Source organism: Oryctolagus cuniculus, chromosome 16 (genome assembly GCF_051225735.1).
Source record: "Oryctolagus cuniculus isolate XC-2025 breed Fujian yellow rabbit chromosome 16, ASM5122573v1, whole genome shotgun sequence".
In the NCBI taxonomy this organism is placed as follows: Eukaryota; Metazoa; Chordata; class Mammalia; order Lagomorpha; family Leporidae; genus Oryctolagus; species Oryctolagus cuniculus.
In genome coordinates, this window is record NC_142882.1 from 21,856,553 (window position 1) to 22,000,731 (window position 144,179).

At 45.9% G+C, this 144,179-nt stretch overlaps 4 protein-coding genes, 1 long non-coding RNA gene, 1 other non-coding gene and 2 pseudogenes across 7 annotated transcripts; 3 read left to right on the forward strand and 5 right to left on the reverse strand.

The window, feature by feature from the left end:
* Positions 1–16,349: 16,349 nt before the first annotated feature.
* On the reverse strand, positions 16,350–48,162 carry LOC100338792 (uncharacterized). The gene is made up of 9 exons (XR_016223387.1): positions 48,014–48,162; positions 40,662–43,387; positions 39,642–39,720; positions 33,098–33,229; positions 32,599–32,739; positions 30,368–30,493; positions 29,479–29,620; positions 17,689–17,769; positions 16,350–17,163 (listed from the first exon to the last, which is right to left on the reverse strand). It is a non-coding gene; the product is annotated as an uncharacterized LOC100338792 (transcript).
* On the forward strand, positions 31,042–32,588 carry LOC100339287 (mRNA export factor pseudogene; annotated as a pseudogene).
* A 171-nt stretch (positions 48,163–48,333) lies between the features above and the next one.
* Positions 48,334–74,411, reverse strand: LOC149121585 (uncharacterized). 2 transcript variants are annotated; one of them, XR_016223386.1, is made up of 4 exons: positions 54,753–55,043; positions 54,277–54,364; positions 53,021–53,241; positions 48,334–50,083 (listed from the first exon to the last, which is right to left on the reverse strand). XR_016223386.1 is itself a non-coding variant. In XM_089316524.1 (2 exons), exons 1-2 carry the CDS (start codon positions 73,838–73,840, stop codon positions 70,440–70,442), a joined length of 435 nt encoding a protein of 144 aa, XP_089172650.1. In that variant the 5' UTR covers positions 73,841–74,411; the 3' UTR covers positions 70,017–70,439. The 2 variants fall into 2 exon arrangements, 1 of the variants encoding a protein (XP_089172650.1); XM_089316524.1 differs by lacking the exons at positions 48,334–50,083; positions 53,021–53,241; positions 54,277–54,364; positions 54,753–55,043 and adding exons at positions 70,017–70,514; positions 73,481–74,411.
* LOC149121586 (uncharacterized) lies at positions 69,519–121,255 on the reverse strand. Its single transcript, XR_016223388.1, has 3 exons — positions 121,146–121,255; positions 117,867–118,247; positions 69,519–69,629 (listed from the first exon to the last, which is right to left on the reverse strand). It is a non-coding gene; the product is annotated as an uncharacterized LOC149121586 (long non-coding RNA).
* On the reverse strand, positions 75,156–76,303 carry LOC100340716 (olfactory receptor 7A17-like; annotated as a pseudogene).
* LOC100341229 (olfactory receptor 7A10-like) lies at positions 102,408–111,263 on the forward strand. The gene is made up of 2 exons (XM_089316520.1): positions 102,408–103,324; positions 109,499–111,263. The coding sequence occupies exons 1-2, from the start codon at positions 102,417–102,419 to the stop codon at positions 109,632–109,634; spliced, it is 1,044 nt and encodes a 347-aa protein (XP_089172646.1). The 5' UTR covers positions 102,408–102,416; the 3' UTR covers positions 109,635–111,263.
* LOC149121587 (uncharacterized) lies at positions 111,531–112,698 on the forward strand. Its single transcript, XM_089316523.1, has one exon. It carries the CDS (start codon positions 111,531–111,533, stop codon positions 112,245–112,247), a length of 717 nt encoding a protein of 238 aa, XP_089172649.1. The 3' UTR covers positions 112,248–112,698.
* A 1,576-nt stretch (positions 121,256–122,831) lies between the features above and the next one.
* Positions 122,832–123,779, reverse strand: LOC100341485 (olfactory receptor 7A17-like). Its single transcript, XM_089316285.1, has one exon. It carries the CDS (start codon positions 123,777–123,779, stop codon positions 122,832–122,834), a length of 948 nt encoding a protein of 315 aa, XP_089172411.1.
* Between the last annotated feature and the right edge of the window lie 20,400 nt (positions 123,780–144,179).

Below are 144,179 nucleotides of genomic sequence, written 5' to 3' on the forward strand. Positions count from 1 at the left end.
TCACATTGATTGTTTTGCACACATTGAACCATCCCTGCATACCAGGGATGAATCCCACTTGGTCTGGGTGGATGATCTTTCTGATGTGTTGTTGCCATTGCATTGGCCAGAATTTTATTGAGGATTTTTGCATCTATGTTCATCAGGGATATTGGTCTGTAGTTTTCTTTAATTGCTGCATCTTTTTCTGGCTTAGGAATTAAGGTGATGCTGGCTTCATAGAAAGAATTTGGGAGGATTCCCTCTTTTTCGATTGTGCTGAATAGTTTGACAAGAATTGGAGTTAGTTCATCTTTAAATGTCTGATTGAATTCAGCAGTGCGTCCATCTGTCCCTAGGCTTTTCTTTGTTGGGAGGGTCTTTATTACTGATCAATTTCAATGACCTTGTTATGGGTCTGATTAGGTTTTCTGTGTCTTCCTGGTTCAATTTAGGTAGGTTGTATGTGTCCAGGAATCTATCCATTTCTGATAGATTTCCCTGTTTGCTGGCATACAATTCTTTGTAGTAATTTCTGCTGACTCTATTTCTGTGGTGTCTGTGTTACATTCGCTTTTTCATCTATGATTTGGGTCTTCTCTCTACTTTTTTGGGTTAGTTGGGCCAATGATGTGTCAATTTGTTTTTCAAAAATCCATCTCTTCATTTTGCTGATCTTTTGTAATTTTTTGGATTCAATTCTGTTGATTTCTTCTCTAATTTTAATTATTTCTCTTCTCCTGTTAGCTTTGGGTCTGGTTTGCTGTAGTTTTTCTAGATCCTTGAGATGCATTGATAGTTCATTTGTTTGGTGCCTTTCCAATTTCTTGATATAGGCACCTATTGCTATAAACTTTCCTGTTAACACTTTTTTTGCTGTATCTCATAAGTTCTGATATGTTGTGTTGTTATCTTATTTACTTCTAGAAAGTTTTTTATTTCTCTTTTGATTTCTTCTATGACCCACTGTTTATTCAGGAACATGTGTTTGCATAGGCTCTAGAGATTCCTAAGTTGCTAATTTCCAGCTTCATTTCCTTGTGGTCCGAGAATATGCATGGTATGATTTTGATTTTTTTGAATTTGCCGAGACTTGCTTTATGGCCCAGTATGTGGTCAATCCTAGAGAAAGTTCCATGCACTGCTGAGAATAATGTGTATTCTTTATGTGTAGGAAGAAAAGTTCTGTAGATATCTGTTAAATCTGCTGTTTCCTTGTACATTTTCTATCTGGTTGATCTGTCCATTGCTGAAATTGGAAGATTGAAGTCCCCCAATAGTATTGTATTGGAGTCTAAGTCTCCCTTTAAGTCCTTTAACATATCTTTTAAATAGCCTGCTGCCCTGTAATTAGGTGCATATACGTTTATGTTAGTTATATCCTCCTGTTGAATTGATCCCTTAATCATTATATAGTGTCCATCTTTGTCTCTTTTTACAGTTTTTGTGTTAAAGTCTATTTTGTCCTGGCTGCCGTGGTGGTGCTGCAGGTTAACGCCCTGGCCTGAAGTGCCGGCATTCCATATGGACGCCAGTTCTAGTCCCGGCTGCTCTTCTTCTGATCCAGCTCTCTGCTATGGTCTGGGATAGCAGTAGAAGATGGCCAAATTCCTGGGCCCCTGCCCCTTCATGAGAGACCTGGAAGAAGCTCCTGGCTCCTGGATCTGGATCAGCACAGCTCCAGCCATTGCAGCCATCTGGGGAATGAACCAGTAGATGGAAGACCTCTCTCTCTCTCTCTCTCTGTCTATAACTCTCTGTAACTCTGTCTTTCAAATAAATAAAATAAATCTTAAAAAAATAAAGTCTATTATGTTTGATTTTAAGATGGCTATGCCAGCTCTTTGTTGGTTTCTGTTGGCATGGAATATCTTTTTACAACCTTTCACTTTCAGTCTGCATGCACCTTTGTTAGAAAGATGTGTTTCTTGTAAGCAGCAAGTAGATAGGTTTCTTTTAATCCATTCAGCCAGTCTGTGTCTTTTAACTGGAGAGTTGGGGCCATTTACATTCAATGTTGACTATTAATAAGTAGTGACATTGCCCTGCCATTTTCCCAAAGATACTTCAAATATATCCTTTGAACTTCCTGTGATCTTTTACTGAGAGATTTTCTTCCTTTAAATTCTTACGTATTGTTGACCATGTTCTGTGTTTCTGTGTGTAACACATCTTTAAGCATCTTTTGCAGGGCTGGACGAAAGGTGGCAAATCTTTCTTTTTCTATTCTCTATGAAAGGTCTTTATTTCACCCTCATTCACAAATGAGAGCTCTGCAGGATATAATATACTGGGATGACAGGGTTTTTTTTTTCTCTTAGTACTTGGGCTATATCTCGCCATTCCCTCATAGCCTATAGGGTTTCTGATGAGAAGTCTGCTGTGAGTCTAATTGGAGATCCTCTGAGAGTAATCTGACGTTTCTCTCTTGCACATTTTAGGATCTTTTCTTTATGTTTCACTGTGGTGAGTTTGATTACAACATGTCGTGGTGAGGATCTCTTCTGGTCATGTTTATTGGGAGTTCTGCATGCTTCCTGTACTAGAATGTCTCTGTCCTTCTCCAAACCCGGAAAGTTCTCTGCTAGTATCTCACTAAAAAGGCCCTCTAGTCCTTTATCTCTCTCCATGCCCTCAGGAACTCCTAGAACCTGAATGTTGGATTTTTTAATAGTATCCTGTAGATTCACAATAATATTTTTTAGATTTTTAATTTCCTCTTCTTATCTTTGGTTTGACTATACTTTCCTGTGCTCTGTATTCCAAGTTTGATATTCTCTCTTCTGCCTCACTGATTCTGTTTTCAAAGCTCTCAGCTGTGGTTTTTATTTGTTCTATTGAATTCTTCATTTCATTTTGATTTCTCTTCAATATCTCAATTTCATGGTCTATTGGATTCTTAATTTCAATTTGATCTCTCCTTAAGATTTCATTTTCATGAGAGAGATTTTCTTTCATGACCTGCATGGATTTCAGTAGATCGTGCATTTGTTTTTGATTACTTCTAAGTATCCTTATCATTAATTTTTTGAGTTCTATTTCTTACATTTCTTCTATTCATCATCTTCATCATCTTGTATTGAAATGTCATGTTCTTTTTGGAGTGGTATGTTGTCTTCCTTATTCTTGTTTCTTGGGTTGTGGCATTTGTTATTTGGCATTTGTGGAGATACTCGTTGGTTTCTTCTTTTTTTTCCACTGTGGTGGCTTTTCTCATTGTACTATGACTCTGTAGATAAGTGGACTGTCTGCTTTCAGTGAATCTCTAGAGGCTTGTGGTGGGTGTGGTCAGAGAGCTCTGTTCCATTCTTCAGGGTTAAGGGTGTGTCTAAGGTGACACACTAAGGTTTGGTGTGGTAAATTTTTTTCTCTCTCGCTCTCTTTTTTTAATCAGAAGGGAAGTAATTCCATTCAGCTGAGCTCTTCTCCTTGATGGTGATCAGTTCCTGAGTGCTAGCCCCAGTGGGTATAATATTCATCTGTTCTGTCCCAAGGACCACACAAAGGATCTGTGCAGTCCTCAGTATAAGCTCAGATTCCCCTGTAATGTCTCTCACTGGTTTGTCAGGGCCGCATGAGCTTGTGGCATTTTCCACCAAGACTACTCAAAGTCTTGGCCACACCTTGAGTTCTCCCACACACGCTGGTTTTTTTTTTTTCATAGTCCCGGTTCAGAAGCTCCACACAGTTACTAGGTCTTAGTCTCCTGTTATTACTCTCCACCAGAGTCAGGTTTCTCCAGCTGATTGCCAGGTGTCATCCCAAGCTTACACAGCTGTTACATATGTCCAAAATGGTACCTACATTATTGGCTCATATTCCTTTGTAAGGTGATTAGAGAGAGAGAATCGTGTGCATACCGTCCTTTTTGTTTTGTTTTGTTCTCCCCTCTAGTCACTCTGCTGTACTTTCCCCCATGGGGCTTCAGTCTCATTCCCTCTAGGCTCTTCCTGCCACTTTTCTGCCAGTGTCCTGGGCTACTGTGGTTTTGTATCAACTCACATTCAAGCACTGGGATGGAGGCTCTCAGAAGCTAGAGTACCAGGCATGGGCACCTGTGCCCTCCATGTAGGTACACCATGTTCCTCTAATTACGGAAGAGTTTCCTCTTCCATTTTTCCCTAAATCTTCCCTGAAACTATAATGTCTTCACTTTTATTAAACTGTCTTCTCCTACACTACATCAAGAAGCTCCTGCCCACTCCCACCATTTTAGATCCTCCACTGTCTTTGTTTTTTTAAAGATTTTATTTATATATGTGAGAAGCACAGTTTTTTTTTAACTTTTATTTAGTAAATATAAATTTCCAAAGTACAGTTTATGGATTACAGTGGCTTCCCCCCCATAATTTCCCTCCCACTCGCAAACCCTCCCATCTCCCTCTCCCTTTCCCATTCCACTCATGTCAAGATTCATTTTCAATTATCTTTATATACAGCAGATCGATTTCGTATATATTAAGTAAAGATTTCGTCAGTGTGTACCCACACAGAAACACAAAGTGTAAAATACTGTTTCAGTACTAGTTATAGCATTACTTCACATTGGACAACACATTAAGGACAGATCGCACATGAGGAGTAAGTACACAGTGACTCCTGTTGTTGACTTAACAATTTGACACTCTTGTTTATGGCGTCAGAAATCTCCTTAGGCTCCAGGCATGAGTTGCCAAGGCTATGGAAGTCTTTCGAGTTTGCCGACTTCAATATTATTCCAAAAGGGTCATAGTTAAAGTGGAAGCTCTCTCCTCCCTTCAGAGAAAGGTACCTCCTTCTTTGATGACCTGTTCTTTCCACTGGGATCTCACTTACAGAGATCTTTCATTTAGGCCTTCTTTTTTTTCCAGAGTGTCTTGGCTTTCCATGCCTAAAACTCTCATGGGCTCTTCAGCCATATCCGAATGCCTTAAGGGCTGATTCTGAGGCCAGAGTGCTATTTAGGACATCTGCCATTGTATGAGTCTGCTGTGTATCCCGCTTCCCATGTTAGATCGTATTCTCCTTTTTTATTGTATCAGTTAGTATTAGCAGACACTAGTCTTGTTTGTGTGGTCCCTATGACTCTTAGACGTATCATTATGATCAATTGTGAACTGAAATTGATCACTTGGACTAGTGAGATGGCATTGGTACTTGGGATTGTATTGGAATCCCATGTCATGTTTCTAATTCCACCATTTGGGGCAAGTCTGATTGAGCATATCCCAAATGGTACATCTCCTCCCTCTCTTATTCCCACTCATATTTCACAGGGATCACTTTTCAGTTAAAATTTAAACACCTAAGAATAATTGTGTGTTAACTACAGAGTTCAACCAATAGTACTAGGTGAAAAAAATACTAAAATGGATAAAGTATTACATTGTACATCAACAGTCAGGACAAGGGCTGATCAAGTCACTATTTCTCATAGTGTCCATTTCATTCAACAGGTTTCCACTTTGGGGCTCAGTTAGCTGTCGCCGATCAGGGAGAACATATGATATTTCTCCCTTTGGGTCTGGCTTAATTCACTCAGCATAATGTTTTCCAGAGTCCTCCATCTTATTGCAAATGACCGGATTTCATTCTTTTTGACTGCTATATAGTATTTCATAAGTACATGTCCCATAACTTCTTTATACAGTCTACTGTTGATGGGCATTTGGATTGGTTCCAGGTCTTAGCTATTGTGAATTGAGCTGCAATAAACACTAATGTGCAGACAGCTTTTTTGTTTGCCAATTTAATTTCCTTTGGGCAAATTCCAAGGAGTGGGATGGCTGGGTTGAACGGTAGGGTTATCTTCAGGTTTCTGAGGAATCTCCAGACTGACGTCCATAGTGGCTTGACCAGTTTGCATTCCCACCAACAGTGGGTTAGTGTCCCTTTTTCCCCACATCCTCGCCAGCATCTATTGTTGGTAGATTTCTGAATGTGAGCCATTCTAACTGGGGTGAGGTGAAACCTCGTTGTGGTTTTGATTTGCATTTCCCTGATTGCTAGTGATCTTGAACATTTTTTCATGTGCCTGTTGGCCATTTGGATTTCCTCTTTTGAGAAATGCCTATTGAGGTCCTTGGCCCATTTCTTAAGTGGGTTGTTTGTTTTGATGTTGTGGAGTTTCTTAATTTCTTTGTAGATTCTGGTTATCAACCCTTTATCTGTTGCATAGTTTGCAAATATTTTTTCCCATTCTGTCGGTTGTCTCTTCACTCCCTGACTGTTTCTTTTGAAGTACAGAAACTTCTCCATTTGATGCAATCCCAAATGTTAAATTTGGCTTTGACTGCCTGTGCTTCCGTGGTCTTTTTCAAGAAGTCTTTGCCAGTATCTATATCTTGCGGAGTTTCTCCAATGTTCTCTAATAATTTGATGGTGTTGGGTCATAGATTTAGGTCTTTAATCCATGTTGAGTGGATTTTTGTGTAAGGTGAAATATAGGGGTCTTCATCGAGGTGGCATGTACCAATGCCATCTCACTGTTCCAGGTGATCAGTTTCAGTTCACAGTTGGTCATGGTGAAGGGACTGGGAGTCAAAGGGAACACATAGACAAGTCTAGTACCTGCTAACGCTAACCGATAGAATAAATAAAGGGGAGAGTGATCCAACATGGGAAGTGAGATACTCAGCAGACTCATAGAATGGCAGATGTCCTAAATAGCACTCTGGCCTCAGAATCAGCCCTAAAGGCACTCGGATCTGGCTGAAAAGCCCATGAGAGTATTTCAGGCATGGAAAGCCAAGACACTCTGGCAAAAGATCTCTGTGAGTGAGATCTCAGTGGAAAGAACAGGTCATCAAAGAAGGAGGTACCTTTCTCTGAAGGGAGGAGAGAACCTCCACTTTGACTATGACCTTGTCTAAACAAGATAAGAGTCGGAGAACTCAGAGGGCTTCCATAGCCTTGGAAACTCATGACTGGAGCATAGGGAGATTACTGATGCCATAGACAGGAGTGTCAATTGGTAAAGTCAACAACAGGAGTCACTGTGCACTTACTCCTCATGTAGGATCTCTATCCTTAATGTGCTGTACATTGAGATTTAATGCTATAACGAGTACTCAAACAATATATTTCACTTTGTGTTTCTATGGGGGTGCAAACTGTTGAAATCCTTACTTAATGCATACTAAACTGATCCTCTGTAAAAAAAAAAAAAAAAAAAAAAAAAAAGAAATTATCAATTCCCAACTTGACTCTCACTGGGATTAAACATGACAATAGGTCTGCTCTGATTTCATCATCATTTAAAAAAATCATCTATTATTTTTCACTTTATGTTTCTGTGTGGGAGCAAACTGTTGAAATCCATACTTAATGTATACTAAGCTGATCTTCTGTATATTAAGATAATCGAAAACGAATCATGATGTGAATGGAAGGGGAGAGGGAGTGGGAAAGGGGAGGGTTGTGGGTGGGAGGGACGGTATGGGGGGGAAGCCATTGTAATCCATAAGTCGTACTTTGGAAAATGATATGCATTAAATAAAAGTTTAAAAAAAATAATAACAGAAAAAAAAAAAAGTCATAGGTAAAGTAAAAAAAAAAAAAAAAAAAAAAAAAAAAAAAAAAAGAAATATAGGGGTCTTGCTTCATGCTTCTGCACATGGAAATCCAATTTTCCCAGCACCATTTATTGAATAGATTGTCCTTACTCCAGGGATTGGTTTTGGATCCTTGATCAAATATAAGTTGGCAGTAGATGTTTGGATTGATTTCTGGTGTTTCAATTCTGTTCCATTGGTCTATCCATCTGTTTCTGTACCAGTACCATACTGTTTTGATTATAACTGCCCTGCAGTATGACCTGAAATTTGGTATTGTGATGCCTCCAGCTTTGTTTTTGCTATATAAGATTACTTTAGCTATTCGTGGTGTCCTGTGTCTCCATATGAATTTCAGCATCATTTTTTCCAGATCTGAGAAAAATATCTTTGGTATTTTTATTGATATCGCATTGAATCTGTAAATTGCTTTTGGGAGAATGGACATTTTGATGATGTTGACTCTTCCAATCCATGAGCATGGAAGATTTTTCCATTTTTTGGTATCCTCTTCTACTTCTTTCTTCAGGGTTATATAATTTTCATCGTAGACATCTTTAACACCCTTGGTTAAGTTTATTCCAAGGTATTTGTTTTTGTAGCTATTGTGAATGGGATTGATCTTAGAAGTTCTTCCTCAGTGGTGGCATTGCTTGTGTATACAAAGGCTGTTGATTTTTGTGCATTGATTTTATATCCTGCTACTTTGCCAAACTCTTCTATGAGTTCCAAGAGTCTCTTAGTAGAGTTCTTTGGATCCCCTAAATCATCATATCATCTGCAAAGAGGGATAGTTTGATTCTTCCTTCCCAATTTGTAGCCCTTTAATTTCTTTTTATTGCCTAATAGCTCTGGCTAAAACTTCCAGAACTATATTGAGTAGCAGTGGTGAGAGTGGGCATCCCTGTCTGCTACCAGATCTCAGTGGAAATGCTTCCAACTTTTCCACATTCAATAGGATGCTGGCTGTGGGTTTTTCATAAATTGCCTTGATTGTATTGAGGAATATTCCTTCTATACCCAGTTTGCTTAGGGTTTTCATCATGAAAGGGTGTTGTATTTTATCAAATGCTTTCCCTACATCTATTGAGATAATCATACGGTTTTTTTTCTGCACTTTGTTGATGTGGTGTATCTCGTTGATTGTTTTGTGCACATTGAACCATCCCTGCATACCAGGGATAAATCCCACTTGGTCTGGCTGGCTGATCTTTCTGATGTGTTGTTGGATTCCATTGGCCAGAATTTTATTGAGGATTTTTGCATCTATGTTCATCAGGGATATTGGTCTGTAATTCTCTTTCTTTTTTTTATCTTTTATTTCATGAATATAAATTTCCAAAGTACGACTCATGGATTACAATGGCTTCCCCCCAATACCGTCCCTCCCACCCGCAACCCTCCCCTTTCCCACTCCCTCTCCCCTTCCATTCACATCAAGATTCATTTTTGATTATCTTAATATACAAAAGATCAGCTTAGTATACCTTAAGTAAGGATTTCAACAGTTTGCTCTCACACAGAAACATAAAGTGAAAAATAATAGATGATTTTTTTAATGATGATGAAATCAGATCAGACCTATTGTCATGTTTAATCCCAGTGAGAGTCAAGTTGGGAATTGATAATTTTTTTTTTACAAAAGACCAGTTTAGTGTACATTAAGTAAAGATTTCAATCGTTTGCACCCCCATAGAAACACAAAGTGAAATATACTGTTTGAGTACTCGTTATAGCATTAAGCCTCAATGTACAGCACATTAAGGACAGAGATCCTACATGAGGAGTAAGTGCACAGTGACTCCTGTTGTTGACTTTACCAATTGACACTCCTGTTTATGGCATCAGTAATCTCCCTATGCTCCAGTCATGAGTTTCCAAGGCTATGGAAGCCCCTTGAGTTCTCCGACTTTTATCTTGTTTAGACACGGTCATAGTCAAAGTGGAGGTTCTCTCCTCCCTTCAGAGAAAGGCACCTCCCTCTTTGAAGACCTGTTCTTTCCACTGGGATCTCACTCACAGAGATCTTTTTGCCAGAGTGTCTTGGCTTTCCATGCCTGAAATACTCTCATGGGCTTTTCAGCCAGATCCGAGTGCCTTTAGGGCTGATTCTGAGGCCAGAGTGCTATTTAGGACATCCGCCATTCTATGAGTCTGCTGAGTATCTCACTTCCCATGTTGGATCACTCTCCCCTTTATTTATTCTATCGGTTAGTGTTAGCAGGTACTAGACTTGTTTATGTGCTCCCTTTGACTCTTAGTCCTTTCATTATGATCCATTGTGAACTGAAATTGATCACTTGGAATAGTGAGATGGCATTGGCACATGCCACCTTGATGGGATTGAATTGGAATCCCCTGGTATGTTTCCAACTCTACCAATTGGGGCAAGTCAGCCCGAGCATGCCCCAAATTATACATCTCTTCCCTCTCTTATTCCCACTATTATGTTTAACAGGGATCACATTTCAGTTAATTTTCAACACTTAAGAATAACTGTGTGATAATTACAGAATTAAACCAGTCATATTAAGTAGAACAGACAAAAAAAATACTATGAGGGCTAATGTATTAAGTTGTCCATTAGCAGTCAGGGCTATGCTGATCAAGTCACCATTTCTCATAGTGTCCATTTCACTTCAGGAGGTTTCCTTTTTGGTGTTCAGTCAGTTGTCACCGATCAGGGAGAACATATGGTATTTGTCCCTTTGGGACTGGCTTACTTCACTCAGCATGATGTGTTCCAGATTCCTCCATTTTGTTGCAAATGACTGGATTTCGTTGCTTCTTACTGCGGTATAGTACTCTAAAGAATACATATCCCATAATTTCTTTATCCAGTCTACCATTGATAGGCATTTAGGTTGGATCCAGGTCTTGGCTATTGTGAATTGTGCTGCAATAAACATTAGGGTGCAGACCGCTTTTTTGTTTATCAATTTAAACTCCTTTGGGTAAATTCCAAGGAGTGGGATGGCTGGGTCGAACGGTAGGGTTATATTCAGGTTTCTGAGGAATCTCCAGACTGACGTCCATAGTGGCTTGACCAGTTTGCATTCCCACCAACAGTGGGTTAGTGTCCCTTTTTCCCCACATCCTCGCCAGCATCTGTTGTTGGTAGATTTCTGTATGTGAGCCATTCTAACCGGGGTGAGGTGAAACCTCATTGTGCTTTTGATTTGCATTTCCCTGATTGCTAGTGATCTTGAACATTTTTTCATGTGCCTGTTGGCCATTTGGATTTCCTCTTTTGAAAAATGTCTATTGAAGTCCTTGGCCCATCTCTTAAGTGGGTTGTTGGTTTTGTTTTTGTGGAGTTTCTTGATCTCTTTGTAGATTCTGGTTATTAACCCTTTATCTGTTGCATAGTTTGCAAATATTTTTTCCCATTCTGTCGGTTGTCTCTTCACTCTCCCGACTGTTTCTTTTGCAGTACAGAAACTTCTCCATTTGATGCAATCCCAATAGTTGATTTTGGCTTTGACTGTCTGTGCCTCCCGGGTCTTTTCCAGAAATTCTTTGCCTGTGCCAATATCTTGAAGGGTTTCTCCAATGTTCTCTAATAACTTAATGGTGTCAGGACGTAGATTTAGGTCTTTAATCCACGTTGAGTGGATTTTTGTGTAAGGTGTAAGGTAGGGGTCTTGCTTCATGCTTCTGCACGTGGAAATCCAGTTTTCCCAGCACCATTTATTGAATAGACTGTCCTTGCTCCAGGAATTAGTTTTAGATCCTTGATCAAATATAAGTTGGCTGTAGATGTTTGGGTTGATTTCTGGTGTTTCAATTCTGTTCCATTGGTCTATCCATCTGTTTCTGTACCAGTACCATGCTGTTTTGATTACCACTGCCCTGTAGTATGTCCTGAAGTCTGGTATTGTGATGCCTCCGGCTTTGTTTTTGTTGTACAAGATTGCTTTAGCTATTCGAGGTCTCTTGTGCCTCCATATGAATTTCAGCATCATTTTTTCTAGATCTGCGAAGAATGTCTTTGGTATCTTGATTGGGATTGCATTGAATCTATAAATTGCTTTTGGGAGAATGGACATTTTGATGATGTTGATTCTTCCAATCCATGAGCATGGAAGATTTTTCCATTTCTTGGTATCCTCTTCTATTTCTTTCTTTAAGGTTTTGTAATTTTCATCGTAGAGATCTTTAACGTCCTTGGTTAAGTTTATTCCAAGGTATTTGATTGTTTTTGTAGCTATTGTGAATGGGATTGATCTTAGCAGTTCTTTCTCAGTCATGGCATTGCTTGTGTATACAAAGGCTGTTGATTTTTGTGCATTGATTTTATATCCTGCCACTTTGCCAAACTCCTCTATGAGTTCCAATAGTCTCTTAGTAGAGTTCTTTGGATCCTCTAAGTACAGAATCATATCGTCTGCAAAGAGGGATAGTTTGACTTCTTCCTTCTTGATTTGTATTCCTTTGATTTCTTTTTCTTGTCTGATGGCTCTGGCTAAAACTTCCAGAACTATGTTAAATAGCAGTGGTGAGAGTGGGCATCCCTGCCTGGTGCCAGATCTCAGTGGAAATGCTTCCAACTTTTCCCCATTCAATAGGATGCTGGCTGTGGGTTTTTTATAAATTGCTTTAATTCTATTGAGGAATGTTCCTTCTATACCCAATTTGCTTAGAGTTTTCATCATGAAAGGGTGTTGAATTTTATCAAATGCTTTCTCTGCATCAATTGAGATAACCATATGGTTTTTCTTCTGCAGTCTGTTAATGTAGTGAATCACATTGATTGATTTGCGAATGTTGAACCATCCCTGCATACCAGGGATGAATCCCACTTGGTCTGGGTGGATGATTTTCCTGATGTGTTGTTGTATTCTATTGGCGAGAATTTTATTGAGGAGTTTTGCATCTATGTTCATCAGGGATATTGGTCTGTAATTCTCTTTCAGTGCTGCATCTTTCTCTGGCTTAGGGATTAAGGTGATGCTGGCTTCATAGAAAGAATTTGGGAGGATTCCCTCTTTTTCGATTGTTCTGAATAGTTTGAGAAGAAATGGGATTAGTTCTTCTTTAAATGTCTGGTAGAATTCAGCAATGAATCCATCTGGTCCTGGGCTTTTCTTTGTTGGGAGGGCCTTTATTACTGTTTCAATTTCTGTTTCAGTTATGGGTCTATTTAGGTTTTATAGGTCTTCATGGTTCAATTTTGGTAGATTGCATGTGTCCAGGAATCTATCCATTTCTGATAGGTTTTCCTGTTTGCTGGCATACAGGTCCTTGTAGTAATTTCTGATGATTCTTTTTATTTCTGTGGTGTCTGTTGTTACGTTTCCTTTTTCATCTCTGATTTTATTGATTTGGGTCTTTTCTCTTCTTTTTTCAGTTAGTTGGGCCAATGGGGTGTCAATTTTGTTAATTTTTTCAAAAAACCAGCTTCTTGCTTGGCTGATTTTTTGTAATGTTTTTTTGGATTCAATCCTGTTAATTTCTTCTCTGGTTTTAATTATTTCTCTTCTCCTACTAGATTTGGGTTTGGTTTGCTGCAGTTTTTCTAGGTCCTTGTGGTGCGCTGAAAGCTCATTTATTTGGTACCTTTCCAATTTCTTGGTATAGACCCCTATTGCTATAAATTTGCCTCTCAATACTGCTTTTGCTGTATCCCATAAGTTGTGATATGTTGTGTTGTTGTCTTCATTTACTTCCAGAAAGTTTTTGATTTCTCTTTTGATTTCTTGAATGACCCAGTGTTCATTCAGGAGCATGTTGTTCAGTCTCCATGTGTTTGCATACTTTCTGGGGTTTCCTGAGTTGCTAATTTCCAGCTTCATCCCGCTGTGGTCTGAGAAGCTGCATGGCATGATTCTAATTCTTTTAAATTTGCTGAGACTTGCTTTATGGCCTAGTATGTGATCAATCCTAGAGAAGGTTCCATGCGCTGCTGAGAAGAATGTGAAGTCTGTAGATGTAGGGTTGAAAGTTCTGTAGATATCTGTTAGATCCATTTGGGCAATAGTGTCAATTAAATCTGCTGTTTCCTTGTTGATCTTCTGTCCAGATGATCTGTCTATTTCTGAGAGTGGAGTATTGAAGTCCCCCAGTACTATTGTATTGGAATCTAAATCTCCCTTTAAGTCCCTTAACATCTCTTTTAAATAGACCGGTGCCTGTAATTAGGTGCATATACATTTATAATAGTTACATCTTCCTGTTGAATTGAACCCTTAATCATTATATAGTGTCCCTCTTTGTCTCTCTTAACAGTTTTTGTATTAAAGTTTATTTTGTCTGATATTAATATGGCTACACCTGCTTTTTTTTGGTTTCTGTTGGCATGGAATATCTTTTTCCAACCTTTCACTTTCAGTCTGCATGCCTCTTTGTTAGAGAGATGTGTTTCTTGTAGGCAACAAATAGTTGGGTTGTGTTCTGTGAGCCAGTCAGCCAAACGGTGTCTTTTAACTGAAGAATTCAGACCATTAATGTTCAATGTGACTATTGATACGTAGTGACTTTGCCCTGCCATTTTCCCAGAAATATTTTCTAGTATATGCTTTGAGCTTCCCATGCTCTATTACTGGTAGGTGTTCTTCCTTTCCCTTCTTTCATATTGATGGTCGTGTTTCTGTGTTTCTGAGTGTAGCACATCTTTAAGTATCTTTTGCAGGGCCGGACGAGTGGCCACAAAGTCTTTCAATTTCTGTTTGCTATGAAAGGTCTTTATTTCACCTTCATTCACAAATGAGAGCTTGGCAGGATATAATATTCTGGGCTGGCAATTTTTCTCTTAGCACCTGTGCTATGTCTCGCCATTCCCTCCTAGCTTGTAGGGTTTCTGATGAGAAGTCTGCTGTGAGTCTGATTGGAGATCCTCTGAGAGTAATCTGACGTTTCTCTCTTGCACATTTTAGGATCTTTTCTTTATGTTTCACTGTGGTAAGTTTAATTACCACGTGTCGTGGTGAGGATCTCTTTTGGTCATGTTTATTGGGAGTTCTATGAGCTTCCTGTACTAGGATATCTCTGTCCTTCTCCAAACCTGGAAAGTTCTCTGCTAGTATCTCACTAAAAATGCCTTCCAATCCTTTCTCTCTCTCCATGCCTTCAGGAACTCCTAGAACTCGAATGTTGGTTTTTTTAATAGTATCCTGTAGATTCCCAACAATATTTTTTAGATTTCTAATTTCCTCTTCTTTTCTTTGGTTTGACTGTATGTTTTCCTGTGCTCTATCTTCTAAGTCCGATATTCTCTCTTCTGCTTCACCCATTCTGTTTTTAAGGCTTTCTAATGTGTTTGTCATTTGATCTATTGAGCTCTTCATTTCATTTTGATTTCTCTTGACTATTACACTTTCCTGTTCTACTAGTTTCTGAGTTTCATTTTGACTCTTCCTTAAAATTTCATTTTCACGAGAGAGATTTTCAATCTTGTCCATTAAGGATTTCTGTAGTTCAAGGATTTGCTTTTGAAAACTTCTAAATGTTCTTATCATAAATTTTTTGAAATCCGTATCTTGCATTTCTTCTATCTCATCATCTTCATACTCTTGGCTTGGGGTGTTTTGCTTATTTGGAGGCATCATAGTGTCATCGTTGATCTTGTTCCCTCGATTTCTGTGTTTGTTACTTGGCATAGTTAATTCTTCTTGTGTCACTGTGCTTTTTTTTTTTATACTGTGTCCGTGTTAAGTGGACTGCCTGCTGTTGGAGGAGCCTTGGAGGCTTGAGATGGGTGTGGCCTGAGAGCTCTGCCTGGTTCTTCCTGGTTAAGGGTGTGCAAAGGTGACACCCTCAGGTTATGCGTGGTAAATCTCTCTCTATTCATTTATTTTTGTATTTTATTTATTCAGGGGGTAAGTAACACCGCATGGCACGGCTGTGCAGAATTGATGGTATTTTGCTTCCAGTCTTTGGCTCCTCTGGACTCCCACTGGGTTGCCTAGGCTACTGAATTGTAGTGACTCAGTTCCTTAGCTCTCCCCCATTGATATGTAAATCCAGAGAGGAGGCCTGCTCTTTGTCTCTTGGGAATTCTTCAAGCCTTGCAGCCTTGTAACCTTTGCAAGGTTAGGGGGAAGAGAAACCCCCAAGCTTTTTTTTCCTTCTTTCCGGTAGTGTGTTTGCTGCACTTTCCGGCCCCCCTCTAGATTCTGATCCCCGTTTCCCCACCAATATCTCGGGTTATTGAGCTCACCTCCCCTTCCAGCGCCAATGTGTGGACTCGGAGCCCTGAGCGTCCCAAGTCTCCCCGCTGTTGTCTGTGTGGCATGCACTCCCCTTCAAGCACTGACGCGCAGACCCTGGGGCTTCCACGGCTCGGTCCCGCGACTTGGCTTCTGCGCGGTGGGCGACCTTGTTCTCCCAGTAGGTCCTCCGATTCACGGCCACTCCATCCAGAAGGGTTTCCCCTGCAATATTTTCCTGGTTCTTTTTTCTGCGGCTACCATAACTCCCCTTTTATTAAACTAAATTTTCCCGGACTATCGGTGCGCGCCCTCACTATTCCGCCATCTTGGCTCCGCCCCCTGGTCTGTAATTCTCTTTCAATGCTGCATCTTTTTCCGGCTTAGGAATTAAGGTGATGCTGGCTTCATAGAAAGAATTTGGTAGGACTCCCTCTTTTTCGATTGTTCTGAGTAGTTTGAGAAGAATTGGAGTTAGTTCTTCTTTAAATGTCTGGTTGAATTCAGCAGTGCATCCATCTGGTCCTAGGCTTTTTTTTTCCCCTAGGATTCTGTGCTAGCATCTACTCTCCCACCGTTATCCTTTTATTTTTTTTAACTTTTATTTAATGAATATAAGTTCCCAAAGTACAGCTTATGGATTACAATGGCTTCCCCCCCATAACTTCCCTCCCACCCACAACCCTCCACTTTCTTTCTCCCTCCTCCTTCCATTCACATCAAGATTCATTTTCAATTCTCTTTATATACAGAAGATAAGTTTAGTTTAGCATATGTTAAGTAAAGATTTCAACAGTTTGCACCCACATAGAAACACAAAGTGAAAAATACTGTTTCAGTACTAGTTATAGCATTAAATCACAATGTACAGCACATTAAGGACAGAGATCCTACTTGAGGAGTAAGTGGTGACTCTGATGGCCAGCTGGGCTGCTCTTTCCATGATGGCTTTGTGGTTCCTGGAGGAAACACTGAGCAATCTCAGCACTGTAATATTAGTTGTGTATTAGCAACACCTCTAGCTCCTTATTAGTCTGACTGGTGCAGGATGAGCTTGTTGGTCACCTTTTTGTCAATCTTAGGCTTCACAAGGGGTCTGAGGGCGACCATGATACTTTCATGAGAAGTAGTATACTATCCAAGTATGACAAGGAATATGTGGCTCCCCTCTATAAAGTACTGGGTCAAAGTACAAGCAATATTATCTTAGAGTACCAATGAGTTCCATGATTTCAGCTTGGTTATCACAATAACAACAGTTGAAGCATTGATGGTTGTTACCATGTTCTGGACATGATACCAGTCACACAACTGCAAAACTGCCAGTTGAGGTGTAGACATCAATGTGCCTAATTTGGCATGACACAATGTCTCTGCCTATCTTGCCAAAAGGAGTCACCAACTAGTTGGGCTTCTGGCTCTTCCTGCAGGGCTCCATCACCAGTTGCATCAGGTCCAGATCTTGTTCTGGTAATGACAGTCATTTTGAACCCAAGCAATAAGACCTGCCAAAGTTCACAGCATACTGTAATGTGTGTGTATTTATATCTATATCTCTCATATATATTACATATTACATATATATTCTATATATTCTGGAATCTGCTCTGCCAGTCCTGGAATCTGAATGTCTGTTGGAGTGGAAGTTGGTCTATTTATGTCATATGGTACACCAGGATTTTCAGGAGGGTACAGAAGTGCATTTCTATTTCCTTTATCATTTTCCCTTACTCAAGATGATTTGTTCTAGGGATTGCATAATGAATTATAAGTGGCTTAGCAGCAATAGTAGTAAGGCAAGCAAGAAAGAAGAATCAGAAGAAGATTATATACTATAATATCTCAGAAAGCAATGGAAACACAGAAGGATGTGAGAAAGGTAAGTATATCTCAGGCAATGTTGAGTATGGATTGTTGAGTTCTATGTCTTTTATACACAAAATTTGTCAAACATACAAATTCATAGTAGAATATCAAAGCAAGACTTACACAAATATGGTGATCAAGGTATGGTGCTAGGTAATGATTACCTGGAAGGATTTGTTCCATTGCTTCTTTAGGAAGATGTCCAGTGGCTGGTCTCAGGAAATCTGGTCTAGCATTCAAGTGTTCTGCTCTCATGCAGTAGTTCCAGAGGAGGGTTTCCATCAGGCACAAAGTATAATTGTTAATTATTCTACAAGCATGTGAGATCATGACACTGACATTTTGTTTACAGTTTCTGTCTGGACAGAAGGTGTAATTATTACCCATTAAGGTCAGCATGACATATATCAGGATCAATATAGATATTAGAGTTGTGGGTACAGAAAGTAATACCTGAAGGGGCTCAGAGTCTATAAAGGAAAGGACAGAAAAGGGAACAAGCCAATCTGACATAGAAGCTCTGGCTACATTTCCCTCGATGTACATATTATTTACCATGGTAGGTAGATTCTTTCACTATAAATCTGTTAAGTAGCACTAGGATGATAGCTAGCTATTCAGTCTAGCTATGTTACTATTGCTTTTTCACATTTTTCACTTATAATATTGTTATGAAGGTTTAAACCAGTCTAATATTGCCATATTTTAGTAAGGCACTTGTTTCTTTTTGCTTAAGGGATTGAGATATTTGTTCTATAATGCTAGGTTGCAAAATTGCTATCTATTAAGTGTATTGTCTGCCAGAGGTAAGAAAGCTATCACTCAGGCTTTCTTACGAGAGCAACCCAAATATCCTGGCACTGCACAACACTGTGTGTTCCACCAAGCACACCGAGCACGCCAAGTGCACTAAGTCATCTTGAGCCCATGCTATGTTTCCAAAAGTATAAAACGTACTCCAGGCACATACTCACTCAGACTTACCTCCAATGGTGGAACTAGAAATGTGCCAGGGGATTTCAACTCAACCTTACCAAGGAGGCAGGTACCAATGCCAGCACACTTGGTAAAGTGATAAGTATAAATACACAACTGATCAAAAAGATAGGGTAAGTGTCGAAGAGATTACACAAATAAGACCAGTGTAAGCAAATAATGAAAGATAGAATCAAAAGGGAGAGAATGATCCTGCAGGGGAAACAGGACACACAGCAGACTCATAGAATGGCAAATGCCCGAAACAGCACTCCTGCCTCAGAATCAACCCTTGGGACATTCGGATCTGACTAAAAGGTCCATGAGAGTCTCACAGGCATAGAAAGCCATGACACGGTGGCAAAAAACAATCTAAATGAAAGATCCTGGTGAACAAGACCCCAGCAGAAGGATCAGGCCATCAAGGAGAGAGGCGCCTTTCTCTGAAGGGGGGAAGGAACCTCCACTGTGATACGGCCTTGACTAAACAAATTCAGAGTTGGTGAACTCAAGGGGCTTCCATAGCCTAGACAGCTCATAGCAAGAGCCTCGGGTGATTGCTGACATCATAAATAAGAGTGCCAACTATTAAATCAACAATGGGAGTCACTGGGTTCATGCTCCCCATGCAGGATCTCTGTCCTTAATATGTTTAACTATGAAACTCAAAAACAACACTACTAGTTGAACAATACCCTATACCTGGTTCGGTTGTGTGAGTGCAACCTGTTGAAATCCCTGCTTAGTATATACTAAGTTGATCTTCAGTATATGAAGGTAATTGAAAATGAAACGTGATGAAGGGCGGGATGGGAGAGGGAGTGGGTGAGGGGAGGGCCACGGGAGGGAGGGAGGTTTGGGGGGAAGCCACAACAATACAAAAGTTGCATTTTATATTCTACTTAAAACTATTGGTTGAACTCTGTAATTAATACACAATTACTCTTAGGTGTTTAATTAATGCTATAACTAGTACTCAAATAGTATTTTACACTTTGTGTTTCTGTGTGGGAGCAAAATGTGGAAATCTTTACTTAACATATGCTAAATTGATCTTCTGTATATAAAGATAATTGAAAATTAATCTTGATATGAAGGGGAAGGGGAGAGAGAGTGGGAGAGGGGAGTGTTGTGGGTGGGAGGGAAGTTACTGGGGGGAGGAAGCTATTGTAATCCATAAGCTGTACTTTGGATATTTATGCTCATTAAATAAAAATAGAAAAAAAAAACTTACTCCAACTTAGGTTTAAGTGATCGTTAAACTTGGGTTTAAGTGGATCTGACTGGTGGAGTATTTTTAGGTTGTAATTTTCAAGCACTAAAAGTAAATCTTGTAGTGCCTTGTAGATCTTCAGCTAATTTAAGCATCTAAATGTAAAAGCAAATGTTTTCCCTCTGGTAATACAGAGGAGAAAGGATCCTTAAGGGTAGGGTGCATAGCTAGTTATATAAATCATAACTAATAATATAACAATTTTAGGGAAAAGAAAAATAAAATTAGTAATACAATCAGCGGGGTCAAAGTTGGGTCATTTTGGCTAACTGCTTTCCCATGCCTATTAGCTGTCCAATAAATGTTCCCGTGTCCATCTCCGAAGAATCCCTGTGGAAACAGATTACTTTTGTGATCTTTTGCTGTCACCTTATAAGTTAATTTAGGGATTATAGTGGTATTTGGAGAACTGTCAATATTCGGTGCAGGGTTTAAATAGCTATGAGGTGATTGTTTATGGAATATTTCTCTTTAAGTTAAACAGGCTAAGTCTAAAGCTTGCTGCAGACTAGGCTGTATATCTATCAACTGCAGTTCTCCTTCAATTCATTTAATCTTTCAACAAAACCTGATGCAGTTGGATTAGCTCAAATGAAAATTCCATTGGGTACCCAAAAGATCAATTATATATTGAATTCTTTTAGCAGTTCAGTGTGACTCTTCGTCACTTGCAGCAATTTTTGGTGATCCATAATGGCTACATCAACTTTAAATGGCTTTTAACGTGCTTAATTTGGCTGGATAATTAGAGGACACGGTCATTCCTATCCCTGAATAGATATCCACATGGGACAGTCATATTTTTATAGGATAATTCCCTAGGGCCTATAAAATCAATCTGACACATAAAATTAAATCTGTCAGATGTGTCAGGTTTCTAAGTAGCAAGTGCTTCTCTAAATCTAAATTTATCTGTAAAATGTTCACATTTTTCACAAGATCTCAACAGTATTCTCTGCCATAATCAGAACATTTTCTGATTCTGCTTTTGAAAGCATTCATAATGGCTGTGTACACCTGCACATCCTGTGAGATGATGCACTTCCATCACATCTTTATCAGTTAATTCTGCCTCAGATTCCTGTGGACTAAATTCATAGGAATCTAACATTTTCTCAATATGTAATTTTGGAATGAGTCCAACTTCACCTGTATTAACCCATTATTAAATGAGCCACAACATGAGTGTTTAAATTTAAATAACCTTGGGGCAGTCTGTTAAAATGGAATTGCACACATTCCCATGTAAATGAGATGTAATCTTTATTTAAAGGCATGGCAAAGAACATAACTGACATATCAACCATTGTGAAAAATTTACTACTACTACTAGTAATTTTATGACTAATCTCCTCCACCTCTGACAAGGCTCCAGGCAGTTTTTGGCTGACTTGATTTAAACTTCTATGGTCTGCAGTCAATCTATATTGTCCATTGGCTTGATAATTGGTCTTACTGGATAATTATGTAGGTGACTTCTCCCTTTTTCAAGTATGCCATCTTTTTGTAACTCAAATATTTTTAAAGTTATTTTCTGTGTTCTCCCTTCAAGGGACTTTGTTGAGTAAATGTAAACTTTAATGGCTGTGGCAATTTTTTAGGAGTTATTTTTATTGATGCTAGTCTTCATTAACTTCCTTTAACATTTTTTAATGAAATGAACTCCTTGAGCAATATTGGAATTATGTCCATCCTCAGAATATTTTCTACTTGCTCAGAGGTAAACACTCTACATCATATTAGATCACTATTATAATTTAAAATTAATGTTAGTTTCATATGCTAGTACTATTATTCCTCCTAGACATGCTACATTTATATTTATATTATCCTTATATGTCCTATTATGTATTTTCCTAAGTAAGCTTACTTGAGACCTGTTATTAAAAATTCTAATACTTGATGTGCATTTTCCATATAGAATCTTATCTATGGCCTGACATTTGATATTTCATACACAAGAGATCTCTGAGGTTTCCTATATGTAGGAGCTCTTGGCTCCTGGCTTTGGCCTGGCCCAGCTCTTGCCATTGCAGCCATTTGGGAATGAACCAGTGAATGGACAATATCTTCCCTGCCGCCTTCTCTGTAACTCTGCCTTTCAAATAAAAAAAAAAATAAATCTTTTTTTAAAAAGTAAATCTTTTAGTGCCTTGTATATCTTTAGCTAATATAAAGATATAATTTTTTTTTAATTTTGGGGGGGCATTTCTCGAAGTAAGAGACAGAGATGGTTGATAAGTACATGAAAAGATGCTCAGTATCACTAGTCAATAGTAAACGGCAAATGAAAACCCCAATGAGTTACTCAACAAGATGGCTACTTTATTATAAAAAAAGGTAGTAACAAGTGTTGGTGAAGAAGTGGGAAAAACAAAACTGTTGGTGAGAACATCAAATGGTGGGACTAAAGATGTAATTATAATTGTATCCTCCACGGTGTTGGCTTGAGTCCTGGAGGTTCATATATGACATTTTAAAATGTGGTAGCACTTCTCTTAATATAACCTTTTTAATACCATTATTTGCTGCTATGTGCATTGATTTGTTAATTTCAGGGTTTTTCTCATATATTAAAGCTAGTCCTTCTCCCTTGTATGCTGTTCTTAGAGCTTCCTGGTTACTGCCCCATGTAGCAGAATCTCCTAAAGCAGTTAGCTCTATAATGGGACGTGTTTTGCCCAAAGCTTTAGCTGTGCAGGCCCACAAGAAAATTTCCTATTTGGATGCTGAGTGGTTATCTGCATTAAACATGAATTAAGCACCCGTGGTACAGTTACAGCACTTTCTTGCCTTATTTCATGTCCTAATAATATGATAGTAGTATTTGTTCCTAAATCCCGTATTTTTAAATAATCAATAAGCATCTTTCTATGTCCTTTGGCAAAAGTCAGTTCACCTCATTTCTAGTTCTTCTCTAGTAAGCTCTCTTCCTTCATCTACTCTCTGTGGGGGTCCTCTTCCATGGTGGTAACCTACCCTAAGCTTCCTGGTTGTAACTGGCTTTGCTACATGGAATGTCTCAGTGTCCCAACTTTCCTCTGGCTTACAGTCTCTACCTTTATATTCATTAGGTACACCTTTATCATCTTGAAATTTTACATGCTCAGACTCTGCAGATCTACTTCTAATTGCTTTCCTTAATAACATCTTTCTTTCATTTGTCACTATGGACCTGTGACAGGGACTTAACTGACAGAGCTGATATCTCCTTCCATGGAGCTCTACTTAAGAGAGATTCGAAATTCTGACAGGTAGTGAGGTCTCCCTGTACATCCATGGGGGTTTGTACAGGAAGCCTTTGTCTGACTTCTACTTCTGCTGGGCACCAAGGATCCTCTATACGTGGCACAGTATTAGGATGTCTCCTAATGATAAGTTGCTTCTTATATTTCTGAGCCAAATGCCAAATGTTAGGCTAGTATAACATTATATCAGAAGAGCACTTGATAATAGTAATACTTCAAAACAAATCTTCTCGACCAGAAATGAGATCGTGCCTTTTCTTCATACAATTCTCCCTTTACAAATAAAAGCTTGGCAGTAAACTTCATTGGATTTTTCGCCCCTCAGTATAATTGGGTTTTTAAAATTTTTTTAATTTTTTTTAAATTTAGGTTCCCCTCAGTAGAATTGTATCTAGTGACAAGCGACTAATAGGAAGCCAGAAACCTGTTTTAAATTCAAAAAAATATTTGTTTTGAATTTAAATTGTAAATGCTGACTTGTTTCTCCAACTGGGAACTGAACCTGGGTTTCCGTGGTGAAAGCACAGAATCCTGCTGAGAACACCACTTGCCATAAGCAGTGTAAGATGGCGCCATGAGTCTACTGCTTCCTGTAAGACAGTGGAGGAAAACCCCGCACAGAACTCCTCAGGCAGCCAGGCTGGAGTCTCCACAAAGGGGAGCATCCCAAGGTTAACCTCAGGCCTTTGCATTTGTCATCTATGCTTGGCTATGAGTGCAGGTTCTTCAGGCCTCAGAAGGGGGGGGGTGCTAGTCATGTGACACAATACTCCAAAAAACCAATATGATATTGTCCTATGCTCTAATTCATACCAAGATATCACACACTATGTCACACAATCTAAGCAATATCACCAAATGGCTATTTAGGAGAGAGAGAGAGAGAGAGAGAGAGAGAAGCCTCAGGCATGTTGCCTAAGTTAACAAACCAGTCTGAGTTTCAGATCTGTTGTGGTAGAAGGGGTAGCCCCACCAGGCTAACTTGCAGGCTGTGATGTTCTCATTCTCAGTCACTGCAACAGTTCTGGCTTGGTCTGTGGTGGTGTACAGGAATCTTCCAAAGCTGACCTCCTTGGCTCCTATCTGCGATGGCCTTGCCTTAAACCCCACATAGGAGGTAATGTCTTCCTCACTCATACTCACATGTCAGAGGAATATCAAGAGAAAACTCTCCATTTTCCTGTTTATCTTTCTATTTGTGAACTTGATTCATTCACATACTCCCTCATTTTAACACAAGCACCAGTACAGCTGCCTTAAAGGAAGCAACTGGCCTCAGCTTTCAAATGTTTTTGTCCTTCCTCACTATGTACGTAATTTGTCCTCTTATGCACTCACCTGTACGGTACAAGCATAGTTCAGGATGCCCTTACATCAGGAGGAATACTGTTGAACACATTCACTGTATGGACAACCTGCTAATTCTTTGTGTGCTGCAGCCATGGCCTGGATCTTACTCACCTGTTTCGGGGAATGTCTTCCCAGTGTTTGCTTACATGAGCTCACATGAAATTTCCAAAACTCATTGTAACCCCACCCCACCCCACCACTCACACTTTCCTTTATACAACCTTGACCACCAATATCTTATTTCTCAGTTCTGTCTGAATGCTTGATCTTACGTATGTCCTACAGCTTGCCAATCTCTGTGTTGCACACTATAACACCTTTCTACCACCTCAGAATGCTTTTCCTTCATACTGTACAGGTGATAAGTGCATCATTGGTAACATTCACCTGCATCATTCATTTCCTATAAAAGATTTGAGAAACCCTCTAAAACCTGTTTGCCTATTGTCAACATGCATGCATGCAACACACACCCACCCACCCACCCACACCCCCACCCACACACACACATAAAATGTAGATTTTTTCAATCTTTCAGAACATTAAAAGCCATGTTCTGTGTCATTATGAAGCCAGAAGCACAGGTAATGAAAGAAAAATAGGCAAATAATTACATCAAACTGAGGAGCTTTTGAACAGCAAAGGAAACAGTAAAGTGAAGAAGCAACTGACAGAATGGGAGAAAATATCTGCAAACTAGTCAGCTGATAAAGGATTAGTATGTAGGGATAATAAGGAGTCCATGAAACTCACTATACACAAAACAAGCAATCTAGTGAAGAAATGGGTAAAGGACAACATAGGCATTTTTCAAAGGATCATTTACAAAGGGCCAATAATGAGGCCAGCATTGTAGTGTAGCAGGTTAAGCCTCTGCCTGTGGTGCTAGTACCCCATATGCACACAGGTTGGAGACCCAACTGCTCCACTTCTGATCCAGCTCCCTTCTAATGCACCAGGGAAAGCAGCAGATCACCCAAGTCCTTGGTCCCCTGCACCCATGTGTGAGACCCAGAAGAAGCTCTAAGCTTCTTAGCTCAAGCTAAGAAGTTTATGAACAGCAAAGGAAACACTCGACAAAGAGAAAAGGAATCAAACTGAATGGTAGAAAATACTTGCAAACTATTCTCCTGATACACAATTAAGACATAAAACACATAAGGAGCTCAAGAAACTGAACCACAACAAAACAAACAACCCAGTGAATAAATGGGCAACAGAGATGAACAGGCATTCTTCAAAGGATGAAACACAAATGGCCAACAGACACATGGACAAATGCTCAGGGTCCCTAACCATCATGGAAACACAAATAAAAACCACAATGAATTTCATGCCACCTACGTTAGAATGGCTATCATCCAAAAATTAAAAAGAAAAAGAGAAGTGCTCATGAAGATGCGAGAGGAAAGGTACCTAGTCCACTGTTGGTGAGAATGTAAACTAGTACAGCCATTGTGAAGACAGTATGAAGATGCTTCAAAAATCTGAAAATAGATCTACCTTATGACCCAGCCATTGCACTCTTGGGAAATTACCCAAAGGAAATGAAATTAGCACATGAAAGGGTCCTCTGTACCCCCCACATTTTAGTGTATATGAGTGAAACTACATCTTTATATTTGATAATTTTTATAGCCCTTGTCTACTATTGCACAACAGTGGTCTTTGTATTTTTTCTTGTTGAATTCTTAATTTAGTGCAGGATTAAACTGGTGAGTATGAAGTGAATTGAATGTATGGGGTTCAGTGTTATGTGGCCACCAGCACCCCATATGGGAGCTGGTTTATGTCCTGTGACACAGCTAAAGGCCTGGGAAAACCAGCAAAGATTGGCTCAGGTGTTTGGACTACAGTATCCCATGTGGGAGACATGGATGAAGCTCTCGGCTCCTGTGTTTGACCTGGCCCAGCCTGGCCACTGTGGCCATCTGGGAAGTGACCCATTAGATGGAAGATCTCTCTTTCTCTCTCTCCTCCTAACTCTTGCTTTCAAAAAAATAAACAATATTAAAAAGGGGAAAAAGCAGGAGGAAGGAGGGAGGGAAAGGAGGAGGCAGCGAAGAATCATTGCAGGCTTAAAATTGAATATATGAAATACATGAAATCTGTTCTCTTTATGTAAATAAATGTTTAAAAAGAGGTCATTTTAATGCTAGCACCAGTACAACTGCTATGAAGGAGTGGACCAGCCCTGGGTTAATAACCCCCTAAACATCAACTCATGTGTGTCCTTTCTCACAGCTTGCAAGTTAGCCTGGTGGGGCTACACCTTCTACCACAACAGATCTGAAACTCAGACTGGTTTGTTAACTTAGGCAACATGCCTGAGGCTTCTCTCTCTCTCTCTCTCTCTCTCTCTCTCTCTCTCCACTCGGTTCTTTCCTCACACAGCTGTGAAGAACAAGTCTAGTTCAGGACGTCCTTACATCAGGGAGGAATGCACTTGAAACTTGCACCGTGTGGAGCAACTCTAATTCTATGCATTGAGTACAACTCCACAGCATTCCTCCTAGGAACCTGATTGAGGACGGCTTCCCAGTATTTGCTTACAGGAGCTCATATGAAATCTTTCAAAACGTTCTACACCCCACTGCACCCTCATTCTTCTCTATATTAAGCTTCTACCCTGATATCTCACCTCTCAGTTTTGTCTTTGGGGACTATAGTGTACCCTCCTGTGTGATATAAGCCTGGCATCATGTTAGCCTCTATGTTGTAGAGTGGCCCACCTTGGATCCCACCACAGAATACCTTTCCCTCAAACCACACAGGTGGGACTACTTTATTGCTGATACTCACAAGCATCAGTAATGGGCTATAAATGATTTGCAAAAGAGTCAGAAGTTACCTTATCTTCAAGTCAGGTTCCCATATCCCAAGTCCCCTCTGCCTGCTGTCAACACAAGTGCACATACACGCACACACACACACACACACACACACATATCTAGACTGTTTCCCTTCTGACAAAACTTTGATACCCACTTTATTATGATCTTATTATGCAACCATATAGAGAGCATAATCTTTTCCTGCTGCTATTCTCAGTAACTTGGAGCTTTTCACACCCATTCAGCTACTCTGCATTATCCCATGAAATCTTCAATTCCTGTTTCTGTGTAATGGATCCCTCCCCATCTGTCATATAGACCATTAACAAGTGGTATTTGAATGTGCCTACACTCAAAATATGCCATTGATATATTTCAATATTGATATATTTCATCTGTGCAAACATTCCAAACTTTTCCAATATGATTTTAAAACAATCCACAAAGAACAAACCTTGGGCTCTCTACCATTTAGTGTGATTTTCACCCGTCAATGACTCTCCATTTTCATTTTCTTTGTGTTTTATTTATTTTTGGTGACCTTAGCTGATCCACATACTGTATTTAAAACAGGCATTGTAAAGGAAACAGCACTAGGACTGCTAGGTAATGAGGAACCAAACCAGCTTTTAGTGAGCCCTCAAGCACTGACTTTAAGCCTGTAGTTCTTCCTCATTATGTACTTGTTAATGCTTTTCCTCACTCGGTTGCAATGGACATGTTTGATTCTACATGCCTTTCCATTTGGGAGAAGCACTGTTGAACAAATACAAATATTTGTTTGGAACAACTCCTTCAGAATTCCTTTCTCTTTGTGTCCAGCCTGTGGTGCGACATTCTTTCTGCCTTTCTTCCTGAGAACACCCACGCAATGTTTTTATGCTCACATGGAGTTTTCAGAGGGCCACTTCCTTTCCAGCTCATCTTCTTCTGATGCAGACGCCTGACCCTGTAACATACCTTGGACACTCATATGGAGTTCCAGGCTTCTGGCTTCAGCCTGGCTTGGCTCTAGTTGTTGCACTTTGGGGAAGTAAACTGGCAGCTGGAACTCTCTCTGTCTCTTTCTCTACCACATTGTCAGTGGGTGTTTGAAGTAAATGTAAACAAATAGGCATTTTAAAAACCCAATCTGTCCTCTGTAGGCCCTAGTGGCATATATTTTGTGCATTGTTTTACTGAAAGTACCTCCTGTCATGACCTTATTTTGTGACTGGTGCATTGCAGCATTGGACTCACCTTGATCAGCTCTTCTCTGTCCAATGAGGGTACTACATTCATCTGGATACTGCTAGCAAGGGCTGGCCATCTTGTACATGGCAGGCTAACCCTAATTTCTGTATTTCACCTGGGCAAATTGTCTATTAAAAACATTTTATAAGGAGTCAATAGTCTCTCCAACACTATCTGAAGCACAGAATCTCTTTTTCACACACACACACACACAATGTTTCTTATGTGCGAAATAATTCAGCCCATTGTGGCCAAAGTAGTAACATAAAATAAACCCTAATCTAAGATGATGCTATTGCAGTTTAGCTATTATTTATTTTTTAATTGGGGGATAGAACACAATTTGAAATTATACATTGTAGTCATTTGTAGGACTGTTTAGACTCCTATTATATGCAGTCTCCAGAACATTTTATCAAGCATTAACCTACTCTTCATTTCCCCTCCCCTCTAGTTCCTGGCAATCAGCATTCTATTTTCTGTTTCTGTGATACGGACCTCTACACATACCTTAAATAAGAGAAAGGAATGAACAAAGGCCTTGCATGGGGGTGTAACCAGCCCTCGTCTTTGTCAACAGTTAAACACTAAAACCTGCACTCTGCCCGACTGCACACTTCACAAATGTTTAGGCATACTGCTAAGGAATGCAGGCATCCCAAATGGTGTCTTACATGCAGTGTAGAATGCTGTCCCCATTCTCATATGGACTACATTTATCCTTTGATTCAGGGCCAGTGTGTTTCAGGTTTGTTAACATCAGAAACAGACAGTGTGGAACAAGCTAGTTGTTTGGACATTTCTGCAATTCCCTATTTCATCATTCCTTCTGTTAGCTAATGTTCCATGGCCTAGAAGGTTCTTACTCTTTTTCTTTCTGTTTGAGGATACCTACCCAACATTTACATGAGCACACACATATCACTTTTCAAAAGCCATTCTCTGCTCTGTAGCTTAAAGTCCTAGTTTGTGCCATACCATGTTTGAATCCAAAACTCAATGTTTAGGATTCTTCTTCCGCCCATTCCAACACTGACTCACCTGCCCATGTGTATCTGGATCCACTTTGCATCCAAATCCCTGCTGTCATTGGCAGACCCAGGAAGAGAGGACTTCATGACCAGACTTCATCTGGGCTAATCACTTCTTAAAAGAAGATGTTGGAAGAAGCCAGAATCTTCTCCTGCATTAAAGTAGATGGCCACAGTCAAAACCCTCTTTGTCTGTCTCAAACACAAAAATGGATGTCTCGCACCTGAACCAAGGTGTCCTGAATCACCAATGAGAAAAAATCACCCTTTGCTAACCTAACCAACTTGCTAATTTTACAGTTTATTGGCTTGTAACTATGGTAACATACACATAAGTGTTGACTTGTAAACTTGGAAACATACACATAAAATTTAGTAAGAGTATAGTTCAGGAGGGCTAAGTCTACTTCTTTGAATTTGACTCCACTACATGCCTTACATGATATACTTTGTTTTAAAGCAACAGAAACAGTCCTGGAAAAGAAAGAAGCCCCGCCAAGTCCTGTTTTTAGGAAGCACCTACATACTGACTCTGAGGCCCGGGTTCCACCCATTGTGTTTCCCTTCATTCCTCATTCACTCACCCATCAAGCACAAGGATTTCAGGACCGTTCACGCTGGGGACACAGTGTGGCCGTGGACATCACAGCTGTGTAGCCCTTTTTCTCAGTTTCCTTAGTTCCTTGCTTTAGCTTTAGCTCACATTCCAGGGTCTGAAGAGCTCATCCCCCTAATCTGATAACATCTGCCCAAGGTTTTTATGAGCTCACATGTAATCTTTCAAAATCCATTTCAGATTCTATAACAGCCAGACTGCTTGTCTTTGTCCCACCTCTACCCCATGTCCTGCCTCTTAGTGTCCCATTCCATCCCCTGTCCCATTCCAGCTCTGAACTCACCTGACCCAGCTCCTCAGGTTCGACTCTGCCATTGGGCCACTTCCAGATGCCACCAGGACAGGGCTTGGGGTTGTGTGCCAGAAGCAGGAAGCAGTCACCTGCTGACTGGACCTCATGTAGGCCAGTCTGCTGAAAAAGATTTTGGAGGAAGTCAGACATCTGACACTTTGAAACAGATGCCCAGAAGATAAACCGTCTGCTTATCTCACACACAAAATATATATGACTACATAATATCTGTTTATACTCCTGCAGGGCTTGGCCATTGGTTGCTGTTCAGCTCTGTCATGTGGAGAATCATTTTATAAACAAGTGAATGGAGGTTATAAGGCTGCTGGGGCCCACGCAAGGACATGGAGAGCTATCGTGTGAACACCACCATTGCAACCCAGTATACTACTAATTACTCACAAACGATGACATCCCAAGAGAGATGCCAGATGGCCTTCCTTTCCTCAATAGTGGATACAACAGATTATATTGGTACAAGTTATTCCTGGGGAGACTCTTGCTATCAACACTAAAGATGGGAACATTCAGAATATTCAACGGGCTGCCTATGTGCCTCTGATGTCACCAAGTGGTACTCTGTCACCTATATATCTTCCTCCTGGTTACATGTCTCAGGTGGTGTAAGACAATGGGATTATAAAATTCACATTGAGCCTCAGACAATGTCATGTGTCCACACCACTTTGATGCAAGTACCACAGTTCATACTATAATTCTCTCCTATGTATGCACGGGCCCTGAACTGATGCATTCTTCAAATCAAGGAGAATTTCCCCTGCCTTATGTCCCACAGCCTACACCACAGCAGCTGAGGCCACCACCACCAGCAACATTTATGTACCAGCAGAATAATGGTAGGATATGAATTTCCTAAATAGCACATACTTTTAGGTTATTAAAATTAACACATTTGGACAATTATTAAAATGTCAAAGGAGGAAAGCAGTAACATTTCAAGGAATTTGGGGATTTCATGAAGCTGTGTCAGGACTGATGATAATCCTTGGGTCTAACATTTTTATATTGTGCAAAATACAATTTTATATATACCAGTGTATTGTGTTTTGATATAGCAATGTAAAAATCCAGGAGCTTGGGCTGGCGCCATGGCTTAATAGGCTAATCCTCTGCCTGCGGCCCTGGCACACCAGGTTCTAGTTCTGTTCGGGGCACCGGACTCTGTCCCAGTTGCTCCTCTTCCAGTCCAGCTCTCGCCTGCTGTGGCCTGAGAGTGCAGTGGAGGATGGCCCAAGTCCTTGGGCCCTGCACCTGCATGGGAGACCAGGAGAAGCACCTGGCTCCTGGCTTTGGGTCAGCATGATGCACCGGCCACAGCACGCAGGCCGCAGCAGCCATTGCAGGGTGAACCAACAGAAAAAAAAAGATTTTTCTCACTGTCTCTATCTCTCACTGTTCACTCTGCCTGTCAAAAAAAATCAGGACCTCAATAGCAACCAAGTGCTACAGATTGCACAACATGATACTCCTGTTACAAGCAGACATTTCATCAAAGCCCCAGACTACAGTTGTGTGATATGTGATGACCAGTTGCTTGGATGAGACTCAAGTTTTGGGATGCCCGTTTATCAAATCCTATGATGATGTTGCAGCACCCTGAAGAGTTTTACTGTACAGAAGTGATACAGTATGACTATGGTAGCAACTGTGGAGACAGTAAGAGAATCAACCTTCTGAATTCAGAGGAATTAAAATCTCTACCGAAACATCAGCATTGATGTGTGGCTATTTTTATAAACAAACAGAACAAGCCAACTTGTTTTGCCCTGGGAAGTATTGCATGGAGAGTTGTTGTTCATTATATCAATCTTGCAAACCCAGCCAAAGATAACTGCATCTCTAAATGTCATCTATCCAATGGAATCAGCACTTCAGTGCCTCAAGTTCTCTATGGAGTAAATGGAATTTCAATCCATCTTGGTTTTGGCACCTTGCCAAAGGTGCAACTGGGGGACCTGTTTTGTCAATTCTAGAACAAAAATGCCAGAAGAAAACCAAAGCTTCAGGACAGCTCAATCACAGAGCAACTTGCTGACTCAATCACAATGGAAACAGCCCTGCCTATCCTTGCAGCTATGACTGGTCCAAAGGACAGGCGTTTTTTCATCCCTCAAAGAAAGACTGCATTTTCCTGCATAAGGGAGCAGAAGAGCTACAGCTTAAAGGTCAGAGGCATCAGGATTGTCCAGAATTGTTCTCACCTCTCTGCACACATTTGAGTCCCAAGATTGGAGGGCTGTCATCCATGGAAATGGAGTTCAGCCCCTGGAGATAATGATGTCATTGTTCATAAGCCAATCAGTGACTCCTTCTCTCCATTACATGCCTGCTACAGGGATTTTCTGAATTCCAGGGAGACAGAAATTACTATAGAAGTTAGATTCCTGTGAGCAATGCCAGAGACTGGGCCATGCTTATTCAACAACATGTATATTCAAGATTATTGGAAAATAATCTATGGACCCTGGACTTTGTTATAAAATATTTGGGGATTAAAAGGAACAACAGTTTGAGCACAACCAGATCAAGTCAACTACAACTGCCACCACTCCCCAATGCCAACCCCTCCCACCAAATCAACAACAAAACCACACAGGTCCCCTTCTGCCTGCAGTGGAATCCTCATCCCCTGTAGGTGAGTTCCCAGGGCTCCCCATTTCTTTCACTCACTTTAACTCAGGGCAAATCATCAGAACTTACCCTCCTGGAGAACAGAGGGGATGAATCCCCCTCATTCTTCCCTCCACTATGGTCCTGCAGTTTGCTCTGCTCCAATCACATTGTAAGGTGAAGGCTGATGCAAGCACATTGATCAGGTGGGAGAGGATCTACCTGCCCATTGAAAGAAAAGGAAATTGTTAAAGGTGCTCTAGTCTATTGAACTAATTGGGAATGAAGGCAAAATATTTTAATTATATAACCAGGATTTACTCATGGAAAAGGGTCCTGTAATGAACCAAATAGTGTTTGGTTGAGGGATGATGTGCCATTGTGCCACATCCCCTATACCCAACATCAAGTTTCTGGCAGCCCAGTATTCTCAACCGTAAGATTCACCAGAATCATAACAGTGGGAAGGAAACTTCCTTCTGGGATTATATTTGTGAACCAGTAGGTATGGATGGGGTGACTGGATCACAAATGGGTGGGGGTGTGTTGGGATATAGAGAACTAGTAAGTAGAGCTGTTGGGAAGAGTTGGGGATAACATAGAGGCCAAATAGAAACAGGTAGGACAACACAGGGCAATGAGCAGATTAGGTATGATAGGAACAGGGTCTTGAAGAGCTGGGCATGAAGTGAATAAGGTCAGGTACTGGGAAGTAGTGTCATTTGTCAGGTAAGGAAAAAGGTGACAAAGAGAGGAGAACTGAGAGGAGGGTAGATTGCAGGATTATACTTTGATGGGTCTGAGGCAGGGCAAGACTGTGGTAAGAGGTCATACAGAAGGTAAGGACAGTGTGGAAGATCAGACAAGTGGGCAAACAGAATGTAGTCACAGAAGGTTGAGGTTGCTATGGAGGAACAAGAGGAAGGAGGTGGAGGAATCAGGAGGTGGAGAAAGAGGAGGGGAGGCTAGGGAAAAGGACTAGAAGGAGGGTGGGGCAGGAAGGCAGGACCAGAAGGAAGGTCAGGCTGGGATGGAGGAGCAGAAGGGCAAAGCAAATGTTGAGGTACAGATGGCCAGGAGGGTGAGAAGGAGGAGCAGCATGAGGCTGAGATGGAGGATAAGGAGTAGGATGAGGCTGGAATGACAGAGCAGAAGGAAGGACAGGCTGGGGGGCAGGGACAGCAGGAACTTGAGGCTGGTGTTGAACAGAAATATGAGATGGCTGATAAAGAGAAAGAAAAGGAGGGTGAGGCTTGGGAAGAGGACCAGGAGAAGGGTGAGGCTGATGTAGAGGAAAAGGATGGTACACAGGATGGCAGAGAGAAGGAAAAGGAGGGTGAAGCAAAGGGTCAAGGAGGGTGAGGCTGAGGCTGGGAGAGAGGAGCAGGAGGAGGGCAAGGCTTGGGTTCAGGATCAGAAGGCAAGCGAGGCTGGCACAGAGAAGCAGCAGGACGCTCAGAGCAGGGTGGGGGACCAGGAGGAGGGTGAGGTTGGTGTACAGGTGCAAGGGGAGGCTGGTGCCAATGTGGGGGGACAGAAGGTAGGTGGCGCTGTGGAGAAAGACTGGAGGAAAGGTGAGGCTTGTGGAGAGCAGTGACAGGAAGGTGGATTCTGTGTAAAAGGCTAGGAGAAGGGTGAGGCTTTTGTGCAAGAAGTGCTGGAAGGCATTTCTGGAGATCATGGCCACAAGAGAATGGAAGGCAGAGAGGAACATCTGGAGGAGGCTGGGACTTGTGTTTAGATGCAGGAGGGTGAGGCTTGTGCTTGGGAGCAGGGGGTGGACAGGGCTTATGTTTACAGATAGAAGGGCATGTTTGGTGTTTAGCATGAGAAGGGAGATGAGGTTTGAGTGAGGAATTAGTAGTAGGATGAGACTTTAATTGAATCCCAGGAGGGTGAACTGGGGGTGCAGGAGCAGGGCCAGGCTGGGGTGCAGGATCAGAGGGAGGGTGGGGCCAGTATGCAGGAGCAGGTAGAGGAAAAGGCTCAAATACTGGATAGGGAGGAGGGTCCAGGAGAAGAAAAGGAGAGTCAGACGTGGGGAGGGCACTAGGAGGAGGGTGAATCCAAGATGCAGGATCCGGGGGTTTTGCCTGGTGTGAAGAGACAGAAGGGAAGTAACAATGGTATGGCCGACTCAGATAGTTGGGCTGGAGTGGAGGGCCCGGAGGAGGGTGAGGCCAGTGTGGAAAAGCAGGATGGTAAGGCTCAAATACAGAGCTAGTGGGGTCAGGCTGGGGTAGAGGACCAGACAGGGGAGGCTGGGCTAAAGGATCAGGAGGGTCAGGCCGGGGGGAAGATAAGGAATAAGGGGGAAGATGGCATTGGGAGGCAAAAATTATTTGGGGCTTATCTGTCATGTTGATTAGAGAGGCTCCTAGAAGTCAGAACCAGTGACTGGTAAGGGTCCAGGACTACAGCTGCTTTTATAGGCCAGCCTGTGTCACAGTGTCCCTTATGACATAAACATGCCCCACCCATCTGGGAAGTGAGTAGCCCCGCCTATCAGGGAAATGGTTCCATGGCATAGGTTCAAGAGGAATTAAGGGAAATAGGACAGAGAAGAAATGGCTCTATATGCTAGTCCTTCTTCTTGGGGTAACATGTACCTTGGCCTATCAGTAGGCAGAGCAACCAAAGGCCATGGATACCATTAGAATGTTGGCACCTAGAACTGAGGTGTGATGTAGAAGTAGCGAGATGTAAGAAGATATCAGTTCCCCAGTTCAGCTAACTCACTTTCTAAAGCCTTTTCACATCACTTATATCTCTGCATGAATATGAGGTAACCAGAGTTGCTATGTCCCTTTCATTAGTGTGGAGGATGGGAGAGGCCAGAGAGGGAATTCTCCTGGGCCAGTTGCTGGTGATAAGCAGTGGGATGAGAATTTGGGCCAAAAAAGGAGGTGTATAGGAGTGCTCCCAAAATCCAATCCAATCCTTATCTCCTTACCAGAATCAGGAGGACAAGGTTAGAAAACAGAGAAAGATGGGAATGATAGCATGGGGGGGGGGGTCTCACACTTCTATCTCACTCAGTGTGGACAGAATGTGGATTTTAAGGAGTTCAAAAATTAAGGATTCAAAAAACCTGTGGAGGGTGTGGACATTGGCAAGTCAGGAACAGATCTTCAGGGGCTGAAGTTGCTTGAGGGCATGGTAACAGTTCCTTGAACTTGTGTGAGACTTACACTATCATCATAAAACAATCACAGGTTTTTGAACAACTAAGTGTTTACAAAATGTTATCTGGCTGGGATCTGAAAGAGGAATTTGATTGTGTTAGAGATTCCAGGGCTTCATTACCCACGATGAAGTCCACTCAGCCTAGAGCCCATGCTAATCGCACCCCTAGTTACTCACACCCCTTTACATTCTGTATTAAAAATTCAATACTCTGGTCATGCTGACCTGGGAGGACTGGTTTCTGGAACTCACAAGCACAATTTGTCTGCACAGACTTTCGTGAGTTCTAAGCTCAGTAGTCAGCTCCTCTTCATCATACTATGAGGAGACATATTTGGTGTGGTTACAGGGGGATCACAAAACGACCAAGAGAACTGGGAAGCGGCATGGCCCCCATGATGCTTTGACTATCACACATTCTACCTCAGAGCACAACTTAATAAATATACATTTCATAAGTACAACTTTGGGTTACAGTAGTTCTTCCACCCATACCAACCCTCCCACCCCCAAAACCATCCCACCTCCACTCCCTCCCCCATCATATGCTACATTCATTGTTAATTATCTTTATATACAGAAGAAAAACTATATACTAAGTAAATATTTCAACAGTTTGCACCCACACAGGCACACAAAGTATAAAGTACTGTTTGAAGACTAGTTTTACCATTAATTCTCATAGTACAACTCATTAAGGACAGAGGTCCTTCATGGGGAGCAAGTGCACAGTGACTCCTGTTGTTGACTTAACAATTGACATTTTTATTTATGAAATCAGTGATCACCTGAGGCTCTTGTCATGAACTGCCAAGGCTATGGAAGCCTCTTGAGTCCACAAACTCTGACATTATTTAGACCAGGCCATAATCAAAGTGGGAGTTCTCTCCTCCTTTCAGAGAAAGGTACCTCCTTCTTTGATGGCCCCTTCTTTCCACTGGGATCTCCCTCACAGGGTTCTTTTATGTAGCTCATTTTTTGCCACAGTGTCTTGGCTTTCCATGCCTGAAATGCTCAGAGCACAACTTTTCTGCAGTGTAGTTTTCAGCCCTTGTGACTCTGTATTTCCTCCTCCTGGGGCCCAGAACCCTAGGAACATTAACTGATAGGAAGGCACACATTAGTTACGGGGCATACTAGGCACTCACATCTGAGTGTGTGCTCTGCTGAGTCCACTATCTGAGATGGGTACCCCATGCTGGTTGACCTTTGGTGGGTTGTTGTTGTAGGGGATGTTTTTTTTTCTTGGCAGTGGCTTCTTTACTCCCTGAAGTCCCCTCTTCTACACAAAATATTTACAAACTAGGATGTGTGCAGCTACTTTGCCACCAAACAAGAGGCCAGGGAGTGGGAGCACTGCTGAGATGCAGGTTGGCACAGGGAGGTGTTCCTGAGGAGGACCCAGGGCTGGCGAGGCACAGGCCATCCTGCACTGCACTCCCAGGCCACAGCAGAGAGCTGGCCTGGAAGAGGAGTGACTGGGACAGAATCTGGCACCCTGAACGGGACTAAAACCCGGTGACCATCACCACAGGTGGAGCATTAGCCTATTGAGCCACAGCACTGTCCTAGCCTTCCAGGCTCTTACTCAGCATTCAGCTTTGAGGTTCCCTTGAGGTCTCAGCTCTCTGGGATGGGCTGTCCCTCCTGAGACAGTGACTCCACAATGGAGTAGCAAATAGAGGTGATCCCTGAGACAGACTGCCACTCATCCCCCAGGCTCTCACTGCCTGTCTCCAACATGTTCTTGCTGATGGAGTTCCTCAGGGACAAGTTCTGTGGCATAAAAGAGAACCTCACCTCCGGGGTTAGGTCACCCTTGTCCTCCTGGCCACCACTGCCAAGCAAGGTGCTGGCAAGGAGACACCCCCATCCAGGATGAGCCAGGCAGCTCCGGTGGACAGGAGGACAAAGGTATATACATTCAGGCATTTCATAGAATTAAATAGAGAGAACGACCCAAATGGAAAGCAGGATACACAGCAGACTCATAGAATGGCAAATGCCCTAAATAGCACTCTGGCCTCAGAATCAGCCCTTAAGGCATTTGGATCTGGCCAAAAATCCCATGATAGTTTCTCAGGCATGGAAAGCCAATGCACTGTGGCAAAAAATTACCTATATGAAAGATCTCTGTGAGATCTCAGTGGAAAAAATGGGCCATCAAAGAAGGAGGTATCTTTCTCTGAAGGGCAGAGAGAATTTCCACTTTGACTATGGCATTATCTAAATAAGGTCAGAATTTGTGAACTCAAGAGGCTTCCATAGCTTTGGCAGCTCATGACAAGAGCCTTGGGTGATTACTGACATCATAAATAAGAGTTCCAATTGTTAAGTCAACAACAGGAGTCACCATGCACTTACTCCACGTGTAGGATCTCTGTCCTTAGTATGTTGTATTATGCAAAATAATGGTAAAACTAGTATTCAAACAGTACTTTATACTTTGTGTGTCTGTGTGGGGGCAATCTGTTGAAATCTTTACTTAGCATATACTAAACTGATCTTCTGTATATAAAGATAATTAAAATGAATCTTAATGAAGCATGGGATGGCAGAGGGAGTAGGAGAGGGATGGTTTACAGGTGGGAGGGAGGATATGGGGGGTCTGCTATAATCCAAAAGTTGTACTTTCAAAATTTATAATTATTAAATGAAAGTTTAAAAAATAAAGACAAAAAGCTATGGAAATTAAATAAATACTGTTTTAGGTGCATGAAGCATTGAGAACATCATAGCCACTTATTATTTCAGGTTTGCCTTCATTTATACTAAAAGCAGAAAAACAGCTGAAAATAAATATATATGGATGAAACAGACATCTTGTGATATGGCTGTCATTTTTAATGCTGGTTTATGTACCTGTGGAAATGTGGTCTTTCTACTTTTTACTTATTGGACATTGTGGCTAGTGGTGTATTAGACTATGATTACAGGGTGGACTGAAATTATGCCTTTGCAAAATTCAAGGGCAAAAACAGAAAGGGAAGAAGGAGAGGGATCAAAGGAGGGAAAGAGAGAGGGAAGACAAGTGTGGTTGCCTGGTTACCATCCAGAAAATACATGAAACCTCTTCTCTTTATATTAATAAAATCTAAAGCAGAAAAAATCTAAAACATAAAAAAAACTCAGAAGAGCTGCCCAGAGCACACATACCACCCCACCTGCAATGAGGGCCCCATCCTGGCCCTCCTCCCACCCCCTGCCTCCCTCACCACAGGTGCACACAGCACAGCTGACTGTAGCCCTCGGCTCATCCCCAAGAGCCTGCATGGGATGCCACAGTCTTAGCCACACCTCTTTGTCCATCCTCAGTCTGTTTCTCTCTCTCTCTCTCTCTCTCTCTCTCTCTCTCTCTCTCACACACACACACACACACACACACACACGTTCAAACATTCCACTGTAGAGAGAAACTTGTAAAAGGGGCAGGCAGGTGAGGGCTTACCTTGGAGTACAAGGAGTTCTCTGAGCCGATGGTCAAAGTGGAGCTCCAACTGGTGGACAGCTCCCTAGGTGTGACCCTGCTGGGGGTTGGGAGGGAGGAGGGAACACCCATTGGCCCAATTCCTCTGCATCCCTTCCCACAGAGCCTCCCACACCACACAGAGCTGACGACATAATTCCCAGTGTGTGTGTCAAGCCAGAGAGATACGTGGTACAAGCCCACAGCCCTGCCCGTGCTGGAGTACCTGGTGATTTGGGTTCCCACTCTGTTTCCTGCACAGCCCTGGGAGGCAGGAGCGCACAGGTGGCTCAAGTCCCTGCCGCTCACAAGGGAGACTCAGATTGGGTTTCTGGCTCCAGGCTGCAGACTGGCAGAGGCCCAGGTTTGTTGTGGGCATTTGAGGAGTGAACCAGCAGCTGGAAGCTGCCTGCCTCTCTAATAAATAAAATTCCTGGGGCCGGCAGTGTGGCATATTGGGTAAATCCACAGTCTGCAGTTTTGGCATCCCATATTGGCTCTGGTTCAAGTCCCTGTTGCTCCACTTCCAATCGAGCTCTCTGCTGTGGCCTGGGAAAGCAGTAAAAGATGGCCCAAATCCTTGGGCCTCTGAATCCTTGTGGGAGACCTGAAAGAAGCTCCTGGCTCCTGGCTTTGGATCAGCTCAGCTCTGACCATTGCGGGCAATTTGGGAATGAACCATAAGATGAAAGGCCTCTCTCTGCCTCTCCTTCTCTCTCTGTGTAACTCTTTCAAATAAATAACTAAATCTTTTTAAAAAACAATTCCTAAAAATGTGCATAGCATAATTATACTTTTACAAAACAAACAGATAGATAGATAGTTCATGCACAAAACTATTCAAAGGTTTTTTGTTTTGTTTTGCTTTCTGTCATCCAACTGTTTGAGAATGACCTCTCCTAGATGGGCCGCTTTCCAAAGTCTTTCAATCAGGCAGGAGAGCCCATCCCAGGGGTTACAACTCACCCGATAGAAGAGCCCATCCCAGGGGTTACAACTCACCGGATAGAAGAGCCCATCCCAGGGGTTACAACACACTAGAAAATGAGTGCCTCCAGTGGTCACCTTTGTCCTACAGGGGGTCAATGAGAATGGAGTCGCTGACATCAGTGCTTTGTCACATGAAATGCCAAGTGTGTTAGGGTCGGTTCTGAGCTAAGGGGCCCCGGGGATTGGGTCTCCACAGCTGAGTATCTTACTGGGGAGTAGTGTACTCTCTTCTTTCTCTATGTGAGACCCCGATGATGGCTGTGTGGCGTTTACCTCAAGAGTGGCGAGAGTGGTTGCCAGGGTCCACCTGTGTGTGTACCTCCCCCAAGAAGTCCTCCTGTGGAACTCCTCCTAGCCCCTCATGCTGAGGATATGATCAGAGGGCAAAGGACCAGGAACACAGCCTTCAGCATAGGACCTGTGACTCTCTGCAAGAGAATCCCAAAGAGTTGCCTCACCCCTCCCACCTCCACAGGATGCAGCAAGGCATTTCCAAAAAGCAGAAAATGCCCTCCAAGCAGGGCCAGCACTGTGACATAGAAGGCTAAGCCTCCACCTGCAGTGCCAGCATCCCACAGGGGCGGCAGTTCGAGTCCTGGCTGCTCCACTTCTGATCCAGCTCCCTGGTAATGTACCTGGGAAAGCAGTGGAAGATGACCCAAAGGCTTGGGACCCTGCACCAGTGTGGGAGACCTGGCAGAAGCTCCTGCCTGGCTCCTGGCTTTGGCCTGACCCAGCCCTGGGCCACTGCAGTCATTTGGGGAGTGAACCAGTGAATGGAAGTTCCCTCCCCAAAGAAAGAAAATGCCCTCATGGACACTGGCAGCCATGGTCTGGAACGTCCCAGGCTCCACACCTGTGAGAGATCGATTGCTGTGGGTGAGAAACCAGTACATGGAGTTTCACCTGACTGCCTGGATCTGGCCAGCACCTTGTACTTGAGATAAAAGGGACAGGCGAGGGCTCACCTTGGGGCATGAGTTCTCTGAGCTGATGGTTGAAGTGGAGCTCCAGCTCCCTCGAGAAGGCAGGAGCACCTGTCAGCAGAGCAGCTTCTCTTTGGGAAGACAGCTCACGGACGCCCCCTGGAGGCTGTGGGGTTCCCTGTGGTTTCCCTCTTAATCTGCAGAACCCCAGCCAGTCAGGCAGGTCCTTGCAGCTGTGGGAGCAGGGAGCTCACCACACAACAGGGGCATCTGGGCTGGGCTGAGATTCATATAGAGAAGACCTTGGAGGAAGCTCTTGGCTTTGGCCTGGCCCAGTGCTGGCCCTTGCAGCCATCTGGGGAGTGAACCAGCACGCACACACAGGGGTCAGGAGCAGAGTGGTCACGTGCAATGTGCCCTGTGCAGGGGTCATGGGCAGAAAGTCCTGTTGGAGAGGGAATTGGCGATTGGGTTTCCACAGGGAGCCACCTATAGGCTGTCGGGGGAAATGGGATTATTTTCAGCTCTGCCACAGCCTGCACTGTTTGGGATTTACTCCTCCCAGATGAATCAGCAACTCCTGTGCCCACAACTGACCCTGGAGAAGAGAAGTTTGGGGAATCTTCTAGGGGAAGATTCCGTGGGGATAAAGGAAAGACTCATGAAATGAAGCTGTTGGACACTTAGCTTTTCCCCATGGGAGATTCCAGGGAGACTCGCAGCCCCTGGCTGAGCTATATCCCTGTGCACATGCCTGCCTCCCCAGGTTAGGCCTTGTGGGAAGGTCTTTAATTCTTAAAAATGTCATCCCTGGGGCCAGCTCTGTGGCTTAGTGGGTAAAGCTGCCACCTGCAGGGCCGGCATCCCATATGGGTGCTGGTTTGAGTCCTGGATGCTCCACTTTCGATTCAGCTCTCTGCTATGACTTGGGAAAGCTGCAGAAGATGGCCAAGTCCTTGGGCCCCTGCACTCACATGGGAGACCTGGAAGAAGATCCTGGCTCCTGGTTTCTGATCAGGCCAGCCCTAGCTGTTGAGGCCATTTGAGGAGAGAACCAGTGAATGGAAGACCTCTCCCTCTCTGTCTATAACTCTGACTCTCAAATAAAGTAAATAAATAAAATAAAACGCCTTCCCCAAGTGCTATGACATCACACAGTTCACACCGTTGGCCTCATGGGATGCCTCAGGACCTCACCCCTCCATGCATGGTTCACAGGATCCTGGGAGAATCTTAAGTGTTTTTGCTTTTTCCTGATGGCAGGTGACCTGAGCACCTCCTCAAGGTAGCCCACTAAGGAAGGCCATGTGCTGTGGCCCTGCATGGCGGGCATCCTGAGAGCTTGAGTCTGGAGAGAGGGCTGGTGGGGTTTTTCCAACCCAATGTCACCTTCCCTGACAGTGGTGCCACCCCTTTGCTTTCTGTGCAGCCCTGCAGGGATGGGGGGTGGGTGGGGCAGAAGGATCCCTTCCCTCTGGAGAATCTTTAGCTTCAGGAACTGAAACAGGGCAACCCTGCTTGGCACAGCCCAGTGGGGAACTCACAGGTGGCCGACCCTGGAGAACGCTGGGAGTGGGTATGGGAAAGGGACACATACACACAGACATATGCACACACAGGGGCCTGCCTTGCAGTGAAACAAGAAAATGTGACCCACAGGGTCCCCAGCCTCTCAGGAGCATAACAATGAGCCCACCTGCTGTTTGAGTCCCTCCTCCATGCACAGAGTCAGATCCCAGCTGCCTGCTGTGTCTGCAGCTTGGTCAGAGCGGTGTTGCACCATGAAGTCAGATGTGCTCATCTTCTTGGTCACTGGAAGCAGCAGAATGGGAGGGAGTGGAGGAGGGGGAGAGGGGTCACCACACCCACTCCCACCAACAAGCAGGCAAGAGGGCCTGTATGTTCCACCTGCCTGGGACAGGACCAGGTTTGTGCCCTGTGATCCAGGGTGACTTCCCCTACTAGGCTGGTCTTCCTATGGTGGGGGGAGGGGGAAGGGGTCAGTGGCAGCCTGTCCTGAGCCCTCTGCAGACCTGAGGCGCTATGGCAGAACCTCCTGCAGTGGAGACGCTGGCTGCCCAAGTGTGCGCACCACACTTTCCATGTCTCTGTTTTTTCCTGACAGCCACCATGCATGGGAGCGGATGGTTGGTATGGATTACTGCACTAGATGGCCACTAACAGCCCCAGGAGCAGATGGCAGAGGGTGGGGGGAGTGAGACGCCCAGCCCTTCCATTCCCTTGAGAGCAGCTCCTGGTTCTGAGCTGTCTGACTGACTACAATCAGTCTTCTTGCACCAAGAACCTGAGCGATGGTAGGAACAGGTCCACCTGTACTTGTTTGTAATCTAACACTCTTGTTTTTGCCTGGGCTTCTCCAGAGGCTATCAGAGCCATGGGCACAGCGCCTCCTGGTAAACCTGCTTGGGTAGTGCGCGTTTCCCGTAAAACATTGTAAGCTGACAGCATACATACAGCATGGAGGATGCTCACAACCTTTCTACCTCTCTACCAGCGCCTGTGCCCAACAGATGTCACCTCCATGTCCCCACACCCCCCCTGCCGTGTCCTCTAATCCAATCAGGGCCAGGGCCAGGGTGTCCACTCGGGCCATCTGAGTGAGCCACCAGTTCTCCACCCTCACACAGCACCTCTCCCCTTCTACTTCCCTCCCATCTCTCTTGGGTGGGGGTGAGGATGGGGGGAGCTCCTCTGGGCCTGGACAAGCTGGAGGCACACCAGGGCTTCTCTGCCAGCTTCAGATCACAGCCTGGGTGCTTCGTGCCTCTGTGGCCAACTGCCTCTATGTAATGGGACACAAAAGTGGCATCAGGTGGTGCCTCCGTGCCGGGGGGATGCAGGAGACTGACTGCCTCTCTTTGTGCTTCCTGCTGGCTCACTCTGCTGAAGCCAGACACCTATCCTGCTAGCTGCTCCACAGACAGCCCTCAAGGTGAGGAATGGAGTGAGGACACTGCAGCCCACCACTCACCAAGACAGAGGCTTTGTCCTGCTGCCCATGCACCTGCCAGCAGCTTCATAGCAGCCGCTCATGGTTGATCCCTCAGCCTCCTTGTGGACCACGGTCCCCACCAAAGCCTCCGTGGAAGCCCTGTCACAGGGGGTCTGGGCAGAGGGCCCAGCTCGCCTGCACATTGGGACCACTGGACCCTAACAACTTCATGGAGATCCACTCCAGGTGGTGTCCAAATATCCCCAGCTCAGCCTGACTCATGCTCCTGCCCCTTGGTGTGGGGCAGGATGCAGGGAGGTCCCTCTCCCCTTCCCACCCCGACTTCCACCCTCCTGGAGGCCTCTGCCTGCCTTTCAACCCCCAGTGGCCAGGATCCCCTGATCTCACTGCCAGCTTGCTACATAAACATCACGTGTCCACGCCTGCCCCTGGTGGACGCCTCCCAGGCTGTGGCTGGTGCCTGTGTCTGTCTGGCACTCACTCCTCTGCAGCCCTGTCCCCCTGGCCATGTGCTTACCACTTCTCTGGGGGTGGGGAGGGAAAGAGGGACTTGGGACATCCCTGAACTCCAACAAACTCCAAACGACCACAGCAGGTTTGCTGGTGGTGCTACCTTGTCTTTCAAGAGCAGCGGCTCCTGCTGGTGGTGGTGTGGGGGGGTGGAAACCAAGCCAGCAGGGGCACATTGTATACCCCCCTCCTCCCAACCCTCAACTCAAATCACAGAGTAGTGGCCAGGCAGGGAGCTGGAAGGCACGGCCCTGGGGCGCTAATGAATGAGATCCCAGCCTAAGTGCTCTGGGGACTCTTGGCCTCTCATGCTATGGTGTCTCCACTCAGTCTCGGGGATCCAGGGCAGGGCCCATGGCACCACACCCCTGCTTGACTCACACCCTTTCCTGAGGTTTTGGCCCAAGAAGCTGCTTGTGAGTTCAAGGGCACAGTGGAAACTTCACAGAAGAATGGAACTAAAAGATGAGCTGAGTTTTTGGTGCTAAGTATTTTGGACGCCCAACAGGTGTTGCTTTTTTTCCCCCCATAATTCACATTTTCATGAGCTTTTCTGAGACTCCACATACATGTGGGTTTCAAATTTTTTTTTTTTTTGCACCCGAAGACACCTTGTCTTTTAATTCCATTTCTCCAGGAATACCTCAAAGTGCTCTCATACTATCAGCTGGCGAAGGATGCCAGGCCCAGGGTGTTGGCCACAGGGTGCATCCCCATTTCTCTGACCCTGACAAAGGCTGAAGGCATGGACCTGTCCCTGGTCCTCCAATTTCAGGGCGAGCCCTGGCAGAGATGGAAAAGGGAGTGGTGGACGCTCCTTGAGCTGCACCTGACACCGGCAACCCTTAAAACAAAACACAGCCTCGGGGGGGGGGGGGGGGGGCAGGGGTTCTGTCCACAAATGCTGACTGTGGATACCATACTGGCATGGAGGCAGTGCATGGCCCATGTCCAGGGCCAACCTTGGAACTGTATTTGTGGCTTGGATCTGTGGAAACAAAAGCCTCGGCTGTGCCGTGGGTGGTATCCCTGGGCTCATGTGCAATAACAGTAGGAAGCCACGGGACCCTGCTGGGCCTCCTGTGCTGTGTGACCAGGATGCTGGAGAAACAAGGGTGCTGGCATGGGCACACTGGCTTCAGTGTGGCTGCCCCATCGTGTATGGGCTGTGCCCTCCCAAATCTCCGTGCTCCCCTCTAAACACGGGCATGCGTGGGCAGCAGTAAGCTCCTAGCAACCAGCACACAGCAGTGGACATCCACAGCTGTTCCACTTGGAGGCAGTCGTGCCCACCAAGCTGACCACCTCCTCCCTTGGGATCCCCACCCCTCTTCCACAGTCCCCATGCCTCACAGCTGTGCTTTGCCAGCCCACCTGGCCAAGTAAGTGCCACCTGCACACGCTGTTTCCATCCAGCATCTATCCCTCCACCCCGCTTGGGGCCGGCACTCCATCATTGCAATCTGAAGGAAAAATGGCAGGGACCAACTGTGCAGTACTAAGCAAAAAAGCCCTATTCCTTTGCTGCGTGTGTGTGCCATGACATATATGTGGTTCCTGTTATGTGTGTTGTTCCATGTGCATGGTCTATGGTGTGCTGTCATGTCACATGTGTGGTTCATGCTGTGTTGTGCTTCATGTCACATGTGGTTCATGCTGTTTCATATCAGTGTGGTTCATGCTGTCATGCCATCTGCATGGTTTATGCTGTACTGTGTGTCATGTGCTGTGTCATGTCACATGCATAGTTCATGCTGTGCTGTGTATCACATCACATACATGGTTCATGATGTGCTGTCATGCGTGCTTCTTGGTGTGCTGTGTCATGTCACATGTGTGGCTCATGCTCTCATGTCACAAACGTGGTTCATGCTATGCTGTGTATGCCACATGCATGGTTCATGTGCTGTCATGCATGCTTCCTGGTGTGTCAGGTTACATGCATGGTTCATGGTGAGCTTTGTATCATGTCACATGTGTGGTTTATGCTGTGCTGTGTTACTTCATATGCATGGTTCATGCTGTGTCATGTCACATGTGTGATTCTTGCTGTCATGTCACCCACATGGTTTATGCTGTGCTGTGTCATGTCACATGTGTGGTTCATAGTGTGCTGTATGGTTCATGGTATGGGTGTGAGACTGGACATGAGGGAGCCCTGGGTAAGGGGGGGATGGAGAAGTGTCTACTGGGCATGAAAGCAGAGACCTCACACCAGGAAAACCAGGATACACTTCATATCAGAAGCTTCTGGACAGCTTTAGAAAGCATTTAAAAGCAACCCTGACAGTGGCAGCAGTGGAAGAAGGCTTTAAAGGTGCAGCACATGGACCTTCATCCCCCATTCTCTAGGGTCTGGCTGTAGAGAAGGGGCCAGGGAATTCTGGCTGAGTCCACGGAACTTTAGGGTTCGGTATGGCACCCCGCAAGACTCAGACCAGAGTGCTTCATTTTACTTTCCAGGAAAATACCAGTGCCAGCCTCAAGGCAAGACCCAAAGTGAACCCAAAGCAAGGAGCAAGTGTGCAGTGCACTTGCAAAGGGCTTTGTGGTGATGTGGTGTGTGGGTGACCCGGGGTTGACAAACGGGGTCTTTCTCAGCAGAGGGCATCGATTCTGTGCCAGATGTTGCTGGCACAGGTGCAGGCTGGGAGCTGTACTGGAGACCAAGCAGAATGAGGGAAGCCCACTCTCCTGGCTTCCTGCACCCCCTCTGGCTGAGGGATGAGGGAGCTTGCAAGGGGGACAGCACCTCTGGGGTGGTGCTTTTCCGAGTGGAGCCTCCCCCACTGTGCTCCTTGTGCTCTGCTCTTGCCAACAGATCCTAGAGTTGTGCTACGAGCTCGTGTCTGGCCCAGGTTGATCAGGAAGCCACCTGCCTGGGGCGCCAAGCTGAGCATGCTGGGGTGGTGGGCAGTGCTCAGACCAGGGTGGGGGGTGGGGGGGGTACGTACTCAGGCAGATGTGACAGAAAATCAGCTGCCCAGCACCAGCATGATGACAAAGCTGAGCAGCAGCACGTCCACTCCAAGGGACACGAGCACAGCAGTGTTTGCCTGCACGGTGAACACGAGCAGGAAAAGCAGCCAGGTGTCCTCTCCGACCTCTGCCAGAACAAGGGAGACACAGGCGGCCAGGTGAGGCCAAGGGGAGGAACTTTGCTCCGGGTATGGCAGAGTGAAGCAACCTCCCCCCTCCCTGGCCCGAGGGATGCCCAGGTGTGTGCTCTGCCTTACTGGAGTGCCCTGGGCGCCCCCCAGCCCCCTGCCCCGCCTGGCTGGTGTGATAACCCCACGCTGGCTCTGGAAGGTGAGGCCAGGTCCCCAGGTCTCCTCCCTCCTCCCTGCTACTGACACACACACCCCTGATCCTCGCAATGCTACACCCAGCCATCCTCCAAAAAGAATGGGATGGTTACGGTCCCACCTTGCTCACTCTTAGGACCCTGTCCTCTGCGACCCCAGGGTCACCTACACTCAAAGCTGCATGGCATTCTGGAAAACCCATGCTGAGAACATCACGGGTGGGCTTCTGGGAGGTGGAGCATGGTGGGACTGAGCTCCAAGGGGCGAGGTGCTCGCTTGCTCACTCAGCTGTCCTAAGGGACACCTGGCACACATGGCCCTGGGCAGCATGGCCTGCGTGGTACACTGGGCTGTTCTGGGAGGCAGCCGAGCCACAAAGGTCCCCTCTAGCAGTGACCTGGTAGCCCTCTGCAGCCTGACACACACTTTGGTGGAGAAGCACCCTCCACCACTTCCCGTGGAATCTTCTGGAACAGCAAAGCCAGGCAATTGCGCACACACAGCAGGAGTGGATGCTGCTCTCTGCTCTGCCATGGCCTTGGGGAGAGAGGTCTTACAAGGACCAGGAAGGGAGGGGCTCTGAGGCCTGTATCCTACAGCCACCGTGCCAACTAGGCACCATGGGGGAGCCTTAGCACTGTCCACCCCCATGTCTGCAGCCTGGCGGGAGAGCCGTGCTCCCTCTGGGAGCCCTGGCCCTGGTTCCTTCCTGCCTCTTTAGACTCCTGGGGGTTGTGGGTTCCCCTAGGCTTGTGGCACATTGGCTTCCCCTCTGGGTTGGTGCCTCTCTCTCCCCTGTGTCTCATAGAACAGCTGCCACTGGGCCTGGGCCCACATGACCACCCACCTTCAGTCACATCTGCAGGGACCCTCGGTTGGCATCAGGAGGGTTGCCACAGGCCCTGGGGTTGGGACATGGGCACATCTTTCCCCCTTGCTCGATGCAGACAGTGGTGCTCACGGTTGGGGCTCCTGGACCTGCTCAGCTCAGGTGTACCCAGCCCTCATCTAGCCCCTTTCCTAGATGGCTGACTCCTCCAGGCAGCCCCACTCCCACCCCCACCCTGCCCGTGCCCACCAGGGACCAGCACAACTTGAGCATCCCAGGGCTGACTGTGGAGGGGATTGAGGGGGCAGGGAAGACCCCTCTCCCACACCTGATGCCTGGCACCGCAGCCCCCTAGCAGCCCTGGTGGTGCCAGATAGCCAGATAGTTGCTGAGAGCAGTGTGGACACAGGGCAGAGGTGTAGACACAGGGCTGCAGTGTAGACAAGGGGCAGTGGTCCTCAGACGAGGTCCAGAGACTCGGGTACCCTGAAAAGAGTAACAGGGTCCATTTCTGCTCCAGCATCTCTCCATGGGACAAGCTCAGGTGAACACATCCCAGCTCAAGAGACCACCGGCTGGGAAACAGCTGACCCAGCACCCTGGACCCCAGAGGGAGGCAGTGCTGGGAGCTCCAGGGTACAATCCTAGGTTCAAATGATCTGGTTGGCACAGCTTGGTGCCTGGGAGGACCTGCCCGGTTGGTACCAGAGAGAGCTCGGGGCCTGGCTGTGCCAGGCTGGCAGAGCCATTGGGAAGATCCAGGTGGATCTTGTGCTACAAAGGGCATCACCCGTGTCCCTAACACAGCCCCATTCTCTGGTCTCAGCCAGGTTTGTGGAGGCTGTGGCCAGGGAGGTGAAGAACACCAACAGGAAGATCCCGCCAGCCACCTGGGGAAGATGTTAAGAAGCAATGCGGACAGGCCTGGCCTGCATGGTGCAAGGTGTCCCCTCAGGCCCCCTGTCACCTGTGCCCACCTACACCTCCCTTCTCCCCCTTCCCTGGCTAGGGCTGCTCCCCAACCTGCTGCAGGGCTCAGTTGCCCACAGGGACCAAGGTAGGATGGCCCCCATGGAGGCCCTTGCTGGTTCTTCAACTACCACCCAGAGCACACCCCACCCTCTGGCTGAGCCTGACCCACCACAGCGACCCTGGGGGGCGGCACCCCTAGGCTTTCCTCATGTGGCAGGGGGCAGGGTGGGTGCTGTTGACAATGTGCCTTATTGGGGCTGACATCTGTGGTGCCACGGGTTAAGCCGCTGCCTGTGATGCCAGTATCTGATATGGATGCTGGTTCCAGTCCCAGCTGCTCCACTTGTGATCCAGTTCCCTGCTATGGTGTCTGGGAAAGCAGCAGAAGATGGCCCAAGTGCTTGACCTCCTGCACCTGAATGGGGGACACAGAAGCAGCTCCTAGCTCCTGCCCAGCCCAGCTCCGGCCATTGCAGCCAGTTGGGGAGTGTACCGGTGGATGGAAGACCTCTCTCTCTCCCTCTCCCTCTCCTCTCCCTCTCCCTGTCACTCTCTAACTCTTTCAAATAAATAAATCTAGAAAGAAGAGAAAAAAAAATACAGAGTGCTGAGTGACAAGCAGGAAAGAGAAGCCAGTTCTGACCCAAACTCAGAACACAGGTGCCCCCTGCCCAGGGCATGATGAGCCCTGCTGGCCTCTCCTCCCCCAGCATGAGCCGGGACCAGGAGCACAGAGAGCACCCTGAGGGGGCCAGGGAGAGTGATACAAATGCCAGGCTCAGCACAGCCATGAGCAAAGGGGAAATGTGGGTGGGGAGGGGACTGAGGGCCAGCAGCAGCCTTGGGACTCACATGAGGGATGGGAAGACTGGTCCAGAGTCCCCAGTGCTGTGTGAGGAGGTGGGGACAAGTTCTGAGACCCTTCTGGGGCTGCTCAGACTCCATAGTCCTGGGGGCAAGGCCTCTGTCACCACCAACTTCCCCTGCTGTGGGTGAGTGTGGGACAGCAGAGAAGAGTGCAGGACTCGCTGTCACGGCTGGTGATGCTGATGTCACTGCCAAGAACATGACATCATGTTCTCCATGCAGGCTGCACGGGGGTGGGGGAGGGAACACGGCTGCATTGGGGCTGTCTGTATAGTTGCTGGGGCACACACTACATGAGGGTTGAGGGCGCACAGAAATGGCCCAGGTGTGATATCCTTCCCTTGGAGATACCTAGGCCAAGGAAGGAGGCCCCAGGCCCTCTGCTGGGACAGGCTGCACATCCTCACCCCTCTCTGCTCGTGTACAAGCTGCCGCCCTGGGCACCTGCCAGACCCATACTCTGCACCTGCACCTCCTTCCAAGGCTGCCTGTGGTGCTGTGGCCAGGAGGAGCCCACTCAGGAAACATGAGGGCCTCTGAGATTCCAGGCACTGTGTGCACCCACACCATTCCCGTGGGACCCCATGACACCCCAAGGAGCAAGGCTGGTGACCCCCAAGTCTGCTTTCCACTTTGCCCCCAAAATGCCTTGGATAGTCCTGTCCTAGTCCTGGGTAGGCCTGCTGAGCCTGGGGTAGGCGGAGAGATGTGAGTGTGGGTGAGTGGGGGGCAGACAGGACACCATTTCCTGTACGGGGAGAGGCTTCAGCCACAGGCCCTTTGCCATTCCAACAGGCAGAGAAGGAGAGACAGCCCCTGGCAGGCAGATTCTGTGACTGTTTGCTCAGTGCCAGCCCCCACCAGGGTCCCACTGGGCAGCGGAAGGGGGGCAGCATGGATTTAAGTAAGCGACACCGATTCCAGTGCCTTCCACACAAGCTACCCGGTTGCATGGCACAAACGAGCCCAAAGTCACATGGAAAACAGCGCTCAATCAGGCGGGCCTGGCCAGCCCCCTCCACCTCCACACCCAAAGAGGGTCTCTTTGCAGAGGATGGAGTTGTGCTCACTGTGGGGCGGGGGGTGGGCCTGACCTTCACCACTGTGTCCTTATGAAAAAGGGGGAATTGGGGCCGGCGCTGTGGCACAGTAGGCTGAGCCTCCACCTGCAGCACCAGCTTCCCATAGGGGCGCAGGTTCAAGTCCGAGCTGCTCCACTTCCCATCCAGCTCCCTGCTGTGGCCTGGGAAAGCAGTGGAAGATGGCCCAAGTACTTCGGGCCCCTGCACCTGCATAGGAGACCCAGAAGAAGCTCCTGGCCATTTGGGGAGTGAACCAATGGATGAAAGCATTCATTCATTCTCTCTCTCTCTCTCTCTCTCTCTCTCTTTTCCCTCTTATACCTGGGTGCAGGGCAATTGAAATTGCACAGGGTGGCTCAAGATTCCAAGACTGAGCTCCCCAGGTCCCTGAAGAGACACCACTAGGCGGTAGCTGGATGTAACTGGATGCAAGGCAAGCTGGGCACAGTGTGTGTGTGTGTGTGTACCACCTATGAGAATGCACACCACTTGTCTGTGTGCCACCTGTGTGTGTGTGTGTAAGTTCCTGCTGGCCTAGGGGAGGAGCTCTTGCACCCCACGGGCACACTCTGATTCTCTCTCAGACCTGTGAGGGACCATGCAGTGTGGGGGAGGCAGGATCCACCCAGGGAGCCCCAAACAGCCTTTGATCTGACGTGTGGACCAGGACGTAGGCCTGCCGTGCCCAGAACTCCTTGTCAATTACTGGCACATCCTGGCATTTCCCCAAGCACGTGTCCCAGTGGGCTGGATGCAGCCCACAGGGAGGTGTTGGACCCTGGATGGTTCTCTGTGACAAGAGCCTTTACACAGTAGGCTGCAGACTTTTCTAGCTAGGGGGCCAGAAGCCCCGCCTCCCCTCCCCACCCCCACCTCAGACACAGCCCTCCCCCATGAAAAGGATACACAGTAAGCCACAAGCCTCCAGTTCTCGGGCAGAAAATGGATGAAAACACCAAAGCAGGAGGTGGTTATGAGCAGGAAGATGAGCCAGGCCACCACCTGGGACCAGTACAGGGGCAGCAACCAGCCGTTCACCCGGGCCAGCCGTTGGGGAGGGGGCTTCTCCTTGTCCCCAGGCCAAAGTTCTGGGAGACTTGATTGGAACAACAGTTACACGGGGCCATCTGCAAGGCAGAGAAGCAGGGGGTGTATGAGGCTGCTGGCTGAGTTAGGTGGTAAGGGGGTGGGGCTGTGCCACCCACCTGCCATTGGACACCTGCACCTGTTGGCACTCCCAGGGCAGGGCGTGACTGAGAGGGAGACCAAGAAAAATGGGATGGGATCTTCCCGTAAAAGTTTCTGAAGAAGTGTGGCTTTGGGTCTCAAGTAAGTTCCAAGGGTGACCCAAAGGTGACATTGTGACCTAGGAGGACTTGGAAAAATCAGAGTCCTTGGAAGAAAAACCCAAGACAGACAGTGCATGGATGTGTTAAATCCAGCCACTGACGTCAGATCTAAAACAGCAACAACACAATAGAGGTTCTACAGGGGGTCCCAGGTGGCTGTGGGCCAGAGACAGACCCCCAGCCACAGGATCATTCAGTTTAAGAGGGGTGTGTCTGGCCGGGTCTGTGGTGTAGTGGGCTAAGCCTCCACCTGCTGGGCCAGCATCCCATATGGGCACTGGTTGCTCCTCTCCTGATCCAGCTCCCTGCTAATGTGCCTGGGAAAGCAGTGGAAGATGGCCCAAGTGCTTGCGCCCCTGCACCCACGTGGGAGACCCAGAAGAAGCTCCTGGCTCCTGGCTTTAGATCAGCCCAGCTCCAGCCATTGCAGCCATCTGGGGAGTGAACCAGTGGATGGAACACCTCTCTGTCTGTAACTCTGCCTCTCAAATAAATAAAATCTTTCAAAAAAGGGGTGTGTGAACGGTATCTCCACAAGCTCTCCTGCAAAGAATCACCCCAAGGTTTTACTCCACCCAATCTGAAAAGTGGCCGGATCCAAGCATCCAAGCGTCACTGAGCGAGTGCGGGAAACATCACACATAGTTGCACTTAAATGGAGTGCAAACTAAAAGCAAAAAGCAACCAGTGTTAACAGCCCAAGCGCAGCCAGCGCCATCAGCGTTGGTCCCCGGGGGCCACTGCAGGTCAGCTGCAGAGTGCGGGGACCCCGCGGGCGGGTGGGAGGGAGGTGCATGGGGATGCAGAAGGCACCTGGCCTGATGCCCTCTCCTCACGGGTTCTTCAGTCAGGTGTCATGGGATTGGTGGCGTGGATCCTTCAGAAAGTGGAAAAGGGAGACCTGGAGGAGGGGGAGAGCACAGCAGGTGGTGAATTAGCCTGGGTGCGGCTCGACTGCCACCTACAGGGCAGCAAGGGGAGTGCACGGCTCAGCCACCCAGCATCCCTGGTGGTGGTGGGGTCCCATTTTCTCAATGTCATTTCTGCCCACTGTGATATCTGGATGTCCCTCCACTTCCCTCCTCCTCCCCCAGCCCTGCCCTGCCCTGTGTGGTGGTGTTGAGGTGGCAGAGGGGGAGGTCAGGTCACAGCAGGTGCAGCCCCAGAGCCCAGCAGGTGAGAGCGAAGGAGGAATGAATGAAGGAAGCTTCTTTTGTTGAGGCAGCACCCAGCCCCAGGAATGGTGAGACAGCCACAGAGAATGCAACACGCGCCTGTCTAGTTCTTACCACCTGGGATGTCCCCAAGAATGAGGAGAGCCAGGGACGACCAAACGTGGCCCTGGCTTCTCTCTCTCAAATGAGATTCTGCTTCCTGGTGGGGTGGAAGGGGCACAGTTAGAAGTAGGACCCAACAGAGGGGCTTGGGGCTGCCGGGTTCCAGGCCCTGGCACAGCCTTCTCCCCGGAGGACAAGGTGGCCGTTCTGGGCCATTTCCTCTGTGCCGCGGGGCTGGGGACAGAGGCTGCAGAGGATGTGTGAGGGCATCCAGGGAGCTGTCTGTCCATCCATCCCCACCTCAGCGTGCGCACACACACCACACACCAGACACACCAGACACATACCATACACACCACACACGTACACCACACACACAGCATACACATCATATACCATACGCACCACACACCAGACACACCTCACATCAGACACCATATACACCACAAACACACCATACACACTATACAGACCATACACACCACACACCATACACACACCATATGCACCACGCACATGCCAAACATCACACACCATACACACCACACACATCACACATACAACACACACACCATACCCACCACACACACTATACACACAACACACACACCATACACACCACACACACTATACACACCACACACACACCATACTTACCACACACACACAATATACACACACACCATATGTACCACACACACTATAGACACCATATAGCATACACCCCATACACACTACACACACACCATAGACCACACACACACCATACACCACACACCATACACATCACATACACTATACACATTATGCAGCACACACACACCATACACACCACATACACACCACACATCACACATCATATACTCCACACAGCATACACACACACCACACTATACACACCATACGCACACATTATATACACCACACACCATACACACGCAATACACACCATACATACCACACAGCATACACACATACCATATACACTATACACACCATATACCACACGCACACCAGATACCAAACACCATATACATCACACACCTTACACACTATACACACAATATACACACTATACATGCCATACAACACATACACACCACACATACCACACACACACACTACACACCATACAACTATACACACCATATACCACACACACCATACACACCACACACACAAATACACATCACAAACCATACACACTATATACACCATATACCACACACACACCATACGCACTATACATGTCATACACCACATACACACACCATACACTTCACACACTCCACACAGTATACACCACATACACACCATACATCACATACACACAGAGCATATACACACACCATACACACCATATACCACACACACACCATACACACCACACACACACCATGCATATCACACACCATACACACACACCATACACACCACACACACACTATACACACACCATACACATTATATACCACAATACACTACACACCGTACACCACACACCACACCATACACATATCACATACCATATACCATACACACACCACACACACCATACATACACACCACACACAAGATTCCACACACATACACCACACAGCAGACACACCTACACATATCTACATATGTATGTATCCCATACACACACACCACACACCCCACCCATGTACCAGACACATCTTCACACACACACAACACATTCACTACACACAGAGCTACCACATATACCCACACCTCCATCACACACATACCACTTCCCCATTATACACACACCACACCCCACATGCACACAGCATACACATACACATACACACTACACACCATCACAGTACACAGGCACACATGTGTGCACTGCATGGTTCTTTGGGCTCAGAACCCTTCTTACTGATGTCACCCTGCATCCTGGGCTGGGGGCCTCCAGCCCCTCCCCCTGCCTGGTCAGGGGCCTGCTCTGGCAGGCTCCCTGGCCACCTGGCCTCTGCCCTGGATGCCGCCCTGGCACCCCACGGGCCCCAGTGGGCTCATCCTGTTGAGTACTTGCCATGAAGCTCTTGGAATCCCAATTCTGGGATTCTAGGGCCGTCTCAGAGAATGGTCGCTATGGGGCTGGGGCCCAGTGTCCCCAGTCACATCCGTACCCCATTTTGGACCCTGGTTTTCATCTTCCTGGTTGGGAAGATGGGGGAGGGCTCTGTCCTGTCTCAGTGGGAGGGGCCAGCACCTGGTCAGCTACCTTCACAGGTGTGTCACTGCTGCTCGAGTTTGGGGGCCCTGCCTGGCCCCACCAAACGCATCCTGGCCTCTACCAACTCCTGGGAGGGGCCTCAGCCACCTGCTATCCATTCCCACCTGCTGCAATGACAGCCTCCTCCCTCACTGTCCACCACCCTTGTAACATGGCATCAGGATGGGCACCCTAAGGCACACATCATGGGCGTCCCAACCGGAGGCATGCTAGTGGTGCCTGTCCACCCCTCGGCCACTCTTGCCACCCCCACCCTACCGCCTGGGGCAGCCCTGCCCTCCCATCTTCCACCCCCCCCCCCAAGAAACAGCCCTTCAGCTCAGCATCAGCTCCCCACAGGCTCCCCCCACCCCTGGGTACCAGAATCCCTAACTCACCGCAACTGCAATCAGATCTGGATGGCAAAGTCCAACCAAAGGCTTCTCACTCAGCGAATGCTGACTTGAGAAGTGAGGAGGGGCCCTGTGGGGTCATAGAGAACCCAAGGTGCCTCACAGAGCACAGGACCTGGCAACCATGGCAACGCCACCACGGTGGTGGGGGGAAGGGAATGGCTCTGACCTGGCTGGGTGGGTGTGGGGGAGGGGCTGTGGGATGGATCTCCCAAGTCCCTCCTGAATCTGGTTCACAGCTCTGGGTTTTTTTTGGGTTTTTTTTTTGAGAGTTATTTAGTTATTTGAAAGTCAGAGTTACACACACACACACACACAGAGAAAGAGAGAGAGAGAGAGAGAGATCTTAAATTCGTTGGTTCACTCCCCAGTTGGCCACAATGGCCAGAACTGCACCAACCTAAAGCCAGGAGCCAGGAGCTTCTGGGTCTCTCACATGGGTGCAGGGACCCAAGCACTTGGGCCATCTTCTACTGCTTTCCCAGGCCACAGCAAAGAGCTGGATCGGAAGTGGAGAGGCCAGGACTTGAACCAGTGCCCATATGGGATGCTGGCACCACAGGTGGCGGCTTTACCCACTACGCCACAGTGCCAGCCCCCTTGTAGTTTTGGGCCTGAGCCCAGGCCTTCCTTTTTGCTGCCAGCACTCTGGGGAGTGGCCTTGGCCACACAGGGTACGTGGCATCCACACGGATGAATCTCAAACATGTGCTCAGCAGATGTGAGACACAGAAGGGCACCTGTTCCGTGAGCCCACTGGTGCACAGGGCCCAGGGCAGCACAAGTCCACAGGTAGAGGACGGGGATGATGAGTGCCAGGAACTCGCAAGGGTTGCAGGGGCAGGGGTGGGGGGGATGAATGCCAATGGGCTTGGGGCTTCCTTTTAGGGCAGAATGTTCTGGAACTTGAAAGAGGTGGTGGCTGCACAGCACTGTGAAGGCACCAAATGGCAATGGATGTAAAAGAGTGGTCAGGGGCCGGCACTGTGGTGTAGCAGGTGGAGCCACCACCTGCAGTGCTGGCATCCCATATGACCGCTGGTTCGAGTCCCGGCTGTTCCACTTGTGATCCAGCTCTCTGCTATGGCCTAGGAAAGCAGTGGAAGATGGTCCAAATGCTTGGGCCCCAGTACTCATGTGGAGGACCTGGAAGAAGCTCCTGACTCCTGGCTTCAGATCAGCACAGCTCCGGCCATTGTGGCCATTTGGGGAATGAACCAGTAGATGGAAGATCTCTCTCTCTCTCTCTCTCTCTCTCTCTCTTCCTCGCTGTAACTCTGCCTTTCAAATAAATAAATTTAAAAAAAAAGTCAGTGGTTGATTTTATGCCTTGTGAAACTGTATCAAAATGGATTTTTTTTAAGAAAAGGCAGGCACTGGGTCTGATGAATTCTTTGCTTCCATCCTGAGCAGTAGGGTGGGCTGGGGGAGATGGACACAGTCCTGGCCAGGGCCGTCAAATGTCCCATGTGGCCACTGTAGGGTTCACCAAGTCACAGCATCTCCAAGGGAGACCAGGGCCACAGTCACCACCTTCTGCTGTCTGGACCATCCATGACCCATCTGACAACACCTGATGGGGCCCCAAGGTGGAGCCCGAGCCGGCCACGAGGATCTGGGCTCAGGCCTGGTTCCATCCTGCCAGGCTGTGCACAGGGTACCCAGCGCCCGCGTGCTGAGTACCCAGGACTCACGGCCGTGTCATAGGCAGGCTCTGGGGAGGGCACTTCTGTCCTGCTTTCTGAGTCCCATGGGACCGCAGGCCATGTCCCACTGTCCGGCCTTCCCAGTAGCTGGGCTGCTGGCCTGGGGGAAGCCTGGGGACCAGCCATGGGAGCGAGCAGGTGGCAGCATCGGGGGCCAGCACTGTGGCTGCAGCTCCCCCCACCACCTTATCTCCCGGGGGTGTGGGCTCCTTCCTCATCCCTTGTAACGAACTCCTCTTCTGCTCCCTGTGGCCATAGCTCCGTGATCCTTCCTTCACAGGCTGAACAGTTTTGCTGCCCTCTCTACTGGCATCCATTGGGAACCTCTCCGAGGGCTCTTATCCACTCCAGCACTGCAGCCCACTGCCCAGCCCCCACCCCTATCCCAGGGAGCGGGGTGTCCTCTCACTGGCTCCCTGGCACTTCAGGAGTGCTCTCTCATTCCCAGCTACCCAGAACCTGCCCCCCATTGCCCCCATGCCTGGCTTGGTACCATATGGTTAAAACAACATGGTTCCAAGGATAATGCAATCGAAAGCATGGGGCTTGTGAACTCTGCCTGAAGAAGGATCCACACCTACGGCAGGGTGCACAGGTGAGCACGTGGAAGGAGTGGAGGGCACGCCTGGTGCCCCACACTGTGGCTGAGGCCTCTCAGCCAGGCGCCCTCCAGTGCTGGGCTCACCCCTCCCCAGCACAGCCCTGCCTGCCCAGGGCACAAGCATCTCCCAACAGCACCACCCGGACATCAGGGTTTACAAACGGGCACTGTACCGCCAACAGTGAGGACCAGGAGATCCCGCACTCAGCCTGCAGGGACCTCTGTTATCAAGGGGTAGCTCCCTCTTCACACTTTCCCTGTGGGATAGGAGCTGGTCAGCCCTGAGGCCTCTGGGCTCAGGACGCCAAGTGCTCTGTGAGCTGTGCTGGATGAAAAGTATCCGAGCTTGGAGGCCTGGGTGACAGAGTGGGAGTGGGCAGGGGGGTAAGGGAGGTCTCCAGGGCAGGGGTGGCAAACACCCAGAGCCCTTTGCACAAGCCACACCCCACAGTCAGACCTGACGCATTCACAGCATGGTGAGCTTCGGCTGCAAAACCAGGGACCAGACTGGCGTGGACCTCCCGTCATAAGCAACAAGAAAATGCCCAGCACAGGCCTGGGGCAGGTTCCGGCCATGGCCAAGGTCACAAAGGGGACCCAGCAGAGAGGCAGAAAAGAAAGCCAGGAACTGCACTCCCTCCCGTGTCTCAGTCAAACTCCTCCAGCCTGTCCCCAGCCTGTGAGAAGGCATAAGCTGGCTATGACAAGCCAGGAGCTCACACTCGGCTCATGACCCGCGTCCCATCCCCGAGGGGCATCTGGCCAGGCCCTCAGGCTCTGCCTGTGCCTAAGAGCAAAGAGCAAAGAGGGCTCTGGGTGCAGCCGGACAAAGCCTGGGAAAGGGTCCCGGGGACTCCAAGCCACCCAACAGCCCTCAGGAAAGGGGGCTTCTATGTCTTGAACGTGCAGGCGCCCAGTCCAGGGCGCAGATGCAGACCCTTGTGAGGTTCCAGCCCGCAGAGAAGCAGGGAGTGGAAACCCAATGAGGAGGTGACAGACGGCAATGCTCCATGTGTTCCTAAAGGCAAAGGAAACCCAACCGTGGAAAGTGGACAGGGCCACGGCCAACAGAGGAAGGAACTTTGGGAGGTTCAGGGCTTACACGTGTCCTCAGAATCAGAGGCCAGGAAGAGGGTGGTGCCGACTGCTGAAGATCAGTTCCCAGGCTTTCCCTATTCTATGAGAGCTTTTACCCTCTGTCTTGGGGACAGTGCTGTGGTGTAGTTGGTTAAGCCTCTGCCTGCAGTGCCGGCATCCCATATGGGCACTGGTATGAGTCCTGGCTGCTCCACTTCCAATCCAGCTCTCTGCTGTAGCCTGGGAAAGCAGTAGAAGATGTCCCAAGTTCTTGGGCCCCTGCACCCATGTGGGAGACCTGGCAGAAGCTCCTGGCTCCTGATCAGCTCAGCCCTGACAGTTGCGGTCTCCTGGGGAGTGAACCAGTGGAATGGAAGACCTCTCTCTCTCTCTTTCTGCTTCTCCTCTGTGTAACTCTGACTTCCAAATAAATAAAAAATAATTCCTTAAAAAAAATGGACTAACAAATGCAAAGCTTCACCAAACCCGCGTGAAGGTGCTGGGTGGCGGGGGTGGGGTGTGGGGAGGATTTCTCAGCCTCAGCACAGCAGGACATGGGGCAGGGTATCTAGAACCACCACCCCACTTGACAACTGAAACTCACTGCAGGCATTGCCTCGTGTCCCTGGGCAGCGACAGGACGGAGGAGACACTGCAAAACCCTAGCTCACGGGAATCGGAGATGGCTCCTAGGCATCAGAGCAGCACACGGGGGATCTGGAAGGAGGAGACCTTTCCCAACGGTCGCCCTGGCAGCGAGTCCCCCTGGGCAAGTGGGCACTGACCCGGCCACACAGCCAGCAGGGCCCACAAGCCCCCTCCCCCCACTGTACAGGTGCACCCCAAGTCACAGTGCAGACGCAGCTAAGCCACCTGCAGGCTCAACAGAGGGTTGTTCCGGCCTGCCTGGAAATGCGTGACCCAAGAGGGGCCCTGTTCCCACACCTGGCACTGCCCCCAGGTGGTTTTACCAGGTGCTTCTGACGGACTGGCCCTGGACCCAGTTCCTTCCCATGAGCTGTAGATTTACTAGGGCGGCTCCCAGGACGCAGGGAACCCGCGCCATTTCTATCTGGGGGCATCCAGCACCACAGGTGCTCGTGCGACTCACCTGGAGCACCCAGCAGCAAGATGACCTCGGGGTACAGGGTCTCCCGGAGGGGAAGCCCAGAGTGCCCCCCCCAGTCTGTGGACAAATGAGACAGACACGCGTGAAGCTTCTGTGAACACCGAGTAAGCAAGAGGCAGAGGAGGTGCCCTCAACACCGGCTGCTGAAACCCCTGGTGATTTATTTGCCAGGCTGGGTCCAGCCCTTGTCAGGGACAAGGGGACCACACCTGGCTCACTGCTGTGGCCAAGGGAGCCCGGGGGGCCAAGCACACAAACTCTGCACAGACCAGCCACCCCCTCTAAACATCTCATGGGGTGACTGAGCGCTGAGTCCTGTGACAGCACTTGCAGAGGTGTGAGGCAGAGCCCCCAGCCCCAGGCCTCCCCTCTCTCTCTCTCTGGTGAGCAGTGTCCCAAGCCAGGTAAGCCCAGAGCCACCCAAGGTGCCCTCTGGCTCAGCGCTCTGCCTTTGGAGTCATGCCACAGGTGAGGTCTCCCAAAGTCCCCAGGGGCGCCCCAAGACTGAAAACCGCACCTGCTGATACCACCTTGCAGCTTGGGGCCTGCACACTGCCCTCGCCCGGGACAGCCCTCTCTCTGTCACCCCTGCCTGAGCACAGGCACCCACTGGGGGGAAGGAGGAGGGTCACTGCTGTGAAAGTCCTGTTGGGAGACTTGGAAGACTGTGGCGTGTGTGTGTGTGTGTACAAATGACACAGGCAGTGTTTCCCAGCTCGTCCATCCCAAAGGCAGAATGCATCTGGCTATTGCGGCCACCTGCGGAGTGAACCAGAGGATGGAAGATCTGTCTCTCTGTCTCTCCCTCCCTCTCTGTAACTCTTTCAAATAAACAAATAAATCAATCTTTAAATAAATAAATAAATAAATTTTAAATAAACCAGAGCAGAAGGCAGAGAGTAAACTGGCAACAGTGGCTCACCCCAGGGCCACAGTGGGTGGCCTCTGCACGTCATTGTGACCACCGCACAAACAACTATTCTGCACTGCTGCTGAGGGACTGTGCCCCAATTTGGGGGGGGGGGGGGTCTTCAGATGACAGCGTGGAACAGAACCAGGGCAGGGAGCCAAGACCCCAGGGTGCTGGGGGCAGTGCTGCACAGGAAGAGACCCACAAGCTGTGCCACACAGCCAGGCCAACAGGACCCTGTGGGAACACACACAGAAATACTCCCAGAGATCCCATGGGGAAAGACGCAGCCACAAGGGCAAATCGGGCCATCCAGGATACCCCAGAAGGATTGCTCCTTAGTCCTAAAACCAAGGCTGCTCACTCACCCCAAAAAGGCTCAACAGCAGGTGTCAAGAGCCACTCGGCTTCCAGAACTCTCATTCTCTGCTGACGCAACCGTCATGAGTGATAGGATGATGGATCCCAGACCAGCCCTGTTCAACAGAAACACAGTATAGTCATACACGAAATACTTTGTCCTTCAAAGATTTTATTTATTTGAAAGGCAGAGTAACAGAGAGGGAAACACACACACACACGATCTTCCATCCATTGGTTCACTCTCCAAATGGAGCCAGCAGCTTCTTTCGGGTCTCCCACATGGGTGCAGGGGTCCAAGCACTTGGGCCATCTTCCACTGCTTTCCGAGGCATAGCAGGGAGCTGGATGGAAGAGGAGCAGCTGGGACAGGAACAGGTGCCCACAGGGGATGCTGGCACTGCTGGTGGAGGTTTTAAACGCTATGCCACAGTGCTGGCCACGAGAAATTACTCTTCATGTATCTAGACAACTGCAGCATCGTTCACTTAATCTGATACGCTGAAAACAACTTTATTCTAAAACGTAACCCACAGTCTTGCATACGTTTCCTTTTTCACATTAGTCCCAGATGGGGAGGGAGGGAAGAGGAGAGGGAGCAAGCCCAGGACAAAGACCAACAGCACTCAGCCACGTGTGACATCACATCAGAGACATCTCTTGCTCGGCCAAGTCCCAGAGAAAAGGAGGAAAGAGGTGGCAACAGGAAAATGCTATTGGAGGAAATCCTGGCTGAACGTCTTCCAAACCCGATGAAAACTATAAACCGAGAAATCCGAGAAGTGAATTCCCACTGTGCATACCACTTCCACCACAGGCTCTCCCACCACACACAACACTCCCATCATAGGTGCCTCCCACTATAATCACCACTCCTACCATAGGCTACTCCCACTGCACATATACCACTCCTTTTTTTTTAACTTTTATTTAATAAATATACATTTCCAAAGTACAGCTCTTGGATTACAGTGGCTTTTTCCCCCCATAACTTCCCTCCCATCTGCAACCCTCCCATCTCCCGCTCCCTCTCCTATTCCATTCACATCAAGATTCATTTTCTTTTTTCTTTCCTTTTTTTTTTTTTTGACAGGCAGAGTGGACAGTGAGAGAGAGAGACAGAAAGGTCTTCCTTTGCCATTGGTTCACCCTCCAATGGCCGCCGCGGCAGGCGCACTGTGGCTGGCGCACCCCGTTGATCCGATGGCAGGAGCCAGGCACTTATCCTGTTCTCCCATGGGGTGCAGGGCCCAAGCACTTGGGCCATCTTCCACTGCACTCCCTGGCCACAGCAGAGAGCTGGCCTGGAAGAGGGGCAACTGGGACAGAATCCGGTGCCCCGACCGGGACTCAAACCCGGTATGCCGGCAATGCAAGGCAGAGGATTAACCTAGTGAACCACAGCACTGGCCATTTTCAATTATATACAGATCAATTTACTATATATTAAGTAAAGATTTCAACAGTTTGCACCCACACAGAAACACAAAGTATACTGTTTGATTACTAGTTATAGCCTTAATTTACATTGTACAACACATTAAAGTCATGGGGAGTAAGTGCACAGTAACTCCTGTTGTTGACTTGACAACTGACACTCTTGTTTATGCCATCAGTAATCACCCTAGGCTCTTGTCATGAGTTGCCAAGGCTATGGAAGCCTTTTGAGTTTGCTGACTCAGATCTCATTTAGACAAGGTCATAGTCAAAGTGGAAGTTCTCTCCTCCCTTCAGAGAAAGATACCTCCTTCTTTGATGGCCCGTTCTTTCCACTGGGATCTCACTCGCATAGATCTTTCATTTAAGTTTTTTTGTTTTGTTTTTTGTTTGTTTGTTTGTTTGTTTTTGCCAGAGTGTCTTGGCTTTCCATGCTTAAAATACTCTCATGGGCTCTTCGGCCATATCCGAATGCCTTAAGGGCTGATTCTGAGGCCAGAGTGCTGTTTAGGACATCTGCCATTCTATGATTCTACTGTCACACCACTCCTAACACAGGCTTCTTCCACCATAATACACCACTCCCACCACAGTCTTCTCCCACCACACACACACCACTCCCACTACAGGCATCTCCCAATGCCTTCCTCAGCCCCAGGGTGCACTGCCACTCCTTCTGCCTCTCAAAACACTCCATGGCTTTTGTGAACAGAACAAGCCACGCTTATGAAGAACAAGTGGAGGCCCAGGGCACGTTCCATATTCTCAGGGGTCAAAGTGCTTCAGTTGCAAGAAAAACGAGAGAAGCCACAGTGGCTGGTGGTCACAGGCACCCCTGGAGAAAGTGACAGGAATTCCCAGTGTGCTGAGAGCAGCAGGCTGCAGGGCTGGGCAGGGTGGGGGCAGGGTGCCGCCCCCAGCAGTGGCCCAGGGACTTTGGGCAACAATGCAGGGGGTGTTGCTGGGCTCCCTGTGACAGAGTTCCCAACCCCAAGAACTAACCCCAAGGTACAGGGCGCAGCACCCAAGGAGGCCTGCTAAAGCAGGTGCACCTTGGGGCCAGCATCGTGGAGCAGTGGGTGAAGCCGCCACCTGCGATGCCCTCGTCCCACATGTGCGGGGTTCGAGTCCCTGCTGCTCCGCTTCCAGTCCAGCTCCCAAGCTGGCTCGGGTGTGCGGGGCTCCTGCCATCCATGAGGGAGACCTGGGGGAGCCCCTGGCTCTTGGCTTTGGCCTGGCCCAGCCTTGGCTGTTGTGGCCATCTGGGGAGTGAAGGCATTTGGAAGATCTCTCTCTCTGTTTCTCCCTTTCTCCCTGTACTCTGATTTCCAAATACATAAATAAATCTTTAAAAAAAAAAAAGGAAAGACAAAGAAGCCGGTGGGCCCTATCAGCAGCTAAGGGACAGCCTCTCCTGCCAGCAAGACTGTGCAGCTGGGTAAGTACCGCAGCCCCGGTACTGCTCTGCGAAGGGCCCAGGAATCTGGGAGCAGTGAACAAACACACACTCTGCCTCTCTGTCCAGAGCCCTCCGCACAGGTGAAACCCAGAATCCCAGCACCAAGGGCCCCCGAACCCAGGCCACGGGACAGCACAACACAGGGGCAGGAAGCACTGGCACATGGGGACTTGCACAAATAAACCGCTAGCTGCTCCTACAAGGTGGCCCCCTCCTCTCAACTGCAAGTGATGCATGGGACCACCCACCACCAGTGTACACACGACCAAGCCCACCCTTGGTCACCTGCATGCCCACACTGAGTCACACCTACACAGGTCACACAGGAGAAGCGACTGACTGGACACTTATTTAAGAAGGACACCAACAGGGGGAAGAACAGGAACCAGAATTCCCTCAAAACTCTTTTTAAAACCAACTGTTGGAGGCCCACACCAGTGCACAGCACGCTAAGCCACCTACGACAATGACAGCATTACATACTAGAGCGCAGGTTCAAGTCCTGGCTGCTCCGCTTCTGATCCAGCTCTCTGCTATGGCCTGGAAAGGCTGCAGAAGATGGGCCAAGTGCTTGGGCCCCTGCACCCACGTGGGAGACCCGGATGGAGCTTCTGGCTCCTGGCTTTGGTCTGGCTCAGATTGGCTCTTGTGGTCATTTGAGGAGGGAACCAGTAGATGGAAGCTCGCTCTCTCTCTCTCTCTCTCTCTCTCTCCTCCACTTTTCAATAATAAATTAATGTTTAACAACATCAACTGTGAATGATGCAAACTGGTTCAGTCTCAGTGCTCAGCCACCACAGGGAAACACAGGGTGGGGGATTCTGCGTCTGCACAGAGGGGACAGGCTCCTTGAAGGGTCACCAGCTGGTGACTGCACGGAGGACACAAAGCCACAGGAGCACCACCCGCAGCCCCTGTTGGTCTCTGCAGCGGCCATGCCCGTAGCCCCAGGGGTGCCCGTTTTCAGCCTAGTGTGTCCACAGCTGCAGGAACAACACAAGGGAGCAGCGTCTGCCCTGCAGTGGGCAGGGAGCCCCCACGCGAGGCAGCTGCCCAGAGGGGGCCCAGCCGTCGTCTCCTGTGCTGTGGGACAGGCAGAGCCTCGCTCACCGACAGACACTGTGCACTGGGGCGGGGAGGGGCATCAGAGCACGAGGGGCTACTGAATGCTAACAGCTCAGACAGGAAGGGGCCTGCCTGGGTGGTGGCAGATGAGTGGTGGAGCCAGCCACGTGGGCTGGTCAGGCCACAGCAGGCAGAGTGGTGTGGCAGTGGGTGGGAGGCTGCCTCAGCCCTCTGCCTCCTCCATCCACAGCAGCCACTGGGGCTGCAGGGTGGTGTTGCCATGGTGACCAAACCACCCTTGGAACACCCAGCAGGGTCTAGAGCCTGCCGATGCCTTCGGGGGTGACCTCTGTGAGTCACCTAGGCAACTCGGTCACCTCCCTCTGGAGGGGCAGGGAAGGGACGGCTGGTTCCCTCTGTACAGGGTCCAGCTGAATGCTGCCAGGGCTGCACCTGCTGTCTCCCGACACCTGGGTCCAGGACACAGACCTGGAGCTTCTGAAGAACCAGGCTCCTCCCACCCAGACCAGCAGCTGTGAAGGGCGTCTATGCCCATGGGACGCCTGCCCACATGTCACCTCATGACCTCCCCCAGCTTTCTGCTCTCCTGGTGGTTTCTACTGGGATGTGCACAGCCTCAGGAGCAGGTTCCCCAGCAGCAGCCCCGTCTCTGCCTGCTGAGACAAACCCACGTCCCGCATGACGACACAGCGAGCCGCCACTCCTGCAATCAGAAGGCCCAGAGCAGGGTTCTACCTCTCCTTCAGAGCCAGGCCGCAGAGACGGCGGGGTGGGATGGGACGGCCGCGGCCTCCCCTGGCCTCACAGCTGGTGACAGCTCAGGGCCAGAGGCAGGAGCAGCCCAGGTGCATGGGAAGTGCTGTGCCCCACCCACACATGACCCGGACAGCCCTGGCTCCTGGATGGATAAGGTCGCAATGCAGGATGGCGAGGAGCAGGAGGTGCCATCTGCCTTCAGCGAGGCTGCCTTGCAAACAAACCCACAGGGAGACTGACACCCGGGCTGCAGATCAACGGGTCTGGAACTTTCTGCCGAGCCGAGGTGAGATGGGCCACGAGCAGCCACAGAAAGGAAGAGACCGGCCAGGGGTGCGTACCCCAGAGCAGAGGGGTCAGCCCCATGATGGTGACCTTGGGTGGAGCACGCCACCTTTTCGCTGTTCTTCCAGTTTCTGCTCACACACACCCATCGCAGACTAGAACTCACCGGGCCGCCATGGCTCGCTGCCATCAGTGGGTCCTTCACTTGCTTCCCACCGTAAAGCTGCTGGCAGGGCCTCCTCGGCCGACCTGTAGCACACGGTACCTGCTCTTGCCGGTCACTGTGTTATCACGTGTTGGCCTGGAAAGAACAGAACAGAAATCAACCCAGGCCACAACGCCCCACAAACGGCAGAGTTCCAAATCCTTGTCAGAAAGAGACCGGAAGGGAAATGCAGGAATCGTGTGGAAAAAAATTTTGGCTCTCCGAACCTAAAAAAAAAAAAATAATTTTTAAGAACTGAGAGGGGGCCAGTGCTGTGGCATAGCGGGTAAAGCCACCGCCGGCAGTGCCAGCATCCCATATGGGTGCCAGTAAAATGTCCCAGCTGCTCCACTCTGATCCAGCTCCCCACTATGGCCTGGGAAAGCAGTAGAAGATGGCCCAAGTCCTTGGGCCCCTGCACCCATGTGACAGACCTCAAAGAAGCTCCTGGCTCCTGGCTTTGGATCAGCCCAGCTCCAGCCATTGCAGACAGTTGGGGCGTGAACTAGCAGGTGGGGGGGATTTCTCTGTCTCTCTGATTCTGTCTGTTTCTCTCTACCTTTCAAATAAATAAAAATTAAAATATTTTTAAGGGGCCGGTGCTGTGGCATAGTAGGTAAAGCCTCCACCTGCAGGGCCGGCATCTCATATGGGCACAGGTTCCAGTTCCAGCTGCTCCTCTTCCAATCCAGCCCCCTGCTAATGGCCTGGGAAGGCAGAGGAGGCTGGCCCACGTGCTTGGGCCCCTGCACCCACGTGGCAGACCTGGATGAAAGGGTAAGAGGAAGCAAGTGTCGTGGATACAGACACACAGAACTCCAACAATCATCCCAGAAGACAAAGTCCGTTCACCTTGAATGCTGTGGCTGACTGGTACACAGGCAGGGTCTCGTCTCCGTGTCTCACAGTCCATCCGGGGTCTGATTATCATTGAACATCCAGGAGCTTCACATCCATCTCAGGAAAAGCAAAATATCCATGAAAAGCAATCTCGACTGAGCAGATGAACCTGAAACAGATTTCCTTCTTTCTTTAAATGTATTTTTGAAAGGCAGAGTTACAGAGAGAGAGAGAGAAATATCTTAAGATGGCCACAATGGCCAGCGCTGGGTCAGCCAGGAGCCAGGAGCCAGAAGCTTCATCTGCATCTTTCTCGTGGGTAGCAGGGGCCCAAAGACTTGGTCCATCCTCTACTCCTTCCCCAGACGCATTAGCAGGGAGCTGGACTGGAAGTGGAGCACCTGGGACATCAGTCAGTGCCCATATGAGAAGCTGGCATTGCAGAAGGCGGCTTTACCCACTAAACCACAATACTGGCCTCAAACCTACATTTCTGAATGACACAGACATCCTTAAAATACAAACACTTAATACCATTGATCAAAGTTTGTTTCCTAGAAATAAAAAACCAGGATGACATTGCAATGCAGCAGGTTTGGCTACTGCCTGCAACGCTGGCATCCCATACGGACAGTGGTTCAAATCCTGGCTGCTCCACTTATGAGCCAGCTCCCTGCTAATGCACTTGGGAAAGCAGTGGAAGATGGCCCAAGTGTTTGGAGACCCACACCCACATGGGAGACCCAGATGAAGCTCCTGGCTCCCGGATGACCCAGGACTGGCCATTGTGGCCATCTGCAGTGTGAACCACCAGACAGAAAATCTGTTTCTGTATCACTATCTGTCACTTGCCTTTCAAATGAATAAACCTTTACCAATTATTTTAAGAACTCTAAAATACACGCCTTTAAGAGAGGGACAGGTATCTTGGCTATAGCAGTAGGTCCACCAAGAGTGTTGTGGCTCCGGCCTTGACACACACGTCCACGGTATCCCTGATGCCCCACGTGGCCTTTCTGTCTGAGTGGACAGAACGAAGGGGTCCGCTCCATGTCCTTGAGCCCTGTCTCACACGGTCCACAATGTCTGTCTACCCATGGCCCAGATGGGAGAAGGTGTCTGCTCCACAGCTCACATGGGAGTGGGCGGGGCAGACCCCTCAGAAAAGAAAGATGGCGCCTCACACGTCCCCCAGTGCGGGCTCCTTGGAGTCAGCCATGGGTACGTCTGGAGTCGCTGGAGGAAACTTTCCAGAAGCTGTTGAACAGGTGCACTCCTGTTGTCAGCTGATAATTGAAGAGAAAAACAAGTGAAAAATGAAAATTGAATAGAAAACTGAAAATTGAATAAAAAATAAAAATTAAATAGAAAAATGAAAATCAAACAGAAAGCCATTGGTCCGTAGTGTTTACCGTTTTCTGCTTCACAGCCCTGTGTCAGAACTGGGGACACCAAGCTCCATCAAGACTCAGCCTTGCCTCCCACAAAACTCTGGGTGGGAAAGGGGGCACTAACAGTGTCGTTTCCACAAATCCCTTAAAAAGAAGCACGAGATGGAGCCTCCACTTGTCCATGCATTTCCAGCTCCTACTGTTCTTGTGCCTGACAGGCCCACCCCGTGAGCTCCAAGTCCCCTCCAGGCCTCTCATCCTCACTGAGAGCAAGGCTGGGACCCAGGAGCGTTCACCTGCCAAGTCCCTCCTCTGGATGCTGCCCTGCCTGCTGCTGACATGGTACAGCTGCTGCAGGACCACGGGGAGGGAGAGAGGCAGAGTCACAAGACATCTCCCGGGGCTGGCGCTGTGGTGCAACAGGTGCAGTGCCGGCATCCCATATGGGCACTGGTTCTAGTCCCAGCTGTTCCACTTCCGATCCAGCTCTCTGCTATGGCCTGGGCCAGCAGCACAAGATGGCCCAAGTCCCTGCATGGGAGACTCAAATGAAGCTCCTGGCTCCTGGCTTCAGCCTGCCCCAGCCCTGGCTGTTGTGGCTATCTTGGGAGTGAACCAGCAGATACAACATCTACCTCTGTAACTCTGTCTTTGAAATGAAATAAATCAATCTAAAAAAAAGAGAGAGAGAGAGATCCTCCAAGTTCCCACAAAGCCAGTGCATTTTCCAATTTTTTTTCCCCAAGACTGGGCCAGGAATCCTCACCCTTCAGAACAAGGACCCCTTTTGTGCCCCAGACCCAGTGAATCTTCCAGGGGCCAAGTGCGTGGTCCCAGGCCCACCCCCACCTCTGTGCCCAGGCCCACCTCCCCAGGGGTCCCTTGGCCCCTGAATGCCAGAACCCTGTTAGAGTCAGAAAAAGCCCACCGCCCGAGGAACGGCTCCAAGAGACTTTTCTCTCATGCAACCAGCAAAGGGTTAAAGATTTATTGATTATCCAGCATGCTGGGGCTGTCTGATCATACATGAACAGAGCAGCCCTGAATAACCAAAGGTTAGGGTTTATAAAGGCAAAAACCGCAAAACCGGGAAGGGGGGAATACATGGTTGCTATGCACGGTTGCTATACACAGTTGCTAAAATCAAAAGAGCGTACATAAAATCAAAAGAGAGTATATGGTTACTGGGGTTAACATAACCTAAAACCTAAGTGAAATTAATATTTATCATAATCTTGACAATGCCAGTTACAATATTACAATTAGCAATTAGGACTTGACATTAATGTAAGACACAGACAAATCACATCTTTATTATTAGCCCAGGTAACCCAGGTGCAACCTTTCTACTTTTAAGCTTGAGCAATCATGCTAGGGGGTTTTTGTGCATTGCCAAGGGTGATGTCGTGCACTGCTATTGTCCGACTATTTGAGATCATAGTTTCAGACCAGAGTCTCACGGTGGGGGAGGGGGTGCTTTCTCAGAATGGAGTCTCAAGTGCTCCAAAATGGGGTCCCTACTGTCAAGGTGCTACTTCACTCTGTCTTATTTTTACAGCTGTACCAGGAAGGTTTAAACCTGTAAGCTTAAGCTTAACTTTTTACACGCGCACATATACAATTTTAACTCTTCAACCCTGCCCACCATCACCCTGGACCCCCTTAGTTCCTGAGCCCTGCCCACCTCCCCAGGAGTCCCTGAACCCCTGAACCCTGGGACCCCGCCCACCATCCCCCCTGTAACCCCCTCAGTTTTCGGCCTCGCCCACCATCCTGGACCCTCTAAGCCCCACTCCTGGGAACCAGCCCATCATCCAGGGACTCCCTTCAGCTTCAGTCCCCAGGACCCCGCCCATCTGCCCAGAACCCCCTTAGGTCCCTGCCCGGAAACCACCCCCAGCCCCTCGGCCCCACCCACTACCCCAGGAGCCTCTAAGCCTCATACCTGAGACCCTGGCCACATCCAGCCATGACCCCCCTCACCCATTATCCTGGGACCTTGTAAGTCTCATGCCCAGAACCCAGCCCACCACCCAGCTTGGTTCCCTAAACCCCTGGGCCCTGCCCACTATCCCGGGACCCTTAATTTAAGCCCCATGCCCGTTACCCCAGCTGTTAGGAAACTGGCGCAGTTTTAGCCAGGTGGCCGCATGGCCCAGCTACCTGAGCCAGGCTCCACCCCCATCCTAATGGGATTCCCTGCTCCTGCATCCCAGCCCACCCTCGGGCAAAGTTTTAAAAGAGCCTGTTCCTGAACACGTGCTCTCTTGGCTCGCCTCTCCTGCTCTCTCTCCAGCCTCCTCCTCTGGTCTCTTGGCTCGCTCTCTCTCGGCTCCTCTCTGCTCTCTTCTCTCCTCACTAGCTCCTCTCCTCTCCTCTCTGTTTCTCTATTTCTTTCTCTCTCTTTTTCCCTTCGCCGCCCCTTCACTCTGGTCTGTAGGGTGTTCCCCAGTAAACCCTTTCCCTTCCTTCGGTGTCCGGTGTGTTTTGCGACGGCTGACATGACACCACCGGCCACTTCCAGCCGGGACACCCTTCACCCACTCTCCAGGGGACCCTGTAAGACCCACGCCCAGAACCCCGCCCACCACCCAGCTGGGACCTCTCAGCCCCCGGGCCCCGCCCACCACCCCAGCTGGGACCTCTCAGCGCCCGGGCCCCGCCCACTCTCCCGGGACTCACCTGGGCTGCTGTACCCGGGACCCCGCCCGTCTCCACAGAACCCCCTCAGGCCCGTGCTCAGGACCCCCGCCTCAGCCCCCGAGCCCCGCCCACTACCCGGGACCACTCCTCACCCCGCCCCGTGCCGGGACCCGCGCTCCTAACGTCCCCGGGCGCGTTAAAAAGCGCCGCCGCCTCACCCTCGTCCGCGGAGCGCCACCCCGTCTCGCGCTTCTGGCCCAGGGCGGCCCGCTCTGGTGGGGAGGGGGCGCCGCGCCGGGAGCGGTCCCGCCGCCGAGCGCTTCCGGGTCAGAGGGCGCGCGGCGCGACGGACGGGCTCGAGGCAAATTCAAAGGCGGAGTCAGCGGCGGCGGTGGGCGTGAGGCTGCGGTGGGGGTCCGCTCTGCTCGTGGCGGCGCCGAGGAAGAGGCCGTGGGCGACCTGAAGCAGGCGTCGGCCTGCGTGGCTGACCCCACCTGAGGGGCGCACCGCCAGGGAGGCCCGGCAGGCCCGACCCGAGGAGACCCCCCTCCCCCGCCGCCGCCCCGATCTGGCTTCATCTGAAGGAACCCTCAGGCCGCCATGACGGGAGCAGGAAGGTCCAGCATGAGGAAGAGCAGGAAACGCGATGACGTCACGGCGGTGACGTCACAGCGTTTCTCAGAGCCTTTCCCAGGGATTTGCCGTCTTTCCATCCTCAGCCTGTCTCCCTGCCTTGTGACTTGGAGCCCGGGCAGGACCTGGTTCTGTCTGTCCTGGGCAGCAGGCAGCGGGGTCACGTAGACCTGCTCCTTTGTGTTGGTTGCGCTCACCCCCAGTCTCGGGGATGGGGGGAAGAGACCTCCTCTACCAGTTGTTTTGAGGGTGCAGTTCAGGGTGCTGCACTAAGTTGCAGTGGAGTCCAGAGACGCCTACGCGCCAATCTCACGAGTGTTCAGGTCAGAGACCTCTGCGCACAACCGCACCAGCTATGCACAGGGGACAGCACAGGGCAGGCACGGAGGTGTGACGTCAGAACCAGCTCAGGGAAGCCACTGACTGCTGTGCTGGCATCCCATATGGCAATGTTGAGTCCCAGCTGCTCCACTTCCGATCCAGCTCTCTCCACTTCCAATCTCCACTTCATATCTCTCTCTCTGCTTTTCAAATAAATAAGGATCTTTAAAAAAAAAAAAACCTCCACTCCTGTTTATCATTACAAATCGATATGGATTCATAATTGGTAATGATGACAATAAACACATCTAAGGAACATGATGGCGTAGATTCCAGGAGGCGCCTGTTGAGCACTGGTTGAGGGAGACACTTGGATATAAAACAGAAACAGGAGCCTAAAGGAGAGAATCAAAGCCCAAAGCCAATGACCAGTTAGAAAAGACACAGATGTATTAAGTTCCGCTATCGGGAAGAGCCGTTAGTGATACACCCAGGAATGATGGAGATAAAGGAGAAAGACAGTGGCCTCAGATTTTCCTAACCTACATCAGTAAATGACCTCAGTTGCCAGCTGTAGTCTGACTGTGGGAGTAGCAAAAAACATAAAATGTTTCTCAGTAAAACAAACAAAAGTGTACTCAGTATGAACACACCATGTGTAGAGAACTTATTCTTAAAATATTCTACCATACCATGAGACAATGGTGAATTCCAACTGCTTCTATGTTTGGGAAGTCTTTGGGAAAGCAGGAAAGTAAGAAAAGGAAAGATGTTTAGATACCGAAGAGAGCAGAAGCCTTAATGAGCAAGTTGCTCAAGTTAGACAGGTGGAAATCAGAGTAACACAACTCCAGGAACCAAAATGAAGGAAAAATTCTACTTTCACAATCTAGTCATGGAATCAGGATTTCTGGTCCAGGCATTTGAGTCCTATGATTATCACTGCTTTCTTAGCTCCAGAGCAATGGACCCTTGTGTAGTTTCCAGAGCCTTCTTTATGTCTTTATTCCTCAGACTGTAGATGAAGGGGTTCAGCATGGGGGTGACCACAGTGTACATCACCGAGGCCATGGCAGGTGAGTGTGAGTTGTGGCTAACAGATGAAGTGAGGTAGACACCTAGATGTGTGCAATAGAATAAGACAACAATAGGTGAGAGGCACAGGTGGAGAATGCTTTACACTTCCCCTGAGCTGAGGGGATTGCACAGATGGAGGAGATGATCTTAGAGTAGGAGCACAGGATCCCAGCCAGTGAACCAACAGCCAGCAGCACAGGTATGAAGTATATGACCATGTCATTAAGAAAAGTGTCAGAGCAGGCAAGATGGGCCACCTGATTCAGTTCACAGAAACAGTGATGGATTTCCAGGGGCACGCAGAAAGACAGCCGCAGCACCATTAAGCTTTGTAACAAGGCATGCTGGACACTGATGACCCAGCACACCAGGACCAGCTGCACACAGAGCCGGGGATTCATGATGACCATGTAGTGCAGGAGGTGACAGATGGCCACAAACCTGTCATAGGCCATCACGGCCAGGAGAAAGTTGTCCAGCCCTGCAAAAAGCAGGAAGAAGAACATCTGGGTGATGCAACCTGCATAGCTGATGGCTTTGCTCTGCATCTGGATGTTCACCAGCATCTTGGGGACGGTGGTGGAGGTGAAGCAGACGTCCACCAAGGACAGGTTGGAGAGGAAGAAGTACATGGGCGTGTGGAGGTGGGGGTCTGAGAGAATGGCCAGGATGATGAGCAGGTTCCCAGCCACAGTGACCAGGTACATGGAGAGGAAGAGCCCACATATGAGGGGCTGCAGCTCTGGGTCCTCTGAGAATCCCAGGAGAAGGAATCTTGATGTTTGTGAATCATTCCTGATGCCATTGGTTGAGACGACTACCAGGAAAGAGATAATTACATGATCACTGAGGAGCCATTGCTCACATTGGGGAAATTCTACCATTTATATGTTGCAGGCAAACACTGATTTATATACACTGTGCATGGATCTGGTCCCTGTAGGACTCATTTAGTCCATTTGAAATTTCTTACTAGCATCTCTGAGCAGAGTTTCTTTCCCACTTAGCATTTTCTCTAAAGTGCATGTATGTATTCTACTATTTTAATAAGTAATGATTTCCTACAGTTGAACTGTATAAATTGACTTCTAATCATGTTTCAAGCATTGGTCAGTCAGAAGTCTAATATTTTAGAAGAACAAAATTGTCTACATCCCAGTGATGGAGATGGAACATAAGAGAACAAATAAATGCTGTGAATAAAATGGAAGCAGCTATAAAGGAGAATGGGTCTAGGGTGTTCTTTTCTAGTTGTTCAAGTAGGACTAGAAACTGGGGGTCATTGCCCAGAGATCCACAGCCACGAGGTGATTTGTGGAAGTATGGATCACATCAAGGACATGATGAGTGCCAAGGCCCCCTGGTGGCTGTTATTACAGAACAGGAGCATTCCAAGGAAGTGAGGATGGCAGTGCTGATGAGCAGAGGGAGAGTGGTGGGGTGGGGGACGCAGGATGTCTGTGTCAACACAGACTCCCTCATCCTCACGGGAGCCTCTTGCATCTCATTCATTTTTAACTTTATTTACTCTAACATAAAGAGAACAGATTTAACAAAGATCATGGGTACAATCCTAAGAATAGAATGATATATCCCTCCCAGCCTCCTATTCCTCCTCTCCTTTTCTCCTCTCTCTCTCCCCCCTCCTCTTCTCTCTCCCCTCCATCCCTCCCTTTCCCACTCTTTCTTTCACATTTTTGAGATTAAATATTTTTACTATTTATATTTCTTCAGTTTTCTAAAATTAAAATACTTTTGAATATTAGAAAATGTAAATAGATGTAGAAATTTTTGAGCTCCTACGTGATATGTGAGTACCTACCTAGCTTGTGTTGTGTCCAATCAGGGTGTGTCTATGGGTGCATACATCTATCTACTCAAAAATGGGGCATTTCTTCAGGTTCTAAAACATCCAAAATCCTACCTTCTAGTTCTGTTTCAGAGAAATTCACCATGCATTTCCATGATCTATAGTTGCCCTACCTTGCAACAGAACCCAGCAATGTCTTACTTCTCCCTAATTGTAACCTAGTGAGCACAGAACAAGCTTTCTCCACCCCTGGCCCACATTTCACTTTCCATTCTCTAATATCCACCATTAGACTTTATCATTGTGTTTGAAAAGGCAACCACTGATTTGAACAGGATTCCTTCTAAGTACCGTATGTTGATTGAGTTCTTGTCTGAGTAACATTGTCACCTTGGAATAATGATTCCAGGTAACTCAGCTTGAACACTGTTCTCACCTCACAGCAGGTGCACACAAGCACACAAACACACAGAGACAAACACAGACACAGGTACTGTGGCCTTTTGGGGCTGTGTTTGTACTGTGCCCTTCTCATTCCTGGCTGCACGGATAGGGCAATGCATGGACATGACACATGCAGGCCAAATCAAGTTCTTTCCTACAAAAATGTGTAAATGCCACCCACAAGTTCCAGCTTGAAAACCTCCCATGGGGGCTGGTGCTGTGGTGTGGTAAGTTAATGCTCTGGCCTGAAGCACCGGCATTCCATATGGATGCCAGTTTGAGACCTGCTGCTCCACTTCAATCCAGCTCTCTGCTATGGCCTGGGAAAGCATCTGAGGATGACCCAGGTCTTTGGGCCCCTGCACCCACATGGGAGACCTGGAAGAAGCTCGAGGCTCCTGCCTTGGATCTGCATAACTCCAGCCATTGTGGCCAATTGGGGAGTGAACCATCAGATGGAAGACCTCACTCTCTCTCTCTGTCTCTCCTCTCTCTGTATAATTATGATTTTCAAATAAATAAATAAATCTTCCAAAAAGAGAAAGCCTCCCATGAACAGATAAACCTTGGACTCTATTCTGGTATGGTCATTTTCACCCTTTTATTTTTGTTCATTTTTATTTGAAAGGGAGAGAGAGGGAGAGAGAGGAGCTGGCATTGTGATGAGGTGGAGTTAAGCCTTGGCCTGCAATGTATGCATCCCATATGGGTGCTGGTTCAAGACCTGGCTGCTCCACTTAGGATCCAGCTCCCTCATAATATGCCTGGGAAAGCAGCAGAAGATGGCCCAAGTTCTTGGTCACCTGTGTCTATGTCAGAGACCTGGAAGAAGCTCCTGGCTCCCAGTTTCAACCTGGCCCACCCTGGCCATTGCAGCTATTTGGGGAGTGAACCAGCAGATGCTAGATTCTCTCTCTCTCTCTCTCTCTCTCTCTCTCTCTCTCTCTGTCTCTATCTCTTTCTGTACCTCTGCCTTTCAGATAAACAAATAAGTCTTTAAAAATGTGAGCAGGAAATGAATCTAATGTTATCACTGCACTTATGTGAAGATCTGAACATGAGTGGAAAAGCTGATGCTGAGTGAAGAATAAAGAAAATTTGATGCTAAGTGATGGTGGAGGTGATGCAACCTTCAGAAATAGATAAAACTAGAAAATCACAGAGACACCATAGGAAATAACAAGAAGAGAGGTTGGATATACATATACACAAGATGATTTGTCAGCTTAATGAGCATCAGCAGAACCTGAATTGAAAGTGGAGCCTAGACTTGAAAAAAGGGGCCCATTATATGAGTCACAGCCATATGAAAAGCATCTTAATGGCTACAACAAATGTCCACCATAGTTTCCCCATCTTGAAGAGGGAGGGGAATATGAAGTTTTGTAAATTTCAGGAGCTGGCATTGCCAAGAGATGTTTGAAAGCCGTAGGCAACTAACAAGACAAGTTTTTCGACCCTGGAGAAAACTTTAACTCAAGAAAAATAAATTGGTGGGAGATTTGACTTCTAGGAGGCAGAGGAGTTCACAGAGAAAGAATAATGACAGCTAAGTACACACCTGACTTCTTACCTGGTCTCTTGGGAATAGAGAATCACCAGGAAAAAAAATGTTTGCTTTTTTGGCCCACACCAGTGTCCTTGCAGGGAAGTCAGGAGTGTAGAGACTGGAACACCAAGAGGGAGCTGTGCCTAATGAACAGAGACAGGGAGCAGTAAATACCACCCTCTGCTGTGGTCCATCAAGCATACAACCTCGACCTGGACAAAGCACAGTGGCTGCTTTTGGAGACTTGATCTGACTCTGGAACCACTGCCGTACTCCTTCCTGCTGTCTTGTGACTTCTAAAGCTTCCCTAGCCATCATCAGAGACCCAGAAAGGAATCACTTGTCCTGATGGGGGGGTCATCTTCTGAGAGAACTCATGTAAGTGAGCCTGAGAGCCCACTCACTACTGCAGGAAAGTCCCCGAGAGAGTGAAAGCTGAGAATGTTTCCTTGAAGTCACCTGATGTCCAAGCAAGTCTATTTCAGATAAACAGCTTGTATTCTTACTCTGCTTGCTTGATAATTATTCACTGTATTTATCTGTGATGCTGGAAAACAGAAGTGTTCATTGAAACCAGCCACCCAGAACTCATTGCTAGCGTTGAAATGATGATACTAGAAGCAGAAATTAAGAAGTGGCTCCAGGAAAAGTATAACAAGGATCCAAGGGAAGAGAAAAATAGGTGACTCTGGAAGGATATAAACAAACAAAGTGTGTTTTCTTATATTTTTACATATATTTTTTTCATTTGCTCGAGAAGCAGGCAGTCACAGAGAGGAAGAGACACAGAGTGATCTAGCATACTCCGGATCACTCCACGTATGCCTGCAGCAGTCATTGCTCTACCTGGTGAGAGGTGCTCTATCTCATGAAAGCCAGGAGCTGGAAATCATCTGCATCTCAGACATCAGTGGAAAGAACACAACTACATAACATGACACTTGCTGCCAGCCAGGGTGGAACAGGGAGCAGAGTAAGAGCTCAAACCCAAGCAAGAACCAAATAGAATCCCTACTCAGGGTTGCCAACAGGGAGTCTCCAAAATGGAACCAGGTAGACCCATGCACAAAATATGTAAATCACTACTCTGACAAGTAAATACGATTCATGCATTTCAACTCTGTGAGCAGTGACAGTGCGTGCAAAAGAGAAGACATGTTGTTTTTCTCCTTCCTGGTCATCATCTCAACCAAATGGAACCAGGCAATGAAACATGACTGTCAACATTTCTTCTGGGATTCTCAGAGGACACTCTTGTTTATGGCATCAGTAATCTCCCTGGGCTCCAGTCATGAGTTTCCAAGGCTATGGAAGCCTTTTGAGTTCTCTGACTCCTATCATGTTTACACAAAGTCATATTCAAAGTGGGAGTTCTCTCCTCCCTTCAGAGAAAGGTGCCTCCTTCTTTGATGACCCATTCTTTCCACTGGGATCTCGCGGAGATCTTTGGATCCCCTAAATAATCATATCATCTGCAAAGAAGGATAATTTGACTACTTCCTTCCCAATTTGTATTCCTTTAATTTCTTTTTCCTGCATGATGGCTCTGGCTAAAACTTCCAGAACTATGTTGAAGAGCAGTGGTGAGAGTGGGCATTCCTGTTTGGTACAGAACTCAGTGGAAATGCTTCCAACTTTTCCCCCATTCAATAGCATGCTGGCCGTGGGTTTTTCATAAATTACTTTTATTATATTGAGGAATGTTCCTTCTATACCCGGTTTGCTTAGAGTTTTCATCATGAAAGGGTGTTGAATTTTATCGAATGCTTTCTCTGCATCTATTGAGATAATCATAAGGTTTTTCTTCTGCAGTCTGTTAATGTGGTGTATCACATTGATTGTTTTGCGCACATTAAACCATCCCTGCATACCAGGGATAAATCCCACTTGGTCTGGGTGGATGATCTTTCTCATGTGTTGTTGCATTCTATTGGCCAGAATTTTATTGAGGATTTTTGCATCTATGCTCATCAGGGATATTGGTCTGTAATTCTCCTTCAGTGCTGCATCTTTTTCCGGCTTAGGAATTAAGGTGATGCTGGCTTCATAGAAAGAATTTGGGAGGATTCCCTCTTTTTCGATTGTTCTGAATAGTTTGAGAAGAATTGGAGTTAGTTCTTCTTTAAATGTCTGGTAGAATTCAGCCGTGAATCCATCTGGTCCTGGGCTTCTCTTTGTTGGGAGGGCCTTTATTACTGTTTCAATTTCTGTCTCAGTTACTGGTCTGCTTAGGTTTTCAATCTTTTCCTGGTTCAATTTAGGTAGGTTGCATGTGTCCAGGAATCTATCCATTTCTGATAGGTTTCCCTGTTTGCTGGCATACAAGTCCTTGTAGTAATTTCTGATGATTCTTTTTATTTCTGTGGTGTCTGTTGTTACATTTCCTTTTTCATCTCTGATTTTATTGATTTGGGTCTTTTTTGTTTAGTTAGTTGGGCCAATGGTCTGTCAATTTTGGTTATATTTTCAAAAATCCAGCTTCTCGTTTGGCTGATTTTTTGTAATTTTTTTTGATTCAATCCTATTGATTTCTTCTCTGATTTTAATTATTTCTCTTCTCCTACTAGATTTGGGTCTGGTTTGCTGCAGTTTTTATAGATCCTTGAGATGCACTGAAAGATCATTTCTTTGGGGCCTTTCCAATTACTTGATGTAGGCACATTTTGCTATAAACTTTCCTCTCAACACTGCTTTTGCCGTATCCCATAAGTTTTGATATGTTGTGTTGTTATCCTCATTTACTTCCAGAAAGTTTGATTTCTCTTTTGATTTCTTCTATGACCAAGTGTTCATTCAGGAGCATGTTTTTCTTTTTTTTATGGAAACTTTTTTTTAACTTTTATTTAATGAATATAGATTTCCAAAGTACAACTTATGGACTACATTTGCTTCCCCCTCCCCCCTGATGACTTCCCTCCCACCCACAACCCTCCCCTTTCCCGCTCTCTCTCCCCTTCCATTAATATCAAGATTCATTTTCAATTTTCTATATATACAGAAGATCAGTTTAGTATACATTAAGTAAAGATTTCAACAGTTTGCATCCCCATAGAAACACAAAGTGAAATATACTGTTTGAGTTCTCATTATAGCATTAAATCTCAATGTATAGCACATTAAGGACAGAGATCCTCCATGAGGAGTAAGTGCACAGTGACTCCTGTTGTTGACTTTACAAATTGACACTCCTGTCTATGGCATCAGTAATCTCCCTGGGCTCCAGTCATGAGTTTCCAAGGCTATGGAAGCCTTTTGAGTTCTCTGACTCTTATCTTGCTTAGACAAGATCAGTCAAAGTGGAGGTTCTCTCCTCCCTTCAGAGAAAGGTACCTCCTTCTTTGAAGACCTGTTCTTTCCACTGGGATCTCACTCACAGAGATCTTTCATTTAGGTCTTTTTTTTTTTGCCAGAGTGTCTTGGCTTTCCATGCCTGAAATACTCTCATGGGCTTTTCAGCTGGACAGGAGCATGTTTTTCAATCTCCATGTGTTTGCATATGCTCTAGGGATTCCTGAGTTGCTAATTTCTGTAGATATCTGTTAGATCCATTTGGGCTATAGTGTCATTTAAATCTACTGTTTCCTTGTTGATCTTCTGTCTGGTTGATCTGTCTATTTATGAGAGTGGAGTATTAAATTCCCCCAGTACTGTTGTATTTGAGTCTAAGTCTCCCTTTAAGTCCCTTAACATATCTTTTAAATAAACTAGTGCCCTGTAATTAGGTGCATATACATTGATATCTTTATATCTTCCTGTTGAATTGATCCCTTAATCATTATATAGTGCCCCTCTTTGTCTCTCCTAACAGTTTTTGTGTTAAAGTTTATTTTGTCTGATACTAAGATGGCTACGCTTGCTCTTTTTTCATGTCTGTTGGCATGGTATATCTTTTTCCAGCCTTTCACTTTCAGTCTGCATGCATCTTTGCTGGAATGATGTGTTTCTTCTAAGCAGCAAATAGATGGGTTTTGTTCCTTAACCCAATCAGCCAATATGTGTCTTTTAACTGGAGAGTTGAGGCCCTTAACGTTCAATGTGACTATTGATAAGTAGCAACTTTGCCCTGCCATTTGCCAAAGATATTTTCTAATATGTGCTTTGAACTTCCTGTGTTCTTTTACTGTGAGGTTTCCTTCCTTTACCTTCTTTCTTATTGATGACCATGTTTCTGTGTTTCTGTGTGTAACACATCTTTAAGCATCTTTTGCAGGGCTGGATGAGTGGCCACAAAGTCTTTCAATTTCTGTTTGCTATGAAAGGTCTTCATTTCACCTGCATTCATAAATGAGAGCTTTGCAGGATTTCATATTCTGTGATGGCAGTTTTTCTCTCTTAGTACCTGGGATATGTCTCGCCATTCTCCCCAAGCCTGTAGGGTTTCTGATGAGAAGTCTGCTGTGAGTCTAATTGGAGATCCTCTGAGAGTAATCTGACGTTTCTCTCTTGCACATTTTAGCATCTTTTCTTTATGTTTCACTGTGGTGAGTTTAATTACCACGTTTCGTGGTGAGGATCTCTTTTGGTCATGTTTACTAGGGGTTCTATGAGCTTCCTGTATTAGGATGTCTCTGTCCTTCTCCAAATCCGGGAAGTTCTCTGCTAGTATCTCACTAACAAGGCCTTCTAATCCTTTCTCTCTCTCCATGCCTTCAGGAACTCCTAGAACCCAAATGTTGGGTTTTTAATAGTATTCTGTGGATTCCCAAGAATATTTTTTAGATTTCTAATTTCCTCTTCTTTTCTTTGGTTTGACTGTATACTTTACTGTGTCTGTCTTCTAAGTCTGATATTCTCTCTTCTTCTTCACTGACTCTGTTTTTAAGGCTCTCTAATGTGTTTGTCATTTGATCTATTGAGTTCTTCATTTCATTTTCATTTCTCTTCACTATCACACTTTCCTATTCACTAGTTTCTGTGTTTCATTTTGATTCCTTCTTAAGATTTCATTTCTGAAATCTTATGTATGTAGGATTTCTGTAGCTCAAGCATTTTTTTAAATCTTCTAAATGTTCTTATCCTAAATTTTTTGAAATCTGTATCTTGCATTTCTTCTATCTCATCATCTTCATAATTTTGGCTGGGGGTGTTCGGTTCATTTGTGGGCATCATAATGTCTTCCTTGTTCTTGTTTCCTTGGTTTCAGTGTTTGTTGCTTGGCATTGTGGAGATAGTCTTTGGATTCTTCTTCTCTTGCTGTGGTGTTTTTTTCTGATTATAATATGACTGTATTAAGTGGACTGTCTGCTTTTGATAGATCCTTAGAGGCTGGTGATGGGTGTGGCCAGAGAGCTCTGTTTGGTTCTTCAGGGTTAAGGGTGTGCCAAAGGTGACACACCCAGGTTAGGCGTGGTAAATTTCTCTCTCTCTCTCTCTCTCTCTCTCTCTCTCTCTCTATTTTTTTTTCATTCAGAAGGGAAGTAATTCCACACAGCTGAGCAGAATTGAAGGTAGTCAGCTTCCAATCTCTGGCTCCTGTGGGTTTAACATTCACCTGCTCTTTCCCTAGGACCCCACAAAGAATCTGTGCTGCCCTCAGTGTGGCAGATGGTTCAGATCTCATCCAGGTAAGCCCAGAAAGTCAGCAGGTGCTGCAGGAAAGGCTCAGGAACAGGGAGAGCTGAGATAGCTCATCTGAAGGTCATCTGAGGGACAATCCATGCCAGCCCAGAAATGAAAGATCTCTGGATTGACTGATTCATTGATGTGTTTATTTATGATGCTAGGAAGAGAAGCAGCCATGGAACTCAGCAAGAGAGTGTGAGTGTTGACTTTGAAGTGATGGTAGTGGAAACCCTGTTAGAGCAGGGAACGGAAGGTGTGATGTGTAGAATGTAAATACAAGAATATTTGCAATGATAGAGAATACAGAAATCAGGTATTTTCTGTACACAGATATGTAGATAATATATGTAGATAATATGTAGATAATATTTTTAAGATGGAGCATATCTGAGTACACTTCCACATTGAAAAGAAGGAATCTGACCAAAGGTTGCTTGCTAACACTGCCTTGCAATGGAAGTGCATGAGGTGCATAGTCTGCATCAATCTTCCTTCATGCCAGATATTCAGAAGAAACACATTATTGAACATGTAAAAAGGGCCTACAGTAATGAGCTTCATTTGCAATTATTCCCTTATGGGTGAGTCTGAATATATTGGTGATTTTGTTAATAATTTACTTTCTCTAGTGTTGGTTCAAGTTCTTTGTTTTTGCACCATGCAGTCATAGTGGCTTTTTTACTCCTGCTTTATGTACCGTATGCTTTAAAATGTAACACTTGGAAATTGTGCCACCTTTGCTGTCTGTGATTCAGTTATTTTCTCTATGCATAGATTTATCTGGGGGATTGTCTGAGTGTATATACATCTGTGTGGTCAAGTCTATCTACCCAGTTGTGTTATCCTCACTGCTTTTAAAATGTTCAAAATGCTTCTGCACTACTTGAGTCAGTAAGTTCCATTTTCTGCAGATTTTGAGAAAGGGGACCGTGTCATCCACATGACCAAACAAAACCCAACAGGCCCAATATATAAAGAACAGGCACAAACAACTTTTCTACTGTTCTAAAAATGACTCAATTTTGTGTGTGTGTTTGGAGTGTTTGGTCTATTTTCTTTTTTGAATTGTCAGTACTCTCTTTGCTCATATTTTTAAAGATTATTTATTTATTTGAGAGGTAAAATTACAGATGGAGAGAGGGAGAGACAGAGAAAGATCTTCCATCCACTGATTCACTCTCCAAATGGCTACAATAGCCAGAGCTGAACTGATCCAAAGCCTGAAGCTTCTCCTGGGTCTCCCACAATGGCACTTGGGCCATCTTCCACTGCTTTCTCAAGTGCATTAGCAGGGAGCTGGATCGGAAGTGGAACAGATGGACTCGAACAGTTGTTCATATGGGACGCTGGCACTGCAGGTGGCAGCTTAGCCTACTACCCTACAGTGCTGACTCCACTCATATTTTTTCCTATTGGACTGTTTCCAATCTGTGAATGTCTTCCTACGTGTTTGCTCAGGATTCAACTGAGATAATTAGATTTTTTTCTCCATTGAGCCTATTTTATTTTCTTGTTTACTGGGTAGGTGTTTAATATTTTTATTCTTAACATGCTTTTAGACAGAAGGCAGAACATGATCACACCATTGAGGCCAACATTTTGCCTGGGATCCATTCCTCTGTAAAAATGTATGTGGTGTGGGAAGAGTGAATTCTGCCCCTTTTTCAGGCTTTCCATGAAAACCTGTGCTTTCGCCTTTGTAGTTCATTTCTTTTTCTTCATATCATATTTTTTCCCTGATGAGAGAGCGCTAAGGTAATTCAAATACTCCGTGTACGATAGAGTCAAATGATAACCTTTTTTTTTTTTTTTGGACAGGCAGAGTGGACAGTGAGAGAGAGAGAGACAGAGAAAAAGGTCTTCCTTTTGCCATTGGTTCACCCTCCAATGGCCACTGCAGCCAGCCCACCGCATTGATCCAAAGGCAGGAGCCAGGTGCCTCTCTTGGTCTCCCATGTGGGTGCAGGGCCCAAGCACTTGGGCCATCCTCCACTGCACTCCGGGCCACAGCAGAGAGCTGGACTGGAAGAGGGGCAACCGGGACAGAATTTGGTGCCCCATCTGGGAAGAACCTGGTGTGCCAGCACCGCAGATGGAGGATTAGCCTATTGAGCCATGGTACCAGCCTAAATGATAAGCTTTTAAAGATTCATTTCTTTATTGGAAAGTCAGAGTTACAGACAGAGAGAGAGGGAGAAAGAATTTCCATCTATTCCATCTACTGGTTCATTCCCCAGATGGCCACAAGGAGCATCATCTGGGTTTCCCACGTGGATGCAGGGACCCAAATGTTTGGACCATCTTCTGCTACTTTTCCCAGGCTATTAGTAGGGATCTGGGTCAAAAGTGGAGCAGCTGGGATCCAAACCGGTGCCCATATGGGATGCTGGCACTGTAGGCAAAAGCTTTACCTGCTATGTCACAATGTCAGCTTCCCAAAATACAACTTTATTTCAGTGTAAACACATATTGAAATCCACATATATGAAGGATCAACAGAAATTCCATGAGAAATGCCTATTATGAAACAGCTATGCATGGATTTCAATTTTTTTTGCCTTCAAACAAAACATATATTTTGATCATTATTCTAAGAAGCTATTGATAGATCATCATCATTTTTCCCCTCCTGTTACTGTAGGCACATTTGTTATCTTGCATTGTCTGCTCATTTACAGACAGTTCCCAGAATAAGGTCAACATTCCATCTGTAGTCCTCAAGGAGAAAGGATGTGTATGGGACAGGAGCTCCTAATCAGAGTTGGCACAGGGATCCAGTATGGGAGACTGGAATTAGACACAAAATAGATTGAATTATTGGCTGTAAATATAAATAATAGCATTTCAGAAGGTGATAATAATTCCTTGTGTCATGTTCTGTTTCTGTGTTTTCTAGGAACATCACATATATGAAAGTAGACAATAAAACACAAATTTCAGAATTCCTTCTCCTGGGATTCTCAGAGGACCCAGCACTGCAGCCCCTCATATGTGGGCTCTTCCTCTCCATGTACCTGGTCACTGTGGCTGGGAACCTGCTCATCGTCCTGGCCATCCTCTCAGACCACCACCTCCACACGCCCATGTACTTCTTCCTCTCCAACCTGTCTGATGGACATCTGCTTCACCTCCACCACCGTCCCCAAGATGCTGGTGAACATCCAGATGCAGAGCAAAGCCATCAGCTATGCAGGCTGCATCACCCAGATGTTCTTCTTCATCCTGTTTGTTGGGTTGGATGACTTTCTTCTGGCTGTGATGGCCTATGACAGGTTTGTGGCCATCTGTCACCCTCTGCACTACATGGTCACCATGAACCCCCAGTTCTGTGTGCAGCTGGTCCTGGCTTCCTGGATCCTCAGTGTCCTGCAGGCCATGTTACACAGCTCAGTGGTGCTGCAACTATCATTTTGCATATATTTGGAAATCCCTCACTTTTTTGTGAACTGAGTCAGGTGCTCCACAGTGCCTGCTCTGACATCTTTATCAATGATCTCATGATCTATTTCACATCTGTGCTTCTGGGAGGTGGTCCCTTGGCTGGGATCCTTTTCTCCTATTCTAAGATCATCTCTGCCATCCGTGCAATCTCGTCATCTCAGGGGAAGAATAAAGCCTTTTCCACCTGTGCCTCTCACCTCTCCATTGTCTCCTTATTTATTGCACAGGGATAGGTGTGTATCTTGGTTCTGCCATTTCTTAAAATCCGCACTCAACTGCCATGGCCTCGGTGTTGTACACCATGGTCACCCCCATGCTGAACCCCTTCATCTACAGTCTAAGGAACACAGATCCTAAATGGGCCAATTGCCTTGGGACTGAAGAACTGCCAGGCACTGCAGGGACCAAATTCTCAGCATCAGAAACTCTTACTCTTGGGTCTGTTTGTGAAAATAGAATTTTTTTCTTCTGTTTCTTTACTGCAGTTCTTATTACACTGACTTCAAACTCTCTGTACAATGGAATTATTCAGTAATCTTTTTGCTTTTCCTAGGATACTGTAGTTTTTCCCTTCAGCATCCTTCTTTCCCAAAAATATCCCCAACCTGGGATCAAAAATATTTGGAAATTCCCTTATATATCACAATACAGTTAAACATCTTCCAAATAAGTCCTTCCTAGGTACTTTTTGTGCTGAAAAATACTCATGTAGTCTACAGACCACGTGTGGTAACTATGTTCATTTCCATAATCTGTAGCACAGCAAAATCTGAGAATACAGTTTTTCTTTCTTACACTTATCATTCCTGTCTCCATCACTAATTTAACTTCTCTTTCTGATAATGTGGAATTAAATAGTTAAGTGTGCTTAAAGGTTTATTTATTTGAGAGGTACAATTACAGATATAGACAGGGAGAGACAGAGAGAGAGGTTTTCCATCTGTTGGTTTATTCCCCAAGTGGCCACAACAGCCAGAGCTGGGCAAATCCAAAGGCAGAAGCCAGGAACTTCTTCTGGGTCTCCCATGTGGGGCCCAAGCACTTGGTCCACCTTCTGCTGCTTTACGAGGCCATCTGCAGAGACCTGGATCAGAAGAGGAGCAGCCAGGACTCAAACCCGTGCCCACATGGGATGCTAGCACTGCAGGCAGAAGCTTAGCCTGCTACCCCACAGTGTTGGCCTCTTTAAGTGTGCTTTATAATTTCTCATTGTGTTTTGTCCCCATCTAAGTATACTGTTCCCATTTCAGTTCCACATACAGTGTCCACCATTGTCACTGTAAAACATGCCCCCAGCAGTATCTACTTCATCATTTCCAGTAGAGTTGTTTATAGGATATTATTTTTTGACAGGTAGAGTGGACAGTGAGAGAGAGAGAGACAGAGAGAAAGGTCTTCCTTTTGCCATTGGTTCACCCCCCCCCCAATGGCCACTGTGGCTGGCATGCTGCAGCCAGCACATGGTGCTGATCCGAAGCCAGGAGCCAGGTGCTTCTCCTGGTCTCCCATGCGGGTGCAGGGCCCAAGCACTTGGGCCAACCTCCACTGCACTCCCGGGCCACAGCAGAGAGCTGGACTGGAAGAGGAGCAACCGGGACAGAACCAGCGCCCCGACCAGGACTAGAACCCTGCGTGCTGGTGCCACAGGTGGAGGATTAGCCTGGTGAGCCATGGCACCGGCCTATAGGATATTTTGAAATACTATCACTACATAAAAGGTGCAGAAATGAGTAGTTGAAGGGATCAGGTATTGGACCAGGAAAATAGCAGTTGTGGCTGTAAAAGGGCTACTCATGGAAATTATGTTGATGCGCCTGCTTTGTATTTTGGTTGTTCTCAATGCTAATAACCTGAGTGTGATAATTTACATTTTGCAAGATGTCATCATTTGGGAACCTGTGTTAAGGGTGCATGATCACCATGTCTATTTCTTACATGGGCAAGTTCGTGTGCTGTACATTGTGATTTAATGCTATAACTAGTACTCAAACAGTATTTTTCACTTTGTGTTTATGTGGGTGAAAACTGTTGAAATCTTTACTTAATATATACTAAACTGATCTGTATATAAGGAGAATTGAAAATGAATCTCGATGTGAATGGAAGGGGAGAGGGAGCATGAAAGGGGAGGGTTGCGGGTGGGAGGGAAGTTATGGGGGGGGCCATTGTAATCCATAAGCTGTACTTTGGAAATTTATATTCATTAAATAAAAGTTAAAAAATAAAAAATTAGTAATTATAATGGTGTTTATCATAGTCTAGGCTGGGAACAAGGGTGAAGGGATGGGGAAAAGCTGGAATCATAGATGGTAAGTTATAATTAGAGAGAAGGAAGAAGTTCTGAGGTTCTATTACATAGTAGTGTGCCTGTATTTAATGCTTGTGTAATGTTGTGAAATACTGGAAGACTAATTTTGGATGTTTTCACCATGAAGAAATGCACCAAATTTGAGGACATAAATATGGTTACCACCACTGAATATTATACAATGACAGTTATTGACATATCACATAGTTGCCTCACAAATCTGTGCAATTTTGATGCATCTGATTAAAAGTTTTCAACATTTAACATGTTAGAAAGTTGAAACAAACCATACTCACACGGCATAGTGAAAACTTGATAAGGTGCAGGAGGCTCATCATGCCAACGGTGGACTCTGTGTGGATACTTCAGAAGCAGCAGTGAGGAGACCTCTTTCCTCAACATCCTCTGAATGCATCCCCCACCATTCACCCTCCTGCTCATTGTCATCACCTCACTTGCTTCTTCGGAGCCTTGATGCCAGGTAAGAACACCTGCCCCAGGGCCTGTGCACAGGTTGACCCCCTGCAAGTCCTTCACTTCCAGATATCACCTGTGTACCTTCATTTATGATCCATGGCATCCTGTTCGGGTCTTATCCAGGCACCTGCTAGAAATAACACCCTTCACTGATGCTGTGTTATGCCCTATTTCTTTTCTTTCATATCGTTTATTTTTTGTTGATGTTCCTTCTCCATCATTAGAATGTAGGGAACTTTGCTTTTCAGCATGGGAGATGTTGACTGCACAGTGCTGAGAACATGCTCAGAAATCAATTTCTACTGCTTAAGGGCAAGAAAAATTTCTTAGTAAGAGTCTGACATGTACAGGAATGTCAGTGAAATGCTAAGCAGAAAGGAACGCTTGCTCCGATATGACAGTACAAGAGTCCCCTATTTGGGACCAGATCCATACATACACTGTAGAGATCAATTTTCAGTCTCTAAAATAGAAATTGTAGCATTTCAATTCTGTGAGCCATGACTTTCTAGGAAATGTAGTCATGTTGTTGTCTCTTTCCAAGTAGTGATCTCAAGCAAATGGAACCAAAGAATGATACAGGAATTTCAGAATTCCTTCTGGGACTCTCAGAGGACCTAGCACTACAGCCCCTCATATTTGGGCTCTTCCTCTCCATGTACCTGGTCACTGCGGCTGGGAACCTGCTTATCATCCTGGCCATCCTCTCAGACCCCCACCTCCACACACCCATGTACTTCTTCCTCTCCAACCTGTCCTTGGTGGACATCTGCTTCAGCTCCACCACTGTCCCCAAGATGCTGGTGAACATCCAGACACAGAGAAAAACCATCACCTATGATGGATGCATCACCAAAACATTCTCCTACTTTCTTTTTGTAGGAATGGATACCTTCCTTCCAGTTGTGATGGCCTGTGACTGCCTGCACTACATGGTCATCATGAACCCCCTGCTCTGTTTGCATCTTGCTCTCATGTACTGGATCATCAGTGTCCTGCATGTCTTGTTACATAGCTTAATGGTGCTTAAATTGTCCTGTACGGACCTGGAAGTGATGCATTGTTTCTGTGAACTGAATCACGTGGTCTATAGCACCTGCTTTGAAGCATTTCTTAATGATCTGTTTCTCTATTTTGTATCTGTGCTGCTGGGTGGAGGTCCCCTGGCTGGGATCCTTACTCCTACTCTAAGATCGTGTCCTCCATCTGTGCCATGTCAACAGCTCAGGGGAAGCATTAAAGCATTTTCCACCTGTGCCTCTCACCTCTGTCATCTCCTTATTTTATTGTACAGGATTAGGTGTGTATTTTAGCTCTGCTGTTGTCCAAAACCCACACTCAACTGCAATGGCCTCAGTGATGTACACTCTGGTCACCCCCATGCTGAGCCCCTTCATCTACAGTCTGAGAAATTAATACATAAAGAAGACCCTGTAAAGTACTTTTGATGGGAAACCATAAAAGGGTTAATTGTCTTATGCCAAAGAAGTGCCAAGGATTACAAGAATGAAACCTCACAGCCCATAATTCTTAATCTTGGATCTGACTGTGAAAACAGAATGTTTTCATATGTTTATTTACTAGATTTTCCACTTAGTGGATATGAACCCCTCAATACAGTTTGGGCAACTCACCTACTAAGATTTCTGTTGTCTTTAGTATCCACAGCTTTTACCTTTGATATTTTCCTACTTTCCCAAACTGAATCCTAACATGGAATCAGAAATTTTTGTCCTCTGGCCACATATGCCCCATTATCTCTACAGAGAAAGCCTACACAAACAGCTGTCTGTAGCAGAGATCACCAATGCTTGCTTTGAGCTGGCCAACCAGATGGTGAAATGTGACCCTCGCCACAGTAAATACATGACTTGAAAACAGAATTTTTTCTATGTTTATTTCCTAGAGTTTCCATTTTGTGTATATGAACCCCTAAACACAGTTTCAGCAACTCACTAAGCTTTTTGTTGTCTTTAGTATCCACAGCTTTTCCCTTTGATGTTTTCCTACCTTCCCAAAGTGAATCCTAACATGGAACCAGAAATTTTTGGAAATGACCATTTGTCCCATGAGACAGTAAGGATATCTTAGGAATAATTTTTCCTATCTGAGAAATATGGGAGAAGCCATTGTTCTCTGAAAGCCATAGCATGAGGCACAATGTTTGCAAAGGAGGGGTATGCTGAATCTGTTGGGGGCATTTCTTGGAAACATGGATTATTTTATTTAAAATAATACAAACTCTATGAGTTAGATCAGGGAAAACATATGATGTCTGTCTTTTGGGGACTGGATTATTCCACTGAGTATAATGATTTCCAGTTGCATCCATTTTGTTGCAAAAGGCAGAATTTCATCTTTTTTTTTACAGCTGAGTTGTACTCCATAATGTATATATACCATATATTTTTTTTATCCAGTGATGGACATCTGGGTTGATTCCGTATCTCATCAGTTCTGAATTGAAAGTAGATCTTCATAAAAATTAAGAATGGGAATGAGAAAGGGAGGAGGAAGTAGGGTTGGAGGATGGGTGAGAGGGAAGGTATGGTGGAAAGAATCACTATGTTCCTAAATCAGTATATATGAAATACGTGAAACTTGTATGACTTAAATAAATTTTTTTAAAAATAATAATACAAATGTGTTAGATGAAAAGGGCAGAGTCCTTAAACTGCATAACTTAACCAGATGGATACATATGAAAAAAATATCAGAATAAAAACATAAAAAAAATTAAGAAGGCTGATGTTAAAAGAAGGGTGAGGAGAATATCCTAGCAGATCCAGAGGCCACAGAACAGAAAATGTGGCCCCGAAGGTTAAGCTGTCATTTGGCACACCTGTATCCCATATTGGAGTCCCAGTTCAAACCTAGCTACTCCATTCCTGACCCAGCTTCATGCTGATAAACTTAGCGGATGATGACCCAATGGCTTGGCTCTCTGCCACCCATGTGGGAAACCCAGATGGACTTTCAGGATCTAACTTCATTCTGGTCCAATCCCAGATGTTGCAGATATTTGGGAAGTGAACCAGCAGATGGAAGATTCATTCATTCTCTCTCTCTCTCTCTCTCTCTCTCTCTTTCTCTCTCTCTCTCTCTCTCTCTCTCTCTCTCTCATTTTCAAACAAAGAGCAATAAATAAAAACAACAAAACAGAACCATTTAAAACACATTAAAGAATAAAAGGCCCTGAACCATTAAAAATGTAAAAACAGCTGTCCAGTTATAAAAAGACATGAGGACAAGTTGCACACATGTGAATTTCTGAAAAGAGAAGTACATATGAAACCATGAGGGTAATTTAAACAGGGTGTAGACAAAAATGGAACTAAAAGATAAGTGCATTACACTGCAAAAAAGTTAGAAGTCCATGCATAGTTTTTTTAATACACATTTTAATGAAAACCCTTAGGATTGAAGACCCCTAGGATTCTACCTGACTTTCTGAATGGATGCAGAAAACAGATCAGTGGTTTCCAGGAGTTAATGGGCAAGAGGGGTGGACATAGCAGCCCAGGGCCTGTTAGGGGGTGTAAGTCTTCTGTAGGATACCACAATGGTGGGCATGTGTCTCTATGTATTTATCTAAGCCCACAGAATGCATGTGCCCCAATCATAGTGGCCTTTGATCATAGCAATGCATCAAGACAGGCTCAACTGTAGAAACACACCACTCAAGTGAGCATGTGGGAACTGGGAGAAGCTAGCCATGCATGGGAGCAAGCACTGTTTGTCAACATTCCTCCCAGTGCTGCTGTGGACCTAACACTGCTCTAAAAACTGAAGGGTTATAAACCAAAACAAAGGTTTCTTTGTAAGAACATTCCACCTATAACCCCAGTCCATTATCCTACACTCTGGGAAGCTGGTTGCCCATGAAGACTCGCTGAGCCCATACTCCTTCTGTCAAATCAGAGCTTGCATTTGAACAAGAGCCCCCAGAGATACAGACTTTACTGAAGTTGGAGAAGTCAACATAGAATAAAGTTTGTCCCCTCTCCACTGCTGGCATTTGTGCTAGATAAACTCTTTGGGGGTGTTGAAACCAAGCCCTCTTATTCAAAGCCTTGAGAACAGATGCTACACATCATCAGGTCCCAGTATCCTAGCCGCCTGCCCACATCTTAACGTGGCCTTGCCAAGCCATTGGATGGCAAATCAACCACTTGCTAAACTTAACTCATAGAACTGGGGAGTGGTACAACCAGCCCTACAAGGTTCCAATCACCACATTCAAGAAGTCATATTGTTTCTCCAATAAATAACAGCTTGCCAGTTAGTAGTGTCCTCAGAGTTTCTTTTTCTGAAAATTTCATGTCCAGAGAAGAAAGGAATTAACACTGTATGGTAGCCCCCAAACTAAAGCCTCCTGGCCATCGTGAAAATTCCCTAAAGAATACCGTCCTGCTGATCAACCACAGGGAAGTCACAAGTAGTGCTAACCAATCAACAACTTGGACTCAAATCAAATAGCCCCAACTTCACCCCAACAACTCAGGGAGCCCTGGAGCTAAGCAATAGCTTTGTAGCTCCTTGCTCTGCAAATGACAATAAATGCTTCCTTTCTTCTGCCACTGACTTTGTGCATATTTGGCAAACAGATCCCATTTTTTAAAGATCATATTTATTTGAGAGGTGGAGTTGCAGATAGAGAGAGGGAGAGACAAAGAGAATGGTCTTACATCCACTGTGCACTCCCCCAAATGACCACAACAATCACATCTGGGCTGTTTTAAAGCCAGAAGCCTGTAACATTTCTGGGTCTTCCATGTGAGTGCAGGGGCCCAAGCACTTGGATCATCTTCTATTGCTTTTCTCAGAAATATTAGCAGGGAACTGGTCGGAAAATGGCACAGCTGGGACTTGAACCGGTGCCCATATGAGATGCTAGCATGACAGGGGGAGTCTTAACCTTCTATACCACAGCACCAACCTCCCACAGTTTTGGGAGTTCCACAGCAACTCCTCAAACCAGGATTGTTCCCCAAGTCCTGGCACCAACTACATGCTGGGAGGATCTCCATAGATATGATGGCCAAATTCCTCAGGATATTTTCCAGTGTTCTGTCACAGAAAACTCATCCCTGATCAAGAGAGCACAGGCCTGTCACCTCAGAGCAAGAGACATCTTGATGGAGCCCAATAGGAACCCACCCACTGCTTGGTTTGCAACTCAGGGCAGGTCTCTTAGCCCTTCGGAGCTGCTTCACTGCAAATACATCATCAGATTCCACATAGCGCTGAACACACAGAGTGGACTTTTATAGAAATTACATGAGAGAATCCTTACAATTGCTCCACTGAGGAAAAATGTTTTATGCCAAATGACAGCTAAATACATCTTCACTCATTGCCAAGAACTGTGTGTATGAAGAGAAAGACCTGGATGTCAGATGCTAATTCATGTTACAAGCATTAAGCTGTTCATTTTTTAAAAATTTTATTTACTGATTTATTTGAAAGGTAGAGTTATGAGAGCCAAAGGGAGAGAGAGTGCTTTTCCATCCACTGGTTCACTCCCCAAATGACCACAACAGTTGGAGCTGTACCAATCCAAAGCCAGGGGTCAGGAGCTTTGTCCAGGTTTCTCATGTGGGTGCAGGAGCCCAAGCACTTGGGCCATCTTTCACTGCTTCCCCAGGTCATAGCGGAGAGCTGAATTGGAAGAGGAGCAGCCGGGACTTGAATCGGCACACATATGGAATGCCGGCACTGCAGGCAGTGGCTTTACCCTATAGGCCACAGTGCCAGCCCCTCATTATTTTGTTGTTGTTGTTGTTTTTGAGAAAAGCACCATGAAGCCACAGACTGTGACACCTGTGGCTTCCTGTCAGGGAATATTGCACCTGTGGCTTCCTATCAGGGGAATTGGCTCTCCTTGTTGGATAGGAGACAATCTAGCAAGGGTGAGCCTCCATTAGCAAACAGTGCTGTGATGTCCCTGGGGGCATGGGTATGATCATTCATCTTAGTCTTTGGGGAAAACCTTAACGCAGGGATGAGAAAAGACCTCTGGAAACAGAGACTTCATTGAGAAGTAGCAATAAAGATTGGATTCACCTGCTTTTAAACCTCAGCTCCTGGGAGCAGGAAAAATTAATCTGTACACAAGGCAAAGTTCCACAGGGACCTGGTGAGCTTGGAGGTTGGGGAAACCAGAGGGAAGGAGCTGTACAGCAGGGAGAAGACCCAGGGAGCTGTACACATCTCCTCTTCTCCAGCCCTTCAGAAGATGCTACCACAAGCTTGAGAAGATGTGTTTGATAAAATGTTGGAGGCCCAACTGAGGTGTGGGGAGTGAGGCTTCACCCCTTCCTGCTGTCTTGTCTGGGGCCACAGCCTCACCTTCTCCAGCAGCAACCATCCAAAAAGACATTCCTGTTGCAGAGGGGGGGGGGGGTCTTGTCCAGGTGAGCCCAAGGACTCAGCGGTCCTGCAGGAGAGGTTCAGGAACAGGGAGAGCTGACAAAGCTCACCCAGGGCTCACCCAAGAGCCAGCCCAACTCAGCCTGGAGCTGAGCAATCACTGGGTTTTTGTATTTGCCTGCTGGACTGATTCATTCGTGGTTATTGATGGTTCTGGGAAGAGGGGATTCCATGGAACTCAGTGAGTCAGGGAGAGATGGTTGACACCAAGTGGTGACAATGGAAACCTAACAATGACGGGTAGCATGGGATCAGGTAATCTCTGTAGAGCTACAATACATTGTGTGGTGTGTGTGTGTGTGTGTGTGTGTACAGCCAAGTGAGGCTACTTGTCACTTTGTTTTGAAGATGGGGTATATTTGCATATAATTCCAAAGAAAGAATTAGACTAATGGGTTGTTTGCTAACCCTGCCTTCCAACAGCAGTGTGTGAGGTGCATATTCTGTAGCCATCTTCTTTCAATGATAGGCATCCAGAGGAAACATATGATTTGATAAGTAAAACCAGGTATACACGAGTGTACATGCAATTGTTTCCTTACTGGTGCATCTGGATGCATTTGTGGTTGGTATGGTCACTTGCTTTCTCCCCTGTTCTTTATTCCTGGGTTGCATTCGTTCAACTGTGACACCTGGAGTGTTTATCACCTTTGTTGTATCTTGGTCAGTTCTTTTCTCTATGTCTAGTTACATTTCGGGGTGGTATGAAAATCTGTAAATTTTGTGTGGACAAGTCTGAGTTCAACTGTGGTGCCCTCATTGCTTTTAACATATTCAAAATTCTCCTGCAGCATTCCAGCTGATAAGTTGCCTTTTCTACATATTTCCACGTGGCTTCCATATCTCTGTTATTCTTTCTTGTGCGTTTAATTGATCATCCTATTTTGCAAGCCAGATTGCCTCTGGCTACCAGGTGGAGGGCATTTTTCAAAGTCCTTTGATGAAGGTTGCCTTCATATTGGACCTGCAGATTCTTATAGAAGACGAAATAAGAAACTTAGATATCTGTAACTCAGTTATATATTATATATTATATATAACTCAATTATATAGGATCTTCTTTTGTAGCTAGTTGTCTGATTAATATATATTATATTCTTTTATTATTGGTGTATATTATACAGTCTTTTATATCTAGTTTTCTGAAATTTTGATGATTAATCCTAACAAATCACTAGATTATAACCATATTAGTTCACTGTTAATGACCCTTTTGATTTTGATACAGTTATCTTTTTAAAGATTTATTTATTTATTTGAAAGTCGGAGTTAGAGAGGGAGGCAGAGAGAGATAGAGGTCTTCCATCTGATGGTTCACTCCCCAGTTAGCCACAACCAGTACTGCTCAGCTGATCTGAAGCCAGGAGCCAGGAGCTTCTTCTGGGTCTCCCATGTGGGCCTCCTCCTACTGCTTCCCCATGCCATTGCAGAGAGCTGGATCGGAAGTGGGGCAGCTGGGTCTCGAACCAGCGCCCATATGGGATGCCGGTGCTGCAGGCCAGGGTGTTAACCATTGCACCACAGTGCCCGTCCCTTCACTGTTATTTTGAATGCTCACCCTTTCTCCTGGATTGATGCCCCTGCCACTCCATTTGACTCACGTGTCCTCATTGGCTGTATGATTTTTTCATCTCTAATGCACATGGATTCTTCTCGCTTTGCGACAATGCCCAGGTCTCACAGCAAGTGCTGTGATTCGAGTCTTGAGTTCTAACACTGAGGACCACAGATGATGAAGTAAGTTGTGCATCTGACACAAGGGCCTCAGGGATTTATTCCGTGAGGTCGTTTTTCATTGTAAACATGTAGAATTGCCATGGCATCTGCAGGATTTTGTGCAGGGACATCAGGGAAGGCTCTCCAATGCTGAAAAATGGCCAGAACCAGCCCAGACCCATGTGCCCATGGGATCTGTCACAACCGAGATTAAAATTCAAAAGCCAAGAATAACAAACAAAAGATGCTACAGAAGAAAAGTAATAAAAGGGGACTGCCTCATCCATAATCAGACCGTATAAAGCCAAGAGGTCAAATAGGAAACACACACACACACACACACACACACACAAGAAATTCTGTTTTGTCTGAAAATGCCTACATTTGGTGTTTCTTGGTCCATTGTCTTTTTTTTTTTTTTTTTGACAGGCAGAGTGGACAGTGAGAGAGACAGAGAGAAAGGTCTTCCTTTTCCATTGGTTCACCCTCCAATGGCCGCCGCGGCTTGCATGCTGCGGCCGGTGCACCGTGCTGATCCGAAGGCAGGAGCCAGGTGCTTCTCCTGGTCTCACATGGGGTGCAGGGCCCAAGTACTTGGGCCATCCTCCACTGCACTCCGGGCCACAGCAGAGAGCTGGCCTGGAAGAGGGGCAACTGGGACAGAATCCAGCGCCCAAACCTGGACTAGAACCCGGTGTGCCAGCGCCGCAAGGTGGAGGATTAGCCTAGTGAGCTGCTGCGCCGGCCTCCATTGTCTTTTAAAACTGTTGGTGTTCCCTTTGCTTGTTTCTTTGTTCATGGAGTGTTTTCAACCAGCAAATGTCTTGACACCAAAAAGATGTTAGTGCTTTTTCCTTTGAGATAAATTCCCTGGGTCTATTGTTAGTTTTGCTGGGTGTCAAGGAGACATAATGAAGTTCTAACTCAGCTGTGGCCCAAGAGGCTTTTTCTCCTGTTCCCTCAAGATTCACCTGAGGCTGGCGCCGTGGCTCAGTAGGCTAATCCTCCACCTGCGGGGCCAGCACACAGGGTTCTAGTCCCGGTCGGGGTGCTGGATTCTGTCCCGGTTGCTCCTCTTCCAGTCTAGCTCTCTGCTGTGGCCCAGAAGTGCAGTGGAGGATGGCCCAAGTGCTTGGGCCCTGCACCTGCATGGGAGACTAAGGGAAGCACCTAACTCCTGGCTTCAGATCAGCATGTTGTGCTGGCCACGGCAGCCATTGGAGGGTGAACCAACGGCAAAGGAAGACCTTTCTCTCTGTCTCTCTCTCTCACTGTCCACTCTGCCTGTCAAAAAAATTAAAAAAAGATTCACCTGAGTGCCTTAGATATTTTTTTCTCCTTTGAGACTCTTTTTATCCACCTTTGGTGCTTACTGCACAGGTGATCAGCATTTTCATCTGTTTCCTAAATGTTTCTTGGTGGTCAGCACCAGGCCATGTGGAATTCTTTATTTAGTGGAGGGTTAAGATTGTGATTATAAAGTAAATTGGAAGTATTCCACTGTAAAAATTGAAAGAAAAATAAGAAAGGAAGGAGGAGCGAGGATGGGAGTGAGGGAGTGAGGGAGGGTAGAAAGTATCATTGTGCTCTTAAAGCTGTATTTGTAGAATACATAAAACTTCTTCCCATTATAGCAACAAAAACATTTTAAAAATAAAAACTGTAAGGTGATGCCAACAGGGTCCCTGGGATCCACTCCTCTCTGACAGTGTGCTTGCTGTGAAAAGAGCATGGTGTTAACACAAGCCAAGGTCCTCACTATGCTGCTCTGTGTGTGCCCAAGGGGCAGGAGTAGGTGTACAAATAGGGCACCTGGGCTCAATATATTCCAAAGGTGGCTCCTAATGCAGAGGCCAGAATTCAAGGTCACGGGTGAATATGAGGAGGGGATCCAATCTCTTCTCAAGAGTTGTTGCTGCAGCCAATGAAATTCAGTGCAAGGTGCAGACACAACAGCAGCCCTGAGGGTGCCTGTGTGCTGAAGCTTGAGCATCAGTAGAGACACCTTCATTTTTTAAAAAGATTTATTTATTTGGAAGGCAGAGTTACAGAGAGAGAGAGAGAGAGAGAGAGAGAGAGAGCGCTTGCATCTACTGGCTCACACCCCAAATAGACCTAAAGGCCAGAGCAGGGCCAATCTGAATCCAGGAGCCAGGAGCTTCTTCTGCATCTCCCACATGGGTGCAGGGGCCCAAAGACTTGGGCCATCTTCTACTGCTTCCCCAGATGCATTAGCAGGGAGCTTGATTGGAAGAGGAGCAGCCGGGGCATGAACTGACACCCATATGGGATATCAGGGCCACAGGCGGATGCTTAGCCCACAGCGCCACAGCACTGCCCCCAAGTGCTGCAGTTTTCTATAGATGTTCAAAGAAGGCCTGTGGAAGAGGTGGCATTTGAATGGAGGCCTTAAGAAATACAAGATTGAGGGCCAGCACTGTTACATGGTGTGCTAAGACTTCGTCCGTGGTTCCAATATCCCATATCAGTGCCAGTTCAAGTCCCAGGTACTCAAATTCTGACCCAGCTCCCTGCTAATGGCCTGGAAAAGCAGTAGAAGATGGCCCAATTCTTTGATCCCCTGCACTCATGTGGGAGCATTGGAAGAAGCTCCTGGCTCCTGGCTCCTGGCTTCAGATTGGCCCAGCTCAAGCTGGCCATTTGGGGAGTGAACCAGTGGATAGAAGACCTCTCTCTGTGTCTCTGCCTTTCACTGTCTGTAACTCTACCTTCCAAGTAAATAAATAAAATCTTTATTAAAAAAAGAGCTGCAGTCTTTTTGCTGTCTCTTTTTTATCACATTCCTGTTTTCTGCTTATCACTTTCCCCAACTGACATAGCACTAAGACAATTCCAAGAATCCGTGGACAGGGGAGGCAAAGATAAATTCATCCTGGAAAAAATACATTTTGAAATTCACATATCAGAAAGTTCATGAAATGCATTTTATTTAAAAAATAATGTGCATGAATCTCAATTTTCTTTGTCCTGGACTTAAAGTTATATTTTGATTGATATTCCAGGAATCTTTTGATGGATGCTCATTGTGCTCTCTGCTTCATTTTATGATAGAGACATGAGTTTTTCCACACAGTTTGCCTGTTATCTAGATGGTAGAGTAAGGTCTACATCTGATTCATCATCCACAACACCTGAAATGATTTCTCATGAAAATGATGGAACACCTGACATCTTGGATAAAGTGTGAGAGCAGGACAGAAATGCCTAATCAGAGATGATGCAGGGTGCCCTATGGGAGTCTGACGCAAAGCAGGAAACTTGAGTTATTGACTGTAGAATATAAACAGCAGAACTTACAACAGGTGACAAATGCATGCTCATGCCATGTTTTTCTTTCCCTTGTTTTGCAGTCACATCAAATGCATGGAACCAGGCAATGAAACTCAACCTTCAGAATTCCTTCTCCTGGGATTCTCAGAGGACCCAGCACTGCAGCCACTCATATGTGGGCTCTTCCTCTCCATGTACCTGGTCACTGTGGCTGGGAACCTGCTCATCGTCCTGGCCATCCTCTCAGACACCCACCTCCACACACCCATGTACTTCTTCCTCTCCAACCTGTCCTTGGTGGACGTCTGCTTCACCTCCACCACCATCCCCAAGATGCTGGTGAACATCCAGATGCAGAGCAAAGCCATCAGCTATACAGGCTGCATCACCCAGATGTACTTTTTATTGCTTTTTGGAGGGTTAGATGACCTTCTCCTGACTGTGATGGCCTATGATAGGTTTGTGGCCATCTGTCACCCCCTGCTCTACATGGTCATCATGAGCCCCCAGCTCTGTGTGCAGCTGGTTCTGCTGTCCTGGGTCATCAGTGCTCTGAATTCATTTTTGCAAAGCCTAATGGTGCTGCGGCTGTCCTTCTGCGCACACCTGGAAATCCCCCACTTCTTCTGTGAGCTGGATCAGGTCGTCCACACTGCCTGCTCTGACACCTTTCTCAATGACATCCTCATCTATTTTGCATCCGTGCTGCTGGGTGCAGGTCCTCTGGCTGGGATCTTGTATTCCTACTCTAAGATCATCTCCTCCATCCGTGCCATCTCATCAGCTCAGGGGAAGTATAAAGCATTCTCCACCTGTGTCTCTCACCTCACTGTCGTCTCCTTATTCTATGGCACAGTCCTGGGAGTGTACCTCAGTTCTGCTGTTACCCAAAATACACATTCAACTGCAACAGCCTCACTGATGTACACTGTGGTCACCCCCATGATGAACCCCTTCATCTACAGCCTGAGGAATAAAGATATTAAGAGGGCTTTGAAGAGGTTCTTCAGGAGGAAATCTGGAGATGTGTCAGTCAACCCATCTCTATAGATATGCCCGTGATTGCAGAGGTCAAATCATGGAAGCCAGAAATTGTTCCTCACTAATCAGATTAGACATAAATGTAACTCAGTGCTTCTGTTTATTTCCTGCAATGTCCATTCCTTTGACAACACTGTCTCAAATGTAATTCATTTTATCACTTTTCTACTCTTTATGATAGGAGACGTTTCCCCTCTTGACCATGTACCTCCTTTAAATTCAGAAATCACTTTTTTTTAAGATTTATATTATTTATTTGAAAGAGTTACAGAGAGAGGCAGAGAGGGAGAGAGAGAGAGAGAGAGAGAGAGAGATGTCATCCATCCGCTGGTTCACTCCCCAAATAGCTGCAATGGCTGCAGCTGAGCTGATTGAAAGCCAGGAGCATGAGCTTATTCTAGGTCTCCCACATGGGTGCAGGGGCCCAAGTACTTGGGCCATCTTCCACTACTTTCCCAAGCCATAGCAGAGAGCTGGATTGGAAGTGGAGAATCTGGGACTTGAACCAGTGCCCATATGGGATGCACATGGGGCTTTAACCTGCAACACCACAGCACCAGCCCTAAGAGATCACTTCTATATTTGTGACCTTGTGATGACTTCCAAGGGAGCTTGAACTCCAGCTCAGTGGTGTGATTCAAGATAAAAGAATTTTCCTGCACAAAAATGCATCTGTTGTGTAGCTGGAAGGGAACTTAGTGCAGTCCCACCTGACAAACCGCGCAGAGGAATTCAAATGCTGTCATGACACAGAGCATAAACTAGAAGAAGCAAATCAGTACAAGTCCCTGCAGCTTGTTTCCCTTCTATTATTGCATCAGTTGACTGTCCCTGTGCTTGAATCCATCCTAAATTCCAATGATCTGGTGCAAGGCTGCCATCCCCCAACAGAAGTGCAGGAGCTCTGCTGGTCTCTTCACAGTCTACATTCAGCCATGATCTCTATACTACATTTCTTTTTAAAAAATTTTTTTAAATTTATGTTTTTGAATTTATTCTTTAAGGAATACAGATTTCATAAGTGCAACTTAGGAATATAGTTATTATTTCCCACAATCCTGCCCTCCCACCCAAACTCCCAACTCTCCTCCTTGTCTCTCTCCTTTCACAAGTCCCAATCTCCATTAAGGTTCATTGTCAATTGACTTTGTACACAAAAGACCAATTCCTTTTTTTAAGATTTATTCATTTGTTTGAAAGAGAGAAGAGGGAGAGGGAAAGGGATAGAGAGGTCTTCCATCCGCTGGTTCACTTCACAATTGGCCACAACAGCTGGAGCTGTGCCAATCTGAAGCCAGGAGTCAGGAGCTTCTTCCCAGTCTCCCCCATGGGTGCAGGACTTGGGCCATCTTCTACTTCCTTCCCAAGCCATAACAAAGATCTGGATCAGAAGTGGAGCAGCCAGGTCTCGAACCGGCACTCATATGGGATGTGGGCACTTCAGGCCAGGGCATTAACCCACTGCACCACAGCACCAGGCCCCAAAAGAATAATTCTATACTAAGTAAAGACTTCAATAATTTGCACACCCACACACAAAAACTGAGAACTGATTTTACAATTAATTCTCATAGTACAACTCATTAACGACAGAGGTCCTACATGGGGAGTAAGTGCACAGTGACTTCTGTTGTTGATTTAACAATTGGCACTCTTATTTATGATGTCAGTGATCACCCGAGGCCAAGGCTATAGAAGCCTTTTGAGTCCACAAACTGTCAGTATTTAGACAGGGCCACAAGCAAAGTGGAAGTTCTTTCCTCAATTCAGAGAAAACTACATCCTTCTTTGATTGCCCCTTCTTTCCCCCTGGGCTCTCACTCACAGAGATCCTTCATCTACATTATATTTCTAAGCCTCCTCTTGGATATTGTGGAAAATCCTCATGCTCTTCATGTCTGAACCCACTTATGATCAGTTTTTTTATGTCTACATTGAGGTTAGTCTTTGAGTTTTTGGAGAGGGGAGGAAATGAATTGATCAGTGTGTATTACCTCATGTTAATTTCACTGCTTCTATCTCCCTGTATTATATTCTGCCTTCTTCCCAATTTGAAAAGATAAGTTGCACCCTTATTGTGCATGACCAGTCTTATGTATACTGTATCCTACCCTGGCTTGTGTGCTGTTAGATTTGTTTCCATTTATTGAACAATAATTGCAGACAATAATCTACAGCATCTTAGACTGTTTAATTGGCTGAATTCAAGATCAAAGCAAAAATTCAGCTAGGAGGGCTGGCAGTGTGGTGCAGCCAATTAATCTTCTGCTTGCAATGCCTGCATCCCATATCAGAGTTCTGGCTCTTGTCCTAGATGCTCTGCTTCCCATCCAGTTTTCGACTAATGCACCTTGGAAGCAGCAAATGATGGCCCAATTCTTGGGCCACTGACACACCACACCCACGTGAGAGATCAGAGTGGAATTCTTGGCTCCTGGCTTCACCTTAGCCCAGACCTGGCCATCGCAGCCACTTGAAGAATGAGGAAGTATATGGAAGATCGATCTCTCTCTCTCTCTCTCTCTCTCTCTCTCTCTATATATATATATATATATACACACACACACATACATACATATGTGTATGTATGTAATGTGTGTGTCTCCTCTCTGACATTCTGCCTCTCAAAAAGTAAATCTTTTTATTAACTTTTATTTGGTAAATATAAATTTCAAAAGTACAGTTTATGGATTAAAATGGCTTTTTCCCCCATAATTTTCCTCCCACCCGCAACCCTCCCCTTTCATGCTCCCTCTCCCATTCCATTCACATCAATTCATTTTCAATTATCTTTATATACAGAAGATCAATTTAGTATATATTCAGTAAAGACTTCATCAGTTTACAACCACACAGAACATAAAGTGTAAAATACTGTTTCAGTACTAGTTATAGCATTACTTCATATTGGACAACACATTGAGGACAGAGATTCTACATGAGGAGTAAGTACACAGTGACTCCTGTTGTTGACTTAACAATTTGACACTCTTGTTTATGGCATCAGTAATCTCACTAGGATCTTGTCATGAGTTGCCAAGGTTATGGAAGCCTTTTGAGTTCACCGACTTGGATCTTATTTAGACAGGGTCATAGTCAAAGTGGAAGTTCTCTCCTCCCTTCAGAGAAAGGCACCTCCTTCTTTGATGGACCTGTTGTTTCCACTGGGATCTCACTCGCAGATCTTTCATTTAGGGTTTTTATATATTTATTAATTTATTAATTAATTAATTTATTTATTTATTTTTGCCAGAGTGTCTTGGCTTTCCATGCCTAAAATACTCTCATGGGCTGTTCAGCCAGATCCGAATGCCTTAAGGGCTGATTCTGAGGCCAGAGTGCTGTTTAGGACATCTGCCATTCTATGAGTCTGCTGTGTATCCCGCTTCCCATGTTGGATTGTTTTCTCCCTTTTTCATTCTATCAGTTAGTATTAGCAGATACTAGTCTTGTTATGTGATCCCTTTGACTCTTCAACCTATCAGTATGATCAGTTGTGAACTGAAATTAATCACTTGGACTAGTGAGATGGCATTGGTTCATGCCACCTTGATGGGATTCAATTGGAATCCCCTGGCACATTTCTAACTCTACCATTTGGGGAAGTCAGCTTGAGCATGTCCCAAATTGTACACCTCCTCCCTCTCATATTCCCACTCTTATATTTAACAGAGATCACTTTTCAGTTAAACACCTAAGAATAATTGTGTGTTAATTACAGAGTTCCACCAATAGTATTAAGTAGAACAAAAAAATACTAAAAGGGATAAAGTATTAAATTGTACATCAACAGTCAGGACAAGGGCTGATCAAGTCACTGTTTCTCATAGTGTCCATTTCACTTCACCAGGTTTCCTTTTTGGTGCTCAGTTAGATGTCTACCATCAGGGAGAACATAGGAACAGTCCCTTGGGACTGGCTTAATTCACTCAGCATGATGTTTTCCAGATTCCTCCATTTTGTTGCAAATGACTGGATTTCATTGTTTTTTTACTGCTGTATAATAGAGTACATATTCCATAATTTCTTTATACAGTCTACTGTTGATGGGCATTTAGGTTAATACCAGTTCTTAGCCATGGTGAATTGAGCTGCAATAAACATTAAGGTGCAGACAGCTTTTTTGTTTGCTGTGGGGAGCCATTGCACTGCGCCCTAAAGATAGCGCCGGCTCCTTTCTCCCGGAAGGACTGGCGAGAAACAAACAACTCCTAATAAGGAGATGGCTGAGCTCCCTTCTGGCTTCCGCATTGCTGTACCTATCAATCCTTGCCACTTGGCTGCTTTTGATTGGTGTGCTGATGGCTATAAGAGGGATGGGAGAGGGAAGGAGGCGGAAGAAGAAGCTTGTTCAAGGTTCCTGAATAAACTGCTTGAAGAAGAGTTCGGGTCGTGTCTTCCTTGCTGGTCGAGGGACGCAACAACTGGTGGCCCGTACGGGGAACCATCTCAAACGCGAACTCAGAACTTCCTGCAGTCAGGGCAGCGCTGGTAAGTCCCCCAGGAAAATAAGGTGGGGATCCGCGATAAGAGCGGGCAGTCCTGCGACAATAGCGGGAGGATAGCTCTGCGATTAAAGCAGAGGAAGTTCTGCGACAAAAGCAGAAGGAGCTCTGACCCGTGGCCAGGGAAAGAGTACAATTTTTGACGATGGGTAATTCACAGTCCCATCAAATTTTTCTGGCGCTAAATGCGCTGCTTTGAGAAAACGGTTTGAAACTTAAGCCTAGTACATTGCATAGGTTTTTACGTAACTGCGATACCATTGCACCCTGGTATGGGGTTTCGGGAAGCCTTACTATCCCTTCATGGGACAAACTAGGCAGGGATTTGGATTTTGCATTCGAACAGGGTAATCTCGAAAGGGGAGTGAGACCAATATGGAAGTTAGTGCGAGCATGCCTCGAGGATGAGCGGTATAGTGAAACTATTCTGAGCGGTCAAGCTGCCTTGGAGGAGCTTCAGGAAGAGCGCTCCAAGAGAGCTGCCAGTGAAAAAGGGAAAACTTTGAAGGAATACTTGGACTTCAGAGCTTTCCCGATTGACTTTGCCAATGAACAAGCGGCAGAAAATGCAGTGGCAGGGAATCCGCATTGGGACAGAGATATGCTGCTAGGCATAGGGAGATTCGCTAACCAGCAGACAGGTTACCCACATGCAGTGTATGAACAAGTTAACAAGATAGCCATCAAGGCTTGGAATTTGATTCAGTTGTTAGAGAGTAAGAAGTTATTTATTGCCCCTGAAAAGGTCTTTCAGTGGAGAATCTACATGCCAGGTGATTGCTCATTGTCTGGATGCATGGGCCGCCTGGGGGAGACCCCAGGTGCTAAAAACTGATAATGGCCCGGCCTATACATCTCAAACCTTTACCACCTTTTGCCAAAAAATGGAGGTTCAACTTGTCCATGGATTGCCGTACAATCCTCAGGGCCAGGGCATAATTGAGTGAGCACACCGCACACTGAAAGAATATCTTTTAAAACAAAAAGGGGGACGTGACAGGCCAGGAGAAAGAGAGAGGAAAAATTCCACAGGTATCTTGACCTAGAGAAAAGTCTTAATTCAATAACCCTTTCCAACTTGATGGGTTTTTCTCTTTACAGTTAATAAAAACTTAAGCAATGGGCTCATACGCTGATAATCAATTCTTTTCTGTGCTGCTGTAGCTAACTTATGAGAGTTTTCATGTATCTTGAAGGTTTCCCATTTTTCTATTGCCAGTATGAGTCTTGATTGGAAAAACTGCACCATGAAGCTGTTTACATTATATCTTTAATGTTTGAGTGATTACCTAACTCTGATTAGATCTAGTCCACAGCCTTGGTTAAACGTACTAATTTTTGACTAAAATGGTTTGACTCTCTGATAGTTTAAATTCTAAACCGAGTCTTTCAACTTTGGGGCTTCCAGTCAGATCCCTGGAACTCTCAAAGGATGGGACTCTAAATTTGTTAAAGTAACAGCTGTTTGAGTCAATTCAAATTATACAAAGTGTATTAAAATGTAGTAAATGATGTCAAATCTATGTTGTATTCATGTTTTTGCTTTTCAGCTAGAGTAGTCTTATAAAAATGAGAGTAAATTCTGTGTATACAAGCCTTTATGTTGTTAACTCAAGTAAGCCAATACAGATTGGTTCAGAAAATTGGGTTAATGCAAACGCCCTTTGGTTCACTTGCTCAGTTTTACATTTACATGTCTTTGATATGCTTTAAACTTGTTTCTCTTAAGGATGAAGATCTTTTCAAAGTTGTAAATATGCACTAGTGACTGTTGCTGCCCAAGTGGTGTTATCCTTATTTACTTAAAAGCATGGAAATGTAATTTTGACTTTTAATTCAGATAATGGTGTGGTATTCATTAATAGCTCAGTGTTTTAAGTTATCCAGGCATCGGTGCTAAGTAAAATATGGAAAATGTATTATGTGTACTTTTAACATCTTAAATTTGATAAGAGAGACTTTTAAGTTTGCCAGCATGTATTCTCATAGGTTGTCCATACATGATAATTCAAGACTGTAAAAGTAACTACAGGTATAAAGTTTCAGAAGGTGTGAGCAAGTCATGAAAAGTTGTAAAAAGTTTACGATTTTAAAACATTGTTTACAGAGTTTTCTATAAGTTAAATGTTAATGCCAAAATTACACTAACCTAAAGTTGAAGTCTGATCTTCTGTTATAACAATGGGATTTTTTAAAATGTGTACTAATGTTAGTAATTATCTGGAAATGGTCTCAATTGTAAATCTTAAAATCTGTTGTTGCAAAAACTGTAACGTCTCTTTTTAACAGTGTCTGCTTAATCAGTTACTCTGCCATTTCTAAAGTTAGGTCGTGTAAGCTCTTTTTAACTCTGTTAAATAGTTCTGAGTTATGTGATAATTTCATGTGCTAACTCTTATGTTCAAGGTTTTTGTATTTCTGGTTTATTCGACAACAGACCTAAAAATTCATGTTCTGCCAAGTAAATGTGTACTCTACTGTCAAGTTATGATTGATAAAAAGTATTAAGTCTTAAAAAGTTATGTTAAATATTATTATGATCAGATCTGGTCTAAAAGTGTTAAAATCGCCCTGACTAAATGTTAAGGAATTCTATTTTGACCAGATACTCTAAGTTCTCTTGGCACCTTTAACAGACTTTCTGAAAAGCAAAGTTCTAAATTCTCTGGACTTTTGGTATCTCCAGAGGGCCCCTGGAGATGTCAAAAGATATATCTCTCATCTTGCAGAGATAATAACCAATCGGGCTGTTTAGATTAAAAGTGGTGCCAAGATGTGAAATGATGCTAAACTTCAGCTATAAACGTGTTTCTTTCTAGCTGCTCCAGTCTCTGGCTCAGAAGCCAGATCCTTTAAAGAAAGACTGACAAAGTCTAAGAAGCATCCCATGGTCATGATTTGCATCACCTCAATGCCCAGACCTTACGATTAAGATATGGAATCACAAGATATGGAATCACCTGGGAACAGGCAAGGCAAATTGTAAAATCCTGCCCTTCCTGTGTCACATTTCTCCCGGTCCCTTATTATGGTGTAAATCCTAGAGGTTTTATGCCTGATCAGCTTTGGCAGATGGATGTTACCCATTTTTCTGAATTTGGTAAACTAAAATACATACATGTTTCTTTAGATACATGTTCAGGTTTTGTTTTTGCCACCCCGCAATGCGGCGAGGCTGCCAAAGATCTCTCATTGCCTTCAGGCCTTTGCTGTTCTAGGAACCCCTATACAGATAAAAACTAATAATGGCCCAGCGTATACTTCCAACTCTTTTAAGCACTTCTGTACTAACTTCCACATCTCTCATCACCGGGATTCCTTATAATCCCCAGGGACAAGGTATTGTGGAACGAGCACATGCCACATTAAAAAATTATTTACAAAAAATAAAAAAGGGGGAATACGGGACCATGGCATATTCCCCACAAAAATGGCTATCACATGCTCTTTTCATTTTAAATTTTCTAATACTGGATAATCAAGGGAAAACAGCAGCTGATCGTTACTGGCATCCTGAAACCAAAAGACAACAAGTCTATGTGAAGTGGAAAGACCCTCTAACTGCTCAATGGTATGGACCTGACCCTGTTTTAATATGGGGACGTGGACATGTTTCTATATTCTCGATGGTTACCTGAGCGACTGGTGCGGCAAATAGACAATGTCACAAAGCAGCCCCTCGATCTTCATTATGATAACATTGCTGATTGGGATCGTTACTGCAGTCATTATAACCGCCATTTCCATTGCAGCTGTGGGCGCTACAACAGCTGCTATAGCGCTCACAGGGACAGTTCAAACTGCTAATACCCTGAATAATTTAACGGCCTCTGTGGCTGCTGCTTTGGATACTCAGACATCCTTAAATGCACAAATAAAGGGAGGCTTGATGATTGTTAATCAGCGTGTGGATTTCGTACAGGAGCAGGTGGATATTCTCTGGCAGCTTGCTCAGCTAGGATGTGAGTGGAAATTTTCAGGGTTGTGTGTGACCTCTGTTCAGTACGATAACATGACTCAGGCAGCAAATTACTCTAAACAGTTGTCTCAGATGCTCTTGCAGAATTGGTCCGCAGAATTTGACTACACCTTGAAGCAACTGCGCCTTGCCGTGGTCACCATCAACTCCACACGTGTGGATGTCTCCTTCGCATCTGGATTGTCATCCTGGATCCGCACAGCCATCTCCAACCTGAAGGAGTGGGCGGGACTTGGAGCTTTGACGGGGTTGCTGTTACTTGTTGTGTTATTTTGCCTGTGGTGTTTGTGCAGGATGAGGACAGCTCATCGGCGGGAATTGGCCATGATAGCTCAAGCCTTTTATGCCCTTGAGGCTGGACAATCGCCACAAGCATGGCTGGCCTTCCTTGAATGCTAGGCATGGGTGCAGGGTGCGAGGCAAAGCACTGCAGAGAGAACGAGCCATTACGTTCTCTGGAAGGCAAGTCTGTCTGCATATGGGTTGGCATCCCAGATCCCACCCCCGCGAAAAGGATGCTGTTCCAGGTGGATGCCTGGCAGTGGGGGACAGACCCCTACCTTCTCCTGTAATCCTTAGATGCCTGGTTCTAAAACAAAAAGGGGGAACTGTGGGGAGCCATTGCACTGCGCCATAAAGATGGCGCTGGCTCCTTTCTCCCGGAAGGACTGGCGAGAAACAAACAACTCCTAATAAGGAGATGGCTGAGCTCCCTTCTGGCTTCCGCATTGCTGTACCTATCAATCCTTGCCACTTGGCTACTTTTGATTGGTGTGCTGATGGCTATAAGAGGGATGGGAGAGGGAAGGAGGCGGAAGAAGAAGCTTGTTCAAGGTTCCTGAATAAACTGCTTGAAGAAGAGTTCGGGTCGTGTCTTCCTTGCTGGTCGAGGGACGCGACAGTTTGCCAATTTAATTTCCTTAGGATGGCTAGGTTGATTGGTAGGGTTATATTCAGGTTTCTGAGGAATCCAGACTTCCATAGTGGCTTGACCAGTTTGCATTCCCACCAACAGTGGGTTACTGTCCCTTTTTCCCCACATCCTCGCATCATCTGTTGTTGGTAGATTTCTGAATGTGAGCCATTCTAACCAGAGTGAGGTGAAACCTAATGGTGATTTTGAATTGCATTTCCATGAGTGCTAGTGATCTTGAACATTTTTTCATGTGCCTGTTGGCCATTTGGATTTCCTCTTTTGAAAAATGTCTATTGTGGTCCTTGGCCCATCTCTTAATGGGTTGTTTGTTTTGTTGTTGTGGAGATCCTTGATCTCTTTGTAGATTCTGGTTATTAACCCTTTATCTATTGCATAGTTTGCAAATATTTTTTCTCATTCTATTATGGCCTCTTCACTTTCCTGTTTCTTTTGCAGTACAGAAGCTTCTCAATTTGATGCAATCTCAAATGTTAATTTAAGCTTTCACTACCTGTGTTTCCGAGGTCTTTTCCAAGAAGTCTTTGCCTGTGCCAATATCTTGAAGGGTTTCTCCAATGATTTCTAATAACTTGATGGTGTCAGGTCATAGATTTAGGTCTTTAATCCACGTTGAGTGGATTTTTGTGTAAGGTGTAAGGTAGGGGTCTTGCTTCATGCTTCTGCATGTGGAAATCCAGTTTTCCCAGCACCATTTATTGAATAGACTGTCCTTACTCCAGGAATGGGTTTTGGATCCTTGATCAAATATGAGTTGGCTGTAGATGTTTGGGTTGATTTCTGGTGTTTCAATTCTGTTCCATTGGTCTATCCATCTGTTTCTGTACCAGTACCATGCTGTTTTGATTACAACTGCCCTGTAGTATGTCCTGAAATCTGGTGTTGTGATGCCTCCAGCTTTGTTTTTGTTGTTCCAGATTTCTTTAGCTATTCGAGCTCTCCTGTGTCTCCATATGAATTTCAGCATTATTTTTTCCAGATCTGAGAAGAATGTCTTTGGTATCCTGATTGGGATTGCATTGAATCTATAAATTGCTTTTGGGAGAATGGACATTTTGATGATGTTGATTCTTCCAATCCATGAGCATGGAAGATTTTTCCATTTTTTGGTATCCTCTTCTATTTCTTTCTTTAAGATTTTGTAATTCTCATCGTAGATATATTTAACATCCTTGGTTAAGTTTATTCCAAGGTATTTGATTGTTTTTGTAGCTATTGTGAATGGGATTGATCTTAGCAGTTCTTTCTCAGTCATGGCATTGCTTGTGTATACAAAGGCTGTTGATTTTTGTGCATTGATTTTATATCCTGCTGCTTTGCCAAAGTCCTCTATGAGTTCCAATAGTCACTTAGTAGAGTTCTTTGGATCCTCTAAGTAAAGAATCATATCGTCTGCAAAGAGGGTTAGTTTGGCTTCTTCCTTCTCAATTTGTATCCCTTTGATTTCTTTTTCTTGTCTGATGGCTCTGGCTAAAACTTCCAGAACTATGTTAAATAGCAGTGGTGAGAGTGGGCATCCCTGTGTGGTGCCAGATCTCAATGGAAATGCTTCCAACTTTTCCCCATTCAATAGGATGCTGGCCGTGGGTTTTTCATAAATTGCTTTGATTATATTGAGGAATGTTCCTTCTATACCCGGTTTGCTTAGAGTTTTCATCATGAAAGGGTGTTGAATTTTATCGAATGCTTTCTCTGCATCTATTGAGATAATCATATGGTTTTTCTTCTGCAGTCTGTTAATGTGGTGAATCACATTGAATGATTTGCAAATGTTGAACCATCCCTGCATAGCAGGGATGAATCCCACTTGGTCTGGGGGATGTTTTTTCTGATGTGTTGTTGCATTCTATTGGCGAGAATTTTATTGAGGATTTTTGCATCTATGTTCATCAGGGATATTGGTCTATAATTTTCTTTCAGTGCTGCATCTTTCTCTGGCTTAGGGATTAAGGTGATGCTGGCTTCATAGAAAGAATTTGGGAGGACTCCCTCTTTTTCGATTGTTCTGAATAGGTTGAGAAGAAATGGGATTAGTCCTTCTTTAAATGTCTGGTAGAATTCAGCAGTGAATCCATCTGGTCCTGGGCTTCTCTTTGTTGGGAGGGCCTTTATTACTGTTTCAATTTCTGTCTCAGTTATGGGTCTGTTTAGGTTTTCTATGTCTTCCTGGTTCAATTTAGGTAGATTGCATGTGTCCAGGAATCTATCCATTTCTGATAGGTTTCCCTGTTTGCTGGCATACAAGTCCTTGTAGTAATTTCTGATGATTCTTTTTATTTCTGTGGTGTCTGTTGTTACATTTCCTTTTTCATCTCTGATTTTATTGATTTGGGTCTTTTCTCTTCTTTTTTTTAGTTAGTTGGGCCAACGGGGTGTCAATTTTGTTTATTTTTTTTAACTTTTATTTAATGAATATAAATTTCCAAAGTACGACTCATGGATTACAATGGCTTCCCCCACATACCGTCCCTCCCACCCACTACCCTCCCCTTTCCCACTCCCTCTCCCCTTCCATTCACATCAAGATTCATTTTCGATTATCTTAATATACAGAAGATCAGCTTAGTATACATTAAGTAAGGATTTAAACAGTTTGCTCCCACACAGAAACATAAAGTGAAAAATAATAGATGATTTTTTTTAAATGATGATGAAATCAGATCAGACCTATTCTCATGTTTAATCCCAGTGAGAGTCAAGTTGGGAGTTGATAATTTCTTTTCTTTTTTTTTTTTTCAGAGGATCAGTTTAGTATACATTAAGTAAAGATTTCAACAGTTTGCACCCCCATAGAAACACAAAGTGAAATATATTGTTTGAGTACTCGTTATAGCATTAAATCTCAATACACAGCACATTAAGGACAGAGATCCTACATGAGGAGTAAGTGCACAGTGACTCCTGTTGTTGACTTTACCAATTGACACTCCTGTCTATGGCATCAGTCATCTCCCTATGCTCCAGTCATGAGTTTCCAAGGCTATGGAAGCCCTCTGAGTTCTCCGATTCTTATCTTGTTTAGACAAGGTCATAGTCAAAGTGGAGGTTCTCTCCTCCCTTCAGAGAGAGGTACCTCCTTCTTTGATGACCTGTTCTTTCCACTGGGATCTCACTCACAGAGATCTTTTGCCAGAGTGTCTTGGCTTTCCATGCCTAAAATACTCTCATGGGCTTTTCAGCCAGATCCGAATGCCTTTAGGGCTGATTCTGAGGCCAGAGTGCTATTTAGGACATCTGCCATTCTATGAGTCTGCTGAGTATCTCACTTCCCATGTTGGATCACTCTCCCCTTTATTTATTCTATCGGTTAGTGTTAGCAGGTACTAGACTTGTTTATGTGCTCCCTTTGACTCTTAGTCCTTTCATTATGATCAATTGTGAACTGAAATTGATCACTTGGAATAGTGAGATGGCATTGGTACATGCCACCCTGATGGGATTGAATTGGAATCCCCTGGTATGTTTTTAACTCTACCATTTGGGGCAAGTCAGCTTGAGCATGTCCCAAATTATACATCTCTTCCCTCTCTTATTCCCACTCTTATGTTTAACAGGGATCACATTTCAGTTAATTTTTAACACTTAAGAATAACTGTGTATTAATTACAGAATTAAACCAGTCATATTAAGTAGAACAGACAAAAAAACTACTAAGAGGGATAATGTATTAAGTTGTTCATTAACAGTCAGGGCTATGCTGATCAAGTCACCGTTTCCCATAGTGTCCACTTCACTTCAGGAGGTTTCCTTTTTGGTGTTCAGTCAGTTGTCACCGATCAGGGAGAACATATGGTATTTGTCCCTTTGGGACTGGCTTATTTCACTCAGCATGATGTGTTCCAGATTCCTCCATTTTGTTGCAAATGACTGGATTTCATTGTTTCTTACTGCAGTATAGTATTCTAAAGAGTACATATCCCATAATTTCTTTATCCAGTCTACCGTTGATTATCCATCTGTATTTGTACCAGTACTATTTTGGTATGTTGTGTTGTTATCCTCATTTACTTCCAGAAAGTTTTTGATTTCTCTTTTGATTTCTTGAATGACCCAGTCTTCATTCAGGAGCATGTTGTTCAGTCTCCATGTGTTTGCATAATTTCTAGGGTTTCCTGAGTTGCTAATTTCCAGCTTCATTCCGCTGTGGCCTGAGAAGCTGCATGGTATGATTATAATTCTTTTAAATTTGCTGAGACTTGCTTTATTCCCTGGTAAGCTTTGACATCTTCTAAATGCCTGCTTTTACTAGGACTCGGGTCTGCTATGGAAAACGGAGTCTGCTTTTTTTATTGTTTTAAAATGGAGTCACTTTGGTTCTTCACTACTCTTGCCTGGGAAAGCAGTAGAAGATGGCCCAAGTCCTTGGGTCCCTGCTCCCACGTGGTAGACCTCAAAGAAGCTCCTGGCTCCTGGCTTGGGATCAGCCCAGCTCCAGCCATTGCAGACAGTTTGGGAGTGAACCAGCAGGTGGGGAGTTCTCTGTTTGTCTCTGATTCTGTCTGTTTCTCTCTACCTTTCAAATAAATAAAACTTAAAATATTTTTTAAGGGACCAGTGCTGTGGCATAGTAGGTAAAGCCTCCACCTGCAGTGCTGATATCTCATATGGGCACAGGTTTGAGTTCCGACTGCTCCTCCTGCAATCCAGCTCCTTGCTAATGGCCTGGGAAGGCAGTGGAGGCTGGCCCATGTGCTTGGGCCCCTGCACCCACGTGGGAGACCTGGATGAAAGCTTAAGAGGAGGCCAGCACTGTGGCTCAATAGGCTAATCCTCCACCTGTGGTGCCGGCACCCCAGGTTCTATTCCTGGTAGGGGTGCCAGATTCTGTCCTGGTTGCCCTTCTTCCAGTCCAGCTCTCTGCTGTGGCCTAGGAGTGCAGTGGAGGATGGCCCAAGTCCCTGGGTCCTGCAGCACATGGGAGATTAGGAGAAGCACCTGGCTCCCGGTTGACCCAGCGCTATCCATTGTGGCCATCTGGAGTGTGAACCACCAGACAGAAAATCTGTTTCTGTATCACTGTCTGTCACTTGCCTTTCAAATGAATAAACCTTTACCAATTATTTTAAGAACTCTAAAATACATACCTTTAAGAGAGGGACAGGTATCTTGGCTATAGCAGAAGGTCCACCAAGAGTGTTGTGGCTCCGGCCTTGACACACACGTCCACGGTATCCCTGATGCCCCACGTGGCCTTTCTGTCTGAGTGGACAGAACGAAGGGGTCCGCTCCATGTCCTTGAGTCCTGTCTCACACGGTCCACAATGTCTGTCTACCCATGGCCCAGATGGGAGAAGGTGTCTGCTCCACAGCTCACATGGGAGTGGGCGGGGCAGACCCCTCAGAAAAGAAAGATGGCACCTCACATGTCCCCCAGCACGGGCTCCTTGGAGACAGCCATGGGTACGTCTGGAGTCGCTGGAGGAAACTTTCCAGAAGCTGTCGAACAGGCGCACTCCTGTTGTCAGCTGATAATTGAAGAGAAAAACAAGTGAAAAATGAAAATTGAATAGAAAACTGAAAATTGAATAAAAAATGAAAATTAAATCAAAAAATGAAAATCAAACAGAAAGCTCTTGGTCCATAGTGTTTACCATTTGCTTCTTCACAGCTCTGTGTCAGAACTGGGGACACCAAGCTCCACCAAGACCCAGCCTTGGCCCCCACAAAACTCAGCTGGGTGGGAAGGGGCCACCGACACTGTCGGTCCCACATTCCCTTAAAAAGAAGCACGAGATGGAGCCGCCACTTGTCAGTGCATTTCCAGCACCTACTGTTCTTGTGCCTGACAGGCCCACCCCGTGTGCTGCCTGTGCACTCTGGAGAGAACTCATGCAAGTGGGGGGGGTGGCCAGGTCCCCCTCCAGGCATAAATCCCTGAGAGCCAAACCCAAGGAGAAATATCTGGAGTGTGTGTGTGTGTGTGTGTGTGTGTGTGTGTGCTGAGCATTCCAGAACCTTCTTTAAAGTGCCAGCATGACCACAGGGCCGCTGCTTGTCTAGATGCCTGTCCCCAGCATGTGCTCCTGCCTGCCCTGTCCCACAGCCTCCTGCTCAGGCACCTGTTTCCCTGTCTCTGGGAGGGGACGGCCTTTGCCGTTAAGCATGCACACGTGCCTGAGTCACAACAAATCCTGTGCACAATGATGAATGCCAGGTTCTAAAAGGCCAGGGCTGTTGTGTGCAGACTGAAGCCAGATGGGACCCTGCAGAGGGAAATCAAGACACAAGCAGCCCCAGACTTCCTTCTTCCCAACTCGGGGTCCCTCTGAAGTGATAGCAGAGCCACCATCTGGGCCTTCAGAGCCCCCTTCCCTGACAGGGGCTAGCTGTTACTTTGTTGCTGTGCGTGTCCCCTTATCAGCCTCGCCACTATCCTGACACTGTCATTGATCGTTCAGGGCAGATAAAAAAAAATCCCAGGCTGGACCAGCCACATGTGGATGGCATCTGTGGCATCCACTTTTCACTGGTCTTCAAAAGCACAGAAATCGCTTTTCCTGGGTTCAGACAAAAAAGGAAAACTTTCAATAACCACAGGCAGTCACTGGCCAGGCCCTGCCCACTCTTGGTCTAGGTCAGCTGAAGGTGGGAAGCTCAGGTCCAGGTTACCCCTGGTGTGGGCCCTGGGAGAGAGCGTGCTAATTCTCCTCCTTCCCCCTAGGAAGTAGGGGGAGCCCGACCAACCCCCTGCTTGCCAAGGACAGGCTCTGACGCTTGTCGGGGAGCCTCTGAGAAGCTGGACACCTGGCCAGGATGTGTCCAGCAGGCTCTCCCTGGCCAGTCCCTGGGCTGCCTCCACCTCCACTTTCTTCCCAGGAGCAGGGTCATTGGCCTCCCACCCTGGGTTGCATGCAGAGCACCCCCCACCCCCCGCTGGCTTCTGGCACTCTTCCCTGTCACTTCCTTCTTTCTTCACCACCAAGCCGTGAGCTCCAAGTCCCCTCCAGGCCTCTCATCTTTGCTGAGAGCAAGACTGGGACCCAGGAGTGTCACGTGCCAAGGCCCTCCTCTGGATGCTGCCCTGCCTGCTGCTGACACGGTACAGCTGCTGCAGGACCACGTGGAGGGAGAGAGGCAGAGTCACAAGACATTTCCCTGGGCTGGCGCTGTGGTGCAGCAGGTGCAGTGCTGGGCATCCCATATGGGCGCTGGTTCTAGTCCCACCTGCACCTCTTCTGATCCAGCTCTCTGCTATGGCCTGGGCCAGCAGCACAAGATGGCCCAAGACTTTGGGCCCCTGTCCCTGCACGGGAGACTCAGATGAAGCTCCTGGCTCCTGGCTTCAGGCTGCCCCAGCGCTGGCTGTTGTGGCTATTTTGGGAGTGAACCAGCAGAATAACATCTATCTCTGTAACTCTTAGAAATAAAAATAAATCAATCTTAAAAAAAAAGAGAGACAAAGATCCTCCAAGTTCCCAGCAAAGCCAGTGCATTTTCCAATTTTTTCCCCCTAGACTGGGCCAGGATTCCTCACCTGGAATAAGGACCCCTTCTGTGCCCCAGATCCAGTGAACATTTCAGGGGCCAAGTGCGTGGTCCCAGCCCCACCCCCACCTCTGTGCCCAGGCCCATCTCCCCAGGGGTCCCTTGGACCCTGAATGCCGGGACTCCACCCACCATCCCCCTGAACCTCCTCAGTTCCTGGGCCCCGCCCACCTCCCCAGGAGTCCCTGCACCCATGAAGCCCGGGACCCTCCCACCATCCCCCCTGTAACCCCCTTAGTTTTCGGCCTCGCCCACCATCCTGGACCCTCGAAGCCCCACTCCTGGGACGCAGCCCACCATTCAGGGACTTGCTTCAGCTTCAGTCCCCGGGACCCCACCCATCTGCCCAGAACCCCCTTAGGTCCCTGCCCGGAAACCACCCCCAGCCCCTCGGCCCCACCCACTACCCCAGGACCCTCTAAGCCTCATACCTGAGACCCTGGCCACATCCAGCCGTGACGCGCCTCACCCATTATTCTGGGACCTTGTAAGTTCCATGCCCGGAACCCTGCCCACCACCCAGCTGGGTTCCCTAAACCCCCGGGCCCCGCCCACTATCCCGGGACCCTTAATTTAAGCCCCATGCTGTTACCCAGGCCACATCCAGCCTGGACACCCTTCACCCACTCTCCGGGGGACCCTGTAAGACCCACGCCCAGAACCCCGCCCACCACCCAGCTGGAACGCCTAGGCCCCCAAGTCCCGCCCACTCTCCCGGGACTCCGCCCGTCTCCTCAGAACCCCCTCAGGCCCGTGCTCAGGACCCCCGCCTCAGCCCCCGAGCCCCGCCCACTACCCGGGACCACTCCTCACCCGCCCCGTGCCGGGACCCGCGCTCCTAACGTCCCCGGGCGCGTTAAACAGCGCCGCCGCCTCACCCTCGTCCGCGGAGCGCCACCCTGTCTCCTGCTTCTGGCCCAGGGCGGCCCGCTCTGGTGGGGAGGGGGCGCCGCGCCGGGAGCAGCAGCGAGGGCCGCCGAGCGCTTCCGGGTCAGAGGGCGCGCGGCGCGACGGGACGCGCTCGGGGCAAATTCAAAGGCGGAGTCAGCGGCGGCGGTGGGCGCGGGGCTCCAGCGGGGTCCGCTCTGCTTGCGGCGGCGCCGTGGAGGAGGCCGTGGGCGACCTGAAGCAGGCGTCGGCCTGCGTGGCTGACCCCACCTGAGGGGCGCGGCCCCCAGCACCGCCAGGGAGGCCGGCAGGCCTGACCCGAGGAGACCCCCCCCCACTCCCGCCGCCCGGATCTGGCTTCATCTGAAGGAGCAGGAAGTTGGGTGTAGGAAGGTCCAGCATTAGGAAGAGCAGGAAACCCGGTGACGTCACGGCGGTGACGTCACAACGTTTCTCAGGGCCTTTCCCATCTTTCCATCCTCAGCCTGTCTCCCTCCCTGTGACTTGGAGCCCGGGCAGGACTCGGTTCTGCCTGTCCTTGGCGGTGGGCAGCGGGGTCGCGTAGACCTGCTCCGTTGCGTTGGCTGCCTTCACTCCCACTCCAGGATGCGGGGGAAGACCCCTCCTCTACCAGCTGTTTTGGGGGCACAGTTCTGGGTGCTGCACAGAGTTGCAGTGGGGTCCAGAGACACCTACGCACCAACCGCACGGGCATTCAGATCAGAGACCTCTGCACAACCGCACCAGCTATGCACTGGGGGCAACACAGGGCAGGCACAGAGGTGTGACATCGAACTGCTTGTGGGCCAGCGCTGTGACTTAGTGGGCTAAGCTGCTGCCTGCGGTGCCGGCATCCCATATGGACACTGGTTCGAGTCCCAGCTGCTCCACTTCTGATACAGCTCTCTCCACTCCCAATCTCCTCTCTCCCTCTGTCTCTGTTTATATGCTTTTCAAATAAATAAGCATCTTTAAAAAAAAAAAAACTCCACTCCTGTGTTTATCATTACATATCGATATGGATTCAAAATTGATAGATGATAATAAACACATTTACTAAAGAACATGATGGAGTATATTCCAGAAGGCGCCTGTTGTGCACTGTTGAGGGAGACACTTGGATCTGAAACAGACACAGGACCCTAAAGGAGAGAATCAAAGCCAATGACCAGTTAGAAAACACACAGATGTATTAAGTTCCACTATCAGGAAGAGCTGTTAGTGATATACCCAGGAATGAAGAGATAAAGGAGAAAGACTGTGGTCTCAGATTTTCTTAACCTACATTCAGTAAATGACCTCAGTTGCCAGCTGTAGTCTGACTGTAGGAGTTGCAAAACACATAACATGTTTTTCAGTAAAACAAACAAAAATCTACTCCGTATGAACACATCATGTGTAGAGAACTTATTTTGATAGCCTACCATCCCATGAGACAATGGTGAATTCCAACCATTTCTGTGTTTGGGAAGTCTTTGGAAAGCAGGAAAGTAATAAAGGAAAGATGTTTAGATACTGAAGAGAACAGAAGGCATAAGGAGCAAGTTGCTTAAATTAGACAGGTGGAAATCAGAGTAACACCAACTCCAGGAACCAAAATGAAGGAGAAAATTCTACTTTCACAATCTGGTCATGGAATCAGGATGTCTGGTCCAGGCATTTGAGTCCTACAATTATCAGTGCTTCCTTAGCTCCAGAGCAATGGACTCTTGTATAGTTTCCAGAGCCTTTTTTATGTCTTTATTCCTCAGACTGTAGATGAAGGGGTTCAGCATGGGGGTGACCACAGTGTACATCACCGAGGCCATAGCAGTTGAGTGTGAGTTGTGGGTAACAGCTGAAGTGAGGTAGACACCTAGACCTGTGCAATAAAATAAGGAGACAACGGACAGGTGAGAGGCACAGGTGGAGAATGCTTTATGCTTCCCCTGAGCAGAGGAGATTGCATGGATGGAGGAGATGATCTTAGAGTAGGAGCACAGGATCCCAGCCAGTGAACCAACAGCTAGCAGCACAGGTATGAAGTATAAGACCATGTCATTAAGAAAAGTGTCAGAGCAGGCAAGTTGGGCCACCTGATTCAGTTCACAGAAAAAGTGATGGATTTCCAGGGGCACGCAGAAGGACAGCCACAGCACCATTAAGCTTTGTAACAAGGCATGCTGGACACTGATGACCCAGCACACCAGGACCAGCTGCACACAGAGCTGGGGGTTCATGATGACCATGTAGTGCAGGGGGTGACAGATGGCCACAAACCTGTCATAGGCCATCACGGCCAGGAGAAAATTGTCCAGCTCTGCAAAAAGCAGGAAGAAGAACATCTGGGTGATGCAGCCTGCATAGCTGATGGCTTTGCTCTGCGTCTGGATGTTCACCAGCATCTTGGGGACGGTGGTGGAGGTGAAGCAGACGTCCACCAAGGACAGGTTGGAGAGGAAGAAGTACATGGGTGTGTGGAGGTGGGGGTCTGAGAAGATGGCCAGGATGATGAGCAGGTTCCCAGCCACAGTGACCAGGTACATGGAGAGGAAGAGCCCACATATAAGGGGCTGCAGCTCTGGGTCCTCTGAGAATCCCAGGAGAAGGAATCTTGATGTTTGTGAATCATTCCCTGATGCCATTGGTTGAGACGACTACCAGGAAAGAGATAATTACATGATCACTGAGGAGCCATTGCTCACATTGGGGAAATTCTACCATTTATATGTTGCAGGCAAGCACTGATTTATATACACTGTGCATGGATCTGGACCCATGTAGAACTCATTTAGGCCATTTGAAACTTCTTATTAGCATCTCTGAGCAGAGTTTCCTCCCCACTTAGCATTTTCCCTAAAGTGCATGTATGTATTCTACTATTTTAATAAGTAATGATTTCCTACAGTTGAACTGTATAAATTGACTTCCAATCATGTTTCCAAGCACTGGCCAGTCAGAAGTCTAATATCCTGGAAGAACAAAATTGTCTACATCCCAGTTGTGGGCAGCCACAGGTAGTCGCTCCCTTTGTTTACACCTTCTAGTTCTGTTTCAGAGAAATTCATCATGCATTTCCATGATCTATAGTTGCCCTACTTTGCAACAGAACCCAGCAATGACTTATTTCTCCCTAACTGTAACCTAGTGAGAACAGAACAAGCTTTCTCCACCCCTGGCCCATATTTCCCTTTCTATTCTCTAATATCCACCATTAGACTTTATCATTGTGTTTGAAAAGGCAACCATTGATTTGAGCAGGATTCCTTCTACGTATCATATGTTGATTGAGTTCTTGTCTGAGTAACATTGTCACCTTGGAATAATGATTCCAGGTAACTCAGCTTGAACACTGTTCTCACCTCACAGCAGGTGCACACAAGCACACAAACACACAGAGACAAACACAGACACAGGTACTGTGGCCTTTTGGGGCTGTGTTTGTACTGTGCCCTTCTCATTCCTGGCTGCACGGATAGGGCAATGCATGGACATGACACACGCAGGCCAAATCAAGTTCTTTCCTACAAAAATGTGTAAATGCCACCCACAAGTCCCAGCTTGAAAACCTCCCATGGGGGCCGGCACTGTGGTGCGGAGGATTAATGCCCTGGCTTGAAGCACCGGCATCACATATGGGTGCTGGTTCGAGACCCGGCTGCTCCACTTCAATCCAGCTCTCTACTATGGCCTGGGAAAGCGGCAGAGGATAGCCCAAGTCTTTGGGCCCCTGCACCCATGTGGTAGACCTGGAAGAAGCTCAAGGCTCCTGCCTTGGATCTGCATAACTCCGGCCATTGTGGCCAACTGGGGAGTGAACCAGTGGATGGAAGACTTCACTCTCTCTGCCTCTCCTCTCTCTGTGTAATTCTGACTTTCAAATAAATAAATAAATCTTTAAAAAAAAAGAAAACCTCCCATGAACAGATAAACCCTGGACTCTATTCTGGTAAGGTCATTTCACCCTTTTATTTTTGTTCATTTTTATTTGAAAGGGAGAGAGAGGGAGAGAGAGGTAGAGAGAGGAGCTGGCATTGTGATGATGTGGAGTTAAGCCTTGGCCTGCAATGTATGCATCCCATTTGGGTGCTGGTTCAAGACCTGGCTGCTCCACTTAGGATCCAGCTCCCTCATAATATGCCTGGGAAAGCAGCAGAAGATGGCCCAAGTGCTTGGTCACCTGTGTCTATGTCTATTTGGGGAGTGAAACAGCAGATGCTAGATTCTCTCTCTCTCTCTCTCTCTCTCTCTCTCTCTCTCTGTCTCTATCTCTTTCTGTAACTCTGCCTTTCAGATAAATAAATAAGTCTTTAAAAATGTGAGCAGGAAATGAATCTAATGTTATCACTGTACTTATGTGAAGATCCCAACATGAGTGGAAAAGCTGATGTTGAGTGAAGAATAAAGAATAATTGATGCCAATTGATGGTGGAGGTGATGCAACCTTCAGAAACAGATAAAAGTAGAAAAGCACAGAGACACCGTAGGAAATAACAGGAAGAGAGGATGGATACACATATACACAAGATTATTTGTCAGCTTAATGAGGTCAAGAACACTCTGCATCAACAAAGCCAAGGCAGGGATAGGGCAGTAAGACAGCCTTATGGACCTGTAACACACTTGACTATCCCTCAAACACTCACACACACACATGCACACACATTCACACACATACATGCACACACGCACACTCTCACATACACATGGGCACACCCACACACATGCATATGCACACACACATACACACATGCACACACATGCACACACATACACTCACATACCCACCATAATACACACTCACACACATGTGCACACCCACACACGCATGCACATTCACACCCCCTACACACACACACACACACACATGAAATGGCAGACAGCAATGTTCTCAGTTTGAAAGACAATCTCAAAAAAAAAAGACAGTCTCTTTGTCAGAATCTGTCTCATCACCAGAAAATATAATTCTGCATCACTTCAAAAATTAAAAACAGCAGATCTGGATGTCTGGTGCTGCATTTAAGATGCTGCCTGGGACACCCACATCCCAGATCAGGTTGCCTGAGTGTGAGTCGTGGCTCTGCTTCTGATTCCAATGTCCTGCTAATGGACCCTCTGGGAGGTTGCAATGATGACTCAGCTACATGGATTTTCTGCCAGTCACACAGGAGACCCACACTGAGTTCTGGGCATGGGACTTCTTTGGCCTGGCCCAGTCTTAGCTGTTGTAGACATTTTCAAAATGAACCAGAGGAGAGTGACTCTCTCTTTTGTTTGTATGTCTTTGTCTATTTCTTTGTGTTTCTTCCTCAATCAAGTAAAGATAAATAAATATTAAAACAGAAATGCCCTCAATTACCTGTCTTTCCCTCCAGAGCTGCCACCCTCTTTCTTTTTTTATTTCACAAGAAGAGTCATAGATAGTGAGAGAGAGAGACAGAGAGAAAGGTCTTTCTTTTCCACTGGTTCACCCCCCAAATGGCTGCTACGGCTGGCACTGTGCTGATCTGGAGCCAGGAGCCAGGTGCTTCCTCCTGATCTCCCATGTGGGTGCAGGGACCCAAGCACTTGGGCCATCCTTCACTGCCCTTCCAGGCCACAGCAGAGAGCTGGACTGGAAGAAGAGCAACTGGGACTAGAACCTGGTGCCCATATGGGATGCCGGTGCCGCAAGGCAGAGGATTAACCAAGTGAAACAGAGCGCCAGCCCCACCCTCTTTCTTTAATTGTTTTTTTTAAAGATTTTAATTATTTATTTCAAAGGCAGAGTTACAGAGAGAGGGATACACACACACGGAGAGAGAGAGAGATCTTATATCTGCTAGTTCACTCCTGAAATGGCTGCAACAGCTGGAGCTCTGCCAATCCAAAGTAAGGGCCAAGAGCTTCTTCTGTGTGTCCCGCATGGGTGCAGGGGCCTAAGCACTTGGGTTATCTTCTGCTGCATTTCCAGGTGAATTAACATGGAGCTCAATTGGAAGAGGAGCAGCTGGGACTAAAACCAGCACCCATTTGGGGTGCCGGCACTGCAGACAGAGACTTAGCCCACTACGCCACACTGTTAGCCCTACTGTCTTTCTTTACACCCCTTAATTGCCAAGATTCTTGGATCCCTGTTCTATTTTTACTATAACTGCTTTGTGCTTCTCAATTCCTGCTCCAACAGGCTTCCATTAGGACCATCTAATTGTCAACAATAAATCCTGCGTTGCTGGTTTCAGTAGGCACTCCTGTGTTTTGACACCATGAATAATTACAATAATTAAGCATGCGAGCAAACGAACACCCCAATCTCTCTATCTGAAATAGACTGGATTGGCTATCAGGTGACCTTGGGTAAGCGTTCTCAACTTCCACTCTGGGCCTTTCCTGCAGGGCCTGCTGGGCTCTCAGACTCACCTGCATGGGTTCTCTGGGAGGAAGGTCTCTGGGCAGAGGTGTGACTCCTCCAGGGATGGATGATGATGGACACTGAAGTTCTGTCCCACACAGACAGCAGGAAGGAGTCAAACATCAGTCCCTGAGCCAGATGAAGATTGCGGTGAATTTACAGCTCCCCGTCTCTGCACAATAGGCACATCCTCCTCATGGGGCTCAGACCTATGAGCACCTGATTTCCCCGTTGGGACCTTGGCCTCTGCAGAAACTTTCTGGCCGATCCTCTGTTCCCAACAGACCAGTTGAAGTCATGTGTGCTCAGAGTTGATTATTCCTTCTCTGTGGATTCTCCTGCCTCCCAGAGGGCAAAGCTTTCAGCCACTGACCCTATTTGATTCAACACTTTCTCCAGAATGCAAGATGGAAGATCTTCAAGAAATCTCTAGGGTTCTCCAATCCAACAGTTTGGTTGGGGACGCAGCTGCAGGCATGTCAGGAACAATGGCATTTCCCTCTTCAAGAAGGGGAAAACTGTTTCTCTATGTAAAACAAGGGCTCCTCACTTATAATGAGTTAGAATTTTTTATAACAATTTATTTTTTTATAAATACAACTTTAAGAATATAGTGGTTCTTCCCACTATACCTGCCCTCCCCCCATGAATTAGAAATTATATTGTGTTTTAGCAGCTGTCAGTTTTCCATATGTCTGTGAGTTAAAAGAGAGATACTTGTATTTTATTTAATACAATGTATGAGGGACACTGAGCATTGGGTACATGTATACACTGTGTCATGATCAAATCAGGGAAATTAGCATATCAATGAAATGACCTTAAACAAGGAGCATTTCTTTGAAATGGAAGCATTCAGAATCCTCTCCTGTAGCTATTTTGGAATATACTGAGCCTTATTGTTAGCTGTAGTCATCCTACTGTGCAGTAGACACCAGAATTTATTCCTCTTGTCCATCAGAATCTTGTACCAATTGACCAAGAACTCCCCAGTCTCCTCTTCTACCTACACTCCCTGGCATTTGCTAACCACTCTTTCCTTATCTATTTCTATGAGACCAACTCTGCAAGTTTCTACTTACCAGTGAGTCATGTGGTATTTATCCTTCTGTGCCTGGCTTATTGTACTTATCCTGATGTCCTCCATGTTGTCTAGAATGACAGAATGTCCTTCTTCCACTAGCTGAATAGTACACCATTGTGTATTAACACACAAAAATCAACAGTTTTTCTATACACCGAAATACCATGGTTGAGAAAGAGCTTCTAACATCAATCTTATTCAGAACAGCTACAAAAAATTTAAATCCCTTAGAATAAATTTAACCAAGGTGGTCAAATATCTCTATGATAAAAATAATCTTTAAAAAAAGAAAAAGAAGCCGGCGCCGTGGCTCAATAGGCTAATCCTCCACCTAGCGGCACCGGCACACCGGGTTCTAGTCCCGGTCGGGGCGCCGGATTCTGTCCCGGTTGCCCCTCTTCCAGGCCAGCTCTCTGCTGTGGCCAGGGAGTGCAGTGGAGGATGGCCCAGGTTCTTGGGCCCTGCACCCAATGGAGACCAGGAGAAGCACCTGGCTCCTGCCTTCGGATCAGCGTGGTGCGCCGGCCGCAGTGCTCTGGCCGCGGTGGCCATTGGAGGGTGAACCAACGGCAAAAGGAAGACCTTTCTCTCTGTCTCTGTCTCTCTCGCTGTCCACTCTGCCTGTCCAAAAAAAAAAAAAGTAAAAAAAAAAAAGAAAAAAAAAAAGAAAAGACACACACACAAAATGGAAAAATCTTCCAAGTTCATGGGTTGGAAGAATCAATGTCATCAAAATGTCAATACTACAGAAAGAAATTTACATATTCAATGAGATCCCAATCAAAATACCACGGACATTCTTCTCAGGTATAGAAAAAATGATGCTGAAATTCATATGGAAACATGAGACCCTGAAGAGCTAAAGCAATCTTACACAACAAAAACAAAGCTGGAGGCATCACAATACCAAATTTCAAGACATACCACAGGGCAGTTATAACCAAAAAGACCTGATACTGGCAAAAAAAATAGATGTATAAATCAATGGAATAGATTAGAAACACCAGAAATCAATCTACACGTCTACAACCAACTTATCTTTGACAAAGGAGCTAAAGGCAATCCCTGGAGCAACGACAGTCTCTTCTATGAATGGTGCTGGGAAAACTGGATTTCCACCTGCAGAAGTAGAAAGCAAGACCCCTACCTTACACCTTACACAAAAATCCACTCAAAATGGATCAAAGACCTAAATCTATGACACAACACCATCAAATTACTAGAGAACATTGGAGAAACTCTGGAGGACATTGACATAGGCAAAAACTTCTTGGGATATACCCCAGAATCATAGACAATCAAAGCCAAAATTGACAAATGGGACTACATCAAGCTGAGAAGTTTCTGCACTGCAAAAGGAACACTCAGCAAAGTGAAGAGGCAACACACAGAATGGGAGAAAATATTTCCAAATTATGCAACTGATAAAGGATTAATAACCAGAATCTACCAAGAGCTCAAGAAACTCAACAACAACAAAACAACAATCCAGTTAAGAAATGGGCAAAGGACTTCAACAGGCATTTTTCAAGAGAGGAAATTCAAAAGTCCAACAACACATGAGAAAATGCTCAGGATCACTAGCCATCACACAAATGCAAATCAACTTGTGTAAGCATGGGGATTAATTTATGTGTGTGCAATTCTTTTCAAGTCAACCTGGTACCATGTAAACTACAGCCAATCATGTGTAGGAACATAAACATGCATGTGGACATAACACACATTGTGAGTCCACCTGAATGCATGGAAACATCCAGAACATCTTGGGGCTGGCAATGCTGTGTAGCAGACTAAGCTGCTGCGTGGCACCAACATCCTATATGAGCACCGTTCAAGTCATGGCTGCTGGACTTCAGACCAAGCTCCCTAATACTGCACCAGGGAAAGCAGCAGAAGTTGGCCCAAGTGCTTAGACTCTGCACTAGATGGAGCCCTGGGATTCTGGCTTTGGCTTTGCCAAGCTCTGTCCATTGCAGCCCTTTGGGGGAGTAAACCAGCAGACAAAAGATATATTTTTCTCTCTCTGTCTCCCTCTCTCTTAAGCTTTCTGTAAATCTATATTTCAAACAAAGAAATAAACCTTTGAAAAAATACACACATGACCACAAAGTTTGGTAGTTGTGATTTTCTCCGTGCAGCAGGTCTGGAACATAAATTTCCCTAGTTTGACAGTGCCATCAAAACTGTGCCTTTGCAAGTGGGAGGAATCAAAGCTGCTCTGATTGACAGAGTTACAGCCCTTTACAGAGGACAGAGTAGGAAATTTATATCAAATGGAGGAAGGAAGGAAATTTTTCTCAAGGATTTACGTGTTTTTTAATGAGAAACACAGATGATGACATAAATGGATGTCAAGGGGTGTGTATGGTCCCAGCAAAGGAGATACTGCTTAGAAGGCAAACATTCCATTTCATACTGTATCTGGTTCAACCCCCACTGTTCTTCGGATTCAACTTCCTGCTAATGCACATCTTAGGAGCAGCAGATTGTGGCCCATGGTTTTGGTTCTCCACTGCCCACATGGGGTGCCTGGCTTGAGTTTTGGGCTCTTGGATTTTTCCTGGCCCAGGCTCATCTTTGTGATAATTTTGGTGTAAACCAATGAGTGGAAGATCTGTCTTTTGCTGTCTCTCTTTGTCTCACTGCCTTTCAAATAGACATCAATAGATAAGCTTTTAAATGTGACACATCAGCGTTATAAATGCTATTCAGCCTAAAAGCATAATGCAAGGCCCTCATTTTGGAAAAACACAGATGAATCCAGAGATCATTAGAATAAGTGAATTAGCCAAGCACAGAGAATTACCACATGATGACACTTGTGAGCAGATACTTATCAAGTTGATTTCATGGAAGTGGACAGTGGAATAGTGGTTAGCAAAGGTCAAGGTGTGCAGATGGCAGGGTGTGATGGCAGAGGTTGGTTAGTGCATTCAATGTTTCAGTTGGATGAGAAGAGAACCTTTGATGTCTGCTACCAAGTAGGGTGACCACAGTTAACAATAGTGCTCTCTGTATTGCAAATAGCTAGAAGAGAGGATTCTGAATGTTCCCAGCTCAAAGAAATGACCAGTGTTTAGGCTGATGGTTTTGCTTTGATCACAGAACAATGTATATGTGCATGTAGACATTGCAACTCCCCCTACACTCTGTGTTAACTAAAAACAAAATACACCATACATAAGCTCATCTCTTCTAGCTGACAAATACTTGCTAATGAGAATGAAAAGGCAGTTCTTTTTTTAAAGATTTATTTATTTATTTGAGAGGTAGAGTTACAGAGAAGCAGAGAGAGAGAGAGAGAGAGAGAGAGAGAGAGATGTCTTCCATCTGCTAGTTCACTCCCCAGATGTCCACAAAGGCTGGAGTTGTGTAAAAGGCAGCTCTTAAAGTGTGTTGTAATTTTCCATTTTATGGCAAAATGTGATGAAGCTAAGAAATAGCACTATGTTTTACACCAGAGAAATAGTCTCTCCTTATATTTCTTTTGAAAGGGGTTTTGAAATGTTTGCTAATATGGAATGGTCAATGCTATTTTATCATGAAAGGTTGAGAACAAGAGAGAGGGAGATCTTCCATTCCCTAGTGTGATTCCCAATGACCCATGGCAGCCAGGAGTGGGAACAGCTGATCAGGACCCACTAACTATCTGATTTTCCCTTGTGAGTTCCAGGGACCCAACTACATGAACCATCACCTGATGCTTTCCACAGGGAGCATCAGCAGGACCTGAATTGAAAGCGGAGCCTAGACTTGAAAAAAGGGACCCATTATATGAGTCACGGCCATATGAAAAGCATCTTAATGGCTACAACAAATGTCCACCATAGTTTTCCCATCTTGAAGAGGGAGGGGAATATGAAGTTTTGCAAATTTCAGGAGCTGGCATTGCCAAGAGATGTTTGAAAGCCGTAGGCAACTAACAAGACATGTTTTGCGACCCTGGAGAAAACTTTAACTCAAGAAAAATAAATTGGTGGGAGATTTGACTTCTAGGAGGCAGAGGAGTTCACAGAGAAAGAATAATGACAGCTAAGTACACACCTGACTTCTTACCTGGTCTCTTGGGAATAGAGAATCACCAGGGAAAAAAATGTTTGCTTTTTTGGCCCAGACCGGTGTCCTTGCAGGGAAGTCAGGAGTGTAGAGACTGGAACACCAAGAGGGAGCTGTGCCTAATGAACAGAGACAGGGAGCGGTAAATACCACCCTCTGCTGTGGTCCATCAAGCATAAAACCTCGACCTGGACAAAGCACAGTGGCTGCTTTTGGAGACTTGATCTGACTCTGGAACCACTGCTGTACTTCTTCCTGCTGTCTTGTGACTTCTAAAGCTTCCCTCTCCATTGTCAGTGATCCAGGGAGGAATCACTTGTCCAGATGGGGGGTCCTCCTCCAAGAGCACTCATCTAAGTGAGCCTGAGAGCTCACTCACTACTGCAGGAAAGTCCCCGAGAGAGTGAAAGCTGAGAATGTTTCCTTGAAGTCACCTGATGTCCAAGCAAGTCTATTTCAGATAAACAGCTTGTATTCTTACTCTGCTTGCTTGATAATTATTCACTGCATTTATCTGTGATGCTGGAAAATGGAAGTGTTCATTGAAACCAGCCACCCAGAACTCATTGTTGGCATTGAAATGATGATACTAGAAGCAGAGATTAAGAAGTGGCTCCAGGAAAAGTATAACAAGGATCCAAGGGAAGAGAAAAATAGGTGACTCTGGAAGGATATAAACAAAGTGTGTTTTCTTATATTTTTACATATATTTTTTTCATTTGCTCGAGAAGCAGGCAGTCACAGAGAGGAAGAGACACAGAGTGATCTAGCATACTCCGGATCACTCCACGTATGCCTGCAGCAGTCATTGCTCTACCTGGTGAGAGGTGCTCTATCTCATGAAAGCCAGGAGCTGGAAATCATCTGCATCTCAGACATCAGTGGAAAGAACACAACTACATAACATGACACTTGCTGCCAGCCAGGGTGGAACAGGGAGCAGAGTAAGCGCTCAAACCCAAGCAAGAACCAAATAGAATCCCTACTCAGGGTTGCCAACAGGGAGTCTCCAAAATGGAACCAGGTAGACCCATGCACAAAATATGTAAATCACTACTCTGACAAGTAAATACGATTCATGCATTTCAACTCTGTGAGCAGTGACAGTGCGTGAAAAAGAGAAGAAATGTTGTTTTTCTCCTTCCTGGTCATCATCTCAACCAAATGGAACCAGGCAATGAAACATGACTGTCAACATTTCTTCTGGGATTCTCAGAGGACACTCTTGTTTATGGCATCAGTAATCTCCCTGGGCTCCAGTCATGAGTTTCCAAGGCTATGGAAGCTTTTTGAGTTCTCCGACTCTTATCATGTTTACACAAAGTCATATTCAAAGTGGGAGTTCGCTCCTCCCTTCAGAGAAAGGTGCCTCCTTCTTTGATGACCCGTTCTTTCCACTGGGATCTCGCGGAGATCTTTGGATCCCCTAAATAATCATATCATCTGCAAAGAAGGATAATTTGACTACTTCCTTCCCAATTTGTATTCCTTTAATTTCTTTTTCCTGCATGATGGCTCTGGCTAAAACTTCCAGTACTATGTTGAAGAACAGTGGTGAGAGTGGGCATTCCTGTTTGGTACAGAACTCAGTGGAAATGCTTCCAACTTTTCCCCCATTCAATAGCATGCTGGTCGTGGGTTTTTCATAAATTCCTTTGATTGTATTGAGGAATGTTCCTTCTATACCCGGTTTGCTTAGAGTTTTCATCATGAAAGGGTGTTGTATTTCATCGAATGCTTTCTCTGTGTCTATTGAGATAATCATAAGGTTTTTCTTCTGCAATCTGTTAATGTGGTGCATCACATTGATTGTTTTGTGAACATTGAACCATCCCTGCCTACCAGGGATGAATCCCACTTGGTCTGGGTGGATGATTTTTCTGATGTGTTGTTGCATTCTATTGGCCAGAATTTTATTGAGGATTTTTGCATCAGTGTTTATCAGGGATATTGGTCCGTAGTTTTCTTTAATTGCTGCATCTTTTTCCAGCTTAGGAATTAGGGTGATGCTGGCTTCATAGAAAGAATTTGGCAGGATTCCCTCTTCTTCGATTGTTCTGAATAGTTTGAGAAGAATTGGAGTTAGTTCTTCTTTAAATGTCTGGTAGAATTCAGCAGTGAATCCATCTGGTCCTGGGCTTTTCTTTGTTGGGAGGGCCTTTATTACTGTTTCAATTTCTGTCTCAGTTATGGGTCTGTTTAGGTTTTCTATGTCTTCCTAGTTCCATTTAGGTAGGTTGCATGTGTCCGGGAATCTATCCATTTCTGATAGATTTCCCTGTTTGCTGGCATACAAGTCCTTGTAGTAATTTCTGATGATTCTTTTTATTTCTTTAGTGTCTGTTTATGTTTCCTTTTTCATCTCTGATTTTATTGATTTGGGTCTTTTTTGTTTAGTTAGTTGGGCCAATGGTCTGTCAATTTTGGTTATATTTTCAAAAATCCAGCTCCTCGTTTGGCTGATTTTTTGTAATTTTTTTTTATTCAATCCTGTTGATTTCTTCTCTGATTTTAATTATTTCTATTCTCCTACTAGATTTGGGTCTGGTGTGCTGCAGTTTTTATAGATCCTTGAGATGCACTGAAAGATCATTTCTTTGGGGCCTTTCCAATTACTTGATGTAGGCACATTTTGCTATAAACTTTCCTCTCAACACTGCTTTTGCCGTATCGCATAAGTTTTGATATGTTGTGTTGTTATCCTCATTTACTTCCAGAAAGTTTGATTTCTCTTTTGATTTCTTCTATGACCAAGTGTTCATTCAGGAGCATGTTTTTCTTTTTTTATAGAAACTTTTTTTTAACTTTTATTTAATGAATATAGATTTCCAAAGTACAACTTATGGACTACATTTGCTTCCCCCTCCCCCCTGATGACTTCCCTCCCACCCACAACCCTCCCCTTTCCCGCTCTCTCTCCCCTTCCATTCATATCAAGATTCATTTTCAATTTTCTATATATACAGAAGATCAGTTTAGTATACATTAAGTAAAGATTTCAACAGTTTGCATCCCCATAGAAACACAAAGTGAAATATACTGTTTGAGTACTCATTATAGCATTAAATCTCAATGTATAGCACATTAAGGACAGAGATCCTCCATGAGGAGTAAGTGCACAGTGACTCCTGTTGTTGACTTTACAAACTGACACTCCTATTTATGGCATCAGTAATCTCCCTGGGCTCCAGTCATGAGTTTCCAAGGCTATGGAAGCCTTTTGAGTTCTCCGACTCTTATCTTGCTTAGACAAGATCATAGTCAAAGTGGAGGTTCTCTCCTCCCTTCAGAGAAAGGTACCTCCTTCTTTGAAGACCTGTTCTTTCCACTGGGATCTCACTCACAGAGATCTTTCATTTAGGTCTTTTTTTTCCAGAGTCTCTTGGCTTTCCATGCCTGAAATACTCTCATGGGCTTTTCAGCCAGACAGGAGCATGTTTTTCAATCTCCATGTGTTTGCATATGCTCTAGGGATTCCTGAGTTGCTAATTTCTGTAGATATCTGTTAGATCCATTTGGGCTATAGTGTCATTTAAATCTACTGTTTCCTTGTTGATCTTCTGTCCGGTTGATCTGTCTATTTATGAGAGTGGAGTATTAAATTCCCCCAGTACTGTTGTATTTGAGTCTAAGTCTCCCTTTAAGTCCCTTAACATATCTTTTAAATAAACTAGTGCCCTGTAATTAGGTGCATATACATTGATATCTTTATATCTTCCTGTTGAATTGATCCCTTAATCATTATATAGTGCCCCTCTTTGTCTCTCCTAACAGTTTTTGTGTTAAAGTTTATTTTGTCTTATACTAAGATGGCTACGCTTGCTCTTTTTTCATGTCTGTTGGCATGGTATATCTTTTTCCAGCCTTTCACTTTCAGTCTGCATGCATCTTTGCTGGAATGATGTGTTTCTTCTAAGCAGCAAATAGATGGGTTTTGTTCCTTAACCCAATCAGCCAGTATGTGTCTTTTAACTGGAGAGTTGAGGCCCTTAACGTTCAATGTGACTATTGATAAGTAGCAACTTTGCCCTGCCATTTCCCAAAGATATTTTCTAATATGTGCTTTGAACTTCCTGTGTTCTTTTACTGTGAGGTTTCCTTCCTTTACCTTCTTTCTTATTGATGACCATGTTTCTGTGTTTCTGTGTGTAACACATCTTTAAGCATCTTTTGCAGGGCTGGACGAGTGGCCACAAAGTCTTTCAATTTCTGTTTGCTATGAAAGGTCTTCATTTCACCTGCATTCACAAATGAGAGCTTTGCAGGATTTCATATTCTGTGATGGCAGTTTTTCTCTCTTAGTACCTGGGATATGTCTCGCCATTCTCCCCAAGCCTGTAGGGTTTCTGATGAGAAGTCTGCTGTGAGTCTAATTGGAGATCCTCTGAGAGTAATCTGACATTTCTCTCTTGCACATTTTAGGATCTTTTCTTTATGTTTCACTGTGGTGAGTTTGATTATAACGTGTCATGTTGAGGATCTCTTTTGGTCATGTTTACTAGGGGTTCTATGAGCTTCCTGTACTAGGATGTCTCTGTCCTTCTCCAAATCCGGGAAGTTCTCTGCTAGTATCTCACTAAAAAGGCCTTCTAATCCTTTCTCTCTCTCCATGCCTTCAGGAACTCCTAGAACCCAAATGTTGGGTTTTTAATAGTATTCTGTGGATTCCCAAGAATATTTTTTAGATTTCTAATTTCCTCTTCTTTTCTTTGGTTTGACTGTATACTTTACTGTGTCTGTCTTCTAAGTCTGATATTCTCTCTTCTTCTTCACTGACTCTGTTTTTAAGGCTCTCTAATGTGTTTGTCATTTGATCTATTGAGTTCTTCATTTCATTTTGATTTCTCTTCACTATCACACTTTCCTATTCTACTAGTTTCTGTGTTTCATTTTGATTCCTCCTTAAGATTTCATTTCTGAAATCTTATGTATGTAGGATTTCTGTAGCTCAAGCATTTTTTTAAATCTTCTAAATGTTCTTATCCTAAATTTTTTGAAATCTGTATCTTGCATTTCTTCTATCTCATCATCTTCATAATTTTGGCTGGGGGTGTTCTGTTCATTTGGGGACATCATAATGTCTTCCTTGTTCTTGTTTCCTTGGTTTCAGTGTTTGTTGCTTGGCATTGTGGAGATAGTCTTTGGATTCTTCTTCTCTTGCTGTGGTGTTTTTTTCTGATTATAATATGACTGTATTGAGTGGACTGTCTGCTTTTGATAGATCCTTAGAGGCTTGTGATGGGTGTGGCCAGAGAGCTCTGTTTGGTTCTTCAGGGTTAAGGGTGTGCCAAAGGTGACACACCCAGGTTAGGCGTGGTAAATTTCTCTCTCTCTCTCTCTCTCTCTCTCTCTCTCTCTCTCTCTCAATTTTTTTCATTCAGAAGGGAAGTAATTCCACACAGCTGAGCAGAATTGAAGGTAGTCAGCTTCCAATCTCTGGCTCCTGTGGGTTTAACATTCACCTGCTCTTTCCCTAGGACCCCACAAAGAATCTGTGCTGCCCTCAGTGTGGCAGATGGTTCAGATCTCATCCAGGTAAGCCCAGAAAGTCAGCAGGTGCTGCAGGAAAGGCTCAGGAACAGGGAGAGCTGAGATAGCTCATCTGAAGGTCATCTGAGGGACAATCCATGCCAGCCCAGAAATGAAAGATCTCTGGATTGACTGATTCATTGATGTGTTTATTTATGATGCTAGGAAGAGAAGCAGCCATGGAACTCAGCAAGAGAGTGTGAGTGTTGACTTTGAAGTGATGGTAGTGGAAACCCAGTTAGAGCAGGGAACGGAAGGTGTGATGTGTAGAATGTAAATACAAGAATATTTGCAATGATAGAGAATACAGAAATCAGGTATTTTCTGTACACAGATATGTAGATAATATATGTAGATAATATGTAGATAATATTTTTAAGATGGAGCATATCTGAGTACACTTCCACATTGAAAAGAAGGAATCTGACCAAAGGTTGCTTGCTAACACTGCCTTGCAATGGAAGTGCATGAGGTGCATAGCCTTCATCAATATTCCTTCATGCCAGATATTCAGAAGAAACACATTATTGAACATGTAAAAGGGCCTACAGTAATGAGCTTCATTTGCAATTATTCCCTTATGGGTGAGTCTGAATATATTGGTGATTTTGTTAATAATTTACTTTCTCTAGTGTTGGTTCAAGTTCTTTGTTTTTGCACCATGCAGTCATAGTGGCTTTTTTACTCCTGCTTTATGTACCGTATGCTTTAAAATGTAAGACTTGGAAATTGTGCCACCTTTGCTGTCTGTGATTCAGTTATTTTCTCTATGCATAGATTTATCTGGGGGAATTGTCTGAGTGTATATACATCTGTGTGGTCAAGTCTATTTACCCAGTTGTGTTATCCTCACTGCTTTCAAAATGTTCAAAATGCTTCTGCACTACTTGAGTCAGTAAGTTCCATTTTCTGCAGATTTTGAGAAAGGGGACCATGTCATCCACATGACCAAACAAAACCCAACAGGCCCAATATATAAAGAACAGGCACAAACAACTTTTCTACTGTTCTGTCTAAAAATGACTCAATTTTGTGTGTGTGTTTGGAGTGTTTAGTCTATTTTCTTTTTTGAATTGTCAGTACTCTCTTTGCTCATATTTTTAAAGATTATTTATTTATTTGAGAGGTAGAATTACAGATGGAGAGAGGGAGAGACAGAGAAAGATCTTGCATCCACTGATTCACTCTCCAATTGGCTACAATAGCCAGAGCTGAACTGATCCAAAGCCTGAAGCTTCTCCTGGGTCTCCCACAATGGCACTTGGGCCATCTTCCACTGCTTTCTCAAGTGCATTAGCAGGGAGCTGGATCTGAAGTGGAACAGATGGACTCGAACAGTTGTTCATATGGGACGCTGGCACTGCAGGTGGCAGCTTAGCCTACTACCCTACAGTGCTGACCCCACTCATATTTTTTCCTATTGGACTGTTTCCAATCTGTGAATGTCTTCCTACGTGTTTGCTCAGGATTCAACTGAGATAATTAGATTTTTTTCTCCATTGAGCCTATTTTATTTTCTTGTTTACTGGGTAGGTGTTTAATATTTTTATTCTTAACATGCTTTTATACAGAAGGCAGAACATGATCACACCATTGAGGCCAACATTTTGCCTGGGATCCATTCCTCTGTAAAAATGTATGTGGTGTGGGAAGAGTGAATTCTGCCCCTTTTTCAGGCTTTCCATGAAAACCTGTGCTTTCGCCTTTGTAGTTCATTTCTTTTTCTTCATATCATATTTTTTCCCTGATGAGAGAGCGCTAAGGTAATTCAAATACTCTGTGTATGATAGAGTCAAATGATAACCTTTTTTTTTTTTTGGACGGGCAGAGTGGACAGTGAGAGAGAGAGACAGAGAAAAAGGTCTTCCTTTTGCCATTGGTTCACCCTCCAATGGCCACTGCAGCCGGCCCACCACATTGATCCAAAGGCAGGAGCCAGGTGCCTCTCTTGGTCTCCCATGTGGGTGCAGGCCCCAAGCACTTGGGCCATCCTCCACTGCACTCCGGGCCACAGCAGAGAGCTGGCCTGGAAGAGGGGCAACCGGGACAGAATTTGGTGCCCCATCTGGGACTAGAACCTGGTGTGCCAGCACCGCAGATGGAGGATTAGCCTATTGAGCCATGGTACCAGCCTAAATGTTAAGCTTTTAAAGATTCATTTTTTTTAACTTTTATTTAATGAATATAAATTTCCAAAGTACGATTTATGGATTACAATGGCTTCCCCCAATACCGTCGCTCCCACCCACTACCCTCCCCTTTCCCACTCCCTCTCCCCTTCCATTCACATCAAGATTCATTTTCGATTATCTTAATATACAGAAGATCAGCTTAGTATACATTAAGTAAGGATTTCAACAGTTTGCTCTCACACAGAAACATAAAGTGAAACATAACAGATGATTTTTTTTTAATGAAGATGAAATCAGATCAGACCTATTGTCATGTTTAATCCCAGTGAGAGTCAAGTTGGGAGTTGATAATTTCTTTTTTTTTTTTTCAGAGGATCAGTTTAGTATGCATTAAGTAAAGATTTCAACAGTTTGCACCCCCATAGAAACACAAAGTGAAATATATTGTTTGAGTACTCGTTATAGCATTAAATCTCAATACACAGCACATTAAGGACAGAGATCCTACATGAGGAGTAAGTGCACAGTGACTCCTGTTGTTGACTTTACCAATTGACACTCCTGTCTATGGCATCAGTAGTCTCCCTGTGCTCCAGTCATGAGTTTCCAAGGCTATGGAAGCCCTCTGAGTTCTCTTATTCTTATCTTGTTTAGACAAGGTCATAGTCAAAGTGGAGGTTCTCTCCTCCCTTCAGAGAAAGGGACCTCCTTCTTTGAAGACCTGTTCTTTCCACTGGGATCTCACTCGCAGAGATCTTTTGCCAGAGTGTCTTGGCTTTCCATGCCTGAAATACTCTCATGGGCTTTTCAGCCAGATCCGAATGCCTTTAGGGCTGATTCTGAGGCCAGAGTGCTATTTAGGACATCTGCCATTCTATGAGTCTGCTGAGTATCTCACTTCCCATGTTGGATCACTCTCCCCTTTATTTATTCCATCGGTTAGTGTTAGCAGGTACTAGACTTGTTTATGTGCTCCCTTTGACTCTTAGACTCTTAGTCCTTTCATTATGATCAATTGTGAACTGAAATTGATCACTTGGACTAGTGAGATGGCATTGGTACATGCCACCTTGATGGGATTGAATTGGAATCCCCTGGTATGTTTCCAACTCTACCATTTGGGGCAAGTCAGCTTGAGCATGTCCCAAATTATACATCTCTTCCCTCTCTTATTCCCACTCTTATGTTTAACAGGGATCACATTTCAGTTAATTTTTAACACTTAAGAATAACTGTGTATTAATTACAGAATTAAACCAGTCATATTAAGTAGAACAGACAAAAAAAACTACTAAGAGGGATAATGTATTAAGTTGTTCATTACAGTCAGGGCTATACTGATCAAGTCACCGTTTCCCATAGTGTCCATTTCACTTCAGGAGGTTTCCTTTTTGGTGTTCAGTCAGTTGTCACCGATCAGGGAGAACATATGGTATTTGTCCCTTTGGGACTGGCTTATTTCACTCAGCATGATGTGTTCCAGATTCCTCCATTTTGTTGCAAATGACTGGATTCCATTGTTTCTTACTGTGGTATAGTATTCTAAAGAGTACATATCCCATAATTTCTTTATCCAGTCTACCGTTGATGGGCCTTTAGGTCGGTTCCAGGTCTTAGCTATTGTGAATTGAGCTGCAATAAACATTAGGCTGCAGACCGCTTTTTTGTTTGCCAATTTAAATTCCTTTGGGTAAATTCCAAGGAGTGGGATGGCTGGGTCGAACGGTAGGGTTATCTTCAGGTTTCTGAGGAATCTCCAGACTGACGTCCATAGTGGCTTGACCAGTTTGCAATCCCACCAACAGTGGGTTAGTGTCCCTTTTTCCCCACATCCTCTCCAGCATCTGTTGTTGGTAGATTTCTGAATGTGAGCCATTCTAACCGGGGTGAGGTGAAACCTCATGGTGGTTTTGATTTGCATTTCCCTGATTGCTAGTGATCTTGAACATTTTGTCATGTGCCTGTTGGCCATTTGGATTTCCTCTTTTGAAAAATGTCTATTGAGGTCCTTGGCCCATCTCTTAAGTGGGTTGTTGGTTTTGTTGTTGTGGAGTTTCTTGATCTCTTTGTAGATTCTGGTTATTAACCCTTTATCTGTTGCATAGTTTGCAAATATTTGTTCCCATTCTATCGGTTGTCTTTTCAATCTCCTGACTGTTTCTATTGCAGTACAGAAACTTCTCAATTTGATGCAATCCCAATAGTTAATTTTGGCTTTGACTGCCTGTGCCTCCCGGGTCTTGTCCAGAAACTCTTTGCCTCTGCCAATATCTTGAAGGGTTTCTCCAATGTTCTCTAGTAACTTGATGGTGTCAGGTCATAGATTTAGGTCTTTAATCCATGTTGAGTGGATTTTTGTGTAAGGCGTAAGGTAGGGGTCTTGCTTCATGCTTCTGCACGTGGAAATCCAGTTTTCCCAGCACCATTTATTGAATAGACTGTCCTTGCTCCAGGAATTGGTTTTAGACCCCTGATCAAATATAAGTTGGCTGTAGATGTTTGGGTTGATTTGTGGTGTTTCAATTCTGTTCCATTGGTCTATCCATCTGTTTCTGTACCAGTACCATGCTGTTTTTGAAAACAACTGCCCTGTAGTATGTCCTGAAATCTGGTATTGTGATGCCTCCGGCTTTGTTTTTGTTGTACAAGATTGCTCTAGCTATTCGAGGTCTCTTGTGCCTCCATATAAATTTCAGCACCAATTTTTCCAGATCTGAGAAGAAGGTCTTCGGTATCTTGATTGGTATTACATTGAATTTATAAATTGCTTTTGGGAGAATGGACATTTTGATGATATTGATTCTTCCAATCCATGAGCATGGAAGATTTTTCCATTTCTTGGTATCCTCTTCTATTTCTTTCTTTAAGTTTTTGTAATTCTCATCGTAGAGATCTTTAACGTCCTTGGTTAAGTTTATTCCAAGGTATTTGATTGTTTTTGTAGCTATTGTGAATGGGATTGATCTTAGGAGTTTTTCCTCAGCCATGGCATTGTCTGTGTATACAAAGGCTGTTGATTTTTGTGCATTGATTTTATACCCTGCTACTTTGCCAAAATCTTCTATGAGTTCCAATAGTCTCTTAGTAGAGTTCTTTGGGTCCCCTAAATACAGAATCGTGTCATCTGCAAAGAGGGATAGTTTGAGTTCTTCCTTCCCAATTTGTAGCCCTTTAATTTCTTTTTCTTGCCTAATAGCTCTGGCTAGAACCTCCAGAACTATATTGAATAGCAGTGGTGAGAGTGGACATCCCTGTCTGCTACCAGATCTCAGTGGAAATGCTTCCAACTTTTCCCCATTCAATAGGATGTTGGCTGTGGGTTTTCCATAGATTGCATTGATTGTATTGAGGAATGTTCCTTCCAAACCCAGTTTGCTTAGAGTTTTCATCATGAACGGGTGTTGTATTTTATCAAATGCTTTCTCGGCATCTATTGAGATAATCATATGGTTTTTCTTCTGCAGTCTGTTAATGTGGTGAATCACATTGATTGTCTTGCGCACATTAAACCATCCCTGCATACCAGGGAAAATCCCACTTGGTCCGGGTGGATGATCTTTCTGATGTGTTGTTGCATTCTATTGGCGAGAATTTTATTGAGGATTTTTGCATCTATGTTCATCAGGGATATTGGTCTGTAATTCTCTTTCAGTGGTGCATCTTTTTCCAGCTTAGGAATTAAGGTGATGCTGGATTCATAGAAAGAATTTGGGAGGATTCCCTCTTCTTCGATTGTTCTGAATAGTTTGAGAAGAATTGGAGTTAGTTCTTCTTTAAATGTCTGGTAGAATTCAGCAGTGAATCCATCTGGTCCTGGGCTTCTCTTTGTTGGGAGGGCCTTTATTACTGT

Excerpts from the sequence above, each read along its gene's own strand:
- LOC149121587 (XM_089316523.1), top strand. The coding sequence starts at position 111,531 with ATGTCACAAAGCAGCCCCTCGATCTTCATTATGATAACATTGCTGATT.
- LOC149121585 (XM_089316524.1), bottom strand. The coding sequence starts at position 73,840 with ATGAAGCCAGATCGGGGCGGCGGCGGGGGAGGGGGGTCTCCTCGGGTC. Across the intron at positions 70,515-73,480 it reads GTGGCGCTCCGCGGACGAGG|CTGACAACAGGAGTGCACCT; the intron begins GTGAGGCGGCGG and ends TTCAATTATCAG.
- LOC100341485 (XM_089316285.1), bottom strand. The coding sequence starts at position 123,779 with ATGGCATCAGGGAATGATTCACAAACATCAAGATTCCTTCTCCTGGGA.
- LOC100341229 (XM_089316520.1), top strand. The coding sequence starts at position 102,417 with ATGGAACCAGGCAATGAAACTCAACCTTCAGAATTCCTTCTCCTGGGA. Across the intron at positions 103,325-109,498 it reads ATTAAGAGGGCTTTGAAGAG|ATTGGTTCAGAAAATTGGGT; the intron begins GTTCTTCAGGAG and ends AAGCCAATACAG.